Source organism: Aptenodytes patagonicus, chromosome W, assembly GCF_965638725.1.
Source record: "Aptenodytes patagonicus chromosome W, bAptPat1.pri.cur, whole genome shotgun sequence".
NCBI classification, from domain to species: Eukaryota; Metazoa; Chordata; class Aves; order Sphenisciformes; family Spheniscidae; genus Aptenodytes; species Aptenodytes patagonicus.
Genome location: NC_134981.1, coordinates 19013240 through 19157079, shown reverse-complemented (window position 1 = coordinate 19157079; position 143840 = coordinate 19013240). Strand labels below are relative to the sequence as shown.

The 143840-nt window shown below is 42.7% G+C and overlaps 1 protein-coding gene across 1 annotated transcript; it reads left to right on the top strand.

The window, feature by feature from the left end:
- The first annotated feature begins 26069 nt into the window (after positions 1-26069).
- Positions 26070-119021, top strand: LOC143172181 (succinyl-CoA:3-ketoacid coenzyme A transferase 1, mitochondrial-like). Its single transcript, XM_076361432.1, has 15 exons — positions 26070-26153; positions 35033-35141; positions 37056-37146; positions 49745-49880; positions 56247-56405; positions 61639-61734; positions 81165-81275; positions 83917-84028; positions 84523-84617; positions 85280-85328; positions 89721-89793; positions 90259-90334; positions 104385-104474; positions 117687-117767; positions 118983-119021. Exons 1-15 carry the CDS (start codon positions 26070-26072, stop codon positions 119019-119021), a joined length of 1401 nt encoding a protein of 466 aa, XP_076217547.1.
- The last annotated feature ends 24819 nt before the right edge of the window (positions 119022-143840 follow it).

Genomic DNA, 143840 nt, shown 5'->3' with positions numbered 1-143840 from the left:
GAGCTTGCAGGAGAATTGTCATCCCAGACCAAAATTCTTAGAAGCAAACAAACTACCCTGTAAGATTTGGTTGTTTCTTGTTTGTGATTTATTTATTAACCAACTACAAAAGACTTCAGCATCTTCTGCTTTCTGTTCCAGTGAAATTATTAGCTTAAACTGGACATACCTCTGATGCCATGAACAAATGTTAAATAGAATCCTTAGTATTTCAGGACATTTATCAAATACATAGGACCTATCAGTTATTCAAATACCTGTGGCCATTTGCAGATGTGAAGTGTACTAGGCTTGAAATTTTCTACACAGTTGCAAATATTTTTATAAAAAGGGAGCCAACATTTTAGAGCTGGAATTGCATTTTCCATATTGACGTCTTTTTTGATAGTCCTAGTCTTCCACCTTTTAAATGTTTTTTTAATTATTGGATGAATGTTCAGAAACTTCCCTTGGCTTTTTTACCTATGCATGTATTTGTTTTTTTCTGGGTTGTTTTTTTTTTGTTTTGTTTTTTAATCAATCTCTCTCTCCATGGAAATGCAATAGTCTCACAAACAATTTTTTCTTGGTACCTAGATAAATGGCTACATGGTGCACATTCAGCTGTAATTGCCCTCAAGCTGGTATATGTGTTTGATGCTTAACAAGTCGGAAACGTTCCATTTGAGAAGTTTTTTTTTTTTTTTAATGAACCTGGCCAGAGATAGGAACTGTCTATATTTTTTTTTCATCTTTATCCACAATTAACTCAGTTTTCTAGACATTTTTGTATATCTTCTAATCAGGACATATGGGAGTTTCAAGGGAAAATCCATGGGAGGCTATACTATGCTAATTCTGTGTTTTATCCTTAATAGGGTATGTGTACTTTGCCCTTTAAAATAGGGAGGACGCAAAACATTTGAGTATTCTCCTTATGTACAAGAATAAAGAAATAATATTCTTGGGCCAGTTACAGAAGGTGATATAGCTAGAGCTTGTGCTTAAATCTCAGGCCAGAGGATGTTTGCACGCAGGCTGCTCTCAGTTCCCTCAGGAGGATGAAACTACAAATCAAGAATGTAGGTAGGCGTATAGCAGAGATGTTCAACAGGTGAGACAGAGCAAACAACAAAACACGGTGGATCTGGATACAGGGATATATTTAAGAACCAGTGAGATTAGATTATCTCCAACGCTAGCTCACTCCCTCTCCAGCATTACGTTCGTTATGTCTAACCTTCCCTTCCCAGCAGAGAGGTTACAGCTGGTCCAGAGTCAGGCAGAAAGTCCTGTCAGTTTGTGCTGTGCAACTGCTTGCAGGTACCAGTCTTGTGCATTATTGGCCAAGGTCCCTGGGCGTCCCCCAGCATGTGCTCCAGTCTCTTAACCATCTTAGTGGCCCTTTGCTGGATTCTCTCTAGTTTATAATATCTTTCATACTGCAGGCTCAAAACTGGACACTGTACTCCAGATTCAGATCCATAAGTCCCAAGCAGAGGGGAATGAGCACTTGTCCTCAGTATGCGGTTAGCCTTTATCACTGCATGGGTATACTGCTGAATCCAGGTTCACTAGTCCACCAGGAGCTCAGGTCCCTTTTGCAGAGCTGCTCCCAAACCAGTCAGTCCCTGACCTGCACTGACGCACACTGTGTTCCCTTCCAGATGCAGTACTTTGCATTTGTCTTTGCTCAACATCTGGAGCTTTCTGAAGCACCTGTTGGCCCATTGAATGTACACTTACAATATTTCTGGCTGTCCTTGCACAAGGAGCCTAGTGTTTCTGGGAACACCGGCCCTGCACATGACAGCATGCAGAATTGGTCACGTGATGGGAGAGAAAAAAAAAGGCATTCAGTCTTTTCCTGAAGGCTGAAATCAATCAAGCCATCTGTTCCATCAAAAAAGCTGAACACTACTAGTCTTAGAGCCTCAAATTCCTCCATAGTTTGGCAAACTGGTGGGAGATGAGAGCTGTGAGTATGAAAGTCTGACGCTGTCCCAGAAGTACATTTCTCCAAGCTCTGAAGTCTTGCATTGTGAAGTGATCCTGGTAACAACCCAGAAACACCTACTGTATTCATTAAATTATTTAATACTACTCTGCAAAGTAATGACAAGAAAATAAACTCTTCTATTTGGTCTCAGGAATGACAATCAAGGAACTGAGGTAGGTTGAGAGGAACTGAGGGACTGAGGGCTGTATTTCTTAATCAAGAGTGTTCTGTTGATAAAGGGATATCATTTTGGTGTGGCATCTTTCATATCTTCTCCACAGACTTGAATTATGAAGGCAATTCCACAGCCTGATGTCAGGGGAGACATGTTCCACAAATGTGAACATATAAGGGCTACTCTCCAAGAACAAACCCAAGCCTTTTTCTCTACTTTGAATCAAATCCAGCTTGTCTTTTATGAAAGGTATTTATACAAGTTTCCTTAGCAAATGAATCTACAAACAGCAGTTGCTTAGAACTTTCTCCTGTAAGACTGATAGTATTCACAGCCAATTACCTTTGAAATTCATCTGGCTTAATCTTAAATTTTTTGGAGATTTAAAGACATGTCCATAACTTTAATTCATATGAAAGCAATAGTTTAAATTTGACCTACATATGTGCTATACATTAAATTCTGTGGGATAAATTATTTAAAATTATGTCATGAATCTGAATTACAAGGATTTAAGTAAACAAGTTACCTGGGAATCCTCTTTTTAGAATATAACCTTCATTCATCACATGTCCAAACCTTGCACAATATAGCATAAGGATGCACTGATACAGCTGCACAACTTCCACCAAGTATTTATGTTTTTTAAATTGCTTTTCACCACAGGATGTGAGTTGATATAAATCAGCTGGTGTACAGACACACAATGAGACATTTTTCCCCTAGCAGTTCTCTGATCACTTGTTCCAGTCACAAATAGCTAATAATTTAGAAATAAATTGAAAATTAAACAAGTTAAAGGAGTATCAGTGTAAAGATTTTTAGGAGTGACTTGGTATGCCTGAATGTGCCTGAGGGTGAAATAGTTTCAAGGGCCCATCTTAACAGAAGGCATTGGAAACTGCTGCCACAGTAACCAACAAGATTCATGGTAGGCACCCAAAATCACCAATCATGGAAAATTCTGGCTAACATCCAAAAACCCAATATTGATATTTCCACAGTGCCCATTGTTTATGGGTATTCATACTGCCACCTGAGGGGGGAGTCACCCCTTCAAGTCTCACACGCTGAGCACGAGACTCACAGTCAGCTCCTGTCTTACTTTCCCCCAGGGGTATATTTAATGCATCTCTGGTCTCTAAGCAGTACAGCACAGCAGTTTCTTTCCTGCTCTGTTACTCTGTGCACCAAATTAATTTCATTGGCCTGACCTGTGATTTGCCGGGCAAATGAATCTGAAGTCAGGGAGTGGAAGAAACTTCAGAACTGTGCTTCAGCTGGACCCTGTGGCCCACAAGATTTGCACTTAGAGGTGTAGCCATATGCCGGGAACCCTCTCCTAATCCTAATCACATCCCAGGTGTATAAATTTACCCTATATTTGAGCACACAGAATTGCATACACCAGAAGAAAGGAAAGTCTCAGAATATTTGAGCTGCATCCACGGAATTTCAATAGTTGTGGCACAGTATGTAGTAAAAATCTTGAAGCCTGACTCAGTATTTTCCTGGTGAAAATGCTACTCGAATATTTCTGTGCATTTATATGTTGCTAGTTTGATTTCTTTGTGTGTGTGTAAAAGTGGAATGGAGATATTTGGATACTGGAATATTGGTGGTGTCACAGCATTCCTTGCAATGGCAGAAAGACTTGTTCCAGAGGGGCGCTTGCAACGTTGCCAGAAATTGTCAGGCTGCATATTTATCTGAGTGCAGATAGAAGCTGGCATGACAGCTAGGGCATCACTCCTCAGAATGGGTATCTTCTTCCTGACACCTCTGTGAAATATCTAAACAGACTGTCTACATTTGAAAATTGCCTCAAATTAGAGAGTGAGTTCAGAAAAAAATGGCTATTCTTGAACAACTGCATGTAAGACCACTCCTACTCCAAAATAAGAGCACTTTGTTCATTCAAAGTGGATTAAACTACACCAGAAGGACATACTCCTGTCTTGGGAAAAGAGCATCAGCACACCGGATTTATATTCAGGGCTAAAATGTCATAAAACAGTTCCAGAGTAACTTCACAGAAGGTAAGCCTTAAATGTAAAGTCCTGTAAGATAAATGTCGTGGTTTAACCTCAGTCGGCAACTGAGCACCACAAAGCCGCTCGCTCACTCCCCCCACCCCCGGTGGGATGGGGGAGAGAATTGGAAGAGCACAAGTGAGAAAAACTCGTGGGTTGAGATAAAAACAGTTTAATAATTGAAATAAAATGATAATAATAATAATATGATAATAATAATAATACACAAAGCAAGTGATGCACAGTACAATTGCTCACCACCCGCCGACCGATGCCCAGCCACTCCCCGAGCAGCGGCACCCCCCGGCCAGTTTTCCCCAGTTTATGTACTGAGCATGACGTCACATGGTATGGAATGTCCCTTTGGCCAGTTTGGCTGTGCCCCCTCCCAGCTTCTTGTGCACCTCCAGCCTTCTCAGTCAGTAGAGCATGGGAAACTAAAAAGTCCTTGGCTAGTGTAAGCATTACCTAGCAACAACTAAAACATCCGTGTGTTATCAACTTTGTTCTCATCCTAAATCCAAAACACAGCACTGTACCAGCTACTAGAAAGGAAATTAACTCTATCCCTGCCGAAACCAGGACAATATCCACCCCTTATTCTATACCATCTGCGTCATGCTCAAGTCTCATATTTTCCAGTACATTTTCATTAATCACCACCCCCTTTTTTTTATACACACACACACACACACACACACAGAGATATCATTCCCTTCGTTTGTGGGCCATCCCTCTAAAATGTTCGGTGAGTTCATTTAGTCCATGACTTTGGGCTCCATCTGTCGTAATAATCTTCCAGGGCAGGAAAAATGGAGATGGTATGTGGTGTTGGATTGTTCCATGTTGAAGTCAGTTCTGGTACCATCATCACTGTGCTTTGCTTGGTTTCACTGAAGTTATTCTTCATTAGTCTGGGTGATTCTTATTGTAATAACATTAGTATGGCATATAATATTATTAGTATTATTAGTATATCTGTGTATTATTAGTATAACTATTATAACTATAATTAGTACTTAACATCACATAATTCAGATCATTGGCTATTCTCACCCAAAATCAAATCCCCTTGAGGTACACATCGGACTTCCCCATCCTTCCGCATTATCCACCAAGTGCACCCAGGTCCTTGGGCAAAAGCAATCCCACGGATGGGTTTGCCTCTGCCCGAGGCAGGAATAACCCAGACTGTCTTCCCCAGCATATTTTTTATGTGCACTACAGGGACTTTATTCCCATCTACAGTACGTAAAAGTTCTGACTGGGCAGGGCCTGCTCGATTGGCAGATCCCCGAGTGTTGACTAACCAGGTGGCCTTTGCTAAATGCATATCCCAATGTTTGAATGTCCCGCCACCCATTGCTCTCAGCGTAGTCTTTAACAGTCCATTGTATCGTTCAATTTTCCCAGAGGCTGGTGCATGATAGGGGATGTGATACACCCACTCAATGCCGTGCTCTTTGGCCCAGGGGTCTATGAGGTTGTTTCGGAAATGAGTCCCGTTGTCTGACTCAATTCTTTCTGGGGTGCCATGTCGCCATAGGACTTGCTTTTCAAGGCCCAGGATAGCGTTCCAGGCAGTGGCATGGGGCACGGGATATGTTTCCAGCCATCCGGTGGTTGCCTCCACCATTGTAAGCACGTGGCGCTTGCCTTGGCGGGTTTGTGGGAGTGCGATATATACAGTCTGCCAGGCCTCCCCATATTTATATTTCAGCCATCGTCCTCCATACCAGAGAGGCTTTAACCACTTGGCTTGCTTGATTGCAGCGCATGTTTCGCATTCATGGATAACCTGCGCAATAGTGTCCATGGTCAAGTCCACCCCTCGATCACGAGCCCATCTGTATGTTGCATCTCTTCCTTGGTGACCTGAGGTGTCATGGGCCCACCAAGCTAGAAATAATCCACCCTTATGTTGCCAGTCCAGATCCACCTGAGCCACTTCAATCTTAGCAGCCTGATCCACCTGCTGGTTGTTTTGATGTTCTTCAGCAGCCCAACTCATGGGTACGGGAGCATCTACGTGACGGACTTTTACAACCAGGTTCTCCACCCGGGCAGCAATATCTTGCCACAATGCGGCAGCCCTGATGGGTTGCGCTGCCAGTTGCTCCGCTTCCATTGCTGCAACCACCCCCACAGGGCATTTGCCACCATCCATGAGTCAGTCTAGAGATAGAGCACTGGCCGCTTTTCTCGGTCAGCAATGTCTAAAGCCAGCTGGATGGCCTTTACTTCTGCAAATTGGCTCGATTCACCTTCTCCTTCAGCAGTTTCTGCAACTTGTCGCATAGGACTCCATACAGCAGCTTTCCACCTCCGATGCTTTCCCACAATACGACAGGACCCATCAGTGAACAGGGCATATTGCTTCTCATTTTCTGGTAGTTCATTATACATTGGGGCCTCCTCAGCACGTGTCACCTCCTCCTCTGGCAGTTTTCTGAAATCTTTGCCCTCTGGCCAATCCATGATCACTTCCAGGATTCCTGGGCGACTGGGGTTTCCTATTCGAGCCCGTTGTGTGATCAGTGCGACCCACTTACTCCACGTAGCATCAGCTGCATGATGTGTACAGGGGACCCTCCCTCTGAACATCCAGCCCAGCACCGGCAGTCGGGGTGCCAGGAGGAGCTGTGCTTCAGTGCCGATCACTTCTGAAGCAGCTCGAACCCCTTCATATGCTGCTAATATCTCTTTTTCAGTTGGAGTATAGCGGGCCTCGGATCCTCTGTATCCCCGACTCCAAAACCCTAGGGGTCGACCTCGAGTCTCCCCTGGTGCTTTCTGCCAGAGGCTCCAGGTAGGGCCGTTCTCCCCGGCTGCGGTGTAGAGCGCATTTTTTACATCTTGTCCTGCCTGGACTGGCCCCAGGGCTACTGCGTGAACTATCTCCTCTTTAATTTGTTCAAAAGCTTGTTGCTCAGGGCCCCATTTGAAATCGTTCTTCTTTCGGGTCACTTGATAGAGAGGGTTTACAATCAGACTGTAATTTGGAATATGCATTCTCCAAAAACCCACGACGCCTAAGAAAGCTTGTGTTTCCTTTTTGCTAGTTGGTGGAGACATGGCTGTTATTTTGTTGATCACATCCATAGGGATCTGACGACGTCCATCTTGCCATTTTATTCCTAAAAACTGGATCTCCTGTGCAGGTCCCTTGACCTTACCTTGTTTTATGGCAAAACTGGCCTTCAGCAGGATTTGGACTATTTCCTTCCCTTTCTCAAAAACTTCTCCTGCTGTGTTGCCCCACACGATGATGTCATCAATGTGTTGCAGGTGTTCTGGAGCCTCACCCTGTTCCAGCGCAGTCTGGATCAGTCCATGGCAAATGGTGGGGCTGTGTTTCCACCCCTGGGGCAGTCGGTTGCTTGGCTAGTGTAAGCATTACCTAAAAAGTCCTTGGCTAGCGTAAGCATTACCTAGCAACAACTAAAACATCGGTGCGTTATCAACTTTGTTCTCATCCTAAATCCAAAACACAGCATTGTACCAGCTACTAGGAAGGAAATTAACTCTATCCCTGCCGAAACCAGGACAATATATAAATATTGTATTTCCAAATTACAAATGCAGTGAGTTAAATCTTTGAATTAAATATTTTTATTTCTTCCTGGATCATTTTTTGACACACTGTGATCACAGAGGCTCTGTGAAGCACACATCCTGGCCTCAGTAAGCTGTGGTCCATGCTTGCACTGTACTTCAGCTGCAGCACATCCCAAAGAGAGATACTGTTTGCAGCACTGCACCTTGACAGCCCTGTATGGTGGCTTATTGCCAACAGAGTGCATTGTGAGTTGGTTCCAGCTGGTTCCAGCTCACTATCAATATGACTGCGACTAAGTTTTAGGTTTTGGGTGGAGTACAGAGCACTGGCACCTCAGAGGAGATAAGCCCAGAGAGAGAGAGAGAAAGAGATGCACCCCCAGAGAGCATTTCAGAGCTCCTGTGTTACTTTAGCACACTGCAACATCACTGCTCCTAAAGAATTTGGTTTATGATATTTAATTCCTTTTTTTTTATCTCTTTGAGACAGCCTGAAAGTCTTGGATAAAAAAGTACTGGAGTGTCTCCCAGTTAATACTCTGCTTTTATCTGGACACTGGCAATATCGTGTTTTGCTCCTTGGTAGCAATCACACAGAGGTCACACTGCTGTTCCCTCCAGGAAATTACCCCATTGTTTGCAGAATAATAAGAGCTTCCTGTACAGACTATGTTTATTTTAAACTCTAGGACATCAGCGTGCATTTCTGCCATAAATGTAATAGGGTCAGTACTATTACTCCTTTAATATGCTTAATATGCTCTAGAATCTGACTATGGATTCAGATCCTTCAAGTACCACATATGTGGCAAGGGTCATCAAAGTTAATAGTAGTCACATGCCTGAAATTTAGCATGTGAGTCTTTGCAAAATGAGTGTCTTGCTTTTCCTTTAGAAATGATAAAGGAGATATATATATGTAGATATAATAATTCATTAAATTTGTTTCTTATTAAATTGAAGTATTCTAATCAGACCGATTTTGAAGCTCTAGGTTTATTTGATTGTACGGATGTCTTGGCTGATTTCATTGTCAGAAACTGAGAACTGCAATTTATCTAGTCCTGTGCTTGCCAGTTCCCCTGTGTACAGAGCAAGAATCACCCTTTGTTTACTTCGGGGTTGCTGCAGTGATTTTTCCCTCATTTAGCAACGTTACAGGCCTGTGGTTCAGTAGGTTACTGGCATAACTCAAACAGTCTACAGCATAATGAAGAATCTCTCTAACCAGGGGAGGCTAGAAGAACTCGGTTTCATAATTAAACAAAAGTGAATTAGTAGTATAATTTTCTGTCAAAGAAATAGACACCAATCAATACCAGTGAGGGAAAAAATCTACTGAAGTCAGTAGTGACTATTTACTTTGACTCAAGAGCCAAATGCATTTTTATTGATCTGTACATGGACACCTCTCCTCTAGTAACCATCACTGTCCTCTTCCTTCCTTCCAACCCTGCTTGCAAAGGGTTTGACCAGAATGGACAGAGTTGCATCTCCTCATATTCTCCATATCCTCAGTATATGTACCGTTCCAGCATTCAACTTCAGTGCATTGCACCTGGCCTCATAACTCCTTTGATCTCCTCCTTTCTCCCACCAGACCTAATCCTGGCCTCCCACATCCCTTTGTTCCCCAGCTCCATAGGTGCCTCCTTCACACGGCCCCACAGTCCAGCAGTTCTGGCTCCCATGAACAGCCTCACAGTCTATCTATCTCCTTCATGGTAGCTCCACCACTGCAAACCTATGTACTATGGAAAGGGTTTATGTGATGTTGGGCCTAGACACTATCAGAGCACAAGAGAGCACAAGAGTCCAGTCTTGTGTTCCTGATATATTTTGTTATAGTGTTTCAATCCCAGGGAGAATTTTGGATCTCCGTTCTGATTCTCCTCTGTCTCCGTGTCGTGGTTTAACCTCAGCCGGCAACTAAGCACCACACAGCCGCTCGCTCACTCCCCCCACAATGGGATGGGGGAGAGAATCGGAAGGGTAAAAGTGAGAAAACTCGTGGGTTGAGATAAAGACAGTTTAATAGGTAAAGCAAAAGCTGTGCACGCAAGCAAAGCAAAACCAGGAATTCATTCACTACTTCCCATCGGCAGGCAGGTGTTCAGCCATCTCCAGGAAAGCAGGGCTCCATCACGCGTAACGGTTACTTGGGAAGACAAACGCCATCACTCCAAACGTCCGCCCCTTCCTTCTTCTTCCCCCAGCTTTATATACTGAGCGTGACATCATATGGTATGAAATAGCCCTTTGGCCAGTTTGGGTCAGCTGTCCTGGCTGTGCCCCCTCCCAGCTTCCTGTGCACCTCCAGCCTTCTCAGTCGGTAGAGCATGGGAAGCTGAAAAGTCCTTGACTAGCGTAAGCACTACTTAGCAACAACTAAAACATCTGTCCTGGTTTCGGCAGGGATAGAGTTAATTTCCTTCCTAGTAGCTGGTACAATGCTGTGTTTTGGATTTAGGATGAGAACAAAGTTGATAACACACCGATGTTTTAGTTGTTGCTAGGTAATGCTTACACTAGCCAAGGACTTTTCAGCTTCCCATGCTCTGCCGACTGAGAAGGCTGCAGGCGCACAAGAAGCTGGGAGGGGGCACAGCCAAACTGGCCAAAGGGACATTCCATACCATGTGACGTCATGCTCAGTACATAAACTGGGGAAAGCTGGCCGGGGGGGGGCCGCTGCTCGGGGACTGGCTGGGCATCGGTCGGTGGGTGGTGAGCAATTGTACTGTGCATCACTTGCTTTGTGTATTATTATTATTATCATCATATTATTATTATCATTTTATTTCAATTATTAAACTGTTTTTATCTCAACCCACGAGTTTTTCTCACTTGTGCTCTTCCAATTCTCTCCCCCATCCCACCGGGGGTGGGGGGAGTGAGCGAGCGGCTTTGTGGTGCTCAGTTGCCGACTGAGGTTAAACCACAACAACATCAGTGTGTGATCAACATTATTCTCATCCTAAATCCAAAGCACAGCACTATACCAGCTACTAGGAAGAAAATTAACTCTGTTCCAGCCGAAACCAGGACACCCTGCATGTCTCCTGCAGTTCTCAGTTCACATATACATCTCTAGGGCTGCAAGTACGGATGGCTGTATGACAAGAATTTATAGGTCTTGATTAAAGGGTTGAGCCAAACAACCATGTTTAATTAGAGCTTTGGGCTGTTCTCTCAGGAAGTGGAGATCTCAGCTCAAACCAGGCATTCAGTCAGGCAGAGAAGGAGCTAGAATTTCTGTTTTTTCTGAAGACTAGAATAACTTCTGAACTTAAGGTCTATACTGTGTAAAAGATAGCAGCAGCATTGATGCAACTGCCTCTTCCTCACCAACGTTTCTTTAGTTACAGGCTAAACATTTCAAATATTCTGTTATGGAAATTGTAAATTAATTGTTTTGCCATCCTAGACATTTTTTTTTTTTTGCCTTTGGCAGATACTATTCACTGAATTCAGTCATCATTGAGACTGACAAAATGGCTGTCAAAGAAATTATGTCTAAAAGATATTAAAAAATAAAACCCAGTTTGTCTAGCCATGCTTGTCTGGCAGCATGAGACACATTTCTCTAAACAAATTGTTGTATCCACAGTGGATCTTGCAAACAAATGAAAAATTTGCACATGCATGAAATAAGGTATTTCAGGTGCATCACCAGCATATGTGGCACAAACAGCAGTTCTAAGATCTTTAAAGCAGTGATACTTGGCAACACTGAGAAGGCAGGGAAATACTTTCTAACGGAAAGGGCTAAGTGGGACTGAAGAACAACTGAGCATGTCTAAATTAGGAAACTTGACTGCTGAGGGTGCAGAGGCACTGCTATAATAGAATTGCACTTGCCATATGGATACCCATACCCTCAAGTGGGGAGCTGACAGATAAGAGTTAAGACTCAGAAGTTGGGTGTGTCTGAGCATTCTGGTTCAGAGTTCAGGACTCAGAATTTGAGACCTCTTTTGTCTATACTGGAGAGGCTTGCAGGGAGGAGAACAATTTCTGTAGTTCAATAGTTTTGTGGTTATGACGTGTCCTGAAATGAGGAAGGACGTTGTTGACTCTCATCAGCCTGCAAGGACTTTAGCCCACTGCTCCAGCTTTACAGCAACAAAGTAGCCTGAGGTAGGGCAACTCTCTGAAAAGCTAAGCCAGTGCAAAAGGAATGCAAAACTCATGGCACCAAAGAGAGAATAATCAAGAGAAATTCTGATTTGCCACTCAGTGGGAAGACTGTCTTGAGTTCTGTTTCTTGCTCCCAGAGCTCATTTATTCGTTGGCTCTTAAGTGGAAAACACAGACATTGTTCTCCCAGAGGTCAGAAACCACATTCTTTCCTTATTCTCCTTACCAGATGAAAGAGTATGTCAGTCACAGGGATCTTGCATTTCTGGCTGTGTATTGGTCTTCAGTCTGATAAGGAAACACACTCTTAGGTACCGTCATGCCAAGCTAAAGGATATCGATCCCTAATCTCCTGTTTCCCTTGCAAGTCTTTTACGTCCTTTGGAAAGGTCCTGTCAATCTCCTCTTTCATATTTAAGTGAGCTCTTTTATGTCTTTGCTATTTGAACAGGATATGATCAGATGCCATGTAAGAGGGGATGTATGTAAAGTATTTCTGAATTGCAACAGAACTTAGACATGATGGATTTCAGGCAACTTTGACAATTAGGTAATGCTTGAGAGTGGTTAATCTGCTTTGCACCTCTTAGAAAGTCCCAGCTGTGACACCTGAGCATGATCTAAGTTTGCTTGTGGTAGCATAGAAAGTCTGTAGATGAGCAATGAATTGAACCCACACTGAAGAGTTCAGTGGCAGTTTTAAATTTTCAGTTGACATTTGGGTACCTTATTGAACAGTTGGAGACAGTATGTCAAGTAAAAATATGAATGACAAGTTGGACTCCCTCCTTGTTGAGAAAGTAGGTATCAACTCATAATGAAAGATAAAGGAGATATAAATAGACACTGTAAGAATTGCATTACAAGTGTTCATATTATTCAAAAAGCTGAAGCCAGCTGGTGTTCAAATTACTGAAAAAACATCTTTGCCAGTTCAGAGATAGGGAGCTTAGTTGTATGTGAATAGTATATTATGAGTCCAATTCTCTGCTGTCAGCAAGGGTTTTTTTCCCTCAGCAGCAGCATCCTAAATTGCCTTTCTATCCAATTTTCTAACCACACTAATTAAACTTCAGAACCTGATTTCATGTCCTCATCTGTGTCACTATCTTAGCCAGAAAGGGAAATGCTGTACTATGTAAATGACAGAATGTCGTGGTTTAACCTCAGCCGGCAACTAAGCACCACGCAGCCGCTCGCTCACTCCCCCCCGGTGGGATGGGGGAGAGAATCGGAAGGGTAAAAGTGAGAAAACTCATGGGTTGAGATAAAGGCAGTTTAATAGGTAAAGCAAAAGCCACACACGCAAGCAAAGCAAAACCAGGAATTCATTCACTACTTCCCATCGGCAGGCAGGTGTTCAGCCATCTCCAGGAAAGCAGGGCTCCATCACGCGTAACGGTTACTTGGGAAGACAAACGCCATCACTCCAAACGTCCCCCCCTTCCTCCTTCTTCCCCCAGCTTTATATACTGAGCATGACGTCACATGGTATGGAATATCCCTTTGGCCAGTTTGGGTCAGCTGTCCTGGCTGTGCCCCCTCCCAGCTTCTTGTGCACCTCCAGCCTTCTCAGTCAGTAGAGCATGGGAAACTGAAAAGTCCTTGACTAGTGTAAGCACTACCTAGCAACAACTAAAACATCAGTGTGTTATCAACATTGTTCTCACCCTAAATCCAAAACACAGCACTGTACCAGCTACTAGGAAGGAAATTAACTCTATCCCTGCCAAAACCAGGACACAGAAGAAAGCGCATTTCACTGAAAGAGGACCTCAACCATTCTTCTGCATCAGAGGCCCCATGAGAGACAGCCCAGAGCAGGAGCTGGAGCTGGCCGTGTGAAAGGACAGATGCATGTGTGAGCCACTCAGTGATTCCTGTTTACCAGTTCAAAGGGAATAGTGTCGTGCTGAGACAATCTTCACCGCCTGAACCAAAAGATAAACAAAACCCCAAAGCAACAACAAAAAAACCCAACAAAACCTGTAACTGCCCCACTCGCAAGAGGCAAAAACCACAGCATGCTTTCTGTGCTTTGCTACACCTATGGTTTCTCTGCCAGTGGGACTGGGAAATGGCTATATGATCCTCATTTGAGTTGCATGTTAGGCTACAAAGCTTAATGAGTGAGAAAAATGCAAATACGGGGGAAAATGTAATAAATTCCTTTCAGCCTATCTATAGCGACAGATGCACAGACATTTACTCTAAAGACCGATGGCCCAATTTCCATTTATGCCACAGGTCCTGGACCATCCCTCTGGCACAGTAGTAGCATTAGACTGGGTAGAAATTACATTATATGACTTTATGCCTGCTTACAACAGGCCCTTTTAATTCAGCCTACAGAAGACAGCCACCTCTTGGGTGTTCCTGAGAGGGCCCTGGGCCTGTGCCACCCCACAGGGACCTCACGGCACCACTTGCCATTTTCAGTTTGCCTCAGCGAGCTGTGGACTGGCTTTGGTGTCTTGCTGTGGCCTCCCCTCAAGCTGCAGACCCAGAGGCTGTACTTAAAAGACAGTGTTGTGTTTTGGCGGTGAAGGTCCCAGTTGGCCACCGGGAGTGTTTCATCGGGCATTTTCACACAAAGCCTGTGAGCGGGCACCAGGCCCAGCTGCCCTGCAAGGCAGCTCTCAGCGATGACAACAGCCGATATGCCGCTCCCCAGGTGAGGCAGTGCTGCCACCGCTGAGCCCTCCGGGGCTTGCATAGAGCACAGGTGCCTTTGGAAAGGCAAAGTATTAGCTGGCTTTGTTGAATATCAAAGCAATGTAGCTAGAGAGCAGAGGAGTCCGGTTTTCATCTGTTTTGTCTCCTCGTGACCCCCCTCTCTGTTTGTCTTCAGATGGTGCCTGAGGAGGGAGAGGGAAAGGGGGGGGAGGTGGATCTCAGCTCTTTGTACCAACAAGTAATAAGAAGGGAGGAATTTAACCTAATTAACAAAGACAAAATGGAAAGATTCTGCTGTACCATTTGATCTCCTTTGGCAGTGAGGTTCATGCAAGACTCATCTCTGGTGGTATCGCTCTTTTCTCTATGGGAGTAGAGGCTGTGGAGCTGTTTATTGCACACAAAACTAAAATAAGTTGATATAATTTGGAAAAAATACTTTTTGTCAGCAGTGTGCCCTCACAGTGAAGGCGGCTACCTGTATACTGGGCTGCAGTGCAAGACAGGAGCCCGCAGGCTGAGGGAAGTGATGTGTCCCTCCTATGCCACATTTGGGAGGCTATATCTGGAGCACTACATCTGGTTTTGGGACACCAGTCCTAGACGTGATGATGAACTGGGGAGGGGACAGCAAAGGACTGCTCAGAGGATTAAGGGACAGTCAGAGCCTGAATTTATAGAGCCCTTGTAATTTGTTGTAGCAACACAGAAGATCGTGGACCCCTCAGTGGAGGTTGTTTAAAATGAGCATGTCATAGATCTTTTACTAACTGTTATACTTAAAGCCATAATTTTGCTTGCAAGATAGTTCTCAAGGCTGCTCTGCATTTACCTGGTATAAAGCAAGAGGAGAGGGCCAACAAAACATTCTCACTATAAAGTTGTGAAATACATCTCAGCAACCTCTCAAAATCATCCCCTTCTCCATCCTCCTTCCCCCAGTGAGAGCTGTGTGTCAGGATACGCATCCCCCATCCTAGCCAAGTGTTTCTGCCACATCACTTACATTGGCTTAAACCAATCATGAAGCTCTACAAGACAGAGATTTTAAGGGGGAAGAGCAGTGCTAATTCTGTTCCTTCTCTGCTGGAGTACCTGTCAGACTGTACAGGTATCAGAGAGCCAGAAGGCTCCCATGAAGCTCTAATTTACATCCAACACAAGTGTGTGAGATTAGGCAGCAGAAATCAGCTGACAACCAGTGTGGGAGCAGATTGGCCCCAAGTGTGCTGCTTTCTGACAAAAGTAAATATAGTCAGGGTTTGGAGCAGGCTATGTATGTATTGTTATCTTCTGCAGGATGGATGAGTTTTTGTCAGGTGTGTTAACAAATGAAAATCTATTTCTTCATATCATTTAGGTTTAGCATAGTACTGTTTCTGAAATATGTGATGGGGATCAAATATTGGATGAAGATCTTTGCTGTATGAGCTAATGAGGATTCCTTGTGGGATTACATAAGCTTAAAAATATCTCTGTACCTGGTTAGATAATATCCTGTCAATAAATTCATAGGAAAGTGCTTCCTCAACCAAAGAAAGCTGTAGTGTCTTAGGGTGCAATCTAGTACAATCATTGTTATAGTAACTGAAAAATTAGTGGTAGTGTTTCTTTCATAGAAACTGTGTATGATGCTTCATTTGGTATTTGTGTCATTGCAGATGGAATAATTTTCCTATGCAAAGAAATGTGTTTTTCATTTTCTGAAGTGAAATAGAAGGTGATATAAACCGTTCATTTAAATAAACTGTATGCATATACTAATATACTCTCCAAGGTGCTTACTATTTGTGCTTAACATTCCTTTTTGGACAGATAAGTACATAAGCAGTCATATTGACATATTATTTCAGGTATTTGCATAATTTCCATGGTTTTTTTTTTTTTTTTTCAGTTATCTAATATTATTTTCAAGGAAGACAAGATCTTTAACACTGCAATATCTGCATTTACTGATAACGTAACAGAATGTTGAAGGCATAATTGGTGGTTTGCCTCAGAAACCTACATCTCTAACTGGCATTATTAGGAAACTGACTTTTAAAATTCAATATTATCTTCTAGGGGGAGGGGGGGGAAGCTTATGAAGCTGTGAAGGCATCAAAGTAATAACACCTCCATGGACAGACTTTTCATCTGTATTCCTGGCTCCAAGAGATGAATTGCTTTAGAACCTCAGCTGCAACAAACGACATTTTATTAGTACTAAAGAACTTGTGATATTTTTTTACCAGGTAGGAAAGGTTTGGTGTGGTGGAGTTGTTTTTGGTGTTTTTTTTCTTTTCTCACCTCTATTCCAAGGAATCTATTCCCTCTGGATATATTTCTTTACTTATATTCTGGCACCAGATGGATGTTCAGTCTGCATTATAACACCACCACCCTTGTACCCTTTCCTTCAGCATTGAAATCTAAATATTCTCCACCCTATACTTCACCTCTCATTATCAGTAGGAGTACAAGCTAGCTAGCAAATACCTTTGGAAAATTTTAGGCTCATTTTAGCAACTTCATACAAAATAGGCTATCTTTATGAAATGGCTTTTTTCTGTTGCTTTTTAAATTATAAATCATTGAAAAATATTGGGACTGCATTGCACTGATATAAGTAAAAGTCTTCAAAGGCTGTTAGGGATTGCTATAATGAGTGGGGGGCAGAGGGAGCTTTTGCTCACAGATCTGCCATTGGACCTAACTTCTGATCCAATGGAAACCTTGCAAATGAAAGACAGTTTCATTTCCAGGGTTTATTTGATAAACTAAGTATTCATGTCAAAGTGACTTCAATTCTTTAAATTCAGGTCGTGCCAGGAGCCTGCTCCAGCACGAGCTCTTAGCTTCCTTCAGGGCATGTCCACTTGCTCCGGCATGGGGTCCTCCACGGGCTGCAGGTGGATATCTGCTCCACCATTAACCTCCATGGGCTGCAGGGGGACAACCTGTGTCACCATGGTCTTCACCACAGGCTGCAGGGGAATCTTTGCTCCAGCACCTGGAGCACTTCCTCCCCCCTCCTTCTTCACTGACCTTGGTGTCTGCAGGGTTGTTTCTCTCACATATTCTCATTCCTCCCTTCTGGCTGCTGTTGTGCAGCAGCTTTTCCCCCTTCTTAAATATGTTATCACAGAGGTGCTACCACCGTCGCTGATTGGCTCAGCTTTGGCCAGCAGTGGGTCTGTCTTGGAGCTGGCTGGAACTGGCCCTATCGGACATAGGGGAAGCTTCTGGCATCTTCTCTCAGAAGCCACCCCGTAGCCCCCCTGCGTCATAACCTTGCCACACAAACCCAATATAAAGTCTTAGAAGGAAAGGCCTAAGTAGATGAGGACTGGATAGCAGAGGCATCCCTTCTCTACTGCTGGTAAGGACTGGCTATTTTAATTATAATGTTAAGTGTGTTTTTATAAGGGAGCAACTTATGCAATTTCTTCTGTGAAAAAGATCCATATTAACAACATTTTGAGTTGAGCAGGGGCTGGTTTAGAACAGGGTTAGTTGCATGGATACGTGTAAGTAGTTTTCTCAAAATGTGATGTCTGAAAAAGCACAAGTTTTTTTTTTTTTTTTTTGAAAATAAGTAGGAAGCACTGCTGGCTGCCTTTGCAGTCTGTTTGGAGAGGAGTCAATCTTTCAATAATCAATAAAGCACAATAATGTTGGGACAGGGACTGAAAGGTCTTGAAAATGAAGATAGAAGATGAGAAGCTTGTCTTGCTTGTTGTAGTAAATCTGTATGAGAAGTTCATAGCATTTCCTGCATCATCTAAAGCCCTTTTCCTATCCTCTTGATTTTTTGCTTTACTGGAAGCACTGTGGATAGATATCAGCAGGACAGGATTTATCCGTCACAGTCAGAAAAGAGTATATAGCAGTAATCAGGGTGTAAGTTGACCATGCACAGCCTTCATGCTCATCTAAGCAGCTAAAATATTTGTCCTTGTTTTAGAGTGTAATCCTAAAGTAGCATGGGGAAAGTATATATAAACATTTAATTAATTTGAGGTAAGCCTCTGAGTTTTGACTTTGTCATGCTGGAGAATGTAATATTTTTGTGGCATTATGAATATTATGGAATAATATTATGAAATGAGAGGTATGTGTTACAGTAATTCTAATGTTCCATGGTTTGGTGGAACCAGTTCTTGAGAAAACCTATATTCCAGCAGCCAGGAATCAGAAATGAATTTCTGTTTCTTTACAGTTTGCATGTAGCCATAAACCCCACTTCTTTTAGGTAATTTTCCCAAATTCGTAGAAATCGGACACCTAAGTCAAGAATAAAACAGTTCATTACAGGGATAAAAAGCCAAAGGCATTAAAACTTGCAAAGTGCTCAGCTATGACAGCAATATGAACCATTTTGATATCAAAGATGAAGATATGTCAGAGTTACATCTCTAGCATGTGGTTACATCTGCCCTTATCCATGTTTTGCATCGTCCATCTCAGAAAAACTGTAAACTTAAAAACAAAAAGGGACCTCAGTAAGCCAACTGTTCACCTATTTGAATTGTTGCTTGTCTTTCAGTTTTTAGTTACTGCCATTGACCTACCTCTAGATGGCATACTAAAAAATTAACTTTTTCACTTATTCTTTTTTAATATTACATCAGTATTAAAGCAGCAGGGAAGAACAATCTTAAAGGATTTGAAGTAGTTCACAGAATATCTGTTTTGGTTTCAAATCTCCAGCTTCTGCTCATCCCTTAAACTCACTGATTATGTGTATTATTTCTTACGCTTGTTTTAGCTCTTCAATGTTTTGTCCTCAGTCCTTTGGAATTCTTTTTGGGATACCTTGGATTGTCCCTGTGGTTATGACTTGCTAAATGAGATATGCAAGATCTTCCTTACACTTCCTTTGGAAGAGAACAAATTTGTACCCTGTCAGATAGATACCTTAGTTTTCATTAAAATACATTAAAATTATCACTGGAGTACAACATGAACCCAAAACTTTTTAGTCAATATAACTTTCCTGTCCTCCATATTTAAATAGCTCTGACATTAGGAAATCAAGTCCATTTTCCCCTGGAAACTTCAGCACTTTGATTGCTGGCTGGTAATGCTGAGAAGTATGTTGTAATAAGGAATTGCAGACATAGAAAATAGGATCTTCTCTACATCTTTCTATTAATTCTCACAGAATTGCAGAATGGTTGAGGCTGGAAGAGACCTCTGGAGGTCATTTTAGTCATGTACAATCTAAACAATACGTACAGAAACAGTTGCATCTTCTGTGGTCATAAAATTTGTCACAGAACATAATAGGTGGTCCTGACTTGCTTTGTCTGATGTTTTATACTTTTCTATGCCTCATAAGGTGGTGAGATGGGAGACATCATTGTGTTTAGCTGTCGCGGTTTAACCTCAGTCGGCAATTGAGCACCACACAGCCGCTTGCTCACTCCCCCCTGCCCCTGGTGGGATGGGGGAGAGAATTGGAAGAGCACAAGTGAGAAAAACTCGTGGGTTGAGATAAAAAACAGTTTAATAATTGAAATAAAATGGTAATAATAATGTAATAATAATATACAAAGCAAGTGATGCACATTGCAATTGCTCACCACCCACCAACTGATGCCTAGCCAGTCCCCGAGCAGCAGCGCCCCCCCCCCCCGGCCAGCTTTCCCCCAGTTTATATACTGAGCATGATGTCACATGGTATGGAATGTCCCTTTGGCCAGTTGGGGTCAGCTGTCCTGGCTGTGCCCCCTCCCAGCTTCTTGTGCACCTCCAACCTTCTCAGTTGGTAGATCATGGGAAGCTGAAAAGTTCTTGACTAGCGTAAGCACTACTTAGCAACAACTAAAACTCGGACAATTTCTCTGTATTCCTCCCAGGCTACCTGTCCTTTCTTCCACCCTCTGTAGGCTTCCTTTTTGTGTTTGAGTTTGTCCAGGAGCTCCTTGTTCATCCATGCAGGCTTCCTGGCGTTTTTGCCTGACTTCCTCTTTGCTGGGATGCATCGCTCCTGAGCTTGAAGGAGGTGATCCTTGACTATTACCCAGCTTTCTTGGGCCCCTCTTCCCTCCAGGGCTTTGTCCCATGGCACTCTGTCAAGCAGGTCCCTGAAGAGGCCAAAGCCTGCTCTCCTGAAATCCAGGGTAGTGAGCTTGCTGTGTGCCCTCCTCGGTGCCCTAAGGGTCTTGAACTCCACCATTTCATGGTCGCTGCAGCCCAGGCTGCCCTTGAGCTTCATGATATAGAAACTTCTATATCAGTTATATGAAAGTAGGGCATCCTGCCTAAAATATGAGTGCTATAATGGAAACTGGACTAATGTGAAATAACAACAAAAAAAATCCCCCCAGATTGTTCTTCACATATTGTTTTCCACAATATGAACCTGCTCATCCAATTAGTTTTTTTTTTTTATTAATTAGGTGATCCCCTGTATTCTACTACAATATTCATTGTAACAAAAATATTTTTTGGTTTTCTGTTGTCTGCTCAAGAGGTCCTTCAGGGATAAAGAAGTGCTCTTGCCAAAGCATTGTTGATCCTTCTTTATTATGTAGCTTCAGGATCCTTTCATACTTTGGTATCCCCTTTGATCGTAAGCTTAGGACTGTGAAGAGAAAATGTTGCCAGAAGGGATCCCTCAACAGCTCCGCAGGTTGTTTCCTTCAAAAATCTTGGCTCTGTTGTTCTCTCATTTGCTTTACATTTCTATAACTATCTAGAAGTTGACTTTTGGGTTTTTTGTTTGTTTTCCAATTTAATTTTGCCTTTGGTATTTATGTTTAATTATGCATGAACTTTCATGTGCCAACTCCCTACTGATTTTTAACACGTATAGTTTTCACTAGACCTGTAAATATCCATTTTTCTTTGTAACGACCTTCCTTTCACCTGAACCTTGTTAATAAGTTGAATATTTAAGTTCACATGGCTTACTAGTGTAATCACTGGTGATGCAGGTGGCAGCCCTTTTGTCTTCCCCTAGGTAAATATTTTTCTGTAAATGCTATGAGTGCATCTTAAAATTGTTGAATGTATTGCACAGGAGCTTGTAATTATTTTCATGTTCTCAGCTGGAATATATTTATAATTATCTAATGCCTTTAGGTCTGTATCATGTAATAAATATAAGTTTGTTTTTTGGTTTTTTTGTTTTTCTTTTTTAATCCTTCCTTTATTTGCTTTTCCCTGTAGTACTCCATTCTTGCAGGAAGATGTAGATGCTATGAAATCATCTTTTGATTTTCTTTGACTTTCCTTTCCTTATCAAGGGGATCAGATTCATTCCACTTTATCCAAAGATGAATTTCCTGTCATTACTTTTTATATATATGAATAATATAAAAAAAATTAAGTATTTTGAGTAATACTCAAAAGTACTTAAACACCAACTGGGTGTTTCAGAACTGGGACCTATTAGCGTTGGAGGTAAGTTCAGGTGTTCTGCGTGTGTTCTAGATGCTGCATAATTAAGAAAGACATGGACCTGTTGGAGCGGGTCCAGAGGAGGGCCACAAAAATGATCAGAGGGATGGAACACCTCTCCTGTGAAGAAAGGCTGAGAGAGTTGGGGTTGTTCAGCCTGGAGAGGAAAAGGCTCTGGGGAGACCTTATTGTGGCCTTCCAATACTTAAAGGAGGCTTATAACAAAGATGGGGACAGGCTCTTTAATAGGGCCTGTAGTGATAGGACAAGGGGTAATGGTTTTAGAATCATAGAATCATTAAGGTTGGAAAAGACCTCTAAGATCATCGAGTCCAACCGTCGACCCAACACCACCATGCCCACTAAACCATGTCCCTAAGCACCTCATCTACACGTCTTTTAAATACCTCCAGGGATGGGGACTCAACCACTTCCCTGGGCAGCCTGTTCCAATGTTTAACCACTCTTGCAGTAAAGAAATTTTTCCTCACGTCCATTCTAAACCTCCCCTGGCGCAACTTGAGGCCATTTCCTCTTGTCCTATCGCTAGTTACTTGGGAGAAGAGACCGACACCCACCTCGCTACAACCTCCTTTCAGGTAGTTGTAGAGCGCGATAAGGTCTCCCTTGAGCCTCCTTTTCTCCAGGCTAAACAACCCCAGTTCCCTCAGCCGCTCCTCATAAGACTTGTTCTCCAGACCCCTCACCAGCCTCGTTTCCCTTCTCTGGACACGCTCCAGCACCTCAACGTCCTTCTTGTAGTGAGGGGCCCAAAACTGAACACAGTATTTGAGGTGCGGCCTCACCAGGGCCGAGTACAGGGGCACGATCGCTTCCCTACTCCTGCTGGCCACACTATTTCTGATACAGGCCAGGATGCCATTGGCCTTCTTGGCTGCCTGGGCACACTGCTGGCTCATGTTCAGCCGGCTGTCGACCAGCACCCCCAGGTCCTTTTCCGCCAGGCAGGTTTCCAGCCACTCTTCCCCAAGCTTTTAGTTTTTAAACTAAAAGAGGGTAGAGATTCAGACTAGATATAAGGAAGAAATTTTTTACGCTGAGGGTGGTGAAATACTGGAACAGGTTGCCCAGAGAGGTTGTAGATGCCCCATCCCTGGAAACATTCAAGGTCAGGTTGGACGGGGCTTTGAGCAACCTAATCTGGTTGAAGATGTCCCTGCTCATTGCAGGGGGGTTGGACTAGATGACCTTTAAAGGTCCCTTCCAACCCAAACCATTCTATGATAATTTAATGAGCTTTCCCTTCTGTGTGGCTCAATAGGTGATTTTAATGCCTCAATAACTGCATTTTCTTGCTAAATTCAATGGATCTGAAAGAAAGGTAAATTGCTAAATTTTAATTAGCTAAAATCTAGGTCAAACATAAACAACTTTTGATTTTTTTCTAGAAATAAATTTGTTCATCTCAGAGTTCTGGTTCTTCCCCTGTACAGATAAATCAAACAGATAAAAATAGCCTGCCTATCTACCACTTTGTCTTTTGTTGGACTTCTTTGGGAAATATTTTTTCACTGTATTGCAGTGCTGACTTTGACATGTTATTATGCTTGGTAGTAGTATAAGTAAGCTGGTGTTATATGGTGTATATATAATGATTAACCTGTGGTAGCTCTAAAATACCTACCTACTGACTTGTTTATTGGCACCAAGGGCTCAAAACTCTCTCAGTATTCATAAATGCTGTTAAATCTGAAAAACGTTTGACTTGCATGCTACCACTGTTACATGATTGACTTCAATGAACAAAAGAAGATGAAATTAAAAATATCCTTGATCATTTTAGAAACTTGTTTCATTTTGGCTGCTTAGTTGTAGTCCTTGTTGTGTGAAGAGCTTTAAAACATCTAAGAAATTAAGGCAAAATAGGTGATCTATTATCCATAATACTATCTACTACTCCAGAATAAATTCTTTTATCTACTCATTCAGTTAAGTTTGGAACTTTTCTAAGCCAAGGTAAGATGCTTGCAGTCCAAAGCATGTGGACCTTGCACAATGTTTATAAGAATAATTTTGGTTTTAGATAATCCATAGCACCTCATAAGGAAAAGTTATATCCCCCTAATTTCCTAGTTCAGAAACTATAATTTATATAAGTAGAATTATCAGCTTTGCATAATAGATGTTCCAAGGAGATATTAATACTCATGCACTATACCTACTGTGTGCAATTAGCCCCTTCCCTCCAGCCTGCAATGAAGAACCCTGTTGGAATCCCAAATAGTCCAAACCCCATGCAAAATAAATGCTAGCTGGGTATGTAACAAGTATTCAAGAGTGAATACTTTGATAAGTTTGAGAATGCACACTGTTGGTTTAAAGGAAGATATTTATTGAACTGAAGAGAATAAACTACTTCTAGACAAACAAGTTTTTCAGTGCCTAGGGACAATTTTTCATGAAAGGAAAAGTGACTGAAGGGATTTACATGTCTATATGAAATTTAGGTAGAACTGAGGTTCAAAAAATTCAGTCCTGTAAGACTTTTCTGCTGATGCTTAGCCCTGGGAGAATACAAGCTGGGCTGTTATTTTGTTTTTCAGTTCACCAAGCCCTCTAATTTGTAGCTTTTCACACCTAGAACTGCCCCAGACTTAGCTGACTAGCTAAATACAGTGAATATCTAGAAAAAAAAACCAAACCAAAACCTTCCTGACAGGCAAGGTGTCTCCACCACACATTTCACTGGCATCTGCAAGGTTTGTCTGTTATGTGAACTGTAACTACAAATACCACCACCTTTTAAAATGCGTAAGATACTGGCATGGCAGGGGCCAGTGTGGCACAGCTGAATCCCGCTCGTGGATGCCATGGACTGGATGTGCACAAACACTTCAGAGTGAGACTGGTGGCACTCTCTTAAAACCTTGGCTTCCTCGTAAATTATCCTGCTGCGTGTTCATACCATGATAAAGTACAGCGAGGCTGGCAGCTGTGTTGGAGACAGCCTGGAAACAAGAAGAGGAGCAGCATGACAGGCAAGAACTGTGAGCTCCTGTCATGTATGTGAGGGGAATTTCTCTTTTCCTGCATCTAAAAGGCTTCTCATACTTTTCTGTCAATCCTTCTGTTCCATGGGGCATCGTTAGGGCATGCACTGATCACTTGGGGTATTTTTAGAAAGTGTAAATAATGGTGGAGGCATGCTTTGAATTTCCTTTTAGCAGCAGCAGAAATGCTAGCAGTTCACATCATGTGGCTGCTTAAACAAGTATACCTCTGTTCTAGTAACATTTTCCCACCTAAACATAGCATCCAAGTGCCTGGTGGAGACTGGCTAACCCTGAGGGCTAAGCATTTGGAAACTTAAACGTTCAAAGCCCCTATCCTTATTTTAATTCTTGTGATGTTAATCCTCAATCACAAATTGATAGGACAGAAATTTAAGCCACCTTCTCTGAATATGTAAGAAAGGAAGAATCTACAAGTGAACTAGCAAATCTTGTGTCACCTCTGAAGTCCCGAAAGATAACTTCAGAGAGACATCTGCAATGAGCATCTGAGTTGTCTGTCTGTGGAAGTAATGGAGCATCACAAGGAAAACAGGACCCCCCACCCAATGATTTGTAACATTGATTGGTACCCTGTCTTTTTGTCCATCTTTGTCTGTGGGTGTGAGGGTTTTTAAGAACTAACATGCTGACTGCGTTATTCTCCTACTGGGTCGGTGGTATCAGGGTGGGTGCAGCACGTGGGGGGGCTGCTTCTGCCCCCCCCGCGGAGGCTCCAGAAGTGGAGGGCTGCTCACACTGCCGCCAGCTCCACACCCTGCCCCCCGTGCCCACTGCGGGACAGCGGCCGGACTAGGCTCCCTGGACTCGGCCGCCTGCCCGTGGCAGCCGCAGAGCGGCTGGACAGCTCTTCCGCGCCCCGGCGTGGGCCGCCGGCTCCCCGCTCCCCTCAGGTGGCGGCCCCGCCTCGGGCGCAGCTGACGTCAATGGGCGTCAGGGCCGAGCCCCCCACTCTCCCTCGGCCCGCGTGAGCCGGCGCCGCCGTCCTGCCCGTTCCTGCTTCCATCGCCTGGCGTTGTACAGCAGCCGCCGCCTCGGCTCTGCCCGCTGCCTCTCTGCTCCCTCCCCGAGAGCCGCGTAGCGCGAAGATGGCCGCGCACAAATTCCACCTGCTGCCGCTCGGCCGCCGCATCCTCCTTCCTGCCGCGCGGATGCGGGGTGCTGGGGTTGAGGTAAGGCAAGACGCGGTGGGGGCAACCAGCCCCCCGAACCGCGGCTCGGCCGCGCCCCGCTACACTGGCTGGCTCCGCTGGCGGCCCGCGCCCCCTCTGCGTCCCCCTGCCCGCTGGGCCTGAGCCGCCTCTGCGCCCGCCCGGGCGGCAGTGACCTTGGCGGGATACTCGCCACGGCAGGGCCGTGCTCGTGGCCGCCTCCGCCGGGGGTCGGCACCTCCCGCGGGCGGGGCCGGGAGCCCAGAGCCCCTGAGGTAGGCGGCCGTACTGGTGCCCCGAGGGTGGCTTTGCCCGCGGGGAAGTGATGGGTTTTGTTTTTGGTTTTCTATTGATGTGACAGTTTTGGCCCAAAGGAGGGCTGCAGGAAGGCAGGTGGGGTGCGGGGGCAGCAGCCCACGGGGAGGAGGGCAGAGCATGGCCCCAGGGTAGGCCTGGCCCCATCGGTGGGTTGGGATGTGGTGACCTTGTGGGACTGGGCCCAGAGGTATATGTAACTGTAGCATTTTTTCTTTCCTTTTTTTTTTTTTTCCCCAGAATTGTTTCTGTGGCTTTTCTTACTTTGTTTTAGTTGAAAAAGCTCACCTACTCTCCTTCTTGTGCACGTGTTTACTCCTCACATCTTTATGGACAAATAACAATAGCTTTTTCAGGCTTTGTTTTGCTAAGTTATATTTTGTTCTTCTATAAAATTTCCTTCAATTTTGTCCATCATTCTAGGAGCCCATCTGTTCCCATTTTACTCCTCTCTTGAACCTGGGCTGCCAGAATTGCAGCCAGCTCCTGAGGTCTTAGCTTGCTGCCTCGGTGTGCAGGGGGAGTGTGGGTGATCCCTGGCACCTCAGCTCTGTGAAAGCCCATTGCTCTCAAACAGCAGAATGGGTGGGAAAGGGACTGAGAAGAACATATTTAGTATAGTAGGGCAGACACCCTCATTAGAGACATCCAACCCGGGAATGCATGCATGCATACATACATTTGTTCCCCAGGGCTCAGTATTGGGGCTAGTTTTGTTTAATATCTTTATCAATGATCTGGATGAGGGGATCGAGTGCACCCTCAGGAAGTTTGCAGACGACACCAAGTTGGGTGGGAGTGTTGATCTGCTTGAGGGAAGAAAGGCTCTGCAGAGGGACCTGGACAGGCTGGATTGATGGGCCCAGGCCAACTGTATGAGATTCAACAAGGCCAAGTGCCGGGTCCTGCACTTGGGCCACAACAACCCCATGCAGCGCTACAGGCTTGGGGAAGAGTGGCTGGAAACCTGCCTGGCGGAAAAGGACCTGGGGGTGTTGGTCGACAGCCGGCTGAACGTGAACCGGCAGTGTGCCCAGGCGGCCAAGAAGGCCAATGGCATCCTGGCCTGTATCAGAAATAGTGTGGCCAGCAGGAGCAGGGAAGTGATCGTGCCCCTGCACTCGGCCCTGGTGAGGCCACACCTCGAATACTGTGTTCAGTTTTGGGCCCCTCACTACAAGAAAGACATTGATGTGCTGGAGCATGTCCAGAGAAGGGCAACGAGGCTGGTGAGGGGTCTGGAGAACAAGTCTTATGAGGAGCAGCTGAGGGAAGTGGGGTTGTTTAGCCTGGAGAAAAGGAGGCTGAGGGGTGACCTCATTGCTCTCTACAACTACCTGCAAGGAGGTTGTAGCAAGGTGGGTGTCAGTCTCTTCTCCGAGGTAACAAGTGATAGGACGAGAGGAAATGGCCTCAAGTTGCGCCAGGGGAGGTTTAGATTGGATATTAGGTGATTGTTGACAACTGAAAGGGTTGTCAAGCATTGGAGCAGGCTGCCCAGGGAAGTGGTTGAGTCACCATCCCTGGAGGTATTTAAAAGACGTGTAGACATGGCGCTTAGGGACATGGTTTAGTGGTGGACTTGGCAGTGCTAGGTTAACGGTTGGACTCGATGATCTTAAAGGGTCCTTTCCAACCTAAATGATTCTACAATTCTATAACACATGCTGTTCCATTGTTCCCCGCTGTTACAGGTAGTTGGGAAGATTAAGGAAAAGGTACCATGTGGTCTCTTGAAAATATTTTCCAATGTGTGGATACAGGGACACAGCAGTGGCCTGGCCTCCCTCAAGCCCTGGCCCTCTTGGTCAGGCCTGAAGGCAAGGGGCCACCCTGCCACGCCTGCTTGCAGCCTTGTACTGGGGTTCCTGAGGCTGCCAGCACTTACTACTTGTTTTGTTGCTTGCCTACCAAAAGGTGCCAGAAGAGACGCTCTTTGCAGTCTTACTGTTGTTACGAAAAAAATGTTTCTGAAAGAAATAGTTGTGGTATAATTGAGCATGAGGAAGGGTCTTTTACGCTTAGGGGGGGATAGAGAGACAATAGAGTCCCTGTTTTGGAGAGCTGAACCCTTCTCTCTCTCTCTTTCTCTGTCCCTGTGATGCCCATGCCCCCATGTAGCGGGACAAAAGGGAGCAATGACTGTACAGAAACGGGGGACAGGATGGAGCGAAGGCCCCATAGCTCTCGCCTGTTCGGACACTGTCATCCTTGATAAGTCCGCCTCTGCCACACCTCTCAGTTTTGAGGCCTAAACTTATGTCACGGGCCTAAAGACCCAGGCTCTGAAACACATTTGAACCCACTGAGAGAGAAAACTTAAGGCGGGGAAGTAAAAGGAGAATCTTGCCCGCATAAAGTTAAAAGTAACACCAACTTGTGATACTGAGCACTTAGTTTAGTGATATAGCAGTTACGGCTCCTCATTGTAAAAATAAGAGGGAAGGGGAGAAGACGGCGCATTTGAGTAAAAGATAAGACCCAACCAAGGGCTTATCTACCGAGACCATGCGGCAACAAAAGCACAAAAGGATGCGGACTGGAGAAGGCTCCTTGGAGCTCCCTCTCAGCTGGACTGAGATCCCCGAACTGTCTGTGACCATCGGTGTCGTGGTTTAACCTCAGTCGGCAACTGAGCACCACACAGCCGCTCGCTCACTCCCCCCACCCCCGGTGGGATGGGGGAGAGAATTTGAAGAGCACAAGTGAGAAAAACTCATGGGTTGAGATAAAAACAGTTTAATAATTGAAATAAAATTATAATAATAATAATATGATAATAATAATAATACACAAAGCAAGTGATGCACAGTGCAATTGCTCACCACCTGCCGACCGATGCCCAGCCAGTCCCCGAGCAGCGGCCCCCCCCCGGCCAGCTTTCCCCAGTTTATGTACTGAGCATGACGTCACATGGTATGGAATGTTTCTTTGGCCAGTTTCGCTGTGCCCCCTCCCAGCTTCTTGTGCACCTGCAGCCTTCTCAGTCGGTAGAGCATGGGAAACCAAAAAGTCCTTGGCCAGTCTAAGCATTACCTAGCAACAACTAAAACATCAGTGTGTTATCAACTTTGTTCTCATCCTAAATCCAAAACACAGCACTGTACCAGCTACTAGGAAGGAAATTAACTCTATCCCTGCCGAAACCAGGACAATATCCACCCCTTATTCTATACCATCTGCGTCATGCTCAAGTCTCACATTTTCCAGTACATTTTCATTAATCACCACCCCATTTTTTTCAATATATATACACACACACACACACACACACAGATATCATTCCCTTAGTCTGTGGGCCATCCGTCTAAAATGTTTGGTGAGCTCATGACTTCGGGCTCCATCTGTCGTAATAATCTTCCAGGGCAGGAAAAATGGAGATGGTATGTGGTGTTGGATTGTTCCATGTTGAAGTCAGTTCTGGTACCATCATCACTGTGCTTTGCTTGGTTTCACTGAAGTTATTCTTCATTAGTCTGGGTGATTCTTATTGTAATAACATTAGTATGGCATATAATATTATTAGTATGATTAGTATATCTGTGTATTATTAGTATAACTGTTATAACTATAATTAGTACTTAACATCACATAATTCAGATCATTGGCTATTCTCACCCAAAATCAAATCCCCTTGAGGTACACATCGGACTTCCCCATCCTTCCGCATTATCCACCAAGTGCACCCAGGTCCTTGGGCAAAAGCAATCCCACGGATGGGTTTGCCTCTGCCCGAGGCAGGAATAACCCAGACTGTCTTCCCCAGCATATTTTTTATGTGCACTACAGGGACTTTATTCCCATCTACAGTACGTAAAAGTTCTGACTGGGCAGAGCCTGCTCGATTGGCAGATCCTCGAGTGTTGACTAACCAGGTGGCCTTTGCTAAATGCGTATCCCAATGTTTGAATGTCCCGCCACCCATTGCTCTCAGCGTAGTCTTTAACAGTCCATTGTATCGTTCAATTTTCCCAGAGGCTGGTGCATGATAGGGGATGTGATACACCCACTCAATGCCATGCTCTTTGGCCCAGGGGTCTATGAGGTTGTTTCGGAAATGAGTCCCGTTGTCTGACTCAATTCTTTCTGGGGTGCCATGTCGCCATAGGACTTGCTTTTCAAGGCCCAGGGTAGTGTTCCGGGCAGTGGCATGGGGCATGGGATATGTTTCCAGCCATCTGGTGGTTGCCTCCACCACTGTAAGCACATGACGCTTGCCTTGGCGGGTTTGTGGGAGTGAGATATAATCGATCTGCCAGGCCTCCCCATATTTATATTTCAGCCATTGTCCTCCATACCAAAGAGGCTTTAACCGCTTGGCTTGCTTGATTGCAGCGCATGTTTCGCTGCATATCCATGGATAACCTGTGCAATAGTGTCCATGGTCAAGTCCACCCCTCAATCACGAGCCCATCTGTATGTTGCATCTCTTCCTTGGTGACCTGAGGTGTCATGGGCCCACCAAGCTTGAAATAATTCACCCTTATGTTGCCAGTCCAGATCCACCTGAGCCACTTCAATCTTAGCAGCCTGATCCACCTGCTGGATGTTTTGACGTTCTTCAGTGGCCCGACTCTTGGGTACGGGAGCATCTACGTGACGGACTTTTACAACCAGGTTCTCCACCCGGGCAGCAATATCTTGCCACAATGCGGCGGCCCAGATGGGTTGCGCTGCCAGTTGCTCCGCTTCCATTGCTGCAACCACCCCCACAGGGCATTTGCCACCATCCATGAGTCAGTCTAGAGATAGAGCACTGGCCGCTTTTCTTGGTCAGCAATGTCTAAAGCCAGCTGGATGGCCTTTACTTCTGCAAATTGGCTTGATTCACCTTCTCCTTCAGCAGTTTCTGCAACTTGTCGCATAGGACTCCATACAGCAGCTTTCCACCTCCGATGCTTTCCCACAAGACGACAGGACCCATCAGTGAACAGGGCATATTGCTTCTCATTTTCTGGTAGTTCATTATACATTGGGGCCTCCTTAGCACGCGTCACCTCCTCCTCTGGCGATATTCCAAAATCTTTGCCCTCTGGCCAATCCATGATCACTTCCAGGATTCCTGGGCGACTGGGGTTTCCTGTTCGAGCCCGTTGTGTGATCAGTGCGACCCACTTATTCCACGTAGCATCAGCTGCATGATGTGTACAGGGGACCCTCCCTCTGAACATCCAACCCAGCACCGGCAGTCGGGGTGCCAGGAGGAGCTGTGCTTCAGTGCCGATCACTTCCGAAGCAGCTCAAACCCCTTCATATGCTGCTAATATCTCTTTTTCAGTTGGAGTATAGCGGGCCTCGGATCCTCTGTATCCCCGACTCCAAAACCCTAGGGGTCGACCTCGAGTCTCCCCTGGTGCTTTCTGCCAGAGGCTCCAGGTAGGGCCGTTCTCCCCGGCTGCGGTGTAGAGCACATTTTTTACCTCTTGCCCTGCCCGGACTGGCCCCAGGGCTACTGCATGAACTATCTCCTCTTTAATTTGTTCAAAAGCTTGTCGTTGCTCAGGGCCCCATTTGAAATCGTTCTTCTTCTGGGTCACTTGATAGGGTTTACAATCAGACTGTAATTTGGAATGTGCATTCTCCAAAAACCCACGACGCCTAAGAAAGCTTGTGTTTCCTTTTTGCTAGTTGGTGGAGACACGGCTGTTATTTTGTTGATCACATCCATTGGGATCTGACGACGTCCATCTTGCCATTTTATTCCTAAAAACTGGATCTCCTGTGCAGGTCCCTTGACCTTACTTTGTTTTATGGCAAAACCGGCCTTGAGAAGGATTTGGACTATTTCCTTCCCTTTCTCAAAAACTTCTCCTGCTGTGTTGCCCCACACGATGATATCATCAATGTATTGCAGGTGTTCTGGAGCTCCACCCTGTTCTAGTGCAGTCTGGATTAGTCCATGGCAAATGGTGGGGCTGTGTTTCCACCCCTGGGGCAGTCGGTTCCAGGTGTACTAAACGCCCCTCCAAGTGAAAGCAAACTGTGGCCTGCACTCCGCTGCCAAAGGGATTGAGAAAAACGCATTAGCAATATCAACTGTGGCATACCACTTGGCTTCCTTTGACTCCAGTTCGTATTGAAGTTCTAGCATGTCTGGCACAGCAGCACTCAGCGGTGGCGTGACTTCATTTAGGCCACGATAGTCTACTGTTAGTCTCCACTCTCCATTAGACTTCCGCACTAGCCATATGGGGCTGTTAAAGGGTGAGGGAGTCTTGCTGATCACTCCTTGGCTCTCCAGTCAACAAATCAGCTCATGAATGGGAATCAAGGAGTCTCGGTTGGTGCGATATTGCCGCCGGTGCACCGTGGTGGTAGCGATTGGCACCTGTTGGACTTCGACCTTCAGCAACCCCACAACAGAGGGGTCCTCCGAGAGACCAGGCAAGGTGGACAGCTGTTTAATTTCCCCCATCTCCAAGGCAGCTATACCAAAAGCCCACCGGTACCCTTTTGGGTCCTTGAAATACCCTCTCCTGAGGTAGTCTATGCCAAGGATGCACGGAGCCTCTGGGCCAATCACAACGGGGTGCTTCTGCCACCCATTCCCAGTTAGACTCACTTCGGCTTCCAATACAGTTAGCTGTTGGGATCCCCCCATCACCCCAGAAATACAGATGGGTTCTGCCCCTCTATAGCTTGATGGCATTAGGGTACGCTGTGCACCGGTGTCCACTAGAGCCTTATACTTCTGTGGGTCTGATGTGCCAGGCCACCGAATCCACACAGTCCAGTAAACCCGGTTGTCCCTTTCCTCCCCCTGGCTGGAGGCAGGGCCCCTCTAATCCTCATCACAGTACTCGTTTCTCATTTCTTGTACATACGAATCAGAAGTTTCTTCATTAAGATCAGGAGTAAGATCAGCCCTTCTACTCTGTCTGGGGAACTGCCCGCTGGAAACTGGAGCAGCAATTTTCCTGGAAGAACCTCTTTCTGTGATTGTTTTCCCTTGCAATTCACGTACCCGTGCCCCTAGGGCTGCAGTAGGTTTTCCATCCCACTTCCTCATGTCCTCTCCGTGGTCACACAGGTAAAACCATAGGGTGCCCCGTGGTGTGTATCCTTTATATTCTCTCTCTTGAGCAAGAGAACGCTGACTCCTAATAGCCGAGATACTGGTCCGTACAGGTGAGGAGTAGGACCTATCCTCTCTGAGTTGCTGGATCTCCCGGGACAGTTTCTCCACAGCCGAGACGAGGGAGGAAGAGAGACTTTCCTCATATTGCCGGAGTTGACCAGCCAATTCATCCGCTGTTTGTTCCTCTCCATCTTTCCAGGTCATCACTGCCAATGAATTGGCGTATGATGATGGTGAGCTCCTTATAAACTTCCGCCACATGGGTCGTGTGCACTTGACTTCGTCTGGATCTTTGGATAGTTGTTCATTGTTCAGGTCATCATAAATCACCTCCAGCACAGCTAATTCTCTCAGAAACTGGATACCCTTCTCCATGGTGGCCCACTTGCTTGGGCGACATATGACATCTTCCTTAAAGGGATACCTTTCCTTCACGCTTGACAAGAGTCACCTCCAAAGGCTGAGGACTTGTGTCCCTTTTCCAATTGCTTTGTCAATGCCCCCTTCCCTAGAAAGGGATCCCAGCTGCTTGGCTTTTTTACCCTCTAATTCTAGCCCACTGGCTCCATTATCCCAGCATCGGAGCAGCCAGGTGACAACATGCTCACCTGGACGACGGCTGAAATCTTTTCGTATATCTGGCAGCTCACTCAGGGATAGAGATCGGGTGGTCACTGCCTCGTTTATGAGTTCTTCCTCTTCTTCCTCCCCGATCAGCGGCCGGCTCTCCTCCTCCTGTTCTCATGATGGCCCTTCTCCAGGGTAGTCTGCCTCGTACACTTCTTCCTCCGGCTCCCTTCTAGAAGAAGCTTCTTCCTCCCTTACTAAACGAGCTGACTTCCGCTTCCAAGATTTCTTCTTGTGTACAGGGGCGACTGATACCGGCACAGGCTGGTTCTTTGGTTCAGCCACAGGGCCTGTCGCCGGGGTCTGAGTGGCTGCAGTGCCTGTCACCGGAGTCTGAGTGGCCGCAGGGCCTGTTGCTGGGGTCTGAGTAGCCGCAGAGCATGTTGCTGGGATCTGAGTGGCTGCGGTGCCTGTCGCCGGGGTCTGAGTGGCGACAAAAGCACAAAAGGACACGGACTGGAGGAGGCTCCTTGGAGCTCCCTCTCAGCTGGACTGAGATCCCCGAACCGTCTGTGACCATCGGCTTGATCCTTATTGACAGGTCGTATTACCCTCCCTGTGTATGTAGTTGTGTCGTGTTTTGTGTTACTATTTCGTGAACCTGCATGCTTGCTTAAGGATTCTGGCTCTCATAATAAACTGTCACCATATAGTACCCGCCTGACTGTGGAGTCTGAGTAGTGGTCATTTTCCCCCCGCTTCTTTTGGTACTATACAGTGCATGACAGTCCCTCCACAATGTTTAGTGTTTACGGTAGCAATATCTTTTTTTTTATATATATATATATTTCCCCTCTTATCTAGCCAGAGGGATGGTCATCATTGTAAAGCTACAATATAATGCTTTTTATTCATTCACTTATTTCTTTTAATGTTCCAGATTTGTGGATGCTATTTTTCTACTAGCTATCATTGCAACACCAAATTTTATACCGATCCTGTCGAAGCTGTAAAAAATATACCCAATAGGGCAACTATACTTGTTGGTGGTAAATATTTAAATTCTTTATGGATGCAATCATATGTTCTATTAATGAGATACTTTTTACCATGGTTCTTTTACTGATAACTTGAGAATCGATATACTTGTATGGGTATTTTAAAGAAGTGATTTCCTACTCTGCTAATGATGGGACAGACTCTTTCAGTAAGAAAAATCCCAGTTTGTTTCTTAGGGGAGAGAAAAAGCCTCAGAAAAATTATTAGCTTTTTTCCCCACTAGTGAAGTGTTAGACTTTACTTATGCCAGTTTGAATGCAGAAAATTAACTTGGTCTTTTTCAAGTTAACATTGTTATTTCAGATGGTGAAGAAATCAGTTTTGGTTTGATTATTTTTATGGTAGCATTCTCTATATTCTGTATCTGCCTAGTCACTGGGTCTCTGTGACCTTGAACAAATTGCCTAACCTGTTTCTGACTGTAGGAAGTGAAGATAATACTTATCTACATTACACTTGTCGTAGTTTAACTCCAGTCAGCAATTAAGCACCACACAGCCGCTCGCTCACTCCCCCTGCAGTGGGATGGGGGAGAGAATTGGAAGGGTAAAAGTGAGAAAACTCATGGGTTGAGATAAAGACAGTTTATAGGGAAAACAAAAGCTGCACACATAAGCAAAGCAAAACAAGGAATTCATTCACTACTTCCCATTGGCAGGCAGGTAGTCAACCATCTCCAGGAAAGCAGGGCTCCATTACGCATAACGGTTGCTTGGGAAGACAAACGCCATCACTCCAAACCTGTCCCCCCTTCCTCCTTCTTCCCCCAGCTTTTATTGCTGATCATGACGTCATATGGTATGGAATATCCTTTTGGTCAGTTGGGGTCAGCTGTCCCGGCTGTGTATCAACACTATTTTCAGCACAAATCCAAAACATAGCCCCATACAAGCTACTATGAAGAATTTTAATTCTATCCCAGCCAAAACCAGTGCACACTAAATGGATATGTGTAATATTTCCAGAAGAGTCAAGAAGTTGTGTCATATTGGCTTTCATTGTGATTTAAACTTTTGAATATTCTAGATGATTTTCATAATTTCGTGCTGTTCAATCTACTGAAAGAAAAGGTGATCTCTCTATTTAATAGGCTATAACTGATTTTTAGTACTGAAGAAGAGTGATGAATGTGATGTTGTAAAACATGGGAAACCTCACTGGAGCTCTGTAATGAGGCAAAATGTCTTATAGGAAGAATTGTTATATTTTTTTGTTGTTGTTGGAACAAAAGAAGGTCTGAGGCTAAGTGGTTGGGAACAAAATGCTAGTAGTCATAGTGTTAGAGCCTGGCCTAAGACTTAGGCGCCTCAAATGTGGCATGGTATTTCATTTTAGGCATATCGGGTTCTTGCATAACAAGTAGGAGTGTGAGGCACCTCAGCCAGGGTGGAGATCTGGGTTACTGTGCTTCCAGTTACACATATTCCGGAGAATGTTATGATTCCCAGATTTTTATCACCTAATTATAGGCTATGCTGTATGGGAGAACTCCTCACTCCTCTTGTTTGACATTGTTCTGATCAGCAAAGAACTGAAGGTTAGTTGGGTAGAAAGAGAAGGAGGAATAATGAATACAATGGCACAGTGCAGTGGTTAGGGCACACATCAGGAGAGCCAAGGTCCTGGAGCCCTTCTCCAAAGTCAAATTGTGTGTGAGTAGACCTCTGATGGTTAAATTGCTTTCATCCTAACTGGGAAGCATCTAATGACTGGGAGATTCCAGTAGTAGGGAAGTGACTGGGAAGGTTCCACTACTCCAGAAGTGTTGGTTTCTTTAGTCAACTAAGGAGCTTGTTCTACTCAGAAAAGATTTTTAATTAACCAGTGCACATTCTCAGACTTCTGATTAAACTGTGTTCTTTCAAACGCTTGTTACATATTCAATTTTCTTTTATTTTGTGTAGGTTTTGGATTGTGTGGGATTCCTGAAAACCTCATTGGGGGTTTACTGAAGACTGGAGTAAAAGGAATAACAGCAGTCAGTAACAATGCAGGGTAGGTATTCATATGTCTGTGGTTTAATAAGTACAGACTAAATATTCCGTTCATGTGAAAAGGCTGATAGGTATGAAAAGGTCTTACTTTTCATCATAAAAATTTTCATATTAACTCACACAGCTATGTTTGAAAGTGTTATTTTTGGAATGAGCCCAGAAAGTACAGTACTGCACGTATACCCAACTTTGTCAGGGAGTAATTGTCACTGTTGTAGAACATAGCAATTATGTATATTTATATATATTTAACTGGTTGATTGTAACTGAAAATTCTGACTTAGATGCTTTAAATGTAATATCAGTGATTTTTTGTGTGTGTGTGAAGTTCTAAATAGGGATTTTTTTAACTACAGTTTGATGCTTTCTGACATTCTTATTGTAGTTGTTACTTTAAAAAAAACCCAAAAACCCAAAACAAAAAACAAACACCACCCCAACAACAATGGAGGATATTTATGATGAAAGAATGGAGAGCCTCTTTAGTGGGTCTTGGAATTTTTTAATTTTATTAAATGTTTGCCCATTAAGAAATTCATGTGGGGTTGACAGTGAGAATAATTCTTTTACATATAATTTCTCAGCTTCTCATTAGGGCTAATTTTTACACAAGCTGTTCATTGTAATAGACTCCACAATACCTAACAATCTTCATATAGAGAAATAACTACAGCTGCTTCTGTTTAAGTGCATTGATAGAATAGAAATTAAATTAAATAAAAATATTGATATGCAGAATATAATAACTTGTATTTGAAATTAGTTATGCCCTGTCAATAAGACTGATATTCTGTTCCTTGCAGTGTTGTTGGATGACTAGCATCTGCAGGTGGCCCTAACCTTGGTTCAGTGACTTTTATCCTATTAAATGTAACCTTCAGCAGCATAATAATCCCAGTGTAATTTGGTTCATTGCAGATTTAAAGAATATTGAAAGTTGGATGTCTCCTAGTGGCATTGTACTTTCTTTAGCAGTCTTTCTTTCATTAGGGAGCTCATCCTAAACTTTATTGTCTTGTGAAATAAGAGTCTTCTCACAGCTAGATGTACTGAGGTTACACACTCCAGTTGCTAAGGAAGCTAGTTTGTGAGCATTCTTTCCTTTTTTTCTTTTTTCTTAAAATTTTTTTATAATGTTGCTTACCTTCAGCAAATGGTAACATCTGTGTTATTACATTTTCTGTGAACTTTTTACTTTTCAATGCTGTATTTGTGGTGAAACAATAATGGGAATTTTGTATTGTTTTCATGGAACTTCATTAATGCTTGCAATTATGAGCCCTTTCCTTGGGTTGGAAATCTCCCATCTGTTCTGTAGAAGCTCAGCCTTTATCCAATTGCAGAACAAGAACTGTAGGGGAAAAAGAGACTGGGAAACTGTTTTCTTCTGTACTTACTTTATTCTTCATACAAAATGAAAATAGATGTCAAACCCTGCTCCCACAATTTCTCCAGCCTTGCCAAAGAAATGAATAAGGTTGGATTTATCTAGTAATGCTTTGTGCTATTTTCAGCTGCATCATTACATCTCCCATATACTTTGTCCATAGATTTGTATCCCAGTCTGTTTTGGTTTTAACCAGACTGTACTTAACATGAGTTAAAAACAGAATACCATTCAAAAAAATGCAGATGTAGCATTAAATAATGAAAAAAGTTGTTTTAAAAAAATCATTGTCCCTTCTCATTTAAATTACCTATAACAAGGCTTCTTGGTAATAGAGCAAGGAAACAACAAAAATCTGCATGCTGTATTTTCCACTACCTTTTCAAATGCAGGTTTAAACATTAACAGAAGTCAGAAGTTTCTCTTATTATCTACTCTGTTATTGACAGTGTTGCCTGGGTGATGAGATAATACCAACCTGTAGATTGAAATTAGCAGTGGTAAAAGGGAAAAGTGTTTCAAAGATGTTATTTTGTGAAAGTTTGATATCATAAGAGGAAAAAATGCATTTGAGAAAAGAGTCAGGCAATAAATTGTCTTGGTATGTAATCTTAAAAGTTTTGGAATATTCTTTTTAGCAATGATATGAAAATTCTGAAGTATCTGAGTTTGCACTTCAGATTAAATTGGAAAAGTATGTGGCCCTTCTGCATTGCAAAACTTCTGATGTTTGATAGAAGGTCACTCAGCTATTGATTGAATCCTGCTAGGTAGAGAAAGGTACAAGATATTTATGTTTAGTTCTGTTAAGGTTCTCACTTCTGTTCTCTCCTGTTTGAGTTCCTTTGCCCACCTTAGAAATAAGACACTGGTTTTATTTCTTATATTTACTTTTATTGAAAGATAGTTGTGATTTTATTAGTTTTTAAATTTTTTTTAGAAGAGATTTAGTTCCTATATATAGTCCAGGCTTCTGAGGCTGAAGTTCACAATATGTTGATCTTCATTTTTTTTCAGTGCTTCATGCTTCCCATTGCACATTCATGGATAACAATATGATTTGTATTGGTATTTGGCACATAGATGGTCAAACTCAAGCTCCTCAGACTCTTGTTGGAAACAATTTCTGTTGGATGCTAAAAACGAGAGAGAAAGAGACAGAAATAATTTTGAGAGGAAAGATCAATCACTTAAAGTAGACATCAATCACTTTTCTCATACTCTTATTTCTGAATGACACACATATATGTAGATTGCACACCCTATTGTTCTGTGCTGCAGTGTAATAGGGAGGAGATTCCTCCTGCAAATCCTTGCTCAATTCACGTAGTTGCTGGCAGGTAAAGTCCTTGTTTTGGCCTTTGAAAGGCTTGCCAGGGACAGGATGTACAGTAGTGTATAGGGTGCTCTTAGGCACCCTAGTTAGAAACATGATACTGCTAAACTTACTGTCTGTTGCTGTGGATTATAGTAGTGCATATGCTGTGTGCTAGCTAGTGAAATGGCACCTATAAGAATAGTTACTCTTTTGCCAACCCAAACAAGGCAAAGTGTTTGAAAGGGAAGCAATACAAATATCCAGTATCTCTGATATTTACACAGCTTGCTGCAGGGGAAATGGGAGCTTGTGAACCAGGGAGATAGTGAAAGATACCATGGTGGGTGTGCTTCTAAAATGCAACCTCTCACACCTTCCCTTATAACTTGTTTTGCCTACATTGTTAATATTTTAAGTATTTCCTTTACAGTATGTGATTATATGCCCTTTAAATTTAGAGGGTTCTGTCTCAATAAGCTACTAAAATTCATTTTTTTCAATCTTTGCTGCATTATTGTTTAAATAATGCAGCAAATGTACATCAGTAGGTCCTTACTTTAAATCTTGATTCAGTAAATTCCCAACATAGTTGTGATTAGTATACAGTACCTTCTTGCACATGGCTGTTTTGTCATCTGCTTGTGACTTCGTGGTGTCTTGTTGCATACTGATTTCAAGTTACAGTAGACTTGGATGTTTCAGGTCAGCTTATGCTAAGGCTTCCCTAATGCAGGCTATCAGACCTATTGTTTCAGGATCTGTGTTGCAACAAAACTAAGTTCTTGTTGCTAACAGTCAACACAGCCAAATATTTAAAATGAAAGTTTAAGAAATTGGCTCCAAGTTATTATTTTTAATTATGCTTCATGAAATGGATAACTAATTTTGGGTATAATCACATTCTGAGATCAACACCTTTGTTCTGTCTCTACCATCTCAATAGGCTGAATTTGTGCTGGGTAAAAATGAAGTCCATTACTTGTCATAGCTGCACATGTGGTCTGACTGTTGTATCAAATGAGCTACTTCCCTCTGGGTTTTGTCTGCTTTTGGGACCTAAATATGCATTCTTTTTGAATGCAATAGTGTTGAATGGGAGGGTTTCACTTAAAGTAAAAATAGAAAAGTCACAGTTAATATCTTAATTACTAATCACCTGGGTGATCATCTAAAAGGAGATTGACAGCATGCTGTCAGATTATCACAGATTCAAACTGTCTTCTTAAAAGGCATTACCAGGTTTTTGAACCTTTGGTCTCTGTGCTCTTTATGGAGAAGTTCTTTTTATGTTACGATGTTATGCATTAGTATGAAGAAAATAGCTTTGCGATAAACATTTGAACTGTTGGCCATGGTGCCTGAGTGCACTGAGTTGTTTAGTTCCGTTGAATATAATGCCCTGGTTTTCCTAATGGGCTAATTGCAGTTGTAGAGTCTCCAGGTAAGGCATTACTCTATGGCAGTCTTTTTACCATCTAAACTGTGCATCAGCTTATTGCATCAGATGCAGTGGTAAACTTACTGCACCCCATATTCTAAAGCACGAAAGGTATTTTTCTATTCTTAGCAATTAAATATTTTGAATTTAAGACAGGGTCAATAACCTTAAACTTTAACATACATAACATTTATCACATTTGTCAGTCATTGCTTTGAGTTGTATGTTTCTGTTAAAAACCAAAATGTGTCTGCCATCTTTACCACAGACTTCCTGTTTGTTCTTGTGTATGTAACCCCTATGGCTTAATTCATCCTTATTTTATATATATTAAAAAAATATAAAAAATGCCCTCAGGTGGAAGTTCACAGAAAGTTGAGAAATCAAGGTGATGCTGAGAGTATTTTACATTGTGTGTGTCATTTTTGTATACACATAAAAAATTCTTTAAACATTCCAAATTAAATATACTTTCAGAAGCGAAATACAAGGTCATCAATGACTTTTATCTCTCTTGGTGGAGATATAGGAGTAGAGTCAGGTAAAATCCTGCTCATGGCAAGTTGCCAAAATAATGAGGAAAGGTTTATAAGATATTTTGAGTGTTAAGTTGAATATTTGGAGCAGTTTATTTTTTTAATCTCTATTCTTTGTAAAGAATCCAATCAGATACTTTATTACTGCTGTTAAATTGGTGACACTGTATGAACTGAAAATCCCTGAAGATCTGACCAGGTCATCTTGCTAATTTTAGTGTGGAGGTTATTTAGGATTTTAGCAGGGTGAATTGTACTAAACTTTTGCACTGCATGGAACTATTGAGAAATCAGCTGTGCAGATGACTTTCTGGTTGTGATTACAAACGAAGAAGACAAAATAGTTATAGAAATCAGCATGGTCAAGGAACTGCATCAACTTGATTTTAGAAAAGCGACAATACAATTTAAACCTAGCTTTCAGCCAGGAAACTTTTGAAGTATGATGCATTCATGATGAAATTCAAATATTTAATGGATTAAGTCTGCATTATATAACTTCACTGCAAAGGAAAAATATGATAAATTTTAAAAGTTGACATAACTATGCAATGTACAGTATTTGTCCTCTTCAAAAATCATCTGCCTTCACAACCTTTTGATGGACTTGGCCTATATGCTTAAACCCATCATTCTTACAGCAGCAGTGCATCTTTTTTTGGTCAAGTTTCATGCCATATTTCAGGCACCCCTGTGAGCCTGAAAGCTTAAGGCTGTATTACTAAGAGATGCCAAACAGATAGTGATTGATGCATTCCTCTTAGTTGGGGAGCATATCTGGACTTCCATAGGAAGTGTGGACCTATTGGGAGACATAATTGCATGTAACTTGGAGCAGATCCTTTCAAGGACTGAAAAGCTGACATTACAAAGTTAAACAGACAAGATGAAGCCTCTTTTAAGTGGAGAAAGATGGAGGAAATTGTTTCCCTCTCCCACTCCTAGACTCTTGCCAGGAAAATTTCTAGCTCTGAAACAGGTCCATCCGTTATCAAGTTTCATGCATAGCTGTGCAACACTCAGACCTGCAGAATGCCTAGAGAGACTGCTCATGTATCTCCAGAAGCTGACTACTGTCTTTATATAAAGCATTCTCCAGGAGTAGGACCAACCATAAATATGCTTTTTTGCAGCAACAGCAAGTTGCAGGAAACTGTAATTTCTGCCTGAGGTGGAGCCTTGCCCCAGGATTCTTACTACATGCTTTTCTTTCTCAATCCATAGTCTCCAGGGGCGATGTAGTTAGCCTCCCATCCTTCTGATCCCCAAATTGTGAGAGGAGAAAGGTCAGGTAGGGCATCATGTTAGCTCCTCTTTGGCCAACATCTTTTAATTCTCCAAAACTCAAATATGCATGTTAACCTTTCCTAACCAGTGACTTCTGGTCTTGGTGGGATCTCCATGGAATATCCACTGCAGGTCCTGGAGAATCCTTGGACAACAAGTATAGAGAAAGACTTCTCTTTAAGAGATGTAGAATGAAGCCCTTGCGCTAATTGATGCTGCTCATCAGTGGTTTCCAGTGTTCCCAATAAGGGCAGCCAGTCTGTCCTGACTACCCCCACTTTTCCTGGGCACCTATAAATGACTTTACAAAGGCAGAGATAAAGGAGAGTGTAATTATCTCTGTTTACTCAAAAAAAAAAAACCCAAAAAGCATCTTATGTCTCTTGCCAGAGTAGTGTGACATTCCAAGTCTCCTTTTTTTTTCCTGCATAAGAATACAAATTTCTATTCCCTACTTCATCAGGCTGTGTCAGTAGGGCTTGTTGGTGTGTGAAGCTTTTATCAGTTTGGAAACTTTGTGATCTCTTCTTCGCTGTGATGCTGTAGAATGTATTTTGCTTAGGCCATGAAAGGGAAAGGGCTGAGAACTCCTTTTATCTGGAGTGCAACACTGGCATGTTGCCTTTGACTACTTCCAGTATATTTGAGATTTGTGGGCTAGATCTGGCTGGAAGTAATCTTTGGCTAATTTTTTTATTAGAAAAGGCAGACATTATTTTTTGACTGGAAGGTTTTGTAGGTCTGAGAGGGACAAAACAATAGGAAGGAATGTGTTGCTAAGCAACCAGACATGCTTGACTGTGATTACTTTTTCTGGCCCGCATCAGTAGAATGGGGACCATGAACTTGCATCACCTACGTTCTTGATGAGTGCCATGTTAGATGTCTTTTCCTATATTTGTTTCATGTATTCTGTAGATTCAGATTTCATCCTAATACAGAATGGGAAACTTCTAGAAATCTTAACGTTTTTGAGGATGAAAGTAAGCATTCTCTGTCTAGCACTAATGTGTGTACTTTCCTTCTTCCAACAGCATACGTAACAACTATGTCAACTTCCATGCCTTTTTCCTTCCTATCTAGGGCAACACATTTTTATTACACTCACCTTTGTTTAAATTTTTAAAGGACTGAACCCAGCTTTTAAAATAGATATACTGGATGTATTCTTCCCATGTCCTCAGTAAAGGATGTTTTTTCTTTTTATAGTTACTATTTGATAGGAAGGGTATTGCCTGCAAGACAGATATTTTAGGAGTAACATTTTCAGTAGAAATATAATTTAAGCTGAAAAGTTCAAAGAAACTTTTGTGCCTAAAGCAAAACGACCAAGAAAACAGCAAAATACAGAAAGGGAGAACAAGTAACTAACAATCGCCATAAAAAATGTTATATTGAAAGAAATTTCCCTAAACCAGAAATTGCTTTTATCTTTATTCTGGGATAGAGATGTCAAGTAAAGAGCAAAGGGTAGAGAGAATGGGAGCGAGAACAGCATTGTGTTGTGACTGTTGTATGAAATTGTTTTTATCGTTATTCTGGGGTAGAGATGTCAAGTAAAGAGCAAAGGGTAGAGAGAATGGGAGCGAGAACAGCATTGTGTTGTGACTGTTGTATGAAATGTTGGTTTCTCAGGATATTCAATATAAGAAAAAAACATAGGAAACTTAGGTAGGATGAAGTGTTCAAAATGAGTTTTTGGAGGGAGATGAAAGGAAAACTGATGTGCATGGAAGGCAAAAGGGTTATTTCAGCTGGAAACCTGAATGCAGATTGCATCCTTAAAAAAAGATGGATAGCACTATATTTCTTTTAAGAAATTTCCATCTAAAATAAACATATGAGTGAGTAACAGCAATTGGATTTTGTGATGCTGCTCTGAAGATGAAATGCACCTGGGAATGGAAGTAATTTTTAATGGAAGTAATCAGGCAGGCAGAGCCTCTTGGTGCATGACTTTCTGAAGGTAAAATTCCTCTTCTCGTTGTGCTAGGAAAATAAGCTTGTATGACCAGTGTGCTCAGTGACTGATCCTCACTTCAGTTTTATTTTTTAATAAATTGACTGCCTTTGAGGTAAGGAGAGTGACTTAAGAAGTAAAGAACAACTCGGCATGAGTGTGACAGAGAATAACTTTTGTGTAACTTTCTATTTAATTTCTATAGGGATCTTTGCAACTACAAAGTTTTGTTTGAGAAGAGATACCTTCCTGTAGTAGATAAGAGAATCAAGCATATCCATGTGTCCTGGTTTTGGCAGGGATGGAGTTAATTTCCTTCCTAGTAGCTGGTACAGTGCTGTGTTTTGGATTTAGGATGAGAACAAAGTTGATAACGCACCGATGTTTTAGTTGTTGCTAGGTAATGCTTACACTAGCCAAGGACTTTTCAGCTTCCCATGCTCTACTGACTGAGAAGGCTGCAGGTGCACAAGAAGCTGGGAGGGGGGCACAGCCAAACTGGCCAAAGGGACATTCCATACCATGTGACGTCATGCTCAGTACATAAGCTGGGGAAAGCTGGCCGGGGGGGCCGCTGCTCGGGGACTGGCTGGGCATCGGTCGGCAGGTGGTGAGCAATTGCACTGTGCATCACTTGCTTTGTGTATTATTATTATTACATTATTATTATTATTATCATTTTATTTCAATTATTAAAGTGTTTTTATCTCAACCCACGAGTTTTTCTCACTTGTGCTCTTCCAATTCTCTCCCCCATCCCACCGGGGGTGGGGGGTGTGAGCGAGCAGCTGTGTGGTACTCGGTTGCCGACTGAGGTTAAACCACGACAATATGGTCTCCTGCAGCTCGATACATAAAAATCCTGTTACAGACTATGTGCTCCAGTAGCTGCTTATGAGACTGTAGGAGCAAGGATTATAAATCTTGGTGAAATGAGGCAGAAATTTCTTTAACTATTACAAATCTGCTGTTGACCCTCTGTTACCATCCTTTTCTCATGTGAACATGCACTCAGAATTTTGTGTCTGCATGCAGAAATCTCGTGTCTGCCTGTTTCTATTTGATAGCTTGCAAGTTTTGCAATGGTAAGGGCAGTGTTAACCATCTGAATGATACATAGAAGTAGCAAACTCTGGTTTGTAAATCGTTCAAGTTGCTCCTGCTTGTTCTTGCACTACAAAGCACTGCACACTTGTTTAATTTCTGTTCTTTTGCTATGCAGTACTCTAGTTATACAAACCCATTAAAGTGCTGTCAAATGCTGGCTGGTCTGTTACATTTGCTTATTATCTTTTATAATGAGAAGTCAGGGTTTGATGGTTTTCTTGTGAGAGGGATTGTCCTGCTTTGAGTGATACTATACAGCAAATCCTGGCACTTTTTTTTTTTTTTTAAATCCCTTTCTGTACCTATAAGACTTCTCTTTCTACTCTGTCCTAAGCTCTTTTAGTTCCAAACTGCTGGATTTTTTTCCTGTGGGGAGTTAAAAAAATAGGTTGTTTCCAGGCAGCACACATTTTATTCTCAAGGCTTTGGCACTGCAACACTTCTGACATTGCATCAGAGTTAAGATTTTATTTTTTTTAATAGGCCAGAGTTGGAGAGTAGAGAAAGCTTTTAAAATAAGTCAGGTTCTTTACATCTAGAGAACATAGAATAAATTTGGAGAACCAGATCAGAGAAGCTTATTTTACTTCCTCTCATGCAAAGTTTCCAAAACGCCTGAGTATGCGTAGAAGTGGGCTATCTTCTTAAAATAGTCCTAAGTCTTTCTGACTGCACGTCTGTCTGTGCAGCTATTGTGAATATTATGATAGGAAGTGACGAGCTGGTGCTGGTACTGCTCTGCTCAGCCCCTCTCCCTTCATACCCAACACTGCAGCACGTGCTATGGGACATTGGTGCTGGCAAGCAAGAGGATAGTGGTGCTGTTGTAACAGTGGGTGAGTCAGGCCTGGTACGGCCTGGAGAAGAGACAACTTGGTCTCTTTACTGACGTTGGGTTAATTGCTTAGGAGAAATTTTCAAAGGCCTAGGCCCCTGGCCACCTCCTTCTGCTTTTGAAATTTAGACTTTCAAACACCTCTGTGCTTGAAAAACAGTCAATGTGAAGTAAATATATGCTCTGTGTTGGATCGGTTGGTGTCTGTGGAGCTTTCTGAACTGGGAAATACCATATATGACATACCACATCTGGATTACTATATCTATGTTAATTAACCAGTATTAAACTTCAAAATAAAAATGGATGAGCCCATGGATTAGGTTCATCATTACTTCTTTTATATTAGAAAATGAATACTGTATATTAGTAAACTTTTTTAATCTGGCCTTTTGAAAGAATGCCAGGAGGTCACAGCTGGGATGTCTAATGTGGAATCCTGAAGTGGTGGAGTATTAACGTACATTAAATGAGGTTTGGTTGTTGCTCAGCGGGTTCTTTCCTCTGATCTACACTGATTTATTGTGCAAAACAAATACCTCTCAGCTCACTCAGCATCATAACTTGATTTTTAAGGGTTGGGGTTTTTTTTCTTTTTTGAGGAAGATAGTATTTTTTTGTATGGGGAGTATAGATTTGTTTTACAGTACTTATATATGTCTCCTTTATATTCTTTTTTTCCCCCCATCACCATACTTTATAAAGCCAGGATTAGGGGATATGCTTACCGATAATTTGGGTAAGGTATAAGGAGGGAGAATAGAGGGAAAGCAGTCTGATGCATTACTTTCTCCATGTGGTCATTAGTGGAAAGAGAGTTCATTTCTGACAGTACCTAGGGAAGGAAGCAGTACTGTAGGCATGGTGGTGTAAGAATACCAAGAAGGTGAGATTTATGTAGGGAAGGGATATATTTCATTAAAGCAATTAATATAATTAGAAAATACAGACAACCATTTTGGATACATACATTGTAAATACGTGCATGTTAATTACAGCGTGCTGGATACTGGGTTTGGTTTCTTAAAGGAGTCTTAATATTTTTCAATATTTCTTATCCTGAAATCTGAAGCCATTGTGTGGATAATTAAGTCTTGCTGAATTGAGACAACTAGTGGCAAATATAAATCACTTTTTGTGAGGTGCTTCTGGATCGTGGCATATTTCCCATAGGTCTGAGTTCTCCTCTCTTATGTTACAGAGACCAACATAAACCTAGAGGAGCTTCACGCACATGTACCAGTCTGCCAATATCCTGCATAATGTATTGGGAATGTGAAAAAAGCATGCCTTTGTAATATGGTCTCTGTTTATTTCCATTTTTATATTTTAACCTCATGTTTTGTCAAATTGAAATAGCTTTTTTTACAGAGCCTCTTTGTCACAGGAACTCTTGAAACATGTTCTTGTCCCATCAGTACACAATATAGGGTGACAAACATCACAAAAATGCTAGACTAATAGACACTAATGTCTTTAGGACATCAGAATTTAAAAACATTTAAAAGTATTGGCACAAGAAAAATATTGTATGTTATCTTTGGCATTCAGTTTAAGCTGGTATTATGACAGACAAGAAAATCTTGACTGCAGTGTTAATGTCTTTTGCTGGAGTAGACAATTTCTTAGTAAGAAAGTGAAATATTTACTGTAATAAGATAATTTAAATACAAATATTCTCTTGCCTTAGATACAAACCAGCACTATAAATGTGAATGTGCCTTTCTCCTTGAGCTGCTAAGCAATCACTTGCCTTGTTCTCGGGGAGCAAGAGTTTAAACAAAAATTAAGTCTTTGTTCACTAAAAGCCAGGTTTTACCATGTGTGACTTTTTATTAATAAGTAAGGCTTTTTAAAGGAGCAGATATGTAAAATAACACCACTTGTTAAGCTGGTATTTTTAGCTGTTACATGTGAAATGTCTTTAAAATGAAGTTTTGGGTGCAGTCAGTGCCTTGGAAGACATGAGGTCTGAGCACTGGACTCCTAAATTTTAATTGTAGCTTTGATTGTTTTTTTTCCCCCTAAAAGCTGGAATTTGATTTTTGTCTCCAATTCCTTATGTCTGTCGTGGTTTAACTTCAGTCAGCAACTAAGCACCACGCAGCCGCTCGCTCACTCCCCCCCCACCCGGTGGGATGGGGGAGAGAATTGGAAGAGCACAAGTTAGAAAAAACTCGTGGGTTGAGATAAAAACAGTTTAATAATTGAAATAAAATGATAATAATAATAATATGATAATAATAATAATAATACACAAAGCAAGTGATGCACAGTACAATTGCTCACCACCCGCCGACCGATGCCCAGCCAGTCCCCGAGCAGCGGCCCCCCCGGCCAGCTTTCCCCAGTTTATGTACTGAGCATGACGTCACATGGTATGGAATGTCCCTTTGGCCAGTTTGGCTGTGCCCCCTCCCAGCTTCTTGTGCACCTCCAGCCTTCTCAGTCGGTAGAACATGGGAAGCTGAAAAGTCCTTGGCTAGTGTAAGCATTACCTAGCAACAACTAAAACATCGGTGCGTTATCAACTTTGTTCTCATCCTAAATCCAAAACACTGTACCAGCTACTAGAAAAGAAATTAACTCTATCCCTGCCGAAACCAGGACAATGTCTAAAATAGGGGAAGATAACTTTGTCCTATCTTGTTAAGTCATTCAAGTTTATCAAGTGCTTTAAGTACAACAAAACTCTATTATAAATGCTTAGTATTGTCTTTTTTCTACACAGTGTTGACAATTTTGGACTTGGTCTTCTGCTTCAGACTAAGCAGATAAAATGCATGGTGTCATCATATGTTGGAGAGAACGCTGAATTTGAACGCCAGTATTTATCTGGTGAGCTTGAAGTTGAGCTTACACCTCAGGTAAGGAGTGTCTCTAGGAGACTGATTTCTTTTAATCTAAAATACTGAGTAGAATATTGCTTAAGTGTTCTTATAAAATTATTTTGCAAACCTAATGTTTTGCCTGTGTGCAGATGTGCAGTAAAGACAGATGGCACTTGCCATCTTAGGATCATGGGCTGTAGGCTGCAACTGGTCTATTAAGAACTGACTGGTCATATTGTGTGAATTCCTTTTATGGCTTGATACATTATATTAATTTCAAGTACATATATATATTTTATTGTACAACGCTTGATTTTTGGTAGTTCCTCCCGGATTGTAGAAAAACATATGAAGTATGCCTTGCTCACTGCTGTGGCCCATATAAGGGGAAAAAAGTCAGAGTCCCTGGATTCCCATATTGGTGGCAGCTCTTGTGTGCTTTTGGGGTTGTTGCGTGTGCAGTGTCTGCCATCTAGTGGGTAGGAATCATAAGAGGAGATTTCAGTTCATTGTGAGACAAGAATATCTTAAATCTTTTGTGCTTGTTCATTAAATCTCAACTGAATTAATCTCTGCATAATGTTATGATCAAATATTTAGAAATTTACTTTTTAGCACCATAATTTTAACTATTTTAGCACTGCCAAGCTACCCACATAGCCTGAATGCAATGAGATCCTAAAATCGTGAGTATTGGTCATATTCTATTGAGATCTAGTTTTGTAAAATTAGTACTATAAGTTTAAAACTTACAGCATGTTAGTGTGTGGCATTTCCAAAGGTGACACATAACCTTTGGGCTTTAAACAGCTATTGATTTAAGTCTCTGGGAAAAGCAAGAGTCTTAAATTTTTATGGAGAAGAGAGTCTCTTGGGCTCCATCTCTTGGGAATGTCTCTTAGAATCCCAGAGATGGTTAGGAAAGCTCCTTTTATACCCAGTCAGCTGACATGGAAATAAACAGGCACTTGTCACTTCTCATGTTTCAAAAGTTGCAAATCTCACCTTTCTATCACCTCACAATTCAGTTTTTCCTTTTTCCTACTTCATGCTCAGTGCTTTCATCTAAAAGACCTTGAACTCCTTAGACATGTGATTGGCTTTGTGGACTGCACAGATAAGCTATGTAAATCCAGCATGACAATACTGGGTCTACAGTGTGCAATGGTAAACAGTAAGGTGAATTAATAACTTGCTAGGAGATGCGGGGATTTGAAATATTTGTGTCAAGATAAAATAGCCTTTTGGAAAATGCTCTTCAAGTTTGGTATGACTTTAGGCAAAATTGGGGACTGTTGCATCCTTGTTACACAGTAAGGGAGAGGTCATGGTGAGATCTAGAAATGCTAAGGCTGCTTGGAACACAGGACTTGGCATCACTGCATGGTCCACATCTGCCTCTTGTCACCATTTAGTAAACCTAGCAGAAGTCATTGTGTTTCTTGCAGGAATAACTGGGGAAAATGCAACCTGTGTTTTGGAGGCAGTTAAGCTAGATAATTGACCATGACGGTCTTTTCTTGCTTTAAATCCAGAAAATATCAACAAAAATTGGGAAAGGACATTAATGAAAAGCAGGCAGACATGTCTTTGGCCATAAGTCTACAATTAAGGCTGATGAGGAATTTGGGCTGTTAATATCCATGGTACGGCTGGACATAGAGCAGTGTACAGATGGGGTGATCAAATAGAGTAGAAATGCTCTATCAGCTTCTTGGTATTCTTAGCATGGGGAACCCAGATCACTGGACTCCCTCTTCCTTTCTCGATCTGCTATGCATGGCTGTTTCAACTTGGAGTGAGGTATCAGCGAAGCCACCGAGGCGAAGGGCTCCGGAGCGGAGGATCGCGACGGGGGACCCTTCCTGAAGCGGCAAAACCGCGGCCAAACCCGCGAAAAGCAAAAGCGCAGGGAGCGAGAGGGAGCCCCAGCCCCCCCCATTCCCCGAGCCGGAGGAGGGCGTTCCTGACGAGCGGCAGCTCTGACTCAGCGTGGGCGGGGACAAGAGGGGCAGCGGCCAAACCCCCTCACTTAGAAGAGCAGCCCCCAGGGAGCGCGAGCGACCCGGATGTGGCGCGTCAGAAGGGCGTGGCACAGCAGTTCGCGTGGCAGTTCACGAGGGAGGGCGTGCAGGGAAGGCGAGCGGGCAAGGCGCAGCCTCGCTCCCGGCTCCAGAGGCCAACTCAATTGGTAATCGTCGGCTTCCGAGAAGAGTACCAGCTATGGTTTCCACTCGGCTGAAAGCCGTCGCCAGAAGGAATGTGGCGACCCAGAGAGAGCTCACACGCAAGCATACAGCTGTCCAGGTCTCTGGCTGCAGGGAGTGCCTGAGCCTGTCACTTGTACCGGAGGGCGGCAGAGACACCACCTGTGTGCGGTGTGACCAGGTGGATGATCTGCTCGGCCTGGTGGCAGAGCTGAAGGAGGAGGTGGAAAGGTTGAGGAGTATCCGGGAGTGTGAGAGGGAGATAGATTGGTGGAGCCGCACCCTACCGTCCCTGAGGCAGAGGCAGCAGAAGGAGGCTCCGCGAGAAGCAGAGGATCCCCTGCCTTCTTGCCACCAGGTAGAAAGAGGGGACCTAAGCGACGGGGGGGGATGGAAACGGGTCCCTGCTCGGGGTGCCAGGCGAACCCCTGCCCGGCCTCCCTCACCTTCCCGGTTGCCTTTACACAACAGATATGGGGCCCTGGAACTTGAGGGTGAGGCAAACGAGGATGTAGACAAAGGTCCATCCGGGGGGTCGCCTAGGGTGAGGCAGTCAGCCCCACGCATTATGACTGCCGCTGCTAAGAAAAAAAGGAGGGTAATTGTCATAGGCGATTCCCTTCTGAGGGGAACAGAGGGCCCGATATGCCGACCGGACCCGTCCCACAGGGAAGTCTGCTGCCTCCCTGGGGCCCGGGTCAGAGACATCACTAGGAAGCTCCCTGGTTTGGTACGGCCTTCTGATTACTACCCGCTGCTGGTTATACAGGCTGGCAGTGATGAGGTTGCAGAGAGAAGTCCTGCAGTGATCAAAAGGGACTTCAGGGCACTGGGGCGACTGGTTGAAGGGTCAGGAGCACAGGTAGTGTTTTCCTCAACCCCTACAGTGGCAGGGAAGGATACTGAAAGGAGCAGGAAAACACACCTGATCAACACGTGGCTCAGGGGCTGGTGCCATCGGAGGAATTTTGGCTTTTTTGATCACGGGGAGGTTTACACGGCACCGGGCCTGCTGGCGGCAGATGGAGTTCAGCTGTCTCACAGGGGAAAAAGGATCATGGCTCATGAATTGGCAGGGCTCATCAAGAGGGCTTTAAACTAGGTTTGAAGGGGGAAGGGGATAAAACCAGGCTAATTAGAGATGAGCCTAGGGGTGGCGTGCCGATGCCGGGGGCGAAATCGATAGCCCAGCTCAAGTGCATCTACACCAATGCACGCAGCATGGGCGGCAAACAGGAGGAGCTGGAAGCCATTGTGCAGCGGGAGAGATATGACTTAGTCGCCCTCACAGAAACATGGTGGGGTGACTCTCATGACTGGAGTGCTGCAATGGATGGCTATAGACTCTTCAGAAGGGACAGGCGAGGAGTGAGAGGCGGTGGGGTGGCCCTGTATGTTAGGGAGTGTTTCGATTGTATAGAGCTCAACGATTGTGATGACGATACGGTTGAGTGTCTATGGGTAAGGATGAGGGGGAAGGCCAACGAGGCAGATACCCTGCTGGGAGTCTGTTATAGACCACCCAACCAGGATGAAGGGGCGGATGAAGCGTTCTAGAAGCGGCTGGCACAAGTCTCTCAATCGCTAGCCCTTGTTCTCGTGGGGGACTTCAACTTCCCGGACGTCTGCTGGAAATACAACACGGCAGAGAGGAAACAGTCCAGGAGGTTCCTGGAATGTGTGGAAGACAACTTCCTGACACAGCTGGTAAGTGAGCCTACCAGGGGAGGTGCCTCGCTCGACCTGCTGTTTACAAACAGAGAAGGACTGGTGGGAGATGTGGTGGTCGGAGGCCGTCTTGGGCTTAGCGACCATGAAATGATAGAATTCTCGCTTCTTGGTGAAGTAAGGAGGGGGGGCAGCAAAACCGCAACCATGGACTTCTGGAGGGCGGACTTTGGCCTGTACAGGACGCTGGTTGAGAGAGTCCCTTGGGAGACGGTCCTGAAGGGCAAAGGGGTCCAGGAAGGCTGGACGATCTTCAAGAAGGAAGTCTTAAAGGCGCAGGAGCAGGCTGTCCCCATACGCCGTAAGAAGAATGGGCGGGGAAGACGACCAGCCTGGCTGAACGGGGAGCTCTTGCTGGGACTCAGGAAAAAAAGGAGAGTTTACCACTTGTGGAAGAAGGGGCAGGCGACTCAAGAAGAGTACAGGGATCTCGTTAGGTCGTGCAGAGAGGAAATGAGAAAGGCAAAAGCCCAGCTAGAACGCAATCTGGCCGCTGTCGTTAAAGACAACAAAAAAAGTTTTTACAAATATATTAATGACAAGAAGAGAGCCAAGGAGAATCTCCATCCCTTATTGGATGCGGGGGGGAACATTGTCACTGAGGATGAGGAAAAGGCTGAGGTACTCAATGCCTTCTTTGCCTCAGTCTTTAACAGGCAGACCAGTTATCCTCAGGGTACTCAGCCCCCTGAGCTGGAAGACAGGGACGGCGAGCAGGATGAACCCCCCATAATCCAAGAGGAAGCAGTCAATGACCTGCTACGCCACCTGGACGCTCACAAGTCTATGGGGCCAGATGGGATCCACCCGAGAGTGCTGAGGGAGCTGGCGGAGGAGCTCGCCAAGCCACTCTCCATCATTTATCAGCAGTCCTGGTTAACGGGGGAGGTCCCGGACGACTGGAGGCTTGCCAGTGTGACGCCCATCTACAAGAAGGGCCGGAAGGAGGATCCGGGGAACTACAGGCCTGTCAGCCTGACCTCGGTGCCGGGGAAGATTATGGAGCGGTTCATCTTGAGGGCGCTCACAAGGCATGTGCGGGACAACCAGGGGATCAGGCCAAGCCAGCACGGATTCATGAAAGGCAGGTCCTGCTTGACCAACCTGATCTCCTTCTATGACCAGGTGACCCGCCTAGTGGGTGAGGGAAAGGCTGTGGATGTGGTCTACCTGGACTTCAGCAAGGCCTTTGCCACCATCTCCCACAGCATTCTCCTAGGGAAGCTGGCGGCTCACGGCTTAGACAGGTGTACTCTGCGCTGGGTCAAAAACTGGCTGGACGGCCGGGCCCAGAGAGTTGTGGTGAATGGAGTTACATCCAGTTGGCAGCCGGTCACGAGCGGTGTTCCCCAGGGCTCAGTACTGGGGCCGTTCTTGTTCAATATCTTTATCGATGATCTGGATGAGAGGATTGAGTGCACCCTCAGGAAGTTTGCAGACGACACCAAGTTGGGCGGGAGTGTTGATCTGCTCGAGGGTAGGAAGGCTCTCCAGAGGGACCTGGACAGGCTGGATCGATGGGCTGAGGCCAACTGTATGAGGTTCAACAAGGCCAAGTGCCAGGCCCTGCACTTGGGCCACAACAACCCCATGCAGCGCTACAGGCTTGGGGAAGAGTGGCTGGAAGGCTGCCTCTCAGAAAAGGACCTGGGGGTGTTGGTCGACAGCCGGCTGAACATGAGCCGGCAGTGTGCCCAGGCGGCCAAGAAGGCCAATGGCATCCTGGCCTGTATCAGAAATAGTGTGGCCAGCAGGAGTAGGGAAGTGATCGTGCCCCTGTACTCAGCACTGGTGAGGCCGCACCTCGAATGCTGTGTTCAGTTTTGGGCCCCTCACTACAAGAAGGACATTGAGGTGCTGGAGCGTGTCCAGAGAAGGGCAACGAAGCTGGTGAGGGGTCCGGAGAACAAGTCTTATGAGGAGCGGCTGAGGGAACTGGGGTTGTTTATCCTGGAGAAAAGGAGGCTGAGGGGAGACCTCATGGCGCTCTACAACTACCTGAAAGGAGGTTGTAGCGAGGTGGGTGTCGGTCTCTTCTCCCAAGTAACAAGCGATAGGACAAGAGGAAATGGCCTCAAGTTGCGCCAGGGGAGGTTTAGATTGGATGTAAGGAAAAATTTCTTTACTGAAAGAGTGGTTAAACATTGGAACAGGCTGCCCAGGGAAGTGGTTGAGTCCCCATCCCTGGAGGTATTTAAAAGACGAGTAGATGAGGCGCTTAGGGACATGGTTTAATGGACATGGTGGTGTTGGGTCGACGGTTGGACTCGATGATCTTAGAGGTCTTTTCCAACCTCAATGATTCTATGATTCTATGATTTGTTTTCCTAAGATGGAAAAAAAAAAAAACCTAAAACCTGGAGCTTTTTCAGGATGACAGGATATAAAAGTAAGTTCATGCAAGCCATTCACCAAAGTTTGATTTGTTATTTCCAAATGACTACCTCTTGAATGTGTTTTCCCATAGGGTACGCTCGCTGAACGTATTAGAGTAGGAGGAGCAGGAATCCCAGCGTTTTATACCAGTACTGACTATGGGACGCTGGTGCAGGAAGGGGGTGCACCTATCAAATACAACACAGATGGCGCTATTGCCAGCCAGTCAAGAGAGATAAGATGTCAATTTGTTATTAGGAAGCCTTCTGCTTTGAAAACTGAATTTCTTGCATATTTCCAAGATAAACAGTAGCTTAAGTGCCTCCTGGCCAAGTTTAACCTTGGTATGTTGGATTAATGGGATGGCTGTGATACCAGACACATTAGTTTTCCTCCCATGGCTCACTCCTGTCCCCTGTGATGTGTTAGTAAAGTATTTGCAGCTTTAGGGTGACTTAGCATCAAGAACTGATCCAGGTGAAAACCTTCCTTGCTGAATTACTCTTCACTTGACAGTTCTCTGAGCAGGTTCGCTGTGTATTCAAACAAAATCTTGTACCAGGCCACTGCAATGCACAGTACGGGTTGAGAACAACCTCCTATTAGCAGGGCAGGTGCTCCTTATGTACTGTAGTATGGAGTAAGCAGCCCTGCAGCTGTACATGAAGCTTTAGCATTAGAAGAGATGGGACATTTTCCTGTTAAACAGGGAGTTGACACAAACTTTCAGGAAACACATATGCCAACAGTTGAAATGCAATTTAGTATGAGTATTTGAAATTGCAAAGAAATAAAAACAGTGTGGTTTCCAAGTGAGAAACAGGGGCTTCATATTGAAATTGGGTGTAGAATTTGGAGAGGGGAAGAGATTTCTCAGTGCCATAACTGTACTTGAAAAAACTGGATGGGGCTAATGCTGTATGTTCCAATTAGGCTGCAGTAGGCATTAAACTCTACCTCAAGAACATCTCTGGGGTATAGGTAACTTTTTCCCCCCATGGATTTTGTGTATTTTATACATGGCTATTTTCAGTATCTAATAATTCTCTTAGTCTCCCCCCCCCCTTCATTTTCTTGCTGAATATGTCATTATGATATTTTACCATTTGAAGGAATGTCTTGTTTATTAAAGAGCTTGTAATTTTGATAACATTTTTCTTCTACCTTTTAACATTTGTGGAAAAGTCTTTCTTACTCTCCTCAGTCTTTTGGGGGGGCTAATAACATCACTAACATGATTTGATCAAATCCATTCTCCAAATCCATTTTGAGTGCCACTGCATTTTATAAAAGCTCAGTTCTTTTACAGGACTAGAAAACTGACTTCTGATACACTTTTGTCATACTTTCTACCCCTCTCAGAAATTTTAAATTGCTCTCAAGTAGTATTTGAGTATACTCCTAACCTTAGAATCATAGAATCATAGAATCATTAAGGTTGGAAAAGACCTCTAAGATCATCGAGTCCAACCGTCAACCCAACACCACCATGCCCACTAAACCATGTCCCTAAGCGCCACATCTACGCGTCTTTTAAATACCTCCAGGGATGGGGACTCAACCACTTCCCTGGGCAGCCTGTTCCAATGTTTCACCACTCTCAGTAAAGAAATTCTTCCTCATGTCCAATCTAAACCTCCCCTGGCGCAACTTGAGGCCATTTCCTCTCGTCCTATCGCTAGTTACTTGGGAGAAGAGACCAACACCCACCTCGCTACAACCTCCTTGCAGGTAGTTGTAGAGCGCCATGAGGTCTCCCCTCAGCCTCCTTTTCTCCAGGCTAAACAACCCCAGTTCCCTCAGCCGCTCCTCATAAGACTTGTTCTCCGGACCCTTCACCAGCTTCGTTGCCCTTCTCTGGACACACTCTAACACCTCAACGTCCTTCTTGTAGTGAGGGGCCCAAAACTGAACACAGTATTTGAGGTGCGGCCTCACCAGTGCCGAGTACAGGGGCACGATCACTTCCCTACTCCTGCTGGCCACACTATTTCTGATACAGGCCAGGATGCCATTGGCCTTCTTGGCTGCCTGGGCACACTGCCGGTTCATGTTCAGCCGGCTGTCAACCAGCACCCCCAGGTCCTTTTCCGCCGGGCAGCTTTCCAGCCACTCTTCCCCAAGCCTGTAGCGCTGCATGGGGTTGTTGTGGCCCAAGTGCAGGGCCTGGCACTTGGCCTTGTTGAACCTCATACAGTTGGCCTCAGCCCATCGATCCAGCCTGTCCAGGTCCCTCTGCAGAGCCTTCCTACCCTCGAGCAGATCAACACTCCCACCCAACTTGGTGTCGTCTGCAAACTTCCTGAGGGTGCACTCAATCCCCTCGTCCAGATCATTGATAAAGATATTGAACAAGACCGGCCCCAAAACTGAGCCCTGGGGAACACCGCTCGTGACCGGCCGCCAACTGGATTTCACTCCATTCACCACAACTCTCTGGACCCAGCCGTCCAGCCAGTTTTTGACCCAGCGCAGAGTACACCTGTCTAAGCCGTGAGCCACCAGCTTCCCTAGGAGAATGCTGTGGGAGACGGTGTCAAAGGCCTTACTGAAGTCCAGGTAGACCACATCCACAGCCTTTCCCTCATCCACTAGGCAGGTCACCTGGTCATAGAAGGAGATCAGGTTGGTCAAGCAGGACCTGCCTCTCATGAACCCATGCTGGCTGGGCCTGATCCCCTGGTTGTCCCGCTCATGCCTTGTGAGCGCCCTCAAGATGAACCGCTCCATAATCTTCCCCGGCACCGAGGTCAGGCTGACAGGCCTGTAGTTCCCCGGATCCTCCTTCCGGCCCTTCTTGTAGATGGGCATCACATTGGCAAGCCTCCAGTCGTCCGGGACCTCCCCCGTTAACCAGGACTGCTGATAAATGATGGAGAGTGGCTTGGCGAGCACCTCCGCCAGCTCCCTCAGCACTCTCGGGTGGATCCCATCTGGCCCCATAGTCTTGTGAGCATCCAGGTGGCGTAGCAGGTCATTAACTGCTTCCTCTTGGATTATGGGGGGTTCATCCTGCTCGCCGTCCCTGTCTTCCAGCTCAGGGGGCTGAGTACCCTGAGAATAACTGGTCTGACTATTAAAGACTGAGGCAAAGAAGGCATTGAGTACCTCAGCCTTTTCCTCATCCTCAGTGACAATGTTCCCCCCCGCATCCAATAAAGGATGGAGATTCTCCTTGGCTCTCTTCTTGTCATTAATATATTTGTAAAAACTTTTTTTGTTGTCTCTAACGACAGCGGCCAGATTGCGTTCTAGCTGGGCTTTTGCCTTTCTCATTTCCTCTCTGCATGACCTAACGAGATCCTTGTACTCTTCTTGAGTCGCCTGCCCCTTCTTCCACAAGTGGTAAACTCTCCTTTTTTTCCTGAGTCCCAGCAAGAGCTCCCCGTTCAGCCAGGCCGGTCGTCTTCCCCGCCCATTCTTCTTACGGCGTATGGGGACAGCCTGCTCCTGCGCCTTTAAGACTTCCTTCCTGAAGAACGTCCAGCCTTCCTGGACCCCTTTGCCCTTCAGGACTGTTTCCCAAAGTAGTTTTAGTGTACTATGAACTACTTCGCTATCTTTTGCCTTTGGGAGAAAAGCCGTTGTCATGCCTTTGGATCAGTTTAGGAATCAACCATTGGAACAATGGACTTTGTATATGTTGCTGAATCTAGATGTCCAGAAAGCTATCTTAAAATAAAAAGGCAGACTTGGCTAGCTAGTTTCTGGATTTCAAACTCCAAAAACCTGAACCCTATTCTGTGTTGGAAAATAAGTGTAGTATTTCTGTTTTTTCTTCTTCTGGATTGATGTGTTCTTTAGAAATAAGACCTTTGATCTTGTAAAAGACTGCTTCTTCTGAAACAGTTTTACTAACCCAAGAACATTCTAAATTGCATAAGCTTTTGTAAATAGGGTCAGAATCAAACCCATTAATTTTTCTTAGTTTGACATTGAAATGTTTTCTTCTTGTAACTTTTTCCCCTATGTGAAAATAATTTTATATCAGCTTCTTTTACTGGCAGACCAGCCACTACGATCTTGAGAAAGTCTTTGGCTCAGAAAAGTAGTCTCTTGGGATGAAATACTGAATTCTTTGTTTCCACATCTGCCTTCCCCCATCTGTATCCGTTCCCCTGCTATTTTAATTCATCTTTTGTAACTTTATTTTTCTTCACATTTTCTACTCTACCTAGTTTAGGGTATTTTTCCCTAAATCACTACTAGCTAGTATTGTATTCATGCCCTAAGAGAAGAATATAAATTCAAGTCTTTTTTAATGCTTTCCTCTTCTTATGTGCTTTTGTATTTACACAGCCCAGTTGAAGACCCATGGAGAAAATATATTGCCCCTTCTGTAGCCTCTGTTAGAGGCTTCACAGCTGGATAAAACAGGATTGCACAAGATATGTGCCTTGGGGGTATAGCTTTGATTCTGTAGGTCTGTGCACTAGTAATCAGCTTAAAACTGCATGGTACGTTAGTCTCAGGACTTGGCCATTTCAGTTCCCTACCTCCCCCAAAGCCACGAAGTGGCAGCAGCATCCCAAGGTTCAGCATGGTTAGAGCGCTAGGCATGGTCATCAGGCAAAAGGGTGAAGAAAGGAGAAGACCTTGCGAAATAAGGATAGTCAGAAAAAAAAATGCTTCTGTGGACAGGGGAAAAAAAGGAGGGTTTGACTTGTTTTGAACACTAGTTTCATGCATTTTAATGAAAAATTTTCAAGGCTTCTACTTTGTAAGAGAAAAATGCTGAGAAGCTATCAGTGGAAACCCACCAAAATATACATCATTTTTCTTAAATATTATGCCCCACAGTTTTGTTTGCTTTCTGGAAAATACAGAGAGGGTCTGACACAGGTCACTTGTTTTTCCTTGTGCCTACTAGGATCTGGGTGCAGATCCCAGCATGGTTATACATGTCGTGTTACTTTTATTCCCTAGAGGTTCTTTTTCCTTGTTACAGAAATACTGCATGGAAATACTTAGGATGAATGCAGAGTGAGTACCAAAACTGGCACAGCTTTTTTAATCAAGTGAATTGGATTAAATTTGCTACTGTGCAAAGTGCTAGCCCAAGTCCATATAGCTTCCTAGTCTGAATTATGAAGGCATATGTGGGACTTAAGAGGTTGTTAGGCCCTGTGCTGGCTGTGGAGATTAATTTCATTCTTTGTGCAGTGAAATAATGAGAAGGTACATTGTATACAGCCCAGCTTGCTGCTACTCTTGTATCTGATAAATGAAGATATCAGTAGCACATCCAATTTCAATCAAACAACATGCTGATGAAAAAGTCAAAAGAGCTGTAATAAATACTTTCTAATGTAGCAAAATATGATTTAATTTCATATGCACCTTACACAATTCCATAATACTTTTTCCTCCTTCCTATTTTTTATTAGTCCTCTAGCTATGTGGTAAAAAGATTTGTGATGTTTATATTACAGAGATACTTGTAGTAGCTTATGTCTGAAAAGTCTTTCCTTGTACTTTTACAGCTTTTAATATTTATTATTTTTCTTTTCTTTTGCAGGAAAACTGCAAGAAACTTCAACCAACCTATGTGCAAAGCTGCCAAGACAACTGTGGTGGAGGTAGGGAATTGAAGCATAGTAAGTCCTATCCCCCTGTAGTCAACAAACTCCTTTGGTTTGCATGGCATTCTGAGGACAGAATTCTCCTTTTCTTGACTTGTAGAATGGATTTCATACCAGAGACAGTGATCTAACCTGTTGTCCTGGTTTCGGCAGGGATAGAGTTAATTTCCTTCCTAGTAGCTGGTACAGTGCTGTGTTTTGGATTTAGGGTGAGAACAATGTTGATAACACACTGATGTTTTAGTTGTTGCTAGGTAGTGTTTACCCTAGTCAAGGACTTTTCAGCTTCCCATGCTCTACTGACTGAGAAGGCTGGAGGTGCACAAGAAGCTGGGAGGGGGCACAGCCAGGACAGCTGACCCAAACTGGCCAAAGGGATATTCCATACCATGTGACATCATGCTCAGTATATAAAGCTGGGGGAAGAAGAAGGAAGGGGGGGACGTTTGGAGTTATGGCGTTTGTCTTCCCAAGTAACCGTTACGCGTGATGGAGCCCTGCTTTCCTGGAGATGGCTGAACACCTGCCTGCCGATGGGAAGTAGTGAATGAATTCCTTGGTTTGCTTTGCTGGTGTGCGCGGCTTTTGCTTTACCTATTAAACTGTCTTTATCTCAACCCACGAGTTTTCTCACTTTTACCCTTCCGATTCTCTCCCCCATCCCATTGTGGGGGGAGTGAGCGAGCAGCTGCGTGGTGCTCAGTTGCTGACTGAGGTTAAACCACGACACCTGTCTCCTTGAATTGGCTACTCCTAATACTGTGCTCCGTTTTAGTGATTAGTTCACCATGGTTCCTCAGTTTATTACTGTTCATCTGATCCTGGCCAGGACTTTGTGTTTGCTGTGATCAGTCTTTGAAAGGGAAACACAGCAACAGGCTTCAAGTTTGTTAAATAAAAGAATATGTGGATGAAAGAAGAAACAATAGGCTTAGGCTGCGCTTGAAAAGATTCACATAAGACCATATGCAAAGCTTCCTGATAATAAGGATAAGTACATAACAACATAGATTGGGCAAGTCATGGAGCTATCATAGTTGAGGTCTCTAAAAATAAAATATATAAATATCAGTCCAGAATGAGATACAGACATTTGGTTATGCCTTGAGAAAGAGGATGGACTAGACGATCTAGAAGTTTCTTCCAATCTTTTTGCCCTTTTTCCTTGTTGTCTAAAACTATAATGTTTAAAAACATGGAGCAGCCTACACTGGAAATATATTGGTGACTGGAGAGTTGCTAAAGCATAGTAATATCTAAAAGATAGACTGCTCTATTAGCTTTTTCCTCACTCCCTGATAAGGAGAGGGTGTTTATATGCCTAATAAAAGCTAAATATGGTTTGATAGTAAGATCAAGACAAACTCTTCTAGACCATTTCTAGTAAATTCTAAATGGAAGAGGCTTGTGTTTCTTCAGGTTTTGGTTTTGTTGTTTTGGGGGGGGTGGTGGTTGGTAAAAACTTATCTGGAAAATATATTTGTTATATAAACATCTCTGGATAATACATTTGGAAACTTGAATTATTTCTTTGTGTTTTACAGAACTGTGGCAAAAATACCATAGAATTTGTCACATGACTTACAGTGACAATTCAGGAACAGTACATGAATTTTCACAATTGGTTTTCAAGAAAGGCTTAAAACATTTTTCCATTTAAAAATGAAATATAGAATCCTTAATTCCCTTTCCTTCTAGTCACTTGCCCTTCATACTTTGTTCACAGTCTGGCGTTTAGAGAATTTAAGTGCCTTCCACCTACATTCCATCTCATTCTCTCTGCTCTTCTATCCACGTGTGATAGGGAGAATTTTCTTGTCAGTGAGCAGCAATTATGTGACATCCTTCTTGCTATAATTCCACTTAACAATCTTTGGTAGATCTGCTGTGAACTGCGTCCACCATGAGTCTTGTTGTATTTTCAATACCATTTAAAAACTGACATGCTTTATGCAAGATGGCACATTAATATTACTTTACAACTCTAGTTTTTTATGGACAAAGTAATGGGCGAAGAGGCATAAGCAGAGATTTACGACAAATAGATATTTCGAGCCAAATGCAGTGCTTCATTGGCTTAACTTCAAAGTGTCTTTTTTCCAAAGTGGAATTCAGAATGTTGTGTTTGGATTTAAGAGTTCAAACCCAGGGAATCAGAAGGAGATATCTCACTATGGCATCTAGTACATCCTCAGTACCGAGCATCATCAGCCTGCAGCTGTCTAGAGCTAATCACTAGGGAACTGAGGCAACTGAAAAGAGTTTTGTCTGACTCCTTAGCTAACATTGTTCAAGGCTGAAGGGTGAAATTCTCAATCCCACTTACATGGAGAAGAAAAAAGATTCTGTAGGCTAGTAATTCGGATACTCGCTTGGCAGCAGGGATTTCTGAGTTCTGACACCTGTTCCTAGCTCTGTTTCTGTTTTTCACCCTGTCGTGGTTTAACCTCAGTCGGCAACTGAGCACCACGCAGCCGCTCGCTCACTCCCCCCACAATGGGATGGGGGAGAGAATCGGAAGGGTAAAAGTGAGAAAACTCGTGGGTTGAGATAAAGACAGTTTAATAGGGAAAGCAAAAGCCGCGCACGCAAGCAAAGCAAACCAAGGAATTCATTCACTACTTCCCATCGGCAGGCAGGTGTTCAGCCATCTCCAGGAAAGCAGGGCTCCATCACGCGTAACGGTTACTTGGGAAGACAAACGCCATCACTCCAAACGTCCCCCCCTTCCTTCTTCTTCCCCCAGCTTTATATACTGAGCATGACGTCACATGGTATGGAATATCCCTTTGGCCAGTTTGGGTCAGCTGTCCTGGCTGTGCCCCCTCCCAGCTTCTTGTGCGCCTGCAGCCTTCTCAGTCGGCAGAGCATGGGAAGCTGAAAAGTCCTTGGCTAGTGTAAGCATTACCTAGCAACAACTAAAACTTCGGTGTGTTATCAACATTGTTCTCACCCTAAATCCAAAACACAGCACTGTACCAGCTACTAGGAAGGAAATTAACTCTATCCCTGCCGAAACCAGGACAGTATCCACCCCTTATTCTATACCATCTACGTCATGCTCAAGTCCCATATTTTCTAGTGCAACTTCATTAACCACCCACCCCGCTTTCCATCCTTTGATATAACACACAGATATCATTCCCTTAGTCTATGGACCACCCTTGTGGAATGTCTGTAAAATGTCCAGAAATGTCCATGAAATATCCATTGAGTTCATTTAGTCCGTGACTTCGGGCTCCATCTGTGATGGTGGTCACTCAGGACGGGAGAGGTGGTGTGTTGCGTGGAGTTACTGGGTACCAAAGCCAGCTCAGGTCAGGTCACTGCTGCACTTGCACTGCTTCTTGTAAGGCTTGTCCTCCACTGGTTCGGGTGGTTCCTGCTATAGTAATTTCTATAACATGCAACTCAAATCATGGGTTACAACAATTTAAAGGTGTTTCCCTTACAATCTCCACCCCTGGTCCCTTTGGGCCAGGTTATAGGGTTTAACATTGCAATGAACTCCTCCCCTTGCTCCTAGCCTGGCTAGCAACAAGGGGTTCCTGCTATAGTAATTCCTATAACATGCAACTCAAATCATGGGTTACAACAATTTAAAGGTATTTCCATTACAATCTCCACCCCTCGTCCCTTCGGATCAAACCATAGGGTTTAACATTGCAATGAACTCCTCCCCTTGCCCCTGCTCCGGCTTGGACTTATCCACAGACTGCAGTCCCTTAGGGTAGTACCTGCTCCAAGTAGAGCCTTATCTATGAGCCACAGTCTCTCCAGGGGTACACCTGCTGCAGCATAGACTTATCCACAGTCACTTTGAGATGCACCTGTTCCAGCACGGCGTTCTCCATGGGCCACAATGTCTTCAGAGATATACCTGCTCCAGCGTGGCCTTACTCGCAGCCACAGTCCCTTCAGAAGTAAACCTGCTGTAGCACAAATGTAACCGCGGCCACAGACGCTTCGAGATGTACCTGCTCTGGCATGGGCTTATCCACGGCCACAGACGCTTTGGGGCGTCCTGCTCCCGCATGGACTCATCCACAGGTCACAGTCCCTTCGACTCGAGTACATACTGGAGTTCCAGCCTGTCCAGTATAGCAGCTGTCATTTAACTGACCATTTAACTTAATTTAAGCAGACAGTCCTAGGAGTAGAGATTTGAAGCCATCCCTGCTCCTTTTCATCACCACTAGCTACAGGTCAGACTTGTCTTCAGAGTCATGCAGTGATTAATTGGGATTTGCAGGATTGTAGTTTCTTAGTCTGGTGCTCCCATCCCAAGTTTCAACTTGGAGCTTTGTACCTGTTATGCAACCAGACTTATGCTGCCAACATCTGCTTGTCTAGCATGAAGCACCAAGCTGAGGCAGGTAACTAGCAAAAATTAGAGGCACAACCCTCTGTGTTTCTGATTCTTTAGTTGCTGAAATTTTTCCTTTAAAATGAATGCTGTAAATACATAGAAAGAGAGAGTTGTTCCTAGTAGCTACTCTGATGGGTTATTTATTTCCCTTTTCTGCTTATTTGTATACATCTAGTTTTATCCAGTCTTTTAGAAGCAATCTCTTTTCCAGGAACAGAACTTCATTTGTTAAACTTTAGGTTAGAAGGATGGGTACTAGGCCATTCACTTATGTCTCTATTAAGCTCAGTAAGTACATTCAATCAAAGTATAACTTGCATTTTGGAAGATAGGTTTCATCAGAAAGTTATCCTGCCTTGATGTGAACAAAACAAGAAATATGGAAAACCCATCCTTCTGTCTGTGCTTGTTCCAATGGTTAATCACCCTCACTGGTATAAATATGTCTTTTTACTGCAATTAGTTTGGCTTTAGGTTCCATCCAGTGCTTTTACTCTCTTCTGCTAGATTAAAAAACTTTCTGAAGCTGGCATTTCCTTCCCACTGAGTGACTTCTCAGTGCTGTTAATATGATGAACAGATTGAGGTCTGATTCTAACTGTAAAACATTTTATTCAGCTCTCCTATCCTTTTTATGTTCATCTCCTTCTCGCTCTGTTTTTTTCTGAAACTTTACAAATGTGACCAACAGGAGTGTCTTCAGCATTGCAATACTGCTGCCACTAATGACACCTGAGAACTAGTTACTCTTCTGTTTGGTCCTGCTGCTTCCCTGTTTGCATACCCATATTCTTTGCTGATTATTACATGGGGCGGGGGGTGTGTGGTTGGGGGGTGTGTGTGCATGTATGTGTGCGCTACAGATTTAGTTGCTTATACCTTGTTGATCCTTTTCCAGCATACTTCAGGAAAAGTGTAATCAGTGTTTTCCAACATGCATTCTCTAAGTATGGCAGGTATTTCTTGATCACAGATGTCTAACTTTGTGTTTTGTTATGAAACATGTTATGCTTGAATAGATCCAGTTTACCTGTTGTGTCTGGTACTGCCGCTTCCTTCTTAGGATTTATTATTCCATCAATCTTTCCTCAGATTTATTTTGGTTTCTGATCATTGATAAAAATATGGAATGGCACTGGGCATAGCAAGATCCATACCAAGGGAAATATAAACTACTGGAAATCCAAGTGGGAAGTGCACTGGGAATCAATTGCATTTGTTAACCTGTCCTTCTAAGTTATCCTGTGGGGCTGTGAAATCTCCTGATGCATACACAGTAGAAGGCACATTTTTCTTTAATGTATTAAAGCTGCTGTTCTCTAGTTTAAGACAGTGTGGCATTTTACCCTCTCTTAGCTGAAGTACAGACAGACACTTAATTTTTGTAAGAATTCATAGATGGGAGAACTTGGCAGCATTTGCAGATGTGGAGGATAGGAGTAGAGACAACCCCCCCCCACCCACCTCATCACAAACCCACAAACTGATAGCTATTGCTTGCTTAAAAATTGTCCCGTGTTGTGAGGAATGAGGTTGGCTGTGTGTAGAGAGGCTTCTGAAGGAGGAAGAAGTCAGGCTGTACCATTACCAGTTATGTCTGTGGCACACAGCTGAGGGTTGATTTTAAAATTCCCCTAGAACAAATTTCAGATTAAAGTATCTGAGCCTCAGCCTTGTTTATTTTGACTAGGCAAATGGTCAGAAGTAGCTGTTCAGTACCCTTTTTGGGATCAGAAATACATTAATTGTAAACTTCTAAATAAATGCAGGAGGTGTTTACTGAACTGCACAAATATTTTGGACCGTTACATGCATTTTGTTTGTTTTTCTAAGTGATAGGAAGTAGAACCTGATAACATTCATGATAATAAGGATGTATGCTGAGGCATAGATAACTTTACGTAAAGATGACCAGTATTAAGGGTCAAGAAGAAGTTTTAACTGAATTGCATGATTCCTGTTATTTGGAAGGTAACTGTTGCAGAGAAAAATGTTAAATAATCCAGTATCAGCAATATTAGTTAGTTTGGCTTTATCTATATGTGAAAGCAAAATGATACAGGAATTTATCTGTTCTTTAGTTCTTCTACAGTGTTGCATTCTAAAATGGTTCTCTATCTGTTACATCTACTTCTCACTTCATCTTGCAGAACTTGCAGGAGTTAAGTATGCAGTTAGAGCTGCAGCTTTGTTTGGACCTGAGCCCTTGCACACACGCTCAGCCTGAAGCTTTCAGTTGATTTTCAGATCTATAAACACTTTCTTGCTCCCATGGTGTAGGTGCTCCTATTGCAAAGACGAGCGAGTGAGGAAATCAGCCAATCTACAAGGAACTCAGCGCTCACAAGTTATATATGAGCCACAAGCCCTTGTAAAGGTGTCGAGGAAGGGCTTGGCATGTGAAGAAACTTGAGGGCTTGTGTGGTCTTATATATGTGGTAGCATTTCAAACACTCTCTGTTGTATGAAGGACATGTCTGTTGAATTCAGCAAGTGGCACTGCTGTCAGGTCCCTCAACAGACCCATCGAATTGTGTGATAGGAAATGAAATGTGTAGCAGCTCGGAGTTACAGGGAGGCCTCCTGGATGTGTGCCTAGACTGCTAGGGCAAGGGCTGTGATATTAGGCTGTTTCCTAAGATGTGCATCTTCCTGTAGAGGCTCGTGTGAGCAGAGCCCCACTGGGAGGACTAGCTCTGGTGATGACGCTTCTCTTTTGGAGAAAATCAAGGCAACCCAAAGCCACAGGAAAAAACTTGGTGTGACTTTGCCAGGTGTGGGTGTCATGGCAGCACTGGAGAGGTGAAGGGTGATTTAGGATCAGGCTCTTGCTCTCTGCCATGGAGGAGTACATAAACATCCATAATGGCCCCAAACATCCCTAAGCTGCTGTCAGATTCCTGCTATTGTTATTCTCTGCTATGAAACCTACTGAATACTTGTCCCTGGTGAAGTGGTTTGAGATCTCAGCCACTGCCACGATGTGTTTGATAGTGGTAATAGTCAATATATTTAGAAATATTTATTGACTGGCTGTTTGAATATCCAGTTTGAATAATTTTCTTGTTCAGATTACAGAGGATGGCTAAATATATCTCCCTGTGTAAACAGCATTTCCACCTCAAATAATACTGGGGAGGAAAAAAAAGTGTACTTTCTCATAAAAATGCATTAAATAAAAATCATTAAACCCTGCATTTTATCTCTGGTTGCCTAGTAACAACACAGCCATGTCAGTGAGAGCCATTATCTCAGGTACAATGAACTGCTCTGCACTGAGGGACAGAAGCAGACTGAAATAAGCCATTTGTATCCTGTTATTTGTGCTAAATCATGGCATTGCATTTTATTGAGGAAACTGGAAAATTAACTCTTTTTTTGGTGTCTACTCCTCCAAATGTTTTAACACCAGGAAAACTTTCCTCAGATTCATAGGTCCATTCTGAGGAATTCTTCAAGGTTTTTACACAGTGGCAGTTTATTGTAGAAAGTACTATTTTAAGGTGGAAAAAGAATCTAAAAGAATCTTATTCCTTACCTGGATGCCCCAGCCATAGAACTCAAAACTGAACCCTGGTACAGGAAGCGATTCTAGATTTGGGATGAGCACTGACATTTGCATTAGGATGTTTTTCATTAGGATGTTTTTCCGGGAAACCACAGATCAGGATTTGAGGCTGAGGAGGATACAGAACCAAGGTCCTTCTGTGCAAGTGCTGTAACCACTGAGCTGTTGTGTTGCTATAGACTTTTTCGATATTGTTTAGGTGCTCAGTGATGACTACGTGTGCGCTCAGGGGATGGTTGCTGAGAGGGCATCCCAGGGGTCTGCAGTGGGGGAATGTTTTGTCTGAGAATTGCATTTGGCACAGGATGGACACTGAGCTGCTTAGTCCTGCCACCTTACCAGCAGCTTTTGGCACAAATGACATTAGAATTCTAGTTCCCATAATATATTAGTATAATACATGCAAAATATATTTTATATATATAAAATATATATTATTATTATTATAAGTATGGAAGTCTTTGCATCTTAAACATCTAGGTGGTTAGGTGGGACTTTGACTGCATTATTGGATTTACATGCCTAGGTTTGATAAGAGAGAATGACCAACAATTCTGAGAAGGACTGCAGTTGAAATCCAGGGACTACTAGTACTTTTTTTGGAAAAGCAGCTCCTAGAAACATTTGCACACCACTGCGACAGTAATTTTAGTTTGCCAAAAAGAAGCCCACCTCCAGACTTGAATGTTTTTTTGTTGTTTTTATTTCATAGAATCATTTAGGTTGGAAAGGACCCTTAAGATCATCGAGTCCAACCATCGACCCAACACCACCATGCCCACTAAACCATGTCCCTAAGCGCCACATCTACACGTCTTTTAAATACCTCCAGGGATGGGGACTCAACCACTTCCCTGGGCAGCCTGCTCCAGTGCTTGATAACCCTTTAGGTGAAGAAATTTTTCCTCACGTCCAATCTAAACCTCCCCTGGCGCAACTTGAGGCCATTTCCTCTCGTCCTATCGCTAGTTACTTGGGAGAAGAGACCGACACCCACCTCGCTACAACCTCCTTTCAGGTAGTTGTAGAGAGCCATGAGGTCTCCCCTGAGCCTCCTTTTCTCCAGGCTAAACAACCCCAGTTCCCTCAGCCGCTCCTCATAAGATGTGTGCTCTAGACCCGAAACCAGCTTCATTGCCCTTCTTTGGACACGCTCCAGCACCTCAACGTCCTTCTTGTAGTGAGGGGCCCAAAACTGAACACAGTATTCGAGGTGGGGCCTCACCAGGGCCGAGTACAGGGGCACAATCACTTCCCTACTCCTGCTGGCCACACTATTTCTGACACAGGCCAGGATGCCATTGGCCTTCTTGGCCACCTGGGCACACTGCCAGCTCATGTTCAGCCGGCTGTCGACCAACACCCCCAGGTCCTTTTCCGCCAGGCAGCTTTCCAGCCACTCTTCCCCAAGCCTATAGCATTGCATGGGGTTGTTGTGGCCGAAGTGCAGGACCCGGCACTTGGCCTTGTTGAACCTCATACAGTTGGCCTGGGCCCATCGATCCAGCCTGTCCAGGTCCCTCTGCAGAGCCTTCCTACCCTCGAGCAGATCAACACTCCCGCCCAACTTGGTGTCATCTGCAAACTTCCTGAGGGTGCACTCGATCCCCTCATCCAGATCATTGATAAACATATTAAACAGACCTGGCCCCATTACCGAGCCCTGGGGAACACCACTTGTGACCGACCACCAGCTGGATTTAACTCCATTCACCACCACTCTTTGGGCCCCACCATCCAGCCAGTTTGTAACCCAGCGAACAGTACGTCTGTCCAAGCCATGAGCAGCCGGTTTCTCCAGGAGAATGCTGAGGAAAAGATAACTTGAGCACCAATCCCTTTCAATCACACCCCCCAAAGCTTTGTAGTCTTGCTTGATTCTGCCCAGGTTCCAGCTTGCCATGTATCGTGGTTTAACCCCAGACAGCAAATAAGCACCACACAGCCGCTCACTCACTCCCCCAGAGTGAGTGAGATTCCATTACAATCTCTACCCCTGGCCCCTTTGGACCAGACCATTGGGTTTAACATTGCAATGAACTCCTCCCCTTGCCCCTGCTCTGGCTTGGACTTATCCACAGACTGCAGTCCCTTAGCGTTGTACCTGCTCCAAGTGGAGCCTTATCTATGAGCCACAGTCTCTCCAGGAGTACACCTGCTGCAGCATATACTTATCCACAGCCACAGTCGCTTTGAGGTGCACCTGTTCCAGCGTGGCCTTCTCCATGGGCCACAATGCCTTCAGAGATATGCTGGCTCCAGCATGGCCTTACCCACAGCCACAGTCCCTTCAGGAGTGAACCTGCTCCAACATGGCCTTACCCATGGCTGCAGTCCCTCCAGGGGAGTACCTGCTCTGTCATGGGCTTATCCATGGCCACGCGGTTTGAGGTGCTGCAGCACAACCTCATGCACAGCCACTGATGCTTCGAGGTATACCTGCTGCAGCATGGACTTATCCACAGCCACAGATGCTTCGAGGTGTACCTTCTCCAGCGTGGACTTATCCTTGGGCCACAATCCCTTCAGAGGTATACCTGCTGTGGCACAGACATAACCACGGCCACAGATGCTTCGAGATGTACCTGCTCAGGCATGCGCTTATCCACAGCCACAGATGCTTCGGGGTGTCCTGCTCCCGCGTGGACTCATCCACAGGTCACAGTCCCTTCGACTCGAGTTCACACTGGAGTTCCAGCCTGTCCAGTACAGCAGCACAGAAACAGTAGCGATGCCCTGGCCATCTGCCAGCCCAGGCACATGGCCATTGCTGTTATCAAAGTGTTCCCAGGCACAGCAGAGTAAGATGATAAGCAGTACAGCAAGCAGCAAAAGCAAAAAGCAGCCACTAACGAGCACTAGACAATAAAGCAAGCAAGCCCCATGGCAAGCACAGGAGCCTGTCAATTAATAGCTAAACAGCAATAACAGCTATAAATTCAATCTAGCACATTCCAATCAAATCTGTCATTATCTCGAACCCTTTGAGCCCCACGTTGGGCGCCAAAAAGGACTGTCATGGTTTAACCCCAGCTGGCAACTAAGCACCACGCAGCCACTCGCTCACTCCCCCCACAATGGGATGGGGGAGAGAATCAGAAAGGTAAAAGTGAGAAAACTCGTGGGTTGAGATAAAGGCAGTTTAATAGGTAAAGCAAAAGCCGCACGCGCAAGCAAAGCAAAACAAGGAATTCATTCACTACTTCCCATTGGCAGGCAGGTGTTCAGCCATCTCCAGGAAAGCAGGGCTCTATCACGCGTAACGGTTACTTGGGAAGACAAAACACCATCACTCCAAACGTCCCCCTCTTCCTTCTTCTTCCCCCAGCTTTATATGCTGAGCATGACGTCATATGGTATGGGATATCCCTTTGGCCAGTTGGGATCAGCTGTCCTGGCTGTGTCCCCTCCCAACTTCTTGTATACCCCCAGCCTACTTGCTGGTGGGGTGGTGTGAGAGGCAGAAAAGGCCTTGACTCTGTGTAAGCCCTGCTCAGCAATAACAAAAACATCCCTGTATTATCAACCCTGTTTCCAGCACAAATCTGAAACATAGCCCCATACCAGCTACTATGAAGAAAATTAGCTATACCCCAGCCAAAACCAGCACACTGTGTCATTCGTGCCCACATGAAAGAGTAATAGTGGGTAATAGTCCGTATTTCTAACAAGTTGTGGCATCCTTTCAGTGACATCCTGGACCTTAGCACCTGGAAGGCCGCAAACTTCACATGATTTCCTGTCAGGCTGACAAATGAGTTCCTTGGTGCCCCTTAGCAGAGAGTCACCCACTACGAGCTCTCATTGTTTCTTTTTGTGGTTTCTAGTGTGTGCTGCTGGTACGGTTTCTTCCTGCAGAGCTTTCTCATAGGTGTCTTCAGCTGTTAAGACATCATATCTGTTCCTGGTTGTTATGCAGGAGGGCGGAGAGTGAAGCGGAGTCCTGCTCTTGTGGGTCACCAGGGTCCACAATGCCTCGTTCTGAGTAGTGTCAGCCATAACAGACTGGCTGTGAAACAACTCATCTATCTCTTCTTCAGCCCCTCTAATACCACGCAGTCTTCTCACTGTCTCCTGTAACTCAGCCACCTGGTGTGACAGATCCTCGACCTGCTTGCATCTTTTGCAGATACTTGCTTGTGCCTCAGGAGGAAGGTCTGGACACTCGTTGCAACCTGAGGTCTGCACCGCAATCTCCTTCCTTAGCGGTTGTGTCTGGGTGGAAGCATTGGACGTCTCGGGGGTTGTCACTGTAGAAACCCCTGCTTTCGCACTGAGATGAGTGCTCACCATTCTACTAAGAGGGGCAGATGGAGCTGACCAATAACAGGAAGAGAGGGTGGCCCTCCCTGTGTGCCCTTCTGCGTGAACTGCCACGCCAACTGCCACGCCACGCCCTGGCTGACGTGCCATGCCCTGTTTGCCCACCCTGGTTGCAGCGCCTCTGGTCGCTAGCACTCCCTAGGGCTGCCTTCATTGTATTTTATTCCTTGCTTCTGTGTGTGCATGTGTTAATGAAAAGACAGAACAGAACAACAAAACATTTTTACAGCTGTTGTGCAAACCATCTCATAATGATTTGAGAAGCACTGGAATAGACTAGGCTAGAAGGGAGTTCATAATGTAGTTCTTTTTATATTTAGTTTACATGTTTCTGATTTTCAGGTGAATAAACTTCTTTAATAGTTAATTTAGCTATTTTTTTTTCTACTGTTGCTTTTCTTTTATATATAACCTCTAATTATGTGGGTTCAGATTTGGCACTTAATTGATGGAGTAGTGAATGTTAAGTGGTTAAAATGCATAGCAGATCAAATTGTTGCTGGCTGCTGTTCAGACAGTTTTACCTAAACACAACATTGTGCTGGAAGAGATGAATTTGTTTTTCTTTTATTTGTCTCATTTTTTTTCTTTCTAAATTGATACTTTCTTGAAGGAGTATCATGAGCTTTCTCAGCATTCAACTTCAGAAGTTCACTGCAGATGTGAATATAATCTTTAATGAAAAAAATTCCTTTTATTCTTGTCACATATGTTAAGAACAAATATGACATTCAAAAAGAACAAGCTAAAGCAAGTCCATGGTTGATCAGTAGATACTGCAGATTGCCAGGAAGTCAGTGTGCTGGGGAAACTGATGGAAAGCCTCTGCTTGCTCCTAAAGCTAAATTCAGGGTTTTTTCATAACACTTTGTAGAAAGCCTGATATACTGTTCATTTGAAGTGTATTTCATTAACAGTATTCATGTCCTGTGTCATGAGAATTTGAAAATGAATAGGATTTAAAAATACTCTAGATTCAACTTTTCATTTTATGTACTAATATGTACAATGAATTCATGATAATTCTTATGCCCTGCTTTGTGTGTAAGATGCGTTAATCAATGATTTATCAGCATTTGCATTTTAAATCACCTTTCACATGGTTATATCACTGAAGAGATGGTGCAGAGAGAGTTTTAGGCGTGATTCAAGGAATGTATATGCATATATACTTTTATTTATGTGTTGTAAAGCAATAATTTGTTTTCTGTGCTATTAATAACCTTTTGTCATTTCTGATGGAGATTTCTAGTACAAAATGAGAAAGAATTGATATTCAAACTGAAAATCTTACAAAAAGTTCACAGTGTCAGCAATTGCCTACTGACATGAAACATGCATTTTTTCAGGTCAGAATACCGAGATTTGAAAAGCTGCAGCCTTGTAACTATTGCTGCAGTGAGAATTTTGGACTAATCGTTTGAATTAGTAGCTCAGATTTTAGTCTTGCAGCATCCTTCCCTGCAAATGCTATAGAATAGAATTATTCAGTTAAGAAAGTGAGGATTTAAAGAGAAGTAAAGTATTGAGATATCAGGACTTTCTTGACTTGAAACAATGCTGATTTTTCTTTTCAAGTGTGACTATTTCTGTTCTAACAGGCTACAGAAGATGGTAAAAGAATGATTGAGGGCTACAGAGTAGTTTTCTATTTCTGTTTCCCAATGGGCTAAATTTCCTGGTGTTTATTTGAAAGTAGCCTAGTCTTCAATTTTTTCCCCAAACTATGTTAAATTGCTTTATATAAAATGTGCACTTGTGAAGTCCAGTGTGTGGAAATGCACTCCCATTGATATTCCCATGAATTAGATACTAAGTTCCTTAATTCCTTGGAACTTAGTTCCAGTACTTAGTTCCTTAGTTGACTTGGGGAAGAGTGGCTGGAAAGCTGCCCAGCAGAAAAGGACCTGGGGGTGCTGGTTGACAGCTGGCTGAACATAAGCCGGCAGTGTGCCCAGGCGGCCAAGAAGGCCAATGGCATCCTGGCCTGTGTCAGAAATAGTGTGGCCAGCAGGAGTAGGGAAGTGATCGTCCCCCTCTACTCGGCACTGGTGAGGCCGCACCTTGAATGCTGTGTTCAGTTTTGGGCCCCTCACTATAAGAAGGACGTTGAGGTGTTAGAGTGTGTCCAGAGAAGGGCAACGAGGCTGGTGAGGGGTCCGGAGAACAAGTCTTATGAGGAGCGGCTGAGGGAACTGGGGTTGTTTAGCCTGGAGAAAAGGAGGCTGAGGGGAGACCTCATGGCTCTCTACAACTACCTGAAAGGAGGTTGTAGCGAGGTGGGTGTCGGTCTCTTCTCCCAGGTAACTAGCGATAGGACGAGAGGAAATGGCCTCGAGTTGCGCCAGGGGAGGTTTAGATTGGACGTGAGGAAAAATTTCTTTACTGCAAGAGTGGTTAAACATTGGAACAGGCTGCCCAGGGAAGTGGTTGAGTCCCCATCCCTGGAGGTATTTAAAAGACGTGTAGATGAGGTGCTTAGGGACATGGTTTAGTGGGCATGGTGGTGTTGGGTCGACGGTTGGACTCGATGATCTTAGAGGTCTTTTCCAACCGTAATGATTCTATGATTCCATGATTCTATGATTAGTTTGCCACTTATGATTAAACTGGAGAAAGTGATAGCTAAACAAATCTTAAAACAACCTCATGTTTAAACAGGTTGGGTTTTTTTTATTATAGATATAATATAATATAATGTAATGTAATGTAATATGTAATATAATATATAGAAATAGACGCTTGCATTTTTGTGCTAAATTTTTTGCCTATTTGAATTCCAGGCTGATGGAAGTTATACTGATGTCTCATGGTTCACCCTTGTTCTCTTCAGTGAATTAGACAACTTCTTATGCACTTTTGTTTCTGTTGCTTTGCTCTGTTGGTTTGGGGTTTTTTTTGGGAATTGTGTCTTATGAAGAGTCTTGTAGCTTTTGTAACGTTTTGGGATGAGGCCAGCTGAGAAACAGGCTTCCTAGCTTGGACAGCAGCACATTCTTGATGCTGTGGTATTTGGTCAATTCCTATAAGGCATTTAAAAGGGGTTATGTGCTTTGTGTTTGCCTTTGCCACCAGCAATTAGAAAAGACTCCCGTCCCCCCACGCACACCGAAATAGACTATCCCTTGATTTTCCTGAGCTGTCTATGTATGCATTCAGTTCCTCCTGGCGTTCATGCATTGAGAAAAGCTATTTTTACATGGTTTTTGTCTTAAATTTTACAGAAATGTGATGGTAGATGTAAAGTGCTTCATTCATTCAAAATTAGAACTAATCTGGGATTTTAAGAAACTCCAGATTTAAGGGAGTAAATTGAGCCATCATCCAAGTAGAAATGATTTGCTGTTTGTGAAGGATTACATCAGATTCCATCAGGGTTGAACATACGCTAACCAAATGTATCCAGTTTAGACGTCTGCCAGGAGGTTTATGGGAAAGGGAAGAACCAGACGAGTTATGTGAAGTTGGCCACCCAACCACCCACTTCAAGGCAACATCTGGACTTTCAGACACAAGAAGAACAAAAATTGCTAAATGAATGTGAAGGTTTCTGAGAGAGATGAATTTTTCTTTCAATAATTCAGATGAATCAGACACAGCAATATACCTATGATTAATGTATTTCTATTTTGAAGGGGCTGGGGAGGGAAGGGTTAAAAAACCAAACAGTTTATATAAAAGCAGTTTATATAAGTTGTGTAAGAATTTTAAGCCAGTTGATATTGGCTTGATGTGCTTCAGCACAGGTTATTCCCCCTGATTAATAAACACAGAGACAGAATAGAAAACTTGGTATGATCAGGAGATTAGAGGTCATACTTGTTATGACTTTGAATATCAGATGTGTTAAAGAATTCTTCACCATTGCTAGAAGGAAAGAAATCAGAATTTTCTCATTAGGGTGTGATAAACAAAAGCTTTTATTTTTTTATGACGTGAAGGACTGATTTAACATGTTTCTGTCAGCTTCAGTGTCAAATAATATTTTTGGTTTTGTGAAGCACTTTATTCTTGTTTTTTATTCCCATGTATGTCTAGCACTCTCCTTTCCAGGCACCATTCAGGAAGGATAATGATTAAGCGTAAGAAAAGTTTTATTTTTCTTAAAATTTATTACTTACAGTCTCTTGATACCCAAATTCCTGTGGTTTCTGATTAATCTCTTTAAAGTGTCTAAACCACGTGACATACCTACCATCAGTTGTTTTCTTTCTTCCAATCTTTTTCTTGAAAAATACTCTGACTACCTTTTTCAAAACTTAACGCTGCGGAAAAGTTTTATTGATCTTGAATATTTTGGGGGTTTGGGATATCTGCTATGATTTTGAAAGTGAAATGGATCACATTGATCCCTCACTGAGAAAAAGAAAGTGGTAGCATGTAAAGTATTTCTTCAGAAATCTCTGCAAACTACCACTGTCTATAATGAACATCTGAAATAAGGAGGATAACTAATACATGTGTGCACATAAAGTGCCATTTTGAGATGATGTGTCTTTTCATCGTCTTTATTGAAATACCTGGGGGGTTTCTTTTTCTTACCAGAGAGAACCAGCGACATAATTTGTTACAAGATAGCTGCTGCTACATTGTTTTACCCTGATTACCTTCCTATATGTCTTGTGCTTAGCATGCTCTGGTCTGATCATTAGTTAGATGTATTCCTTGAATTTGAGGGTGGTTTAGTTGGACTTGCATAACCTGGGAAATACAAAGAGTTCCTTCTTGGATGGTGCAAATAAATCTATGATTTTTTTCCACCTCTTCCTTCAGTACTTAAATTCCTCTTAGTTCATTTTTGAAAGTAAAGCTTAAATTTATCTCCTGACCTTTAAGTCACATTTCTTTGAATGCGTAGGAAATGAGATCTCTTTCAGTCTCTTTTCATTTGTCATTTCTCTGATATGAGTAAGAAAATATAATCTTTTGTTGAGGTTAAAGCTAATTTTTTTTTGTTTCGAATCTTCTTGATAATATATGAATAATTTTAATTAAAAAATGACAGTTACTTATTTTTACCTTCTAATCAGTTCAAAGGCTTTCAATCTAATATTTTTTGAAAATAAGCAATGAAGTACAGGAATAATGTATTTAAAGCAATGTACATTTTGTTTGCAAAAATGTTAAATGATATCATTCCAGTAGAGCTAATATTGTTAATGGCTATTCTGTTCTGGAGTGGAAGGATTTGGGATATGGTCAGTTACCTTATTCAGCAGACGTACCTAGTACAGGTTAAGCAGGTTCTTTTGCCATTAGCTAGCCCTTAACAAATGAAGAATTTGTTCACAGATTGTGGGGGTTTTGTTTGTTTTCCTCTGGCTCTTCTCCCATTATTTTAATTTTTTGATTGAAAAATAATTACATAATGTAATCTAAAAAATTATTTTTAAAATTGCCTTTTCCAGAGCTGAGAAGGCAATTTTATATCTATTCTGTGTGGATGGTTATGTTTCATTTTGTGTTAAGAACTTAGGTACTGAATACAAATTGGGCACTTTATAATTAAAAGGTGAGAACACAATTATGTTCCAGTTTTTGTTGTCACTACTATCATCCAGTTGAGTATAGTAAAATTTTGTATTGAGCACTATGAAATCACCTCATTTTATCAAGAAAGCACAAGTCACAAAACCTGATCACAACCAGCGTGAGTTCATTGATGGCTTATATCAAAACAACCAGATTTTAAGAAGGATTTAGGAAGCAATCACTCCTTAGGTGTGCCTGCTGCAGGAGGCTGGGTTGGTTGATAATACAGGGACTAGTAGATTGCTGGATCTTAAAGTAATTCCTCATACTTTTAATTCAGGTAATTAATTTTACAGTAGGAAAATAGTGCAAAAATCCAAATGAATGAATTTAAGGAAGTAAGAAAATAGCTGTCACTTATCACTTTTGTTTTTTGATGCATACAGAATTATATAGACCTACCTGTGCAAATCGTCAAACAAGCAATTCCATCAATTTAATGGAATAACTTCAGTCTGTTATTTTTTCCTTTCCCTCTGTTGCTTTTATGGTGGGTTGGTTGGTTTGTTTATTGTCACACTGCAAGGCACAGTAGGAAGGTAATTGTCTATCAATCAGATGTGCTATAGATTTTATTATTGATCACATTGTGCAGTAACAGTAGGATGTCAAACTGAATTTTAAGCTCTTTAATGTTGCTTCATTGGTGATGGCTGCTAAGTGATGTAACCCTACTGATATGTCATACCCTGGGTCTTGTTTTGGGATTCTTAGACTTCTTTGGACATTCCTGAAAGTTTAACTAGTTCCTGATGATAAAGCAGTTTGGAAACTATTTAATATCTTTTTGAGTAGATTGTTTCAGATGTTATCTTTGACCCATTGCTTTAACAGTATACATTTTCTCTGTAGTTGGATGCAGCCCCAACAGTAGTGTCTGTTTTGTGACAGGATGAGATGTGCTCTCTGCACCTGAGATTTACCAGGAAAAGCACAAGACATGGCTGAGGGTCTGTGCTGCAGGCATCTAGCCATAGCGGGGCTTCCAGCTAGTCCACCCTGAACTCAGACATAGCAGGAAGGAAAACCCTAATGTCTGTGGTGCTCCAAATAGGTGACATTTCAAATGTACTATGTGTGGATCAGTGCCATTTTGTGCTGAATATCTGTTTCACTAACTGTAGAGACTTCTAGATCTTCACATTTTTCTCACAATTAATTATTACAGCTCAAATGTTTACAATTTTATTTTTGAGTACACTATGGAGAAACTTCAAACCAGCTTCTCGGTTTGTATCCTTAAAATTCATACTTCTGCTTTGTACTCTGACATTTTGTTACCAGCATATTGTTTCCTCCTGTTTGGATGGAAATTATTTGTAGGTACAAAAAACTCTGATGTAACTGTATATCTCTAAGGTGGTTGTACAAATTGGGCTGTTAAAACATCAGCTACTTTCAATTTGTATGTAGAAATATCCTTTGAAAGAAATGTGCAGTTTGATGCATATGAAAGAAGAGGAAAGAAGCATCTAAAATAGCCTGTGTCAAAGGGTATATCTATTTTGTCCCATTTCTTGGTTTTCTTAAGTGATTTGATCCACTGTATATTTAATATTTAAAATTTCATTGCTAATAAATTCTCTCATGGAATATTTTTTGTAAATAATTTCACTTTCCTTTTTCTCATTGTAGGTGGAAGAAATTGTTGATATAGGAGCATTTGCCCCAGAAGACATTCATGTTCCCAAAATCTATGATGTTGGTCGTCTGATACAGGGAGAGAAGTTTGAGAAGAGAATTGAAGTAGCTGAACTTCTTGGTCACGACGTATTTCAGCTTGGAGTATATTTTAGAATTTACAGGGTTTTTACTCTAGCCACCAAGTGTGAAAGCAGTGAGAAAATAGTATAAGACCTGTGCTAAGTACTGGAGCTTAGGTAGGTACTTAGGTACTTAGTAGGTAGGTGGGGGGCTGAGAATTGAGCCTTGTGTCTTATGCCTCAGCCTCTCTGGTTCAGTCCCTAAATAAGTTAGAGCAACTGCTTGTGGTCCTAGATAACTTTAATGCAGTTGAAAATTTGATGATGGAAAAATCCTACTTCATTCTCCCTTCTCCCTGTTCATCTTCTGTAGACACAAGGGGAACACTTAGTCTGAGAGCTGACTTTGACAATTAGATACTTTCTTTTCTACTGGAGAGCTTTTGACGTGGGCAGGTAGGGCCAGTCTCAGCCCCTTTTGTGCCATGTATTGAATTACATTATATTGCAAAGATCCTGGAACCTTTCTTTCCTTTTCTTTAAGCAGGAACTTTTTTTAGCCAGTGGCATTTCTGGTCTGAATAAAAGATATCAATAGCTATTAAAAATTGCAGCAATAATATTCCAACACTGAAAACATCCAAGAAAATTATGGTTATTGTTTCTGTGGCTTTGCCTCACTCAAGCTATGTCCCTATGTTCATTTTGGTGCTGTGACAATGCTCTTAAAGTGCAATTGAAAATTCTGTATTTCTCCAGTGTCTCCATACTCTGGAAGTGGGAATTATTCAAAATGTTATCAGAAGAGCTGGTGGAGGGGAAGATATATGACACAAGGAAAAAACATCTTGACAAAAAAAATAAGTGCAGAAAGGAATTGTAATAATTAAACTTTTATTATTAAAATCAAGTCACAAAGTCCTAGAAAGTCATACAAGGCCTTTTCTCTGAGTAAACTCTTTTATGAATGTTAAGGTTAAAAAGCTTTTTTTTTTTTCCTTCCATCTGTTCATTCTGCAAAAGCATATTGCATGTTGTTGGGTATTTGACTGGAAAGTATTTTTCCTTTGGGTATGTTGTATTAGACTGCAATTAATGCCCTGTTTCATTCTTTTGAATGGATGCAATATCTCGTAGAAAAAATTTTGCCTTTCATGAGAGAAATCCATTTTGCATTTATTAAACTGCTGTTCTTATTGCAGTTTGGCAGTGGATAAAGAGGTGACTCTCTTTCCAGGGAAGACCTTTATACAAACACCTGATTATTTTTTGGCTTGTCTGCATAAGTGGATACACTTACCTAGTCAACTGCCCCCTTCCCTATATGCTTAAGAAAAAAAGGAAGTGGGGAGGGGGAAGCTACTATATGCTGCACAGCAAAATTGTAACAGAGATTAATTTTATTTGTGCAATTTTGTAATTCTGGCAGTGGCACCTCTCATTAATAGCAGTATAGGAAGGAAATGGCAGATTTATTTACTCTTCCATAAAAGATTATATATATGAAGGAAGTGGCTGTACATATGAAAGCATTGAGTATGATAAGTGGTAAGAGGGGAGGTGAGGAATATCAAGAGAATAAAGAGAAGCTAGTCTGTCATAATTCTTACTGGCTTTAAATACCAGTTCCTGCCTAATTGGACTCAGACATGATCCCTCTAGTGCAAGTGCCTGTGTCATACTTTCTATCCAGCCTTCTGTTTGCTGCAGAGAAATCCTCTGTGATTGTTCTTACTTTTTCCATAAATTGCAAGTGAAGCAATTCTAAGGAAAATAGCCAAGGCATAAAAAGAAAGTCGCTGGGAACTTCCAAGAGGATTGGTACTGACTGACTGTTCCTGACTGCCCAAGAGGAAAGGGACTCCTGACATATGGGAAAAAGACACTGCAAAAATTCTTTTGTGCTGGTAAAAAGGAACAGAGGATAATTTGGCCTGATTTGTTCTTTATAGCCTGAAGTAGGAGAGGATGTTGTCCACAGCAGTCTTATATGCATAGAGAGATGCACAAAGAACAGAATCTAGGTAAACAGTAATTTACAAAAAAGGTCTTACAAACTTCTTGAATGCCGTGGCATTTTCACCTACATGTGATTTAGAAAGCATCAACTTAAGGACAGGAAATCTTAGGAAACAACTTCAGACAGATTTATGCAAGATTATACAGATTTATATTTGAAAACTTAGTTGCTTAGCCTCCAGTATCTTTACATGACTGGCATTTGTCTGTCTCATGCATGTAAATCTAGAATAGCACCACTGAATTGAATGAATGCAGAAAGAGAGCAGTATTTGTATTTTAGGCTGACATTTTACAAATCTATTTAGGTATCTCTGGGGTAATGAATCTCAGACTTGCTAGTATTTGTACTAATGCTTGGTGCCTTTTTTTCCCCTTATTCTTCTTAACCAGTCGTCTATGTATCACATACTCTCTCAGCCTTGGCAATACAGACAAAGAAATTACATTTTGCTCTAAGGTTATCATTGGGGATATTTGATGACTCTATTGGCTTAGATAAGCTTGAACTGATAGAATAAAAGGTCTTTTTGTTTGTAGAAGATGGATAAATAACATTATTCTTAGATCAAGTATCTCAGCGCAATCACAGATCAGGCTTTCGTGTCTTGAGAAGCAAGAATCTGGATTCTAATCTTTACTTATGATTACTTCTTGTTTTGCAGTGCTTATCAATCCGAAAGCCTGATGACTCAAAAGCCAAACAAAAACAAGGAGACAATGTGAGGGAGAGGATCATCAGATGGGCTGCTTTAGAGTTTGAGGATGGCATGTACAGTATCCTCCAGCTGTGCTGTAGGTTAAAGTGATGACTCACAAGAATAGCAACGGCAGCTGTTTTCTTTAACACAAGTTAATTACCATGCTCATTGTTTGTCTTTCCCAGAACCTGGGATTCTCTCATTTTATTAACACCCTATTGAAATAGATGGGATGTCAAGGCATAGGGTACCTGAAGTCTTTATCTAGGCATATCTGGAGAGTTTGTTAGCAGTTGAATGTTTCACAAGAATTTCTTGAAAAAGTTATGTATGTTGGAAATGAAAACTTGCACTGTTTTGTTTTTTTTTATCATGTGAAGCATTTGAGAGAATGCAATTAGACAGTCCAAATGGCAAAATAATTCAGCACAAATGTGAGGCATCTAACTAAAAATGAAAGTGTTTGTGAAGAGAACAGTTCTAATCTAATCATAGTACAATGATAACTTTTTTAATTTACTAGTTTGCAGTAAGTATGTTCCTGTTTGTGCCTTAACCAATTCTCTTCAGCTAATCTGGGTATTGGAATCCCACTGTTGGCTAGTAACTTCATCAGTCCAGACATAACTGTTCACTTACAGAGTGAAAATGGAGTCCTGGGTTTGGTAAGAATATATCATGGTCACTTACTGCAGTGTACTTACCTTGCAGGGGCTGGGTTTGATTTCCACCCCCACCCCTCAACCTGATTATAATTTTACTAAAAATCATATTCAAATATATGCCATATTGCATGATCATAAAATTCTCCTTGTAGCGCAGGGAAGTTTCTAAGGAAATTCTTATTTCAGGATAATAGTGCTACTTTGTTAAGTATGTTCTTATGTACATGTTTTGCTGGAAGGAGTCAGAACCTTCAGTAGTTTGCAAGCCTTGCAAGCCTTGTAAGATGGTTTAGCAAACATAATTTTAAATAAAACTTAAAGTGAATGTTATTTTCACTGTGGTATAGCTTTATTAAATTGCACCTGCATACCTCTTTCTGAAAAATGTCTGTCACTGGTAAAACAAGCAAACAAACAAACAAAACACACTGTGGTTATTTAATAATTCTAACAGCTTCTAACAATATGTCCATCAGTCTGATATGTTAGTTGATGTAAATTTTGGCTTGTATCATCAGGGATAGTGTTCTGCTAAAGAGAAAAAAACGCATGTCTGTGATGATCTGTTTTTAGTAATAAGCATTAGAAATAATAAAGCAGTTAAGAATTGTATCTCAAAGGTATTTTAATATAAAGCTGACATATGTCTGTGTTGTTGTCAGGGTCCTTATCCACTTGAAAATGAAGTAGATCCAGACCTGATTAATGCAGGTAAAAATCTTTTAAATAAATTTAATTTATGGAAAATGATTATTCATTGTTAATCTAAAATTTTTCTTTTGATTCAGTATTGGAACCCATACTCCTGTTTTATTTACTTATAAGTATTAATGTATTTGGCTTCTTTTAAGTGAAGGTTGGTTTTGATCAATGGAGATGTTTAATATTATAGTTAGAGAGCTTATGCTTTGGTCCATTTTAGTAGCTATTGAAGGGAACTCTCTTCCAGGCCAGACAGTAAAGGGTCAAATTTTTCTTTTCAGAACTGAGATTGTTTTGTGAAGCCTATATGTGAATATGTTTTTTTTCCTGGTACTTTTTACCTTGTGTCTTCTAGAAAATGGTTTTCAATGCTTTATGCTTGGGACATGCTTTTCAAGGTTCTGTGTATAATAGCTTGGTTTATTCCTGTCTAGTGAGTTGTGTAAATGATAACTAATTTGCGTTTGGAGAGGGAGGGAGCCGTAACCAGGGCAGGGGGGAAAGAGCTCCCCAAATGCGGCTTGGCATGCTGGAGGACTGTGCTGTGGGTGGCTGATTTTGCCACTTCAGTGGAGGAATGCCAGTCCTCAGGCACTGAAAGCAGGCGGGAGGGATGTTGGCAAAGGAGCAGCAGGTCTGTGACTGCTCTGTCTGGAAGAACTTTCCCTTTTTCATACACATCACCTGTTATTGCTCCTTTGTATTTCTCCAGCTTAGTTTTGCACTGCTTCCAGCTGTTTTGGGGCATTTCACCTCAGAAGCAGCCATGCAATGTAAAAACTTAAAGAACTTATGGTTTAGTGCATGTCTGATTTCTCTTTTCTTAATGGAAAGTTGTGCCTGTATCTGTTCTCTGTTTCCATGTAAAATTACACCTATACATTGCATTGTGACAAACAGAAGTAGGCCTTGGCACCTTATAAATTCTCATTGATGTTAATGGTATAGGTTATAGACCCATAGCTGGCATCTTAGAGTTGTTTTTTCATATGGAAAACCTATGCATTTTATATTTTTTTATTTATGTATGGGTATGTATGTATGTATGTATATAAAAAGTACATTTCTCAGCCTCTATTAGCTAGTAGAATTAAACTCTGAAAAGTCAAAGGAGATAGAGCACTGACATCAAACAAGCTTTTAATTTAATATCAGGGTGCAGTCCAGCAATTGTTCACTGACTTGAAACATTTGCTACCTGGTTTAACTAATTGATACCATTATCATACTGCTATGTTATTGCCCCTGTTTCAGTATTATGTTTTAAATGTGAAGTTATTTAAGGCCATCTTCTGATTTAAAATAAGAAATTATTAAGGAATTGAGTCCAGCGTTTCACCAGTAGCTAGGTAACTGTTGTGATACACTGTATGAAGGAAAATTTCAGAGGCACATGGGAGCTGAGTTAATGCTTGAACTGAAATTGAGGGCTTTAAAAAAAATAATTATTGAAGGTATCATTGGAGGGAAAAAATTATTTTGAATAAAAAACATGTACCATAAAAGGTGAAATGATGCACGTGCATTAGAACTTATGTTCTAATATGGGTGCATTAGAAATGAACACGTTAACAGAGTGACGATGGAAGAAGAATTCCAAGAACTTGATAAATACTCTGAAAAATTGTTGTGCTTTTATATGCATATCAAGATGATCTTGAATTGTTATTTATGATTGATAAATACTTTTGAAGAGAGAATCTTGCAGGGATGAAGCTGACATAAGAGATCAGAATGCAACATGGAAATCAGATTATTCTAGTATTGTTAATTCAGTGTTAAGCACCTTAACATCTTCCTCTGAAGCTGCAGTAGACAGGACACAGGATAGGTGAACCTCATCTCTACCACCAAAATTATCATCATTGCTGAAACATTCAGAAGCTGCTAAATCCCACTGACACTTAGTTGGATTAAGATCACTCTAGGTGCTTTTCAGCCAAATTTATAAAACCGTGTGAAGAAAATAGAAGCTAAAGGGCAAAGGAATAGGATTTAATTCTGTTCACATTCATAGACTGGAATGGTCCAGTATCAGCCCCCAAAGTCCACACTTTCAAAATATTCTCCTAGTTTGGGTTTTTGCCAATTTTTTATCTGCAAATGTAATGGTATTTTTCTGAAATTTATGTGGTTTTTTTGTCCCATTTTCTGAATGTCTGTCTTAAAGGAAGTTTATCTTCACTGTAATTGAAAGGTAGACTTCTGTCTTATAGATGAAATATTTACAAGTACTGAGTTCCTGAAAGCATTTTCAAGAAGTAGGTAATACGGCGCTCTTGTTAAATTATTGTGTGGCCCTCAGCCTGTGTCTCTTTCTTCTCAGCATTGCCTTAGCTTGTCACATTATCCTAGGGTTCTTGCTCCATGTTTCTGCTTGCAGACTGTGTCGTCTCTCCCAATCTCTTGGGTGGATGCCTGATAGGGAAAGACAATTCAGGCAGTCTCAAAGCTGATCTCGATGTTTGCATGGTGAATTCTTGTGATCAGACTGCAAGACCGCTTGTGACCTTAATTCTATACTATTTTGTGTGTCAAAATTTAATTTCCATACAGTGTCTTGGCGCATAATATACATCAAGTGAACTCAGTAAATTAAAGCAGGTAACTTAGGTCTCTATTTTAACTTTCCTACAGTGTTTCCTTCCCTTTTCCCATCTTCTTAGTTAATCTCATTGTCTTTTTTTCCCTGTTTTCTGGAAACTGTTTAATGATGTCTCATTTCTCTTCCCCTCTGTTGGACTAGAACAGAATAGTTCAGTTAGAAGGGACCTACAACGATCATCTAGTCCAAATGCCTGACCACTTCAGGGCTGACCAAAAGTTAAAGCCTGTTATTAAGGGCATTGTCCAGATGCCTCTTAAACACTGGCAGGCATGGGGTATCAACCACCTCTCTAGGAAGCCTGTTCCAGTGTCTGACCACCCTCTCGGTAAAGAAATGCTTCCTAATGTCCAGTCTGAACCTCCCCTGGTGCAGCTTTGAACCATTCCCACGCATCCTGTCACTGGATACCAGGGAGAAGAGCTCAGCACCTCCCTCTCCACTTCCCCTCCTCAGGAAGCTGTAGAGTGCAATGAGGTTGCCCCTCAGCCTCCTTCTCTCCAAACTAGACAACCCCAGAGTCCTTAGCCTCTCCTCATAGGACATGCCTTCCAGCCCTTTCACCGGCTTTGTTGCCCTCCTCTGGATGCATTCAAGGACCTTAACAGCCTTCTTAAATTGTGGGGCCCAGCACTGCACACAGTACTCAAGGTGAGGCTGCACCAATGCTAAAGACAGCGGGATAATCGCCTCTTTTGACTGGCTGGTTATACTGTGTTTGATGCACCCCAGAATGCGGTTTGTCCTCTTGGCTGCCAGGGCACACTGCTGACTTCTATTGAGCCTGCTGTCAACCAGCACCCCCAGATCCCTTTCTGCAGGGCTGCTCTCCAGCCGCTCCTCTCCCAATTTATACTTGTGCCCGGCATTACTCTGTCCCAGGTGCGGAATCTGGCATTTGGTCTTGTTAAATTTCATCCCCTTAATCATTGCCCAATGCTCCGATCTATCTAGATCCCTCTGCAAGGCCTCTCATCCCTCGAGAGAGTCAACAGCACCTCCCAGTTTAGTATCATCGGCAAACATGCTAATGGTGCATTCAAGTGTTGTTACACTAACTTTTTCTTCTCAGTGTCATCTGGTGCTGTAGTCTTTTTTTTCTCAAATTTCCCATGCTTGGTTGATAATTTCACCTACAGCTGTGTTTCTTATGCCTTTCCACAGGCACTCTATATACGTGGTTGTTGCTCAGACTGATTCAAAGTGCTGGCAGGAGGGGAAAGAGAAGGCTCTGGACAAAGTCAAAATAAGACACTTCCATGTGTGCTCCATTGCTTGACCCAAGCACTGTGCAGAGAACAGTACAGCACACAGAAGCACATTTTCTTGTGCACTTAAAGCAAGAATAGACTAGATGTGTCATTTATTTTTCTGTATTCTACACCATTATCACTCTAGACTGTGTTGAATCTGGTCTGCTCCCTCTTCCTTGCAACCTCTCTATCTCCTGAAGATGCTCTTTCTCTGTTTCAGAAGAGAGTTACTTTTTGCTTTTTCTGTGGATCGAGCAGAAAGATAAAGTCCGCAGAGATTTCTTAGCCTCTGGTCTCAGTGATGTCTTGCCTGGAACTGCTGGTGGTCAAGGAGCAGGCAATCCTATCATTAAAAACTGTCACAAAATGCTTCACAATTCATTATAATTGATTAGGTTTACATTTGACTTAGTAAGTGTAATCAGGTCCATAGTTGTACAGAATCCAAAGGAATTTGATATAAAACCTTTTTTCTTGGTTAATAGCTGTGACTTATTTGTCAGAGACAAAATACTTAGATACTATAGCTTATTTCTTTTACAGGTAAGGAGACAGTCACGGTTCTTCCAGGTTCTTCCTATTTCTCTAGCGATGAATCATTTGCAATTATAAGAGGGTATGTAACAACACAAACCCTGGTCTTGAAACATGAAAAGAATAAACTGACTCAGTGACTGAACTCATTATTAATTCTTTGAAATGTGGTTAGCATTTAACAACCTGTAAAATGATCATGGACTTAATCAGTAATGGTTTACAGAGGATTAGGTCTAGCTATTGGAAAGTATGAGTTCAGAGCTGATTGACTGTGCGTGCAATTAACCAAAACCAGACAAAAGTAATAACATTTTTGAGGCTCAGTAAGCAGACAGAAAAATTTGCATCTGCGATAGATCTAGAGGGAAAAAAAAACAACTACATGTGTGACAAAATGGTTGCTACCTCTGTGGTATACCACCATTCTTTTTTACAATGATGTTTACAAAAACATTGATGTAATGAGAATGTGAACAAAAGCTTGTAAAGATTTGTGGGCTGTTACTTGAACATGACATGCTAATTACACACTTTCTGTTGCCAGAGGCCATGTTGATTTGACAATGCTTGGAGCTATGCAGGTGTCTAAGTACGGTGACCTGGCCAACTGGATGATTCCTGTAAGTAAGTAGGTGTTTTTACTACTGTCAGTGCACTATATTTAGGATAATATAAATGTATTTGTAGCTGAGAGTCAGGCAAAGGAGAAAAGGGCTGAAGCAGAAGGGGGGTTGTGAAGCTCAAAGCACTGAAATAGAGGATATGTGCAGCTTTAAGGTTAACAGGTTTTCTTGCGTACTGCTGGCACCAAACAATCAAATATCAGGAGTCAGCCCTCTAAAATTATGCTTGTGCTAAGCATTGTGAAAAGCTAAACATGATTTATGTAAGTCTTTTTTCTTCCTCTTGGGTCTATGCCTTTCAAATGTCATGTTTTTGAGCTGAGGACTGACGCTTTTTCTTGAGAGAGCAACAACTCTTGTATAGTTGTAACTGGAGCAAGAACTTGAAGGAAGGTGTGAAATAGCATGTAGCTCATCATAAAATTATTAAAAATTGTCTGCATTATTTTTCTCAGTGTTCCTGTCAAAGGATCGCAGCATTGCCATTTTGAATACATCTAGAAGGAAGCAATACTATTGTATTTACCTTAATAGTCCTACAAGTTTCAACCATAGAAATATAAGATAATCCCAGTATTATTTCAGCAGCTGATGACATTAAGCCATTCTTTGAACACAGTTTAGGTTTTAACATTAAACAACATACATATCTTTCACATGGTTTACAAGTTCGATATTTTTAATGGCTTTCAATACGATACTGTTTGTATCAGAGATGCCTAGAAACAAATTTTCTTTTTAGCCTGGTTTAAGGTAATGAGGTATATTTCTATCTGTCTGAGCAGTGATAAAGGTCTTGGGAAAGTCTTTAGAAACTGAAAGCTGGGTAGAGGAGGAAAAAACCCAAATGAATGTCCTGTCTTCTGGAGAAGCATTAGTTGAGCCCAGCATTCTGTGTAACTTCTCCAGCAGGCCTGCAAGGAGTGCATAAGTCGTGGAGCGGTGGCTGAAGCATAAGCTGCTTTTAGCAAGAGGGGACTAAGACAGGATCTATACAGGCAGATGTGGGAGAAAGGGTTATCTGAAGGGCTATTCCAGGTGTCAGTGTGTGAGCGATTGTAGGGAATGTGAAGGGGTTATGGCTAGGTTGGAATATGGTACATAGGGGAGAAATCCATAAGAAAACAGACTTCCTTAGTTGTTCTTTTCATAGCACAATCTGTTTTTATGGTCACACAACTGAGAACAGACGGACTAGTGCTGGCTAGACCTTTTCAGACCCCACTGATACAAGTGCTAGTTTTTTCAAGACTTCTACTTGCAGTGTCATCCAGTTAATAGTGTGAAAAATGGGGTCTGAAAATTAATGCTTCTACTAGTGCATCACTCTGGGATCCTGTGTGCGCTGTTCTATTGCTATTTTATGTCTTTTGGTAGAATTCTGTGTTTGAATCTAATCTGATGGTCAGATATACTGTAGGAGTCCAAGTATGATGTGCATTAAGGTAATACTGGTTAGCTTTGCATTGTCCAATTTCAAATTTGTGCTCCTGGAATGTGATTAGGAACTTTGTTTGTCTTGAGTTCCAAGAATTTGTCACTAGAATCCAAAATAATGAAACCAGCCTCTATGGAGGAACCCACACACACTTTGAAATATAAGGAATAAATCAAATTACATTTTTAACCCTAGGTTTGCTGTTTGAACCAAGGCAAAAGTATGATAGTTTAAGTTTTCAAGGAGTTGAAACCTTGGGTAACTAAAATTGGAGTTCACCTGATTTATCCATGGCCCTGTATCTCAAAGGTGTGATAAGTCACCCAAACTCTAATTATATATTTTAAATAGCTAACTTCAAAAAAATTACATTTAGTAAACTTTTTTTCAGATGATTGACATAAATAAATGTAAGTAATCTACATTGTCAGTCCAGTAGTGCAGGTATATGTCACTGAGAAGCTGAGTGGAATATTTTTTCCTTCATGTCAGGCTAAGAACTACTGTTTTTTCTTTTACTGGATGAAGTAGCTCTGCTTTTGTGAAAGCACTTTCCTTCACTTTAACTTGTGGTGGCTATAATATCTTAAACAAGTATAAATTACTTGCTTACATAGTGGCTTGTAAAAATGATTCTGAATTATTACATTCTCTGTCAAAATTGAATTTTGAAGATAGACTGGAAAATATACTTAAAGGTAAATTGTTATAGTGTAAACTCATTTATTTTGGTAAATAGTATTTAGAGATTTTCTTATAGGCACAGTTCAAGATGATTTTAATCTATACATCTTTTTATTTCAATTGTCAGATAAATTCTAGGTTTTGTTTAGCTGGGTTGTCTTAGACTAACATTCTCTTTATACTTTTGCAAAATGAAAGTCACCAATTTAACATGTCCCTAGACTGTCCGTTATATTCAAGATGATTACTTAACTCTTGAGATTTTCTTCTTTCACAATCCTTTGGTTCTGCTAAAGCAGCGTTAAATGTTTCTGCACCTGGTAAAGCCTTCTGTTTACTCAAGCTGTTTCAGAAATGCCTATTAGAAAGCAGAAGGGGGTGGTTTGAATTTTAGGTAGGAAGAATTGCTTTGTTTTCTTTTTCATTGCTTTTGTAAATTGAAGGGGCAAGAGAAATATTCTTCAAAATACCCAAGTGAACAAGTAATAAATAAAGATCCCTGCTCTACAGTATTCCTAGTAAACCAGCAAAAATACACATGTAGTGATAGCTCACAAAGCTGAAATGTTTGAAAAAAGACACTCTTGATTCATCAGTGGATAGATTTTAATGCCAAAAAATCCCTGTAATTTCAACTGACCATATTTGTATCTCAGGATTTTATTTTTATTTTGACCTCCACTCCCATTGGCTTTTGCTAGGCCTTTCCTACTATGTTAGTTTTTTAGCAAGCAGTGTTTGGGGTTGTTATTCATTATAATATTTGTAAATAGAGTTGTAGGACTTTTTCTTTTTTTTATTAAAACTTGCTGTTAAAATCAGCATGTATTGCCATTTTCTCATGCCAACTTTTGTTGGTTTTCCTAGTTCTGTCTTTTCTATTTTCAACAAAATTAGTCATGCTTAACAAGCATTTTCTAAACTTGATAAACTACGTGTATTTATAGTTCATACAACAAAGTATGTTTTGATGTTGCTTAAATATTGAATTAAAAATTTAATTTTTGCACAGGGCATGTATATAGTTATCTTTAGAGAAAGAGGTGAAAATTAAACTTGCTGTATTTAGATAAACTTCAAACTCAAGCTGCTAGTTTTTTCCACAGATATTTTACCAATATATTTAGTTGACTGTCCAGAGCTTGTTTGATTCCTGTTAGCATCAGTTTCCAAAGATATGTCACAATTGGAGACTATCAGAATTATTTTTGTGATATTTTCAACTTGCTAGTAACATCTGTGTTGAAGCAAAACATTTAACAGTCTGAACTGCTGCTAAAAATTCAACTTTAGCTTTTGTCCTAAACTTCTGAGACTGATCAAAAGCACAGCATTCACAGACACTGCAGGCAAAAATAATACTTACAATACCACATAATACTTTCAGGAACTAAATAGTATTCACTTTTCCAGTAACTTTATGCACTTTTTACTTTCTTTCAGAATACTTTTTGCCATATAGAGGTTAAACTCATTTTTCTGATCATGATGTTGGAATTCTTTCATTGACAGTTTTTGTGACTTGTCTTTCAAGATCTGAACTATCAAAAGATGAAGCTAGCATTTTGCATTAGTAAAACAGTTTCATTTACAAACATGTTTCTTGGAACATGGATCATTCTTGGAAAAAATAAATAAATCATCCTTGAATTTTAGAAGCAGCAGCCTTAATTTTGAATTTGAGTAGCCAAACATAAAAGATTAAAGCATTAATAATGAAATAAATTGAAAGAAAAATGATACAAAAATTCTAAGCTTTACCAATGAAAATTATCTGAAAAGAAGACATGAGGAAACCCACTTCAAATTTAGTAATAAATCTTTTAATTTACTATCTGTAGAGGTCAGTATAACCTAAGGCATTAGGACTGTAATTTTATATGTTATTGGTAGGTTTTTTTACAGGGCTTCAAAGTACATCTTTTGCACAGTTTTGGATGCTTTGACCATAAGATGAACTGCGTGTTCATCGGCAGAGACATTCTGAAAATGAAAGTAAACTGTGGCAGAGGCTAGCTGAGTATGTGATTGCAGGAGGGGGTTTTTTTGGTTTTGTGGGGGTTTTTTAATTATTTGTAGCACCTAACCTAAAAGCAGAGGGCTCCACAGCAAGAGCTTTTCTGACTTGAAATGTTTATTGTTAATGATGGGAGAAAGGACACGTATCCCTGAATGCCTGAGAACATTGTAGGTTCTTCTGCAAGGAGCCCCGTTGCAGGCTATTTGCCTCTTTGCTTGAATAGGAGGGTCTTTGAACAAGGCTTGTCTTCATTTTGAATCCAAACACACTGTCTGGTAACTGTCTCCTCCTAGTATTTCTGTTGCACTGAATGCATCAAACTGTCAGCGTTTTCTTTTAAGTTGTACAGCATTGTAAGAAATTTTGAGAAACATATATTTTATAACTATTGTCTCTAAAATAAATGAAGCACTACAAATTAGCTAAATTCTGTATGAATAGAAAATATGCAGGTTAATTATGCTCAGTGATTGTGGGTTTCTCTTAGTACTAATGTGAAGTTGTCTGTTTGATGTCTAGGACATGATTGAGTAGGGCTTATACAGTAGTAGTTTAACAAAGGGGAAGGACAGGACCTGCAGTTACCTAGATTCTCCTTGGAAATCTATGTTTCAGTGGGATATTATTTTAATATGAAGTGATATTAGTTTTTTGTGGACACGTGCCCTGGAATGAAACCTACAGTAGTATATCAGCTTACTGTTTCTCCCCCAACAAACACGTGCCTGGAAGCCCTGCAGAGCCCTTGCAGCACATAATTACCACCATTATGGTCCTGGAGCCTTAAAGGAGAAAGGGAGCATATTGTGTTAGCTCTACTTCTTCCACCTTTTTGAGGGCTTTTTCTATCAATTCTGTTTGTGTTTATTCCTCTTCAGACTGCATGGAAGGAATGTAGGAGCTCACTGTTGGTATTTTATTCATACTCTCTTAAATTTTCAGTGTGGGAAGTGGCAGCTATGCATTAGGCATCTGTATAATGAGAGCAGCTGAAGAAATTCTGCCTGTCTCAAAAATACAAGCACATGTCAAAAGACTCCTGATCTGTGGGTTAGTGGTAACAATTGTGACTACAATATGGAACCATCACTTTCAAGTGAGACTAGTATTATGTTGACAGTAATATTTAATTATTGCATGCTATGCTGTGTGTTTTGGGAATGGTATGCAAAGGCATATGGCAGTTAAGGAAGGCTTAACTGTCCCATTACACTGAAATAACATTCATCATTGTAAAGCCAGTCCATTTCAATGAAGCATTTCACAGACTGTTTTGAGTTGCTCTTGAGATGCAGTTTCTCAGTGTATTCATTTGAATTTCACTCAGTCATTCAAATCTGTTGCCAACAGTTATTTCAAGTTAGTTTTATGGGAGAATAAAGGAATAAAATTTGACCAACTTTCTTTGCCCATATTTTATGCTGTCTTAATTTTCTGTTTATGGAAAGTAAATATATAAATATAGTTAGTGCATTTATTTGTGTATGATACATTTTAGGGAAAAGTTATTAATAAATTTTGCCAAGAAGTATCAGTCACTCAAGAACTTATGTTCCATTCTTTCAAAAATTGTACTTTTAAATTTTGCTTTTTATTATGTGTGTTAGGAGATATCTGGTTAGTGTTCTTGAAAATCAGGTCATTTTCTGTATGGCTATGATACAGAATAAAAGAAATACTAAGGAGACATACGGTTCTCTTTGTCGAAACAAAGTAGCTAAATGTTCCGTGGATAGATAGACTGGACATTCCGTAGATAAAAGGAAGCCTTGAAGCTCTGTGTACAGGGGTGGAATAGATAAGGAAGTTATGCTGAAATCAGCTAGCTAGTGCAGCTGGGCCAAAAGACAAACAGTGCAGGTGAAAAGACTGAGTTCAATTAGTGGACACGGTGAGGAAGACTATCGACGACCACCAGAGGACTCTGAAAGACCACCAATGAACATAAGAGTGCATGCATTAAAGACTTTTACATATGTTAATGAGTTCCAGGAAATAACATGAATATGCTAACGAAATCTAATGAATATGTATATTCTGATTGTACATAACTCTTTGGCGCGCACACTAGGTGGAGCAATCCCCTGTGCGCCCGGTGCCGCAATAAAGAATGCCTGCTTTCTAAAACTCCAAATTGAGTCTTAGAGAGTTTTTCATCTGCCGACTTATGGTAACAGCTAAGCCATGCAGCTAAATCTTTATTTTGGACATCCTTTAAAAAAAAATCTTCACCCTGTTGTGCATGTAGAGTGTGCTCAGCTTTGTTGCATTCATCTAGTATTAACTCTTTGCTGTGTTGTTGCATCACCCACTCTACTGATTCAAAAAATCTCATTAATGATTTCCTAGTGTTTCTTGGTAATGTTTGTTCAGTCATAATCTCAGAGTAAAATCTAATCTAGCTGTCATAGTTGACAATATAATTACAATAATTCTGTAATTGTGCCATATAAGGACCTAAAATCAGTGGAAAATTGGACAAAGCAAGTATATTTCAGAACATTTCATCTTCAGCTTTATCCATCTTTTTTGATAGTCTTCATCCAGTCTTTTTCACTGAAGAAATGGAAAGTGAAATACTAGAAGAGTTGTGACTTTCATTTTAAAATCAACTATAAACCTACCTTTCCTTTAAACACTGGACAGGACTATTAGCAATAAAGAACTGTGATCTACATTTTTATGTATTTAGATTTATGGATATGTATCTTTTTAATGTTACCTTCTGATTGGTATCTTTTTTGTACCAAGCTAAGGTCTGTGCTAATATGCACCCCCAAACAAACAAACAAACAAAAGCCCACCCAACCCCATCTACCCCCACAACAATTGATGAGATAATTCTGTTAAATAATTATATATGGCTCTGATGACCTCCTTACTTGTGTTGTGCGTGTCATTTGAAGCCAGCACATCTGTGAAGACAGACAGTAGCTATAAGGAGAGGGAGGAGACCTGTGGAACTAATGTATGTTAATAGTGCAGACATACCACTGAAGAGGGGCAGAGCAGGAAACTTTGAATGGGTCTTAAGTTCATCCTTTTGACTGCAATGTTAGCACCATTGGTGGTGGTGATGGAGTGTCTTGTATCTACTGCATTACCTTAATTTCTGCTTTTCTCTGTGGAGTTCATACTGTTCCAATTGCTCTGAATTTTAGTAGCTGTCCCTGGCAAGATATAATTATTTCCTTTCATAAGGAAGCTGAGACTGGCAATGGATTCTGTACCTGCCACCTAGTCTGTGTCTGTGGCCATCAGAGACCATACTGACATTCTTAAAATCTATTTATTTAATACAGTATTAGGGCAGTTGGCAACATGGGCAAGGACTCTTAACAGGAAAGTAGCTCAGTTCCTTTTCAAACGGGTATACATTTTCACCTTAGCTGTCCTTTGATATTCAATTTTAAATGGAATTATTCAAGTTTTTACTTCCATCTGTTTTCTAATCCTTAAAACTCTGCATTTACCACTGATAAGTTTTCACTGTTTCCTGAACACATCATTAGCATCTGCTTTGCTGTACTGTTGATGTGATATGTGTTTGTCTCAAAAGATAATGTTCTTTTAACATAACCAGATCAGTTCAGATACATTTTATCCTATGATATTGGGAGTAGCTATAAAATTCAGCTATGGAAGAAAAGTCCTTGCCACCAGGAATACAGAGGAAAGGTGCAGGACACCAGGATGGATTCAAGACCTTAATAGTGTTTGAAGACTCCTGAATTTTCCTCTTTTCTCTCAGCCACCTCTTTTTAGTCTGTTTGGATTTTCTTTATAAATAGTTTCCTGCTTGCTACAGCATCTTTCCAACTTGTAATATCATTGTGAAAAACTTCACATTCTCTTGAAAATATCTTGACTGCCTTGCCCACCTTAAAGAACTCACAAGCTTCTGCTGGCATGCCACAGATTGTCTTGGATGCCTCTGTCTGACACAAGTGACCAAACCAACAGGAGGGTTTCTTTTTAGGAATTACTATTAGGCTAAATTACTTTCTCAGGCTCTTTAAAGTTGTTTGACCACTCGAATGATGTTCAGTTATAAAGACATCAGATGAGAAAATATGTAACCTTCTCTCATATTTTCTTAAAGATGCCCCATCACCACAATAACCAAATAATTTATTTTGCAATACGTAGGCATTATAAACAATTCCGATAATTTTATGTGTTTTTATGGCTGTGAGGAAGCAGAAGAGCTGAATATCTTAATTTAAAAAAAAAAAAAAAAAATCCATCAGGTCCATGACTCTCCACCTCTTCAATCCCAAGATTATTTGGACTGAGACTTAGCAAGAACTGCTGATTAAGCACGATGGGAAAAGCAGAATTCCTCCCTGCAATGTGGACTTTTTATGGTAACTGAACAAAAGCACTACAAGGAAACTGTCAGCTTGTTTCTGTCCTCTACCAAGTATTCCCCACATTGGACCTCCCAGGAAGCACATGGCTAATTCAAAAAACTTTTCTTCTCACTTCAAGCTCTTGCTGATGAAGTGGGTTTTTATAATAGAACACTGGTAGTTTGAAGCACTACTACTGAACTAAGTCTTCTGGTTTCTTAAGCTAGCAGCACTAATGTATTTGGGAACTTATAAAACTAATCCTAAAAAAAAAAAGGAGGGGAGGGCATACAAACCCTGGGCGTTCAACATGGTAAGAAGGAGCTGGAAACTTGCAAATGTAAATGTACTTTAGCAGTTGCTCATTTGAAATACTTTTTTTAATGAATTGTCTAAAACAATTGAGTTTTATATGGATTATTAACATTACACTTAAACACCTTATCAAGTCACCAAGAGTGAACATCTTTACTGTCTGCAATTTGCCCTGTTTCATAGAATCATAGAATCACAGAATCATTAAGGTCGGAAGAGACGTCTAAGATCATCGAGTCCAACCGTCAACCCAACACCACCATGCCCACTAAACCATGTCCCTAAGCGCCTCATCTACACGTCTTTTAAATACGTCCAGGGATGGTGACTCAACCACTTCCCTGGGCAGCCTGTTCCAATGTTTAACCACTCTTGCAGTAAAGAAATTTTTCCTCACGTCCAATCTAAACCTCCCCTGGCACAACTTGAGGCCATTTCCTCTCGTCCTATCGCTAGTTACTTGGGAGAAGAGACCGACACCCACCTCGCTACAACCTCCTTTCAGGTAGTTGTAGAGAGCCATGAGGTCTCCCCTCAGCCTCCTTTTCTCCAGGCTAAACAACCCCAGTTCCCTCAGCCGCTCCTCATAAGACTTGTTCTCCAGACCCCTCACCAGCCTCATTGCCCTTCTCTGGACATGCTCCAGCACCTCAACGTCCTTCTTGTAGTGAGGGGCCCAAAACTGAACACAGCATTCGAGGTGCGGCCTCACCAGGGCCGAGTACAGGGGCACGATCACTTCCCTGCTCCTGCTGGCCACACTATTTCTGATACAGGCCAGGATGCCATTGGCCTTCTCGGCCACCTGGGCACACTGCCGGCTCATGTTCAGCCGGCTGTCAACCAACACTCCCAGGTCCTTTTCTGCCAGGCAGCTTTCCAGCCATTCTTCCCCAAGCCTGTAGCGCTGCATGGGGTTGTTGTGGCCGAAGTGCAGGGCCCGGCACTTGGCCTTGTTGAATCTCATACAGTTGGCCTGGGCCCATCGATCCAGCCTGTCCAGGTCCCTCTGCAGAGCCTTCCTGCCCTCGAGCAGATCAACACTCCCGCCCAACTTGGTGTCGTCTGCAAACTTCCTGAGGGTGCACTCAATCCCCTCGTCCAGATCATTGATAAAGATATTGAACAAGACCAGCCCCAAAACTGAGCCCTGGGGAACACCGCTCGTGACCGGCCGCCAACTGGATTTCACTCCATTCACCACAACTCTCTGGGCCCGGCCGTCCAGCCAGTTTTTGACCCAGCGCAGAGTACACCTGTCTAAGCCGTGAGCCACCAGCTTCCCTAGGAGAATGCTGTGGGAGACGGTGTCAAAGGCCTTACTGAAGTCCAGGAAGACCACATCCACAGCCTTTCCCTCATCCACTAGGCGGGTCACCTGGTCATAGAAGGAGATCAGGTTGGTCAAGCAGGACCTGCCTCTCATGAACCCATGCTGGCTGGGCCTGATCCCCTGGTTGTCCCGCTCATGCCTTGTGAGCGCCCTCAAGATGAACCGCTCCATAATCTTCCCCGGCACCGAGGTCAGGCTGACAGGCCTGTAGTTCCCCGGATCCTCCTTCCGGCCCTTCTTGTAGATGGGCATCACATTGGCAAGCCTCCAGTCGTCCGGGACCTCCCCCGTTAACCAGGACTGCTGATAAATGATGGAGAGTGGCTTGGCAAGCTCCTCCGCCAGCTCCCTCAGCACCCTCGGGTGGATCCCATCCGGCCCCATAGTCTTGTGAGCATCCAGGTGGCGTAGCAGGTTGTTAACTGCTTCCTCTTGGATTATGGGGGGTTTATCCTGCTCGCCGTCCCTGTTTTCCAGCTCAGGGGGCCGAGTACCCTGAGGATAACTGGTCTGCCTGTTAAAGACTGAGGCAAAGAAGGCATTGAGTACCTCAGCCTTTTCCTCATCCTCGGTGACAATGTTCCCCCCCGCATCCAATAAAGGATGGAGATTCTCCTTGGCTCTCTTCTTGTCATTAATATATTTGTAAAAACTCTTTTTTTGTTGTCTTTAACGACAGCGGCCAGATTGCATTCTAGCTATTTATTAATCAAAAATAAATAAAAATGAACACTGATTTTTAAAAGTGAAATGTATAGTTCCTGCTTCAGCTAGTATGCAGCACTATAAACCCAACTTAGCTTTTTTCAGAGATTTCACATCAGAGGTGGCTGTTGCAAGTGGTCTCCAGGAGGAGAAAATGTTTATTTCTATGACAGACTGCATATTACATGCAAAGTATTCAAATAAAACAGTCTGACTTATGTTAGGTGCAATTAAATACGCTATTAAAATTTAAAAGAAATTTAAAAGAAACAGATATTGCTTATTGCTTGTAGATCTGCAGTGTTTATAAATATCAAAACTGTTTTGGTCTGTATGCTTATCCTAGGCAAAAAGAAAGAAAATGTATTTTGGGAATCTCCTTTTTGTCTGGAGCACTTTAATTCAAATTTAGGATGCAGCTCTCCTCTGTCCCCAATATGTTGTGCAGGAAAGGGCAAGTTGTGAGACTTTGGTAGATAAACTGAGATGAATGTAAGGTTCTTATGCTTTGGATATTCCTCAAAATAAAAACGTGTAATTAATTGGCTAGTTGGAGTTAATGCTTAATTGGTTTGCTTTACCAGGCACCCTATAGTGATGAATATGTTTGCTGAAAGAAGAGGAGCAGATGTAGCAATTTAAAGGTCCCTAAGTCCTCTTCAACTTAAGTTGCATTTTCCTGCTTCCACGTACATGAAGGGATGAAGTCTATTGTCTCAGTCATCTATGACAGCTTCTCCAGCAGCAGATTTGTCATTGTCCTTCATCAGCACTTATTTCTTCAGATGTTTCCTAGTTGCTGTAGCTCTTTACTAGTTAATAGAACTAAAAGGCCTGGAAAATGAACTAATGGCATTGTCAGGGCAGGTGTATTGATAGCATAATCCTCAATGCAAACATATGCTGAGTTACTGGGGAGATAATCCATTGTCTTCAGCTACTCTACATTATCTGGTCAGTGAGCTTCTGGCAGACTGATGAGAGGTCACTGCAGTCTCTGTAAGAGCTCTGTATTTCCAGGTAGGATGGAGAATGATCTGAGCAGTGGCAGGAAGTTAAGGACAGAGATAAATCCTCTCATCCCTTTTACATTTGTATTTGCAAAGAAATATTTAGTAGTAATGTTAATTAATGTGATTAATATTAAATATTAATCTGATCTGAGAAATTCCACAGGGGTTGTTTATAGATATAGGAAGACATAAAAATAAAAGATATATTCTTCACTGTGCAAAGAGTAAGAAAATAAATAGGATTTTTTTTGTGTGTGTGCATTCCCTTCATTATGATTAAGAGACTTTCAGTAAGTTGCTGGCCTGGCAGCTTAATGAGATAAGTCTTTTCCATATGTTTTATATCATGGACTATAGGTACTGATACTAGTAAGGTACTGAATCACATAGCTAATACAAGGAAGCATAAGAGAAAAGCTTTATACTAGGAAGTTTTCAAGTTATTAAATCATATACTTTTAGGTTTTATATGTAAAACAGCATACAATGTATTTCTGTCCATAATTTATTTTAATTACAGATAACAACCAGTCAAAAGAGAGCAAATACAAAACACGTGAGACAGAAATTAGTTTATTTTAATCTGTAAAATTTCTTGCCTCATGTTTCTAACTAACCTCCCCTATCATGCAGGTGCCTTTATGTTCCACTGCCCTTTCTGCCCTCCTCAGCAACTCTGGAGTGGTATATGAGGTTGTTGCCTTGTTTGGTTTTTGGGGTCTAGTGCTTGTCCAAAAATGACTGTTCTGCTCATACTGATAGAACTTCATACTTATGGTCATTTTCCATCAGAAGTTTGCCAAGTCTGGACTTCTTACCTTCCAAGGTCAGATGCGTTCAGTTTAAGGTGGTAGAAGCAGGCAGGGGTTGAATGCTGCAGCATTATGGAAAGTAATAATAGAGGTAGCTGAACACCAAGCCATAATACAGCTTCTGTGATAACAGGTGAATTCTGACACTCTTTAAAAGAAGAATGAGTGACAGAGGCAGAAAGCATTGCTTGGTTTGAGGGACAAACAGAAGTGAATACTGATCCACATTCATTTATTTTCCCATGTTATGAAATGACATCCACAGACATCTGGAATGGAATAAAAAGAATGGTTTGTGCTGATATGGTGATACAAGCCAGGGCTTTCTAAACTGGCAGATGGAGAGTGCTCAAATGTTCTTGTTGCTACATTTGATAAGCAAAGATTTCTTTTGAGGGAGTAATGACATTTCTATCACCATGAGTGTCGTGATTTAACCCCAGCCAGCAACTAAGCACCACACAGCTGCTTGCTCACTCCCCCCCAGTGGGATGGGAGAGAGAATTGGAAGGGTAAAAGTGAGAAACTCATGGATTGAGATAAAAACAGTTTAATAATTAAAAAGTAATAATAATTTTTAAAAAGTGTTAAGGAAAAGAGAAAAAATAACAGAGAGAGAGGAAAATTAAACCCAAGAAAGACAAGTGATGCAAATGAAAACAATTGCTTACCACCAACTGACTGATGCCCAGCCAGTCCCCGAGCAGTGGCCCCCCCCGCCCACCTTCCCCCCAGTTTTATTGCTGAGCATGACATCATATGGTATGGAATATCCCTTTGGTCAGTTGGGGTCAACTGTACCAACTGTGTCCCCTCTCAACTTTTTGTGCACCTCCAACCTACCCGCTGGTGGGGCAGTGTGAGAAGCAGAAAAGGCCTTGACTCTGTAAGCGCTGCTCAGCAGTAACTAAAACATCCCTGTATTATCAATCAACACTGTTTTCAGCACAAAACATAGCCCCGTACTAGCTACTATGAAGAAATTGAACTCTATCCCAGCCAAAACCAGTACAATGAGAATGAACACTTTGATTTTATAATGTCAGAACCATTGGAACTAAATTCATCGCTCCTCAGTGTCAGGGCTTCCATTAAGCCAATGGTACTACTCAGATTTAAGTTACACCACCAGCCGTGGCAGTGGATCCTTATTTTACTCATCATTCTTCTCCTATTTGCATCATATAGAGCCTAGAATGAGACAGCTGTTTTCTCTCTGGTGAAGCTCTTAGTGTTTGAATACTGTGGTGATTAAATAAGTGGGCTTTCTATACAGGAAAAGGTGAATATCTTGTCCTGTCATTGCAGCCAATATATTCTATCTTTTTTTTTAAATAGTAAAAATGTTACATTTCCATTAAAAATTTCATTTTAGGGTAAGATAGTGAAAGGAATGGGGGGTGCCATGGACCTGGTATCTAGTGTGCAGACGAAAGTGGTTATCACCATGGAACACTCAGCCAAGGTAAGGCTCTACCGCTTCTTTCTAAATAAGTGTTTTGTTGCTATACTGAAAAAAAGAAGAAAAAAGGAAAAAAAAAAAGACATCTTACTTTCATTCTGCCACTTTGTGAGGATTTGACAGTTTTGCTGTTAGTTATTATGGAGATGCAACAGGGGGCTAGGTTAGTATGGTTTCTTTCCTCTTGTAAGCGAATCATTCACCATGGAAAAAATAAAATATCAACTTGATGTTTAAAAGCTGCACACATTTTTTAGTTACTTCATGCAAATTGAATGAGAATGGCAATTGCCAGAGCTACACTAGATGCTACCCCAGAGGTTTTACTCTTCACCTCAGAATAATTTGAAAAATGAGGTTTCCCCATGGCTAAATACTTGTTATGATGGAAAAATATTTACCTTTGAAGTTGCCCGTCAAATTGGTACTGACAACTTGATAAAATAGATCTGTTTTTGCATAAGATGCAGGCTGCCTTACATATTATATCATTATGTGATAGAGGTTAATCTAGAGACTTCTTTGTGGGGGGAGGTTTATAGATATAAAGAGTCTCCCACAGAAAGTCACAGGAAACTTGTCACTTGAAACTTCTAAAATGGGACTGTCCAAACTATGAGAAAAATGGACTGAAGGACAAAAATCTCTATTTTCAGGGAACTATATCAAATGTTTAAAAATGAACTTTTAGTTTAATTTTTGTGTTTCTGCTATTCCAAATTTGTTGTATGTCTGCAATAAGAATTAGTTGTGTATGTTCAAGATTAATATCCCTGTCAGAATGCATAAGGGCAAGCATAAGGAATTTGCATGGTAAACTATAGTAAATATGTAAATATGAAAGCTAAATATATTAACAGTTGTGGTTTTCTTAAATGTGATTTGAAGAATGAATTTTCACTTTCAAAAAAAATTACTCTTGAAAAATATAGTAGTTGCACAATTTATACTAAGCTGTGATCTCAAGGGGCACATTTTCAGTAACAGGGCTGAGATTGGCCCAATAGGTTTTGCATGCATATGTGTAAATAAGTAAACAAAAGTGCAAAGCAAATTCATCTATATGACTCGCATCCCTATCACAGCCTCCCAAAAACTGGATATATAATTATCCATTTGCTCAGACACATACTTCAGTTATTAATGTGATCTGAATAAATATTTATGCTAAATTTCTAGTTACTGTGGAATTTGGTTAATGGTCAGAGTCTACACACAGTGTAATTATTCATGTCAGTTTTTCTCTTAAAAGCACTATTACCAAAATCTTTTTCCAGTACAGTGTTTGGAAGTTGTTTGTTTGTTGTTTTTTGTCAGTAGGAGTACTGAAACCTGAAAAAGGTGGAAACACAGATAGGTTCACTGTTATAAAAAGTCCAGGCATAGACTTATTTATTTTGGCATATGTATACGTAACTTGGCCTCTTATGTACATGGGATGCCTGGTGTGCACTTCTACAGAGCCAGTTGTAGGCTTTCATAAATTATTTCTTCTGCTTTTCGTGAGAAGGCACTGCAAAACTAGACTATGTGCATGATTTTTTATATTATTCTTATTTTAAAATGGAGGGGTACTGGTATTCTTGGCGCTCTTTCCTCTTACCTAGCCTCTTTTTGGGGTCTTTATACTGCTTCTTGTTTGTTCAAAAGTGAAGATGATGAAATATAGAAATCTAATGTTTGGAAATCAAAAGCTGCTGTTACAGTTTTCAGATGCTCCTTTTTTTTATACATAAGCAAATATAGCACCTGTGACACCAGTTCTGAAAGTCAGAAGCCTTCTATTGGGGTGACTACTTCTTACAGAGTCGATTTTATATTCACGTCTTTTTATTTCTTTACCCCAAGGATTTTCTCACAAACTGTTATTTCATCCATATCTAAGCATCAGAGGAGCACTCTTTCATCCTGCTCAAAGCCCAGTGTGCTACTGCGTGAAAGAAATGTCTGCATGTACAGTGACAATCTGTTGTGTCTGCTGGCTTTTTAGTATAGAGATATTTTTGCCATCTTATTCTCCAAATAAATAATAAGAAATCTATCATTAGACACCAAAGTCTCCTGTAAATCAACAGCAGTCAAGATTTGATGGACTGAAATACAGTGGAAGACTATGGGATATACGCAGTACCTTCAATGGACATGTTCAGGAGTTGCTGCAATAGGTAGTTCTTGCAGTCAGTTTTGTCTGATCTGTGATATTGTAAAGGATCTTTTAATCCTTTTCAAGTTTTTTTGTATAATAGTAATGGCTTGTTAAATGTTAAAATATGTTTTCTAAGAGTTTAAAAGTGCATTCTCCTTTCAGTACACATGTTGCAGTTTTTAAACATAGCAATAGGCTGAGTCCTTGCAGTGCAGGCAAAATATAATTTACACTTAATTATGAGGGTGAAACTAGTATCTGTCTTAACACTCAAATACTCAGAGAATTTTCCTCTTTAAACTCTGATATGTAGTATATTACAAATAAAACTAAACACCCTCTGCCCCAAATTATTTACAGTTTTTAATTACTTAAATTTTTACATTTAATGAAAACTGAAAGGCACAGAAGAAAGATGACAGGATGTGAAATGAGTTTTGCAGAAGACTTCAGCTTAAGAAAGGTCATTGAGGAAGGGTAACATAGAAATATGTAAAATAATAAGGGCATGGAGAAGATGGATGCAGAATGGCTAGTCACTGCCTTATAAAAGAAGTAGGGGTAGCCAACTGAAATTAGCAACCAGCAGGTTTAAAACAACAAGAAATATTTTTCACAGCCAACTAATGAAGTTGTGGATGATCGGCAGGATGATGCAGGAGCTCAAAGAATTAAGTCTATATGAAAGGGACTAAACTGTTTTATGAGGTTAAATTCATCAGTGACAATTAAATAGCATTGCCCAGAAGCAGTCTCTAGCTCAGGAAATCTATACATCACAGCATGTCAGGAACCAGGAGGGCATATCTGTGGAAGGGTGGCTCAATTTTTGCTCCATATGTTTAGGCCACTGTGAGACACTTGGCAAATGGACCTTAAGTCTAATTCGTTATGGTATTTTTTGCTAAGTTACTTTTTTGTTTATAACCATGAAGAAAAAGAATGGAATATAGGGTTCTTATTTAATCTCAAAACAGTCACCGTGCACCTGTGCCCAATCTGCTAAATACTGCCCAAGAGAAATAAAAGTTCTTACCCCCATACCATCATTGACATGTTTTGCAAAACATAGTAAAGTAATGGCTGGTAATTGTTCCATGTTGTGAAATGAGTTGTCTACACCATTCAAAAAAATAGAATGGAAACTAGTTTTAAGCGCTTGATTTGGATGTGACTGAAACATGGAGCACTGAATTGAAAACTCCTTTCTATCTGTCCTGGTTTCGGCAGGGATAGAGTTAATTTTCTTCCTAGTAGCTGGTACAGTGCTGTGTTTTGGATTTAGGATAACAATGTTGATAACACACTGATGTTTTAGTTGTTGCTAGGTAATGCTTACACTAGTCAAGGACTTTTCAGCTTCCCATGCTCTACCAACTGAGAAGGCTGCAGGTGCACAAGAAGCTGGGAGGGGGGCACAGCCAAACTGGCCAAAGAAACATTCCACACCATGTGATGTCATGCGCAGTACATAAACTGGGGAAAGCTGTCCGGGGGGGCCGCTGCTCGGGGACTGGCTGGGCATCGGTCAGCGGGTGGTGAGCAATTGTACTGTGCATCACTTGCTTTGTGTATTATTATTATTATTACATTATTATTGTTGTTGTTGTTGTTGTTTTATTTCAATTATTAAACTGTTTTTATCTCAACCCACGAGTTTTTTCTCACTTCTACTCTTCCAATTCTCTCCCCCATCCCACTGGGAGGGGTGGGGGGGAGTGAGCGAGCGGCTGTGTGGTGCTCAGTTGCCGACTGAGGTTAAGCTACGACACTATCATTGTGAATAGTTTTGATTTTAATACATTAAGGACATTTTTGTTCTTCAACAACAGATTTTTTTATTTAAAGCAGGCTGAAACACCTTAAGGTTTTGGATTTCTACACAACAGTCTTGTCTTTTATCTGAACAAATCCCGTATGATCTCAGATGGTAAAAATTCATGCAGTTCCATTTGGATTCCCATTCTGATAGTGCCCTGATGGATGACTTCCAAAAGTCACCTTTAATGCTAACTGGTAACACAATAATCTTCAGCTCAAGTGATAAGAAGCTGGAATGTATCAGTTCTCAGGGTCACAGGAGCCATTCAAGCTGTCAGCTCTGCAAGTCCATGCATTTCAGTCTCAACTGGATACCAAGAAGAGATACTTCATTTCATATGGCTGAGAAGCATACCTGATATGTTACTGAAGATATTGCAAATAGTACAGATTAATCTTGGCTCTTTGGAAAAGTGTGCAGGAAGGTCCTTCAGATGGACAAGATATAAGTTGATCACTTGAAACTAACACTCTGTCACAAGTCATTATTTTCATTAAGAGTGAGTGAGTTTCATTATAGCAGTTGCCTTGATACCAGATGTGGATCTTGCCAGTATAGTTAGAATTAGAATGAAATTCACAGAAAAAGAAAATTCAAAAGCACATGGATTGCTCATTTTGTTATCACTCAGGAGTCAAACTGGCTGAGAGTTCACTAGTTTATATTAAGCCTTAAGGCAAACTGATGATTGTAAATTAAAAAAGTATTGTGTTCAGATGCTTAAATGAGACAAGTAATAATTAGAGAGTTTTGAAATGTGTAACTGAAAATTGATAATTAGAGAAAAAATAAAAGCATGTGATAATGGGAGAAATGTGCACTTTATGCTACCTCTGTAAAATGCCTACAAATACTGACTAAAAATACAGTGATCCATCTCTTTCATATCCATTCAGAGCTTTTGCAGTGTCGTGGTTTAACTTCAGTCGGCAACTGAGCACCACGCAGCCGCTCGCTCACTCCCCCCCACCCGGTGGGATGGGGGAGAGAATTGGAAGAGCACAAGTTAGAAAAACTTGTGGGTTGAGATAAAAACAGTTTAATAATTGAAATAAAATGATAATAATAATAATATGATAATAATAATAATAATACACAAAGCAAGTGATGCACAGTACAATTGCTCACCACCCGCCGACCGATGCCCAGCCAGTCCCCGAGCAGCGGCCCCCCCGGCCAGCTTTCCCCAGTTTATGTACTGAGCATGACGTCACATGGTATGGAATGTCCCTTTGGCCAGTTTGGCTGTGCCCCCTCCCAGCTTCTTGTGCACCTGCAGCCTTCTCAGTCGGTAGAACATGGGAAGCTGAAAAGTCCTTGGCTAGTGTAAGCATTACCTAGCAACAACTAAAACATCGGTGCGTTATCAACTTTGTTCTCATCCTAAATCCAAAACACTGTACCAGCTACTAGAAAAGAAATTAACTCTATCCCTGCCGAAACCAGGACAATATCCACCCCTTATTCTATACCATCTGCGTCATGCTCAAGTCTCATATTTTCCAGTACATTTTCATTAATCACCACCCCTTTATATATATATATATATATACACACACAGAGATATCATTCCCTTCGTCTGTGGGCCATCCCTCTAAAATGTTCGGTGAGTTCATTTAGTCCATGACTTGGGGCTCCATCTGTCATAATAATCTTTCAGGGCAGGAAAAATGGAGATGGTATGTGGTGTTGGATTGTTCCATGTTGAAGTCAGTTCTGGTACCATCATCACTGTGCTTTGCTTGGTTTCACTGAAGTTATTCTTCATTAGTCTGGGTGATTCTTATTGTAATAACATTAGTATGGCATATAATATTATTAGTATTATTAGTATATCTGTGTATTATTAGTATAACTATTATAACTATAATTAGTACTTAACATCACATAATTCAGATCATTGGCTATTCTCACCCAAAATCAAATCCCCTTGAGGTACACATTGGACTTCCCCATCCTCCCGCATTATCCACCAAGTGCACCCAGGTCCTTGAGCAAAAGCAATCCCATGGATGGGTCTGCCTCTGCCTGAGGCAGGAATAACCCAGACCGTCTTCCCCAGCATATTTTTTATGTGCACTACAGGGACTTTATTCCCATCTACAGTAAATAAGAGTTCTGACTGGGCAGGGCCTGCTCGATTGGCAGATCCCCGAGTGTTGACTAACCAGGTGGCCTTTGCTAAATGCGTATCCCAATGTTTGAACGTCCCGCCACCCATTGCTCTCAGTGTAGTCTTTAACAGTCCATTGTATCGTTCAATTTTCCCAGAGGCTGGTGCATGATAGGGGATGTGATACACCCACTCAATGCCGTGCTCTTTGGCCCAGGTGTCTATGAGGTTGTTTCGGAAATGAGTCCCATTGTCTGACTCAATTCTTTCTGTGGTGCCATGTCGCCATAGGACTTGCTTTTCAAGGCCCAGGATAGTGTTCCGGGCGGTGGCATGGGGCACGGGATATGTTTCCAGCCATCCGGTGGTTGCCTCCACCATTGTAAGCACGTGGCACTTGCCTTGGCGGGTTTGTGGGAGTGTGATATAATCGATCTGCCAGGCCTCCCCATATTTATATTTCAACCATCGTCCTCCATACCAAAAAGGCTTTAACCGCTTGGCTTGTTTGATTGCAGCGCATGTTTCACATTCATGGATAACCTGGGCTATAGTGTCCATGGTCAAGTCCACCCCTCGATCACGAGCCCATCTATATGTTGCATCTCTTCCTTGGTGGCCTGAGGTGTCATGGGCCCACCGAGCTAGAAATAATTCACCCTTCTGTTGCCAGTCCAGATCCACCTGAGCCACTTCAATCTTAGCAGCCTGATCCACCTGCTGGTTGTTTTGATGTTCTTCAGTGGCCCGACTCTTGGGTACGTGAGCATCTACGTGACGGACTTTTACAACCAGGTTCTCCACCCGGGCAGCAATATCTTGCCACAATGCGGCAGCCCAGATGGGTTTGCCTCTGCGCTGCCAGTTGCTCTGCTTCCATTGCTGCAACCACCCCCACAGGGCATTTGCCACCATCCATGAGTCAGTATAGAGATAGAGCACTGGCCACTTTTCTCGGTCAGCAATGTCTAAAGCCAGCTGGATGGCCTTTACTTCTACAAATTGGCTCGATTCACCTTCTCCTTCAGCAGTTTCTACAACTTGTCGCATAGGACTCCATACAGCAGCTTTCCACCTCCGATGTTTTCCCACAAGACGACAGGACCCATCAGTGAACAGGGCATATTGCTTCTCATTTTCTGGTAGTTCATTATACATTGGGGCCTCTTCAGCACGCGTTACCTCCTCCTCTGGCAATATTCCAAAATCTTTGCCCTCTGGCCAATCCATGACCACTTCCAGGATTCCTGGGCGACTGGGGTTTCCTATTCGAGCCCGTTGTGTGATCAGTGCGACCCACTTACTCCATGTAGCATCAGTTGCATGATGTGTACAGGGGACCCTCCCTCTGAACATCCAGCCTAGCACCGGCAGTCGGGGTGCCAGGAGGAGCTGTGCTTCAGTGCCGATCACTTCTGAAGCAGCTCAAACCCCTTCATATGCTGCTAATATCTCTTTTTCAGTTGGAGTATAGCGGGCCTCGGATCCTCTGTATCCCCAACTCCAAAACCCTAGGGGTCGACCTCGAGTCTCCCCTGGTGCTTTCTGCCAGGGGCTCCAGGTAGGGCCGTTCTCCCCGGCTGCGGTATAGAGCACATTTTTTACCTCTTGCCCTGCCCAGACTGGCCCCAGGGCTACTGCATGAACTGTCTCCTCTTTAATTTGTTCAAAGGCTTGTCGTTGCTCAGGGCCCCATTTGAAATCGTTCTTCTTTTGGGTCACTTGATAGAGAGGGTTTACAATCAGACTGTAATTTGGAATGTGCATTCTCCAAAAACCCACGACGCCCAAGAAAGCTTGTGTTTCCTTTTTGCTAGTTGGTGGAGACATGGCTGTTATTTTGTTGATCACATCCATTGGGATCTGACGACATCCATCTTGCCATTTTATTCCTAAAAACTGCATCTCCTGTGCAGGTCCCTTGACCTTACTTTGTTTTATGGCAAAACCGGCCTTCAGCAGGATTTGGACTATTTCCTTCCCTTTCTCAAAAACTTCTCCTGCTGTGTTGCCCCACACGATGATATCATCAATGTATTGCAGGTGTTCTGGAGCTCCACCCTGTTCTAGTGCAGTCTGGATTAGTCCATGGCAAATGGTAGGGCTGTGTTTCCACCCCTGGGGCAGTCGGTTCCAGGTGTACTGAACGCCCCTCCAAGTGAAAGCAAACTGTGGCCTGCACTCCGCTGCCAAAGGGATTGAGAAAAACGCATTAGCAATATCAACTGTGGCATACCACTTGGCTTCCTTTGACTCCAGTTCGTATTGAAGTTCTAGCATGTCTGGCACAGCAGCACTCAGCGGTGGCGTGACTTCATTTAGGCCACGATAGTCTACTGTTAGTCTCCACTCTCCATTAGACTTCCGCACTGGCCATATGGGACTGTTAAAGGGTGAGCGGGTCTTGCTGATCACTCCTCGGCTCTCCAGTCGACGAATCAGCTTATGGATGGGAATCAGGGAGTCTCGGTTGGTGCGATATTGCCGCCGGTGCACCGTTGTGGTGGTAGCAATTGGCACTTGTTGGTCTTCGACCTTCAGCAACCCCACAACAGAGGGGTCCTCCGAAAGACCAGGCAAGGTGGACAGCTGTTTAATTTCCTCCATCTCCAAGGCAGCTATACCAAAAGCCCACCGGTACCCTTTTGGGTCCTTGAAATACCCTCTCCTGAGGTAGTCTATGCCAAGGATGCACGGAGCATCTGGGCCAGTCACAATGGGGTGCTTCTGCCACCCGTTCCCAGTTAGGCTCACTTCGGCTTCCAATACAGTTAGCTGTTGGGATCCCCCCGTCACCCCAGAAATACAGATGGGTTCTGCCCCTATATAGCTTGATGGCATTAGGGTACACTGTGCACCGGTGTCTACCAGAGCCTTATACTTCTGTGGGTCTGACGTGCCAGGCCACCGAATCCACACAGTCCAGTAAACCCGGTTGTCCCTTTCCTCCCCCTGGCTGGAGGCAGGGCCCCTCTAATCCTCATCACAGTACTCATTTCTCATTTCTTGTACGTACGGGTCAGAAGTTTCTTCATTAAGGTCAAGAGTAAGATCAGCCCTTCTACTCTGTCTGGGGAACTGCCCGCTGGAAACTGGAGCAGCAATTTTCCTGGAAGAACCTCTTTCTGTGATTGTTTTCCCTTGCAATTCGCGTACCCGTGCCCCTAGGGCTGCGGTAGGTTTCCCATCCCACTTCCTCATGTCCTCTCCGTGGTCACGCAGATAAAACCATAGGGTGCCCCGTGGTGTGTACCCTTTATATTCTCTCTCTTGAGCAAAAGAACGCTGACTCCTAATAGCCGAGATACTGGTCCGTACAGGTGAGGAGTAGGACCTATCCTCTCTGAGTTGCTGGATCTCCCGGGACAGTTTTTCGGACAGTTTCTCCACAGCCGAGACGATGGAGGAAGAAAGACTTTCCTCGTATTGCCGGAGTTGACTAGCCAATTCATCCACTGTTTGTTCCTCTCCATCTTTCCAGGTTATCACTGCCAATGAATTGGCGTATGACGATGGTGAGCTCCTTATAAACTTCCGCCACATGGGTCGTGTGCACTTGACTTCGTCTGGATCTTTGGATAGTTGTTTATTGTTCAGGTCATCATAAATCACCTCCAGCACAGCTAATTCTCTCAGGAACTGGATACCCTTCTCCATGGTGGCCCACTTGCTTGGGCGACATATGACATCTTCCTTAAAGGGATACCTTTCCTTCACGCTTGACAAGAGTCGCCTCCAAAGGCTGAGGATTCGTGTCCCTTTTCCAATTGCTTTATCAATGCCCCCTTCCCTAGAAAGGGATCCCAGCTGCTTGGCTTCCCTACCCTCTAATTCCAGGCTACTGGCCCCATTATCCCAGCATCGGAGCAGCCAGGTGACAATATGCTCACCTGGACGACGGCTGAAATCTTTTCGTATATCTCGCAGCTCACTCAGGGATAGAGATCGGGTGGTCACTGCCTCGTTTATGAGTTCTTCCTCTTCCTCCTCCCCGATCAGCGGCCGGCTCTCCTCCTCCCGTTCTCGTGATGGCCCTTCTCCAGGGTAGTCGTACAGTTCTTCCTCCGGTTCCCTTTTAGAAGAAGCTTCTTCCTCCCTTACTAAACGAGCCGACTTCCACTTCCAAGATTTCTTCTTGTGTACAGGGGCGACTGATACCAGCACAGGCTGGTTTTTTGGTTCAGCCACAGGGCCTGTTGCCGGGGTTGGAGTGGTCGCAGTGCAAGTGCATGTCACCGGAGTACGAGTAGCCACAGGGCCTGTTGCCGGGGTCTGAGTGACTGCAGTGCAAGTGCATGTCACCGGAGTCTGAGTGGCCGCAGGGCCTGTCGCCAGGGTTGGAGTGGCCACAGTGCAAGTGCATGTCACCGGAGTCTGAGTGGCCGCAGGGCCTGTTGCCGGGGTTGGAGTGGCCACAGTGCAAGTGCATGTCACCAGAGTCTGAGTGGCCGCAGGGCCTGTTGCCGGGGTCTGAGTGACCGCAGTGCATGTCGCCGGGGTCTGAGTGGCCTCAGTGCATGTCGCTGGGGTCTGAGTGGCCACAGTGCATGTCGCCGGGGTCTGAGTGGCTGCAGTGCATGTCGCCGGGATTGGAGTGGCCGCAGTGCATGTCGCTGGGGTCTGAGTGGCCGCAGTGCATGTCGCCGGGGTCTGAGTGGCTGCAGTGCATGTCGCTGGGGTTGGAGTGGCCGTAGTGCGTGTTGCCCGGGTTTGAGTGGCCGCAGGGCCTGTTGCCGGGGTCTGAGTGGCTGCAGGGCCTGTTGCCGGGGTCTGAGTGGCTGCACGGCCTGTCGCTGGGGTCGGAGTGGCCGCAGGGCGCGTTGCCCGGGTCTGAGTGGCCGCAGTGCGTGTCGTTTTACTGTCAGAGCCAGAGACCTTCTCTTCCCTTTGAGGGCACTGAATGGTGTTGAACAGGGCTCGGTAGGCATGGGCCAGGCCCCAGCACGTTGCAATGATCTGCATCTCTCTGGAGTTGCCAGGGTGACAGCATACTTTGTCCAAATATTCTACTAACTTTTCAGGATTCTGCACTTGCTCAGGGGTGAAGTTCCAAAACACTGGGGGTGCCCATTGGCCTAGGTACTTGCCCATCTTGTCCCACACACCCTGCCACTCATAACTCTTCAGCCTTGGGGCAGATCTCTGAACGATATTCTTAAATTGCTTACCAACTTTAGACAAAACCGAAACAATATTCCCAAGAAGTATTAATAGAAGTATCTTAACTGCCCAAGGATGTTCAAAATACTGAAAAATTACTGTAATGAAGGAGGAAACATTATAGAAGGTAGTGACCCTGCCATTCTGTATTTCCTCCGTAAAAAAACTCTCAGAAAAGTTACTGCAATTGCTAGTTGTCTCCACGAATTGATCTCCGTGGTACAGTAACGGCTTCATTGCGAAGTTTACATACCACACTAACGTCAAGGTCAATGTTCTAAAAACAAACCTCACAAGCGAGACATTACTATTCACTGCAGACCACAGCAAACTGCAAAACCCAACACCAATCTTTAACATGTACAGCAGGAAAAAGAGCGCGATGCAGATTATACAAATCAATATCGAGAACAGAGAAACCAACATTGTGACCCACAACTACTAACAGATATAAGTTCTTTAATACACTCCGGTTAACCTGTTATTATCTCAAACCCTTCGAGCCCCACGTTGGGCGCCAAAAAGGACTGTCGTGGTTTAACTTCAGTCGGCAACTGAGCACCACGCAGCCGCTCGCTCACTCCCCCCCACCCGGTGGGATGGGGGAGAGAATTGGAAGAGCACAAGTGAGAAAAACTCGTGGGTTGAGATAAAAACAGTTTAATAATTGAAATAAAATGATAATAATAATAATATGATAATAATAATAATAATACACAAAGCAAGTGATGCACAGTACAATTGCTCACCACCCGCCGACCGATGCCCAGCCAGTCCCCGAGCAGCGGCCCCCCCGGCCAGCTTTCCCCAGTTTATGTACTGAGCATGACGTCACATGGTATGGAATGTCCCTTTGGCCAGTTTGGCTGTGCCCCCTCCCAGCTTCTTGTGCACCTTCAGCCTTCTCAGTCGGTAGAACATGGGAAGCTGAAAAGTCCTTGGCTAGTGTAAGCATTACCTAGCAACAACTAAAACATCGGTGTGTTATCAACTTTGTTCTCATCCTAAATCCAAAACACTGTACCAGCTACTAGAAAAGAAATTAACTCTATCCCTGCCGAAACCAGGACATGCAGCCTACATTCATTTAGCAGGATCTAAAGCCATTTGTGAACTCCTACTGAAAAAAATGGAAGGACAAAAAAAAGGAATAAAAAAAAAGAAAACCTCACCACCCAAACTTTACATTGGTCAGCTTCATGTCAGAAGTTATGTGTTCTCATTAGGTAATATTTTTCCCAGGATTTAGAGTAGCTGGCATTTGATGCCCCAGAAAAGGAAGTGCCTGAAAGTAAATCCTATTTTCTTTATATACATTCTTTTCTACTATGTTTGCAGGCTAATTTGTTCTGTCTAAAACAGAGATAATGTAACTTCTCTGTAGCACTTGAAGATGAGCATATCATACTCATCTCAGTCTGCTTTTGTGCTTTCCTGGAGAGATGGAGGGAATGGGAATTGAATGTGGGTAAAGAAACTGGATTTACTATTTTCAAAGCATGACTATGCACTTGAGCCCTGGGGATTTGAAATACCTGTCTGTATGGCTGATCCTGCACATACTGTTCGTAATAAAGTATGACAGAGAAATGTCATGCCCACAATGTCTTTCTCTAATTTTTGTCCTTTACATGTCATCAGTGAGGTCCCATGTGTCTCTTATCCTCACGTTGCAGCAGGAAGGACAAATTATTAAGCAGAAGTATGCAGAACTTCTAAACTCAGGAGCCCACTCAGTGGTACAGTGAGATTCTTATTAGTCATCTCCCTACATGTGGGATTTAAGTAACAACTGTCCAAAATTGCCAGAGATGTAATCTGCCATAGAAGTGAATTTGAAGAGTGTTCTGAGTACAGTGAATGTTTCAATAACACTGAATGGCTACAGCTGTGATTTTCATGTACATATTTGAATTCTGAGTATGCTGTGTTGTTTTTGAAAATTAATGTTTGTCTGTATATTGTTAAACACAGGGCAATGTCCATAAAATCTTGGAAAAGTACAATTTACCACTTACTGGGAAACAATGTGTAAACTGCATCATTACAGAGAAGGTAAAATACTTTTCTTGAATACTTGTCAATACTTTCCTCCTCTATCCCTAAGAAGTGCCACTCAGTAAAAGTAGTAAAGCTTAGTAAAAATGAAGAATATATTTGGTGTCTGTTGCCAACGAAGGGCAAAGATTCCCTTGGAGTTCAGTTCCAGAGGCCTGGTGGCCCATATTTTTCCTTTTAAAGCTTTCACCATTGACATCTAGTATACTGGACTATACTCTTAGACATCTTCAGAACAGAGATGCCATGCGTGAGAAGTATGCAAAGTGTGTATCTCCTTATTTTTCCCAAAGCGTACCTGAAAATTTGCCTTGTGAGATGCAAATCCTCAAATACAGCTGTAATCACAGCTCATTTTTTTCCAACAGAGCAACAACTGGGTAGCACATGTGTTAGACAATTGGCATCTTCCTTGGTGTATACTACAGACTCTTCCAGAGAAACATGACCTGTAGCTGCAGCAGGGCTTTAATTCTTTTGTCCTTACTTGATTCCATTTGTGAAGCAATTTACTCTCCAGTGCCAGCCCATGTGAGTATCTGATATTGCTGCTGCTCAAAGTACATTAGTGGATCTTTTCAGCAAAAGATAAGTGACTTAAGGTTTTTGCTGTAATCATACTCCTTTTATTATCAGTGTTTACATTTTTAAGGGCTTAGAGTAGTCCCTCTGTGAGCCATCTGTCATACTAAGTAGAATGCATCAAAGGTGTTGATGCAGAATTTGCTTTCTCCTGGTGGTATATTGCTACTGTAATTTAAAGTTTTTCCTCCACAAAGTAAGAGAAAATAAATGAAAATGTGGAAGTTTTTCTGCAGTCATCTTCTACTAACTGGCCACATACAAATGTAAGGTACAAAAAAATGAGACTGAACAAGGACTGATAGAAAATAAACAACAAACAGAAATTTCTCTGAGTCACCACTTGTCAGATCTGGTTGCTTTATTAGGAGATGACAAAAATGTACAACAGTACTTAGATAGTGTTGCAAATTCTGTTTCCATACTAGCTTCCTAGTGTGTATGTTCCTTATGCCCAGCTTCTCTTTTAAGACTTGGAGGAGCTATTGTTTTTTAGTCCCATAAATCAGTCTCGTGCCCAGAGGACAGCTGAGCTTTAGTACGCTTCTGTGATGAGCTTAAGACTTCACTTTCATTTCAAGTTCAATCTTCACTGGTCTTTTTCTACTGACTTTTTTTTTTTTTTTTAAGGAAAATGACTATAGACCTTATGGTTTCCCTGGCAACTAACTTGCAACCTGTGTATCTCCCTCTGGTAGGCACCATTAAAGTGCACATCATTTTACAGATGTTTTTATTTGATGTGCTTGCAAGCCTTGGAAGTGGAAAGCATGTCTTATGAAGACATCAGAAAGAACAGCCTTTGCTCCTTTAGCCACTTCCTCCCAGGCTTTCGATTAAAAATAAACCAAGACATTTTCTCTTTCATTGCTAGCTTCTGAAAATACTAAAATTTGCACTGGGTGTGGAATAGCTGTTGGAGAAACTCATAATCTGATGAAGGTGATCAACCACTCTGTACCTCTCTACTGGCCTAAAAAATGAAACAGAAGAATGAGGGAGACATTGGTTTTCCCTCTTTTCTTTCATGATCTCTTGGTGGGCATTGTCTTGCAGCAAAGAACGTCTCAGCCCTTTCCTTTGGACCTCCCAATTCTCACCAGATTGGAGCAGGAGGCATGGTCCTCATTTCATGCAATGAAGAACAGTTGCACATTTTTCCCACGAAACTAACACATCTCATATTTTAGATTCTTTCAGGTACAGATGAATGTAGCAGAAAACATTACTGGTCAGTCAGAAAAGTGAAAAGTGAAACCAATTGATAATGGCATCTTTTGTTACTGAGGGAACTCCACCTATTTCAGCACACCATTTTGTACAATGTTACTACTTACTTCCTCATTTTCTGCTTTGATAATAAAAAATTAATCGTGTGCTATTTGAACCTGACAAGCTGTGTTTGATGTGGACAAGAAGAAGGGGTTGACCCTTGTGGAAATCTAGGAAGAACTATCAGTGGATGATATCAAGAAAAGCACTGGCTGTGACTTCACAGTAAGTCATTTTACAAATATAGTTATTCTGGTGTCAGAATAAATATTCTCCATGAATACTCATCACATGAAGACTTGTAGATGCAGTAAGTTTCCTCCTTATAGGTGAAGGCTGGGTAGATTGCCTGTTGGATTTACAATGAAAATAAGAAGAGAATTTAGGGCTAATCTAGTATTATTATATTGGGTATTGGCATTAGAAGCTAGGAAAAAGAGAAGAGATGGAAAAATTACTAAAAGGACAGTGTGGAAAGGGAACTTTTGTGATGCTTTGAAGAGGGGAGCTGATTCATATCTGAGAGGTGGATGAATATTTATTTTTCCACTGTATAAGTAAGTTTACCTAACTCTCTGTTGCTAAGTTTTCACGCTATCTTTAGGTGGGTTTGTGAGTCTTCTCAACAGGGCCGACTACATGTGTCCACTCTGTGTTACTAGTGCCAATCAATGAAATGCTCTACTGTTGATATCTTTGCTTTTTCTCTCCCATTGCCTTGTACGAATGAAACTTACGCTCTGCGTTAATCCATAAAGACACTGCCTTTTTACCTTCACATTCTTTCTTAAGTCTCACTTAATGCTAACACAAAACTAGCTTACTAATGGAAAGCTGTAGCACACTAGAGTGTAACTGATTGCATATGTGTGGTTGATAACAAATATAGTTTCCTCATGCTCTTGTCTTACATGCTTATTACGAAGTTTTTTCTTCTGCGTTGTAAAGTTTTTTGGGGCAGGTCAGCCCTCTTTTGGCGAGGACAGCAAGCATGACAGTATACAAATTGTGCTGTAAAAATAGTTGGGGAATATTTGGTAATGAAGTACAGTACTCTTCCTCTTTGCAGAGTTTCATGGCAGGGCTCGGGCACATAATTGTAAGATTGCAGAGCAGTTATGTGAAAGAGTTTGTTATTAAGGCTTTGAGCATACTATTGGCAGTAAGTAAAACATTCTGAGCAATGAGCCTGTGGAATTTCATTCATTCCCTGTGTCCATAAGAGAGCATTTTTGATAACCAAATATGATAGTGTATGTTTTTCTTGTGGAGTTCTAAATATTTTAAATAAAGAGCTGTTCACTTCTGAAAATATATTCATTTATCTGAGAAAAATTGTTCGTTTAAAGATGAGTGACCTGCAACTGCAGAGTGCAGGAAACTGCTACAAAATCACTTTGCTCCATTATTAATTTTCCATGTAACATTTTGTGGAAGTCATTATTATTTTTTAATTTACAGTGGAAGCAACCTTCCATATTCAGCAATTCTATGTGCAAAAGAAATTATTCATTCAGCTTCTGACTGTGATTTAGGAAAAAATGATCAATTTTTTAAAACTTTGATAATGTCAGGGCTTCTTTTTCATTGGCTGATCAGCCTGTCAAACAGCTAGCATCCAATACTAAAACATAAAAATGACCTGGTAGATTTGTATCTATTTATTGCAGTCAGTCACTTTGTTTTGTTTTTGTGTATTTAATTTGGGGATTAACTTCATGATGAATTTGAAGGTGCCATGTTTAGTAAGCATTTAAATAGACTGAAACTACAGGAAAGGACTTTATTGTCAGAAGACACCAGTCCTTATGTGTTCCAAACCTGCTTGTTTAGAAGGAGCTGGTTTCTTTTTGGTTCAGGTGACCAATATATATGTATTTAATTGAGTGTGTGTTACCCGAAGTAAAGTCCAGCAGCCTATGCTCAAGGCAATGAAAGCAGAAGCAACCAAAGAATTCAGAGAAAGAAGCGATAAGCTTAAAATGATGGGCTATGAGATTAAGCTTTGCAGCAGCACGGTGGGTATGATAGGGCAAGACTATTAGGACCAAAGAAAAGATTAGCACCACCCACTGTCCCTTAGTACTTTCCTGTAAATGTTATAAAAGAGTGGTATAAATTTTGAATCTTTAGGATAGCCTGAAGTTAGGAATTGATGAGAGGTATTGCAACAATCCACCATCTAGGTCCCTGGGATCTGTCTCACTGGGATCAGGAGGGGACACTTCAGGCACCCATTTCCTGGTTCTCATGAAGGCAAACTCCAGCGCAGTCTGCTCTGTACGGCTGCCATGGTCATGCATGAAATTTTTTACGCTGAGGGTGGTGAAACACTGGAACGGGTTGCCCAGAGAGGTGGTGGATGCCCCATCCCTGGAAACATTCAAGGTCAGGTTGGACAGGGCTCTAAGCAACCTGATCTAGTTGAAGATGTCCCTGCCCACGGCAGGGGGGTTGGACTAGATGATCTTTAGAGGTCCCTTCCAGCCCAAACTATTCTATGATTCTATGAAATCACAAGCTGCACTAAAGGAGCTGTGGGCATGAAAAATGTAGATGCTGTTTGGTTTATGCACTTTCATATACTTATCTTGAAAGCCTGCAGCTTGCATAAACGCTTGCAAAGCATGTACTGTGCTGACCTCTGCCAAGGTATGTGCATGGGTCAGCGTTACCTACTGATTGTTAGTTCCAAAAGTGCCTGAAATCTCTATAGCTCTGCAGATGGAAGGAATGAATTACAATGATTTGTTTATTAAAGCCGTGGCATGGAAAAGCACCAACTCTTCCTTTCTTTTTTTTTTTTTCCCCTCCCCTAAAGAATGTTTCCAGGCCACAGTGACCCAGTCCTCCTCTCATTGAAATCCTTAGCAAAATTTCTATTGACATCAGTGACAGTAAGACTGCTGCATAATGTTGGACACTTGAGGGCCTGATTTTCATATACAGCGAACACCTACAGCTCCCTCACTTAATTTTGAAGTTCAGAAAAAAAGAGATTTCAGCACTGTGATAGGCAGTTGTTCAGAAAGCAGTATCCTCAGTCCTTTTTTCCACATTTCAAGACTCTGCCTCAGGCTCCCTTGCAAGAGTAACAGTTGTGCTTGTGATTATTTATGTTCACTGAATGAGACATCTTGTTCTTGTTTATATCAGTGACAGGAACTTTAGTGATATTGTATTGCTACAGGAAAAGCGGGTTTTTTGCATTATATGTTTTGCTAGTTTGAAACAGAACTAACGGGTGGAAAATGAGTTGACCCTTTTCTAGCAGCTTTTTTCAGTGCACGCAGAGAACGATCTGAAGTAAAACAAACATCTTTCTAGGTTCATTACAAGTGAGAATCTGAGGGATTGCTGTAGCTTTATATATAACTATCTATCCCCATGCAGGCTACTTCTTTTTGAAGAGGAGAACTTTATAGCCTCTATAGCTTTCTTTGAGACACATTTGGCTATACATTCCCATTTTCATAGCCTGCTTACTTATTTGGAAAAACATCTCCTAAAGGACATTTGCAACAACAAAATGTCAAAGAAAACATGACTTAGAGTCAACAATCTTGATTATAGACTGGCATCATATAAAAAATAAACAATTCACTCTCGATTTTACTGTGCTGTGAAGACAAAGTGTTGGCTTATCTCGCATGCTTAAATCAGATTTGCTGTAGCCTAGCATATAGATCACTTTGGCAGGTAATCTGTTTGGGCTTGTACTGGCATATACCTTTGAGACCATGAGAGAACAGACTGAGAAAACAAACTTTTGCAGATGTATTTCATTATAAAAATCATCAGGATAAGTCTGTCTGGGTAAAAAATCCTTTTTTTTCTTAATCTAAGAGCTTGGTTTTACAAAATGATCTTAAAAGATAACATGGAGTTTAGGAAAAGCATCTGCCAGGATAAAGGAAACTTTGCTTCTCACTGAATATTTGCTAAGGGAGAATCACCCCTGTACACACCTCACAGAGCTCAGAGGCACTTACCTGCCACCCCTCACTACCATTTGCTTCAAGATAGGCTTCCCTTTATTTATCCCAGCTGTACACTATGCAATTAAGAACAAGACCAGGTGATGCATTTTCAGTCCCCCTTCTTTAAATCCTGCCTCTGCATTTTCCTCTGGGCTAATTGGTGGCTCCTGCTACTTGGATTTTGGCTCATAAAAGTCACCAGTCAGGAAGGTCTTATGTTCTTTCTTCTCTCTTTATGTCCTCAGAAATGTTTCTAGGTGAAGCAAGCTAAGGCTGTGGTGTTGTGCATCTCTGCAGTATGATAAATAAACAAACCAAAACAATTTTTTTTTCACAGAAATAGAGGCTATTTCATATTCAAGGTGAGTTATTGTACAGTGAATGCTGTGGTACTGAGCTTGCGAATGTGGAAGCTGAAACTATGTTGTGGTTTTTTTTTTTTTTTTATTTGATCCTGGGGGAACTTTCTTCTAGGCTGCAAACTTCATAGACTATTCTGTCTGAGCAGCTGCTCCTGAGGGCTAGGCTGAAACAGTTGGGATGTGGTGCAGTGGCTTTGCAGCAGCAGGTACCTGCAGGGAACAGTGTTAAATGCCTTTCCCAGTGCTTGGAGGAGTGTTGCTGCAAAGGAGTGTGAAATCCCAGCTGGCAGTTCCTACTGGGGCTGCTCTGTGTGGCACCAGGGATGGTTGGGTGCTGCAGGGAAGCCAACAGGCTTTGATCTACTATGGGCACAGATTTGCTGGGGAGGCCAGCAAGGGCGATGGGATGGCACGGCACTCAGGCATTCCTGCTTGTCCCCAGGGTGGAAAGGCACTGTGCGGCAGGGGATAGCTGGTCCTCCCTGGTTGGCACCATGTAGACTGTTTGCTGGTGGTCAAGTCTCTTTGTTAGCTAATTCACTAAATAATGGAGGGATTAATATCAGGAAAGGGCAAGTCTGAGTAAAAAAAGATGTGTGTGGTCTGCTTGTGTTAATAAACCTACACGTAGGCTCTCAACAGGTCACACTGGGTGCCGCAGAGCCTGTGCACGCAGGGCAGGCTGCTCACCCCAGGGCTAGGCAGAGGGGTCAACTGCTGCTGGAAGTAGAGTATTTTTGTGTAATGTTAAATTACATACAGCAGCAGATGCTTTCTAGTTCTTTGTATTCTTTCATATGTGTCTCCAGCCTTAATTTAGTGGGAAATATATTTGATTGGATACATCTAAAGTTGGTGGAAACTGACTTATAGCGAAAAGCTGTCAGTGGTGCTAAGCATAAATGTAGAGAGAGAGAAACTTTTTATGTTGTCACATGTTAGAAAAGCTGAAACTGAAATACTTGTGATGGGGATGTCATGCCTGATGCCTCAGGCAGCCCAGAGAGAGTGTGCAGTCTTCATCTTTGGAGAGGTTCAAAACCTGACTAGACACTGTCCTGAGCAACCTGTTCTGGGTGACTTGCTTGAGCGGGGGGGGTGGACAAGATGACCTCCAGAGGTGCCTTCCCATCTCAATCACCCTATGATATTACAAATAATGAGTTTTTAAAAGCTTTGGAGTTCTTTCTATTTCTTAGGCTCCTTCATATTGCCTTTGTGTGAAAATTAAATGGTCTATGGATTGGTCCCTCTTTCCCTCTGGTGAATGGCTGTGGTGGACCTCCAGCCAGCTGCAGCTCTGAGGGCAGCTATAGCACCTCTCCCTTGCCACAGGTGCCAAGGACACCAAAAGGCTTTGAACCCCAGACCTTAAGCAACAAACTGAAAATTGTCTCATTTTGAGTTTCTCCTCAGAATAGAAATAAAAGGTTAAAAAACCCCAAACAAACAACAACAAAAATTTAAAAATCCCTTTGCTCCCTGCTGCATCCTGCAGATTGGTCCTTTCTTTCAGGCTTTACTGGTTTCCCACAGCCTCCTGTGTGAGCAATGGCTGTATTCCCAAAATGCAGCCCTTCTCTTTGATGGGTTGTGATCAGCTTGACAAACCCATTTCTGCCCCAAATGGGATGGGGCTGTCTGCAGATAAACTCAAGTTCTTGGAAGTGGGCAAAACTGGAGCTGTATTCCTGTTTCCTTTTCTGTCTGGGTGTGTGCATTTGCACACAGACTGCATTGAAACTATTTCATTAATGACTCTTTCTCTCTTGCACCCACAGCTCACAGGCATGTTCATGTGCAGGTGCTGCGGGAGGGTACTTGCTGCAGCCCCCACAGGAGACCTACAGAGACAGGGGAAAAGGGTAGAAAAGACTTGCCTTTTGGAGCAGCATTAGCTGCAAAAAAAAAATCAGACTATTCTATCTAAAGGTTTATCTGATTTAAAAAGAAAAAAAAATCTTAAGAAAATAAATGCATTAAAGACTAAAATGTTGACAGTAAGAAAGATTGACCTATGCTCCTTTAGAGAAAATAAATTTAACTGTTTGGCTCTGTCTTGCTTTAATACTGCTTTTAAATCACCTACTTTGAAAATAGATTTATATATTGCAGTTTCCCCACAGTGTGGGGCATTGCTGGAAAAATCCTTTGCTAAAGGAATGGATGTCATTAATGTGTAGTAAAAAAAGGTTTGACTGACTTGTTCTAGAGTCTGTTTTAACATGTCTAAATTACAGCCTTTTTCAGCCTAATCTGTCATTTCTTAGAAGAAAACCATCAACTGATGTTTTTAATCATTCATTTATCGCCTAAACTGACTGCTCATGAAAACTCTGCTTTTCACAGGAATTAGCTTTGAATACTGTGGGGTTGTAGTATGTTTTCTTTAAGTTATATCTCAATGTTTTTGTTGGCATCATCAGGAAGGTATTCTCTGTTGTAGCGCCTCTCAGGTGAATCCCTTCGTGGCTAAAGAAAAGGCAGATACCTTTTTTTCCCCACTTCAGGATATTTCCCCAGGGATTCAGCAGCTGTATAAAATTGCAAGATCTTCCACAATATCTTTGTTAGTCCTTCATCCCCCTATTGGGCTCTTGTTTAACAGGAGGGGAAGGGGGGGAGAAATCAGCCTCAGCCATACAGTAAATGGCGTACATGAACCTCTTCATGTATACTTGTGTTCACGTGCTGTGTCTGGCAGAATCTGCTCCTGTCGTGGCAGGGTGCTGGGAGGCTGCGTGGGGCCACACGGAGGACCTGGGAGCCTTGCAGAGTTCAATGGTTGGAGCTACACATGCTGATGAAACCTCAGCCCATGTTTAAAAACCCTGAAATGCAAAATATCATTCAAAGCCAACAGTAAAAATGAGGCAAAAGGAAGAAAAGAGTTACTGCCTGTTAGAAAACAATTTCTGTTCTTCATTTATTAGTTCATCATTCACCTGCCATTTGCCTTTACTGATGCCCAGCCAGTCCCCGAGCAGCGATTGCTGCTCCCTGGCCAACTTCCCCCAGCTTATATACTGAGCATGATGTTATATGGTATGGAATGTCCCTTTGGCCAGTTCGGGTCAGCTGTCCTGGCTATACTCCCTCCCAGCTTCTTGTGCACCTCTTTGCTGGCAGAGCATGGGAAGCTGAAAAGTCCTTGTCTTAGTATAAACACTGCTTAGCAACAACTAAAGCATCAGTGTGTTATCACATTATTCTCATGCTAAATCCAAAACACAGTGCTATGCCAGCTACTAGGAAGAAAATTAACTCTATCCCAGCTGAAACCAGAACAACAAAACCCAAAGAGGTTGATTAGGTGGAGTGAGCCCAGTTGGAGGGCCACCAGGATGCTCAGGGGCTGGAGCACCTGCCCTGCAAGGGGAGCCTGAGGGATGGGGCTGCTTCAGCCTGGAGAAGGGAAGGCTTTGGGGGCACCTCAGAGCAGCCTTCTCCTGCCTATGGGCCGGTCACTGAGAAGATAAAGCCAGGCTCTCCACAGTATTGCAAGGCAGCAGGATGAGAGATGGTGGGCCTAAGATGAAACTGGAGAAGCCTGCATTATATATAAAGGGAAACCTTTTTCCCCATGGGGACAGTCCGGAGTGGAACAGGTTGCACAGAGAGGCTGTGTCGTCTGCATTCTTGGAGCTTTTCAAGACCAGGCTGGAGAAAGCCCTCAGCCACGTGGTCTGGCCTTCTTCCTGCTGCTGCTTTGAGCAGGCATTTGCACTGGGGACCTTCTGTCATCCCTTCCAGGCTGGTCTGACTCATGCTGTGACACAAGCATGCCATACTTTTCTGTATCTCGAAACTTCCCATTTTAATTAAAGGTTCTCTCTCACAAGCCAAGAAGCTAATTTAAGCTGTTTTATCGAGTACCGTGGACAGACATTCTTTTATTGCTGTTTTTTTCTATACATCTCTGATTATCCAAAATGCTGCTCTTTAGGTGCATCAGTGTGAGCAGTCTTCGAAAGCCAACTGGATCTCTGGGCACAACGGAGCTGATACCACATATGCAAGGTTGGTACAGTCTGTATTTGCATTTGTAGTTAGGTCAAGTGAATGTTTCTTCCTCTATGATTGAATTTGCTCAGCTTGGGGATTATTTTGGTGAGGATTGAAGGGGAAATTCAAATTGTAACTGCTCAGCAGTGGTAATTTGTGACTGAGGAATGATCTGGCACAGAGGGCAAGAAGGCCCAACTGCAAGAAGGGGTTAAACTGGCTGGAAGCAGGAATGGCAGAGACAGAAGGACTCCCTGCAAGGGAGTGAAGTTTCCCTTGGTGATGAGATGAGAAACAGCCTCAGCATTGTCTTGTAGACCATCCTGAAATACAAGAGCTCAGGGGCCACCTTTGGGCAGCAGAGCTGGGCTGGGGGATGGACCCAGGGCCTGGTTGAGGTGCCCCATGCAATCGCTCTCGGGATTGGTGCTGGTGCAAGAGTATATAAGGAATCTGCTTGTGACGCATCTTTGCAGACTCCATGTAGAACTGCTTATGGCGGTAGGACTCTGCCCAATGCATTGTTCATTAAATTTTTCTTTTATATTTAAGCATGAATGTGTTTAGTTTTCCCTCGAGGGGTACCATAAAAATTCCCCAACAGGATTCTGCTGTGCATGTCTGCTGTCTGCTGATTTCTCAAATGCATTGTACCTTATTTGCATAATAGCAGCAGAAGACTGTAAACTTTCTGTATAATTGAGTTCTTCATGTTTTAGCTCATTGCTTAGGTTATGAGCAAGCTGCTGTGCACTGGAGCTCTAGAATCTATAGCTGATGATGGCTTTTAAAATTTCAGGGAACGCTTTTTCCCTATTATCTTATAAGAAACATTCCAACTCATTAGCCAGTTCATGTGCTTTGAAGAAATTTTAGAGCATTCATTTTTCAATTGTGACTTTGTAAAGAACAAAGTTAAGTACATATTACCAATGTTCAAGACTTCAAGCCACTCAATAAATGAAATCAGCTGTCTGGTAAGACTTGTTTTCCATAAAATCACATCGACTCAAGTTAATTATTGTCTTCCTCTAATTCTTTATCAATTGAACTCCTACAATAGATTTGATAGACTAATAGCAGCCAACGAAGATTCAATGAATAAGCTGTTTCTCCAGCTACAACTAAAGAGCATTGACTCAGGAAAAAGGAAGAAGGAAGGCAAGGAGCATGGAAAAGGCAGAAATCTGGGGGTAAGGCCAAAAAGGCATTGACTTTTGAGATTAGCTGTATCTTCCTCTTGTCTGCAGAGCAAACACCTTCACTGTTTGGGCAGAATAAAGAGTAGCAGTGGCAAATGTGTTGCTATGGCAGATGTAATATGGCTCATTTTCTGTGGGCTGAATCTCCTACAATTGATTATTTGATTTCCCACTACTTTGCCTGAGATTGCTATCAAACTAAGCCACCATCTGTCATTCTGTTTGCTCCTGCTGAAGTGTGGACAATGTTGCAGCTCTTCCAGTCATCAGGTATTTTCTCTGACCTCTCCTAAAATTTATTTTCTATAGAAAATCAATTGTTTAGAATCTTCCTCAGTAAAATTATTTCATGACTTATGAAAAAGTTATCTGGCCCTGTTGACTCGAGTGTTTATCCCCTATATATAGCTTGGTGTGCTTGGTTACTGCTGGCCTGGGAATCATTTCATCATTGCAATAAAAATACTTCATCTAGTACCTCGTCTTGCTTTTTTCCAGATACAGAGCAGAAAACGACTGTAGAAAGGATGTCACTAATGAGGTAGAAAAAAATGTTCAGTAAATGGGTGCCCATCTTGCTTTTGTTATTTTTTTTTTTCTTTTTTCTTAAAGCACTTAAATGGAAGTTGCTTTGTTCTTTGCCCTGCCTGCCATAGATTTTTATCTAACATGGTTAACTGTTCAGGAGGGATAGGCAGGCGAGGTGGACGTGTTGCACTATATGTAAGGGAGAGGTTTGATTGTACAGCCCTCACAGTTAGGGATGATGTGGTTGAGAGTCTCTGGGTGAGGATTAGGGGGATGGAAAACAAAGGAGATGTTGTAGTGGGTGTCTACTACCGATCGCCCAGCCAGGATGTAAGCACTGATGAGTTATTCTACAGGCAATTAGGAGAAATCTCTGGATTGGTAGCCCTTGTCCTTATGGGAGATTTCAACTTCCCAGACATCAACTGGGAACACCATACTGCTGTGATGAGCATGTCTTGGAAATTCCTGAAGTTTGTGGGAGATAACTTCTTGTCACAGGTACTTAGTGAGCCAACAAGGACAGATGCCCTCCTAGACTTGCTGTTTGTGAATAGAGAAGGACTTGTGGGGGAGAAGTGATGGTAGGTGGCTGTCTTGGCCACAGTGATCATGAAATGGTTGAGTTTAAAATTTTCAGTGTAATAAGAAAAAGGGACAGCAGAGTTGCTACCCTGGACTTCAGGAGAGCAAACTTTAAGCTATTCAGGGAGCTACTTAGCAGAGTACCCTGGGAATATGGCTTTGAGGCCTTAGGAGTCCATGAGTGCTGGTCAGTTTTCAAGAACCACCTTTTAGAAGCACAGGAGCAGGCAATCCCATTGTGTCGAAAGTCAAGCAAGCAGGGCAGAAGACAAGCTTGGCTGAACAGGGAACTCCTCGTGGAGCTCAAGACGAAAAAGAAATTGTATGATCTCTGGAAGAGAGGTCAGGCTTTGCAGGAAAATTAGAGCCGTGGTTCGTATATGCAGGAAGAAGACACGAAAGGCTAAAGCACAACTAGAGTTGAAACTGGCCAGTGTTGTGTCAGACAACAAGAAGGGCTTTTTTACGTATGTTAATAGCAAGAGGAGGTCTAAGGAAAACATTGGACTGATACTTGTTGAAGATGGTCACCTGACAAATAGGGATGAAGAAAAAGCAGAGGCATTCAATGCTTTTTTTGCCTCATTCTTTAATAATACTGATAGACCTTGGGCTGCCCGGTCCTCTGAGTCAGAGGACCACGACTGTGGGAGCAGTGACTTTCCATTTGTGGACACTGGAATTGTAAGGGACCAGCTGTATCCGTTGAATGTTCATAAGTCCATGGGGCCTGATGGGATTCATCCCAGAGTACTGAAGGAGCTAGTGGATGTCATGGCAGGACCCCTCTCAGTCATCTACCAAAGGTCTTGGGAGTCTGGGGAGATCCATGTTGACTGGAAGCTAGCCAATATTATCCCAACTTACAAGAAGGGTCAGTTCATTTCAATATTTTTATCAATGATCTGGATGCAGGACTTGAATGCACCCTTAGCAAGTTTGCTGATGACACTAAACTGGGAGGTGCTGTTGACTCTCTTGAGGGACAAGAGGCCTTGCAGAGGGATCTAGATAGATTGGAGCATTGGACCATGATTAATGGGATGAAATTTAACAAGTTCAAATGCCGGATTCTGCACCTGGGACGGAGTAATGCCAGGCACAAGTATAAATTGGGAGAGGAGTGGCTGGGGAGCAGCCCCGCAGAAAGGGATCTGGGGGTGCTGGTTGACAGCAGACTCAATAGGAGTCAGCAGTGTGCCCTGGCAGCCAAGAGGGCAAAGGGCATTCTGGGGTGCATCAAACACAGCATAACCAGCTGGTCAAAAGAGGTGATTATGGAACAGATCCTCCTGGAAACTATGCTAAGGTACATGGAGGACAGGGAGGTGATTCGAGACAGCCAGCATGGCTTCACCAAGGGCAAGTCCTGCCTGACTAACCTAGTGGCCTTCTAGGATGGAGTGACTACATCAGTGGACACGGGAAGGGCTACAGATGTCATCTATCTGGACCTCTGTAAGGCCTTTGACACGGTCCCCCCCAACATCCTTCTCTCTAAACTGGAGAGGTATGGATTTGATGGGTGGACTGTCCAGTGGGTGAGGAATTGGTTGGATGGTCACATTCAGAGGGTAGTGGTCAATGGCTCAATGTCCAGATGGAGGTTGGTGATGAGTGGCATCCCTCAGGGGCCCCTATTGGGACCGGTACTGTTTAATACCTTCATCAATGACATATAGGCAGTGGGATCGAGTGCACCCTCAGCAAGTTTGCAGAGGACACCAAGCTGAGTGGTGCGGTCAACACGCCAGAGGGACGGGATGCCATCCAGAGGGATCTGGACAAGCTGGAGAAGTGGGCCTGTGTGAACTTCATGAAGTTCAGCAAAGCCAAGTGCAAGGTCCTGCACCTGGGTTGGGGCAACCCCCAGTATCAATACAGGCTGGGGGATGAAGGGATTGAGAGCAGCCCTGCTGAGAAGGACTTGGGGGTACTGGTGGAGGAAAAGCTGGACGTGAGCCAGCAATGTGCGCTCGCAGCCCAGAAGGCCAATCGTATCCTGGGCTGCATCAAAAGAAGCATGGCCAGCAGGTCGAGGGAGGTGATTCTGCCCCTCTACTCTGCTCTGGTGAGACCCCACCTGGAGTACTGTGTCCAGCTCTGGAGCCCTCAGCACAGGAAAGACATGGACCTGTTGGAGTGGGTCCAGAAGAGGGCCACAAAAATGATCGGGGGCTGGAACACCTCTCCTATGAAGGAAGGCTGAGAGAGTTGGGGTTGTTTAGCCTGGAGAGGAGAAGGCTCTGGTGATACCTCATTGGAGCCTTCCAATACTTAAAGGGGGCTTATAAGAAAGATGGGGACAAACTTCTTAGTAGGGCCTGTTGCAACAGGACAAGGGGGAATGGTTTTAAAGTAAAGGGGGGTAGATTTAGACTAGATATAAGGAAGAAATTTTTTACGCTGAGGGTGGTGAAGCACTGGAACAGGTTGCCCAGAGAGGTGGTGGATGCCCCATCCCTGGAAACATTCAAGGTCAGGTTGGACGGGGCTTTGAGCAACCTGATCTAGTTGAAGATGTCCCTGCCCACGGCAGGACTAGATGACCTTTAAAGGTCCCTTCCAACCCAAACTATTCTATGATTCTATGATTATCCTGCTGTATTTAGCATTGGTGCGGCCTCACCTTGAGTACTGTGTGCAGTGCTGGGCCCCACAATTTAAGAAGGCTGTTAAGGTCCTTGAATGCATCCAGAGGAGGGCAACAAAGCTCGTGAAAGGGCTGGAAGGCATGTCCTATGAGGAGAGGCTAAGGACTCTGGGGTTGTCTAGTTTGGAGAGAAGGAGGCTGAGGGGCAACCTCATTGCACTCTACAGCTTCCTGAGGAGGGGAAGTGGAGAGGGAGGTGCTGAGCTCTTCTCCCTGGTATCCAGTGACAGGATGCGTGGGAATGGTTCAAAGCTGCACCAGGGGAGGTTCAGACTGGACATGAGGAAGCATTTCTTTACCGAGAGGGTGGTCAGACACTGGAACAGGCTTCCTAGAGAGGTGGTTGATGCCCCAAGCCTCTTAGCGTTTAAGAGGCATTTGGACAATGCCCTTAACATGCTTTAACTTTTGGTCAGCCCTGAAGTGCTCGGGCAGTTGGACTAGATGATTGTTGTAGGTCCCTTTCAACTGTAATAGTCTATTCTATTCTAAAAATAAAACAAAAACCTTCTCTTATTACACTTTCCTATACTCTGAGCTAGACATCATATTCATTTTACCTGTTCCTCCTTGTTTCTTATATATATAACTTCTGTCTGGTCTTCATTTATCCAATAGAACTTTTTTGAGCAAAAGTTCCTCTGCCTTGATTGTAGCTTTTTGACCATCTAAAACTCTTTAAAGAACTACAGTATTCATTCTTATTCCTTCTCTTTTGTCTGATCTCTTCTTTCAGATGAAGTTCCTAAAACTTTCCTCATATACAAGAAAAGAACTGTCTCCTTTTTATCAGTACTGACGCTAATCCATGAATCTTACCTTACAGGATTCAGAATGAAGTGGAACGGTTTTAGACCTTGAAAGACTTCTGTGTAGGAATGTAAATAATGAAACTTTGGGGAGAAGAAAAACAACTTTGTTCAATGATCTTTTAATGCTAAATTAAAATTTATGAAAACTTACAGAAAGTTTAAAAAAAAAAAAACACAAAACCACTAGTTAGCAGTCTGAAGGGATGAACAGAGAAGGGTGTAGGATCCAGCAGCATGCCAGGTAGCATCCAAGTCACATGCAAATGTCAGAATAGCAACCTGGCTGAGACAAGTCTTATCATCTACATATATACTCTTCTAATTAGTTTACCGTGTTCAATCTACCCACACGTGTCAAACGGGGGAAAAAGCTAAAAAAAGAAAAGCAAACCCATTCGTAGGTGGTATACCTAGCTTTCAAGCTGCTGCCCATTCTTCTCTCTCTTTTTTTTTTTTATTATTATTTGTGCTCTAGACTGTGGTTTCAAGTCCCTAAGGTGAGCAATGGTGCCTGTGACACATGGTGTAATTCTTCCACCTACATTATACCTGCTTTATTCCTCTTAACCAGGTTAAAAGCAATGTTTTTAACATTCCAGACATGCAAATCCTCCCACTAGATTTCTGTAATGCCAATTATATTAAATGCCTTCTTGTAAATGAGAAATTTCCAATTCTTTTTGCTTCTTACTGCGAGTTCTAGCAATTGGAATGATATTTCTTTTCACTTTTTCTGTCACTGTAGGTCAATTTGTTCATGATTTACTGAGTTAATGTCTATGTTACATTTGTCTCCTTTGCTTACTCCCGTGTGTTTTAAAGTACTACCTTCCTTACTGCTCTGCTTGCCTCCATTCCCAATAATTATTGCTGCAACACAGGAGATACTGGTCACTCGGTCTTTAAAAAAAACTCTTCTGTTTAAGGCTCTGCAAAAAGAAAACCCATTTCACTCTAGTAATATGACTAACAATGTGTCTCCATTATTTTCTTCCTGTTCTCATTTCACTCATGGGGACAGAAAAAATGAAAACAAGTTTGGTTTTTTTCTCTCATCTGTCTAGTTTTGTTTGATATGATATTGGTCCCAGGGTGTACCATCATTAGCAGTGGTTTTCTGGATGTCTTCATAATTCTATCCAATTCCTGCAGTTCAAGTAAAAAGTCAGGATTTGTACTTGTCTCCTCCAAAGAGACAACATGCACTATCCTGTTGTTCTTGTGCCATCTAGAGGAATGGCGTATAATCTCAGTATTTTTGTCTATAATCTTGATATGTTTGAAGAACTACTCTTGGTTGATGCTTACTTCATGCCACAAGGGTGCCTATCAGGTTATGTCCTCTTTAGCTGAGTTTTGCTTCTTCACAGACAGGTTTCTTGGCAGTTGACTTATCAACAATCTGGTAACCATCTGATGTCTCCAGCCGAGTTGAAAACTGTTTCTATTTCTCATCTTCAACTAGCAGTCTCCAGTCTGGACTGTACATGATTATGAATACTGGGGTATGTAAGAGAATAGTGGCTTTTATCCAATCTTGTAGAAAGTCCTGAATATTGCCAAGAACTTGAAGGGACTTTATTTTGACATTTCAATTGGTTGTTTATTGAAAGGGTCATTTGATGTGGACCAACATTGGTATCTGCCTAGCTTTGCAGAGTGAAGGAGACTTTAAAACTGTTAAAGGTCTCAGCTGAAGTTTCCTCAGTGGTATGGCTGAGGATGAGAAGGTCACAATTTTTTCCTACAGCTTGAGAAACATAAGGTGCCAGTGGGGTTCCCACACAAAACTGCAGAGCACATCTTTGTTATTTATGCATAAGCAAACACAGGGATGCTAGCAGAGTTAAAAATCAAACCGTATGAGGCTACAGTGATATTTTTTCTTATTATTTTGTTCTTGCCAGTGGATAAACCAGTGCAATCATAGAAATCAGTGAGAGCAATCATTGAGAGAGAGCAATTATAGCAATCATTGAGAAATGTTGGAAGTTCCTATATTTGGGTAATGACTGCTAAATACCCTTCAGAGAAAGTACTTTCTTCAGAGGAAAGGACTTTGCTAACTGCTCTTAAGATATACACAAGGCAATTTTGCTTTTAATTAATATGATGCCACCTTCGTTGAATTCTGAGCTATGCCTGGGTGTATGAGGAAAGCTTAGGCCCATGATTATTTTGTAAGCAAATAGTGATCTTGCAGTGCTATCTGTGAGGCATGGTTTTAAACAGCATAGAAGAGAAAGGGAAAGAATTGTGCATAAATGAGTATAAAACAGCAAGGGCCTAAAATGATGACACGAAGCTGAGTGGTGCGGTTGACATGCCTGAGGGATGGGATGCCATCCAGAGGGACCTGGACAAGCTCGAGAAGTGGGCCCGTGTGAACCTCATGAGGTTCAACAAGGCCAAGTGCAAGGTCCTGCACCTGGGTTGGGGCAACCCCTGGTATCAATACAGGCTGGGGGATGAAGGGATTGAGAGCAGCCCTGCCGAGAAGGACTTGGGGGTACTGGTGGAGGAAAAGCTGGACATGAGCCAGCAATGTGTGCTTGCAGCCCAGAAGGCCAATCATATCCTGGGCTGCATCAAAAGAAGCATGGCCAGCAGGTCAAGGGAGGTTATACCTGATGCTGTAACTCCTCTAAACTCCGAGTATCTTCCTCCTTAGCCATGCTGGCTGTTCTGCCAGCTTCAGACAAAGCTCTCAAAGGTTTTCTGAAAGAAAAAAGAAAAGAAGAAAAAAAAAAAAGCACAGGAACGCTCTAGGAGTTTGAAGCTTATCCCTGCATGCTGTTGTAAAGATTTCCTCAGGTGCTTGCTTATGAACAGAGCAAGAGGCAGCCTCTGCCCAGCCTGGGGTCCCTCAAGGACTGCAAAGCTGAACTGAGTCACATCCCTGTGCCTCAGTGCATAAAGGCAACAGTAGATCTGTTTCCTTGTTGCCTGCAAATCTTATGTCTTATATATTCCTTGGACAAACCAACCATAAAAGCAACTGTATTGGGGAGCAAAACAATGAAAATGGGTCCCAGTGAGTTTCTGACTCTTTTTACTAGGACACTGTGAACAGCAAGCTGGAGGCAGCATGCCTTGGCTTAGCGATGTGGCTGAGGGACTAGATATTGATATGAATGAGAGAAAGGAAAGATTAAGAGAAGTTGCTAAGCAATCAGGGGAAATTATTCTTGGAAATGACATTTGGACTGAAAAGGGCCGATGTCTGACCTAAGCCTTCCTGCTGCAGAGGGCTTAACCTAAGAAGAGTGCTATGCAGTTATCTGCAGCGGGCTCTTCACCGTCTTAAATGGAAGTTACTTAATAGCAAGAAAACTAATTTGAAGATGGAAAAGCTGTAACTCGCAGAAGTGAAATGGGCTAAGATAAAACTAAGGGGAAAAAGCAGAATAATAACTACTTGCAACGAGAGAGGTAAAGCCTTGTCACTGCTGCAGTTTGAGCACAGATAGCAGTGTAAGAAAGAGCACATAACTGTTCAGCACATCAAGTTGCATGCAGTATGTTTACAAGTGGCATGTTAGGTATTTTTTGTTTAAGAATACGATATGACAGTGTAGTAATATGTTGGAAAAGGTAACACCATGCAAAAAGGAACAGAATTATAATGGATTGCAACAGTCACTTGTGCACTGGCCTCCTGAATTCACGTTCAGTATAAAGAATGTATATAGCTCATTCCCAATGGCGAAGAAGAGTGGGACTAGTCCCCTGATTGATAGCACTGCATATATAACCTGATAGCACACTCATATATACGTGTGTGTATGTATGCCACACACAGGAATGTATTATTCAGTGTTGTACTGGCAAGGTCAAGATCTTTAAAGGAAGCTAGGGATCAGATGAGATCCACAGCAGTGACAAGGCACTTAATCTACCACTGATTTCAATGGGAAATTGAGTATTTCATATCTCAGGGATTTGGCCATAGTTCCTACCAAATGGTCTAGACTCTCATCTTCAATTCTAGACAGTGTCAAGACTACAGGTATGAAGCTTTTGTTTCTAATAGCTTTAATGATCAAAATGTCATATGGACAATAGACTGAGCCGGCAATGTCTTTTATACTACTGTAACCTGCCTTATAGCACTGCGAGGACAGAATTAGCTTATTCTGGTAGAAGAGAGAAGTACGAGAGAGCTGAGCTGAGTTCTTGCTTTCACCTGAGCAGAAGGAAGCTCTGGGTGGCCCCAGGGAGCAAAGAACAGGCTCACACTAAGATCATGAAAGATCTTCTTTCTGTGGTCCTAAACTCTTACACTTCTGATTTAACCATATTGTCTTGCACCAGCCATTTAATCTAGCTCTGTGTTTTGGGCTAACTGGAACCAAGAAGTTAATTTTGCACCTTTCTCTAGTATGGACATTTGCACTGGTATGAAAGCACTGTATCAATATAGATCCTTTTTGTAAACTCACTGAAGTAAGAGGTAGCGGCCTTTTTGTTATGAAACCAGCACATCAGCATTGGCAAGGAAAAACACACCTTTTAAAACACCAAAATGTTCTTTATTTTTAACTTTGAAGTTGATCTCATGAAATGTTAAGATCTAAATGGAGTATCATCTTATCCCCTTTTGTTATCCCTGTAGCCTCAGACATAGACAAGGGGAGTTGGCACCTCTGACTCTTGAATTTCTTGCTCATCTATCTTCTATTTTTGTCGGAGTTTCCCTTTGTTCAGTGTCGACGACGGAGCGGGAGTTGCGATTCCAGAGTAATGACAGATCTCAATATGAGTATGGTCATTCTCCTTTATTTACACTTATAACAGGGCTTATATAGTTAACTACTATGGACACGCGCTACCTGCAGCTTGCAGATAGGTTACAGCCTTGTGTTCACGCGCATCTATGCTCTAGCAGATTGGCCCGTTCTTTCTGATCATGCGAAATGCCTTCATGGTCTTTATCTTGTTTTTCTCCTTCCAGCTGCACATTCCTTTCTCCGTTGTTTTCTGCTTAAGTGCCTTGTTATGCCAGGTGGTGCAGTGTTTGCTCATTAAAATCAAACTCAGGAATGTCCGTTAGTGAGACTCCCATTCCCACATCTCCCCCTTTTTGTTTTACTAGAAACACTGCTGAAACCGATCTTTCAATCATTTTTCGTATACATTGCAACAAACAGGGTACACAAAACAAAAATGCATATAAATACTATTACACATATCCCTCCTAGCTTGGCTAGTCCTTTTAACCAGCCACGAGGAGGAGCTGTCTGATACCCGCAAGTCTGCAAACGCAGCAGCCAGGGGGTCTTTCTCCCCGGTCACTCCCCCATCATTCATCGGAACGGATGGGGTGGCTGGGCGCGCTCTTCATAACAACCTATAATTGGTTAATCACAGCTGTCCACGCACTCACAATACCCTTCTCATTGGTAGCTGCCGGCTGGTCTCGCCGATCTGTGCCTCCTCCTTATCCTGGGTGTTGTTCCGCTGTTGTTGTTCATCACGTGGCGAGGCTCCTTCTTCTGCTCAGGGAAGGATGGTCAAGGTCACCAGCCGTCTTTGTCAGCATATCCCTGCTACTGTTAAAAACATGGGTTGCTCAGGGATACTAGATCGTGCCCCTGCTGTACCAGCCACTCCTCCACAATTCCCCCTTCTTGTTTTTGAGCAACCCAGACTTGATTAACAATTTTCATAATTGCTTTCTTCACACAGCTAAAAATTATACAAGAGCATATACTTATTACTAATATAACAATTAAAATGCGTAAGCTTTCTTTTATTAAACTTATTATCCAAGATGGCAGTTCCCCAAATATATTCTTAAGCCAGGTATCGAATAACCCGTGATCTTGTTGAATATTCTTGGTGTGGTCCTTTAACCATTGTAGCTGTTTGTGGATTGACTCCCCATGGTCAGACAGATTCATACAACACATCCCTTCAAAATCCTCACACCCATGTCCTTGTGCTAATAACAGAAAGTCAATAGCAGCTCTATTCTGTAAAATCGCATGATGGAAGCTATCCTGATCTGCAAGTAATTTTTCAATAAGCTCTGTTGTCATATCAGCCTGCTTTTTAGCCCAACAAGCTAATTTCCCTACCTCATTTAGGGCCCTCGCAGCTGCAGCGCCTGGTACAAATAGTGAAAGGAAGACCTTTTCGGTGTCGCTAGGCAGAATTACGTCATCACGACAGTCTGGGGAAAGACCCGTGGCGGCTCTTTTTCGTCTTTGTTGTTGCCCTTTTCTTGTTATGGTTTTCCACCAATTTTCTCCCGGGGCCAGCAGGGTCAATTTTCCTAAGTAGCATGGCCCTCCTACAGCATTTGCTGGGATACCCTGCCAGGCCCTGTCCCCACATATTAAAAATACCTGTGGGGGCAACGCCTTTGGGGTACCATTGTTCCAGATCCCTATTCCTCCCTTTGTTTCCGCTCCAGCTGCTCCTAAAGCATAGCTATTACCACTGTCGTTGGTACCACAAAAATCGCCCGCATCCTGATACTTGTAGTAAGATGCGTGGGAGGTGACATTAGTCCACCCTGTCCAATTTCTTGCCTGGTAGAACTGGATACCCGTCTGTAGGGGTCCCCCAAATATAAAACATGTCTGAGTCCAATTTTTAGATGTATTTCCAACTCGCATCGACCCTAACAGTTCCAACTCCTGGGGATTCCAGGGTAGCGAGTGATTTAATCCTTTTATCAAGTTAGCACTACAGTTGCTAGTTGTAGTCACATTAGTACAACTGCCAGTACTGAACCTGGCAAAGTCACCTTCCTTATATCCAGGCATACCTAACAAACAAGTCCTAAACGGCTCAGTTGCTGAGGCGAGGGAAAGGCAAAACGTGGGCTGCCCTGTTTTATTTGCCCAGGTTACCCACATATTTTCCCTTGGGTTAATGCGATGTATAGTTGCCGACCCTGGGATTATTAAGATTAGCCCAATTACGATCACATCTGCCTGGCTCAACATTTTCTCTTCTAGGCGAATTGCCTTTCTTTTTTTGTTTTTTTTTTTTTTTTTTACAAACAATAATCAATTTGGCAGTTTCGTGGACTGTATTTCGTGTCCAGTGGTTATTAATATTCTATACAGCACTATTTCTTTCAGATAGCAAGTTTCAGATCACCTTTGTGCGCGCGTGCACCGGGCCCACCACTTCTTATCACAATGGTAACACTGACACAATACTCACGGTACACACCGTAGGCACTCTTTGTTTTTGGTTTTTTTGTTTGTTGGGTTGTTGGTTTTTTTTTTCCCCTCTTTTTTTTTCTTCTCTCTCTTTTTTTTTTTTTTTTTTTTTTTTTTTTCCCTCCACGTATCGCCCCCCACAAGCGATCGACAAAATGACTATACGCTTCAGTGGCACCTTGCTGTACAGAACTAAAGGATGGAGTGGACGAACCGGGTAAGGCTAAAAAGGCATCTAGCGCCAGTTTGGCAGACAACTGCAACAAAGCAATAGGAAAAACCAACTGAGCATTAATATCATTAAACCTTCCCGTCCCCGTTATCATTTCCGCGGTAATCCCATAGAGGGGATCCCCCTGCGTTTGATGCTGTGCCGCAGCACTTGCCGCCCGCCGTGACCATTCCGACCCCCACAACAAATACTGCGTAGGTGACAATAAAAGCCTCATAAGGTTTTGGCAGTCAGCAGGGCACATCAGGTCAGCCGAAAAAATCCAGATTACAATTTGACGTGAAGCTTCTGATTTTATCCCATACTGGGACACAGTGTTTCTTGCTTGCTGTAGGATTTTCCAATCATGAGGCGCCCACTTATTGCCGTTATTCTCTTGCAGCACAGGAAAAGTACTCGCCCCCAAGCTGGATGCCGCTTGCCACTGCCCGTCCAGCATAGCGTCTCTAGCCACTTCGCTCCAGCGTCTGGGCTGAACCGTCGCTGGTGGTCCAGAGAGGCAAGGGGGTAGGGATTCCCCTGATGCCCCGGACAGGTGCTCCATCCCTCCCCTCTGGGCTGTAATTGTTAAGTCCTGTAACTGTTGCACTACCTTCTTCAGGAGCTCATTAGTCTCAGCCATACTCTGTTCTTTGCTGTCACCCTGTGGCGGAGTAGACGCACCTGAAGAGACTCCTAGAGGCGGGGCTGTTGGCCACGGAGGGGTTAACGGAGCTAGCCGCTCCTCCTCCCCGGGTCGTCGCTCTTCCGCGACCGCCTCAGGTGAAAGAGGGGCCCCGTTACCGCTAGTTTCTGCATCTTTGCAGTCCGTAAGCGGAGGGTACGTTTCAAGCAGTTCAGAAGCGCCGTCACCCCCCAGAACACTATACTTGGCTTCCGAGGCAGTTCGTTTGGGGGTACCCGACATACCTCGGACTGCAGACGGCCCAAAGAACCGAAACAGTCCAGATGTTGTATTCTTCGGTCTATCAGGCAAGGGTTCTGGGGCTAGCATTTGAGTGGCTGCACAAGCCACCTTTCTTTCAGCTTTCATGGCTTTTAAAGTCTCTGACACAGACCTCCATAGTTCCCGCACTGTTTTAATCTCCTTCTTTGACTTTTCATCCCCTGTGATAGTCTGCTCCCACATAGTATTGCCAAGCTCTCGCCACTCAAGGTCAGAAAAAATAGTTTGACTGTCCTTAAAATGTCCCCAACGTTGTCCTAATTTAATCAACGTACATAATTGTTTTACCGTTGTCTCGATCCCTCTCTTGGAGAGGATGCTTACGAGCAACACAGCTGCCGCCTCTATTTCCATGATAGCGGTCGCTCACTGGGAGGCAGTTGGCCAGACTGCTCCGTTATCTTATCCCCCTCCGATCATCGGGATAGTACAACTCCCAGCCGCTTTTCTCCCGCTCCCCTTCTCTCGCTGCTCTTACCGCAGTCTCGAAGAGGCGCGCCGAACCATCCTCTGCTACCAGATGTCGGAGTTTCCCTTTGTTCAGTGTCGACGACGGAGCGGGAGTTGCGATTCCGGAGTAATGACAGATCTCAATATGAGTATGGTCATTCTCCTTTATTTACACTTATAACAGGGCTTATATAGTTAACTACTATGGACACGCGCTACCTGCAGCTTGCAGATAGGTTACAGCCTTGTGTTCACGCGCATCTATGCTCTAGCAGATTGGCCCGTTCTTTCTGATCATGCGAAATGCCTTCATGGTCTTTATCTTGTTTTTCTCCTTCCAGCTGCACATTCCTTTCTCCGTTGTTTTCTGCTTAAGTGCCTTGTTATGCCAGGTGGTGCAGTGTTTGCTCATTAAAATCAAACTCAGGAATGTCCGTTAGTGAGACTCCCATTCCCACATATTTTCATAGAATCATTAAGGTTGGAAAAGACCTCTAAGATCATCGAGTCCAACCGTCAACCCAACACCACCATGCCCACTAAACCATGTCCCTAAGCGCCTCATCTACACGTCTTTTAAATACTTCCAGGGATGGGGACTCAACCACTTCCCTGGGCAGCCTGTTCCAATGTTTCACCACTCTTGCAGTAAAGAAATTTTTCCTCATGTCCAATCTAAACCTCCCCTGGCGCAACTTGAGGCCATTTCCTCTCGTCCTATCGCTTGTTACTTGGGAGAAGAGACCGACACCCACCTCGCTACAACCTCCTTTCAGGTAGTTGTAGAGCGCCATGAGGTCTCCCCTCAGCCTCCTTTTCTCCAGGCTAAACAACCCCAGTTCCCTCAGCCGCTCCTCATAAGACTTGTTCTCCAGACCCCTCACCAGCCTCGTTGCCCTTCTCTGGACACGCTCCAGCACCTCAACGTCCTTCTTGTAGTGAGGGGCCCAAAACTGAACACAGCATTCGAGGTGCAGCCTCACCAGGGCCGAGTGCAGGGGCACGATCACTTCCCTGCTCCTGCTGGCCACACTATTTCTGATACAGGCCAGGATGCCATTGGCCTTCTTGGCCACCTGGGCACACTGCCTGCTCATATTCAACCAGCTGTCAACCAGCACCCCCAGGTCCTTTTCCGACAGGCAGCTTTCCAGCCACTCTTCCCCAAGCCTGTAGCGTTGCATGGGGTGGTTGTGACCCAAGTGCAGGACCCGGCACTTGGCCTTGTTGAATCTCATACAGTTGGCCTGGGCCCATCGATCCAGCCTGTCCAGGTCCCTCTG

Excerpts from the sequence above, each read along its gene's own strand:
- LOC143172181 (XM_076361432.1), top strand. The coding sequence starts at position 26,070 with ATGGCCGCGCACAAATTCCACCTGCTGCCGCTCGGCCGCCGCATCCTC. Across the intron at positions 26,154-35,032 it reads TGCGGGGTGCTGGGGTTGAG|ATTTGTGGATGCTATTTTTC; the intron begins GTAAGGCAAGAC and ends TTAATGTTCCAG. Across the intron at positions 56,406-61,638 it reads GAGAGATAAGATGTCAATTT|CTTTTAATATTTATTATTTT; the intron begins GTTATTAGGAAG and ends GTACTTTTACAG.